This window comes from Lagopus leucura, unplaced genomic scaffold (genome assembly GCF_019238085.1).
Source record: "Lagopus leucura isolate 7727_CA_CO unplaced genomic scaffold, USGS_WTPT01 Super-Scaffold_100021, whole genome shotgun sequence".
Taxonomy (NCBI): domain Eukaryota; kingdom Metazoa; phylum Chordata; class Aves; order Galliformes; family Phasianidae; genus Lagopus; species Lagopus leucura.
The window spans coordinates 2,315,625-2,459,803 of record NW_024962274.1 but is presented as its reverse complement, the minus strand read 5'-3'; the positions used below and the strand labels follow the sequence as shown (position 1 = coordinate 2,459,803).

Genomic DNA, 144,179 nt, shown 5'->3' with positions numbered 1-144,179 from the left:
CCATCTCTTGGGATGAAGCCTTTCTCTTATCTTCTCTTTGCTGGCACTTGGCCTTTCTCTTGTGCCTGCCATTCCTGTCAGTGCCTACTGCAATGGCAGATTTGCTAGATTAAATCTGAGCTATCGAATTTATTGTACCTATGTCACTGAAGGATCGTTATGCAGCAACAGCTTCTCAGTGTGTGCTTCAAACTGCCCCTTCCTTGTTGCTCCCTTCCCCAGAGATAGCAGCATGCACACAGTTTTTACTCTCAAGCAGTACCTCAGTGTGCAGTGGCAGCATTTTGTCTCTTGGAAGTGATTTACATTGACTGAAGCAGATCAGGAAAGTGTCTGCATATGGGTAGGACCTGGGGTGCCCCTGCACCTGACCCTGTCCCCTTCCCCAGTCCCATTTTTTCCATTATGTAAATCCACCCTTACTTTCTTCTGCTGCTGAGAATCCAAAGTATCTCTGGGAGCACCAGTAAGGGCAGATCCCAAATTCTTTTCTCCCTTTTCCTACTTCTTCTACAGCTCACTAATGCTTCTCTGCCCCATGCCTCATTGCTAGTAGTTACCCAAATAGCTCCTTTAAAATGTGGTGGTGCCCTCCCATCAGTGAGCCCAGGGGAACAGCTGTAAGGGCAGGCAGACTACAGCCATCCTTACACCTCACTGTACTCATTTCAGTTCTGTTGCCTTTTGCAGTTGATGCTGATAACAGCTGTAAGACATTGCTTACAGGATGCGAGGTGGTATTTAGTGGAGGGAAAGAGAAACCTTTCTAACCATATGGTTATATCAACACCAGTGCATTGCCAAGATTGGCTCGTGGTTGGATTGGGATCTCATTCTGTCTGCTAGAGGAACAAAAGTTTGAGCTGGGACCATAAAATCATTACCATTTCTTTTCATAGTGTTACTTCTGCGTGCAACATAAAAGGCATTACTAGGTATGATATTTTGGTATTCTGGTTCTACTGTAGAACAAATCAATTCATTCTGTCCGCACTGAGAAATAGAAAGAAAATCTGTGTGGCTGTTATGCTCTGCCAGCTTTCCTAATAACTCTGAATTCCTACTCCTGAGATTGCCATCCCCTCTCAGGCCAAATAACATACTTTTTTTCAAAGGTCACCCATGGTGTATGGATATAAGGGAGTACTCAGGAAGGTTACAAGGGTGGCAATTACCCTTGTACCTTGTACATTTCTGTGGTTACTCTCTGTGCATTTATAGGTTGGTAGATGGATGTGAATAAAAGGTTGTAGTTTTTCACTGAAACCTTGTTGGGTCTATTAATGAGGATGATGCACTGAAAGTGAGTAGTTTTTGTTTCCTAAATGCACCCTAGAATTTTTTGCCCCTACAACAAAAACAACCTTTTGGAGTGATTTATTCATGTGGGTTTGGGATCTGGGATTGAATGCCCTGTGAACAAGCTGAAGCAAGGAGCTGCTATTCTATAGGCACTCTGCACATCATATGGTATGTCACATCTAGCTCAGCGTTCCTGCATGAAGCTCTGTAATTTGGGTTTTCAGTGATATAAAGCCTTTTGCTGCCAATGCTGGGGGATGCTGGATGGTTTGAGACTGTGCTAAGCTGTCTACATGATGCAGCCAATGTGTTTTATCAGCAAATTTTAGATGCAGATCTTTTTCCACCTAACTTCCTCTTTAAAATCTTAATTAACCGAACTTCCTATCATAGTTTTTGCTAGTTGCAAATTTATGTTAAAATCAGCTAGAAAAAGAAGAAACTGAACTTTAATTGCAGAATGTTCTAGGGGTACCAATCAATTCATGGCAAACAGGTTTTAATGCTTTGGGAGAACATTTTTGGTGTGGTCCATCGCAGCCTGTGGCTTCTCTACTGCATTGTGTTCAGAATGCAGTGAGGGCTGCACTGTAAGCATGCTCACAGAGCCACTGCACACTCAGCTTAATCCATAGATAGAACTGTGAATTGGGTGATTTTTTTATGATGTTCTATATCTTCATTAAAAACGCATACATACCTACTAACCCTAAATGGCAAATACGTGAATCAGAAGCTTATAGAGATCCTATTTTGAGGCTACTCTATTTCTTATGCAGCGACTAATCTAAAATACTGTGAGAAAGTTGGTATTATCTGCTTCCTCGCTGAGAATTTGCAAGTAGGGCTTTGAACCAAAATAGAGCTTTAGTGGAGGCAAGTAGCAGTTCTCCAGGTAATCTGACAATCCTTTCCTGTTATGCCACATGCTCTGCAAATTCTATTTTCCCACATGTTTTTCTTAGTGGGGAACGTGAACTTTTTTTCCACTCAGCAAAACAACTCCACTTTTTAAAAACTGGAACAACAACAAAAAAAAAATAGTTGCAATGTCATTCTTTTCTGGAAAGTGTCATTATCACAAAAAAATTTTTGCTTAGGGAGAAACATTCAGCCTGAACTTGTTTGCACATATGGCAGAATGCAGGCTGAACACGCATCCTTCTTCATAGGTGTGCGCAGCACTGTCACACCCTGCAACTCCAGCCCTGAGGTGAGGGCTGTGTTCATTTCTGTGTGGATACCAGCCAGGCCATGTTGGGAATGTGGGAATATTAGTGGTTATGGAAATTCTGTCTGAGAAACTTGTGTCAGGCATTGCAGGGTCCCTGTCAGCATTGTGCATACAGAACAAATGAGAGATGTGTAGGGCTTTAGGGCAAATGCTGAATCCTGAGAAGTTCCTGGTAGCAGTTATTCTACATCATCTCATCTGGCACATCCCTGACTCATTTCAGGGAAGATGTCTGGAGCGGTGGGGCAGAGAAGGGGTGACAAATTTCTGAGGTGCTTAGGGCAGTTGGAAAGGCTCTTAGAGATGCCTGAGGCTGGGCTAGGAACAGATGTACCAATCTGCTGTTCATTCCTGATGCAGGGCTTTTAGCAGAAGCATTTGCTGGCAATTCTGCTCAAGTTGCGTCATCTGACTTAAGGTGAAAACAAGATTGTCTGGAAAGGCTTTTTGGGTGACGTTCATCTTCAGAGCACCAGTACCTAGTGCCATTTCAGCCTCCCCAAGAAGTCTGAGTATCTGCAGCAGTGTGGGCTGACAACATGGAGCTCACTGGAGCTGTGCAAATGAATGCAGGCAGGGTTCCCTGTCTGTCCTGTGGGGAAACACAGCTGGGCAGCTGGATGAAATAAGCAGAAATCCACAAGCTCTGGTTAGATAAGAGCAGGTTTTGGGGGAGTGCAGGGGCCCACATCTACACTGATCATACAAAAACCAGAGGAACCAAACAAGATGGGAACGCATGGCATTATCTAGTCCTTGGAAGCATTCACGAGGTTGCATTAGGTAGTCCCCAAAGCAGTGCATAAACACAAGAGATGAAAAACCCCTTAGGAGAAAAGGGCTCCTGCCCAGCCCCAGCTCCCACCTGATTGCTGCACTGCAGCTCTGATAAGGGGATGAGAGTGAAGCCCAGTTTACCTGGTAACTCTGGGGCCAAATTCCAAGTGAACTCAGTGAAAACTCACTGAAGCCACATCAATTTTTTTCCTTGAAGTATAACTGAGTCTGAACCATTGTTTTGTTGTCTTTGTTGAACTGAGTCTGAAATGATGTATGGGAATCAAAGCTGAACGTAGAACTGGGCTGAGCCTCGTGAGTGAGGATGTTCACAGCTGGTGGTAAGAGTTTTACTTAGTGATTTTTTGTTAGTACAGGGATGCAAAGGGGCAAAGATCATAAGTTGTTGTCCTGTTGCATTTTTGTTGTCATCTCCTTCCCTGGATGATTTCTGTTATAGTGAGATCTCAGTTTTGGAGGAGAGGACTTGCATCTTACAAACTGCTTACAGTGCAAAGCTGCAGCCCTCATGCCTCCATCTCAGGTTTTACTTCTGCATCACTTTTTCCAGGTTAGGGTCTAACAGCTGAATGGGGCAGAAGCAATAGGAAGTTTAGTCGATTGTATGTTTTAATAGCAGTCACTTTTTGTAGACAAAGGCTTCTCCTAAGCCCCTCTTACATTCTCTTTGTTTAAAGTGTTGCAGTCTGAGCTACCTAGGCAGGCTCCACGTGAACATGTGTGATCTAACCACTGTTAGTAAGCTTTTGCTTTTATTAGCCTTAGGTCCAGATTTTGTATAGTTCTCACTTATTCAAATCTGAAAAAGAACGCAATTGTCTTCCCACAGCACTTCTGTGCTTCTTCTACGTAAACTTGGCTGTAACTCTTCTGTTGGTTTGATCATCCTTCTTCACTTTTCTCTGTCTATATTCACCTACTGTTGAATCATCACTTCGGCTGCAGAACTGAAAAAAGGCTCTCAGTGGCCATCCATGGTCATCATGGATTCCATGAGTGAGAAGACAATTAACTGTTTTTATTAGGGTTTCATACATATTCCAAGTAAGGGATATCTCTCAGCACCTCTGGAAAGCCAGTATGTCAAAGCTTAAGCTTAAATTGCCAGTCACTTCGCAACAGCACTTGATCCTCTATAGAAAGGGAGCGTTTGGCCAAGGGAGGGCATCTGCTGGGCAGGAAGAACTTACTAATATCCAAATATCTGCCGAGGTCTGGGCTTTCCACAGTGTTCTGCAGAAGTCAGAAGCAGCAAGGTTGGAGATAGGCTCTGGACCTCCTGATGGGGTTTTTTGTTCCCTGAGCTAATCATCTGTCAGGCTCCTTTCCATCGGTGTTTTGATTTTCTGTTTGTGCAGACATGCCAGTTTGAGGAAGATCGTTACCTAAACTGATGGTCTTTTATGTAACAAGGGAAAGCAATAAAGATCTCAGAAGTTTTAATTATGGCCCAATGTGCCGATATTGTCCTGGCCTTGGACATGTCTGTGGGTGTATTTCTGAAGAAGGTGGCTTTTGTTGCTCCAAGCTGATTCCTCCTCCCAAGAAGTCCTTCTCTCCACCAAGGTGACATTCAGGAATGGCAGTGCAACCCATTGCTGAGAAGAAGTGCTCAGCAGGGACCTGTGACTTTGATGTGCTGTTTTCTCATTGCATCACTGCCATTTCCCAAAGGGGATATTAGTATCCCTCTAGATTTTCACATTACATCATCTCCAATAGTTATCCACTTAGTTAGGAAGTGGCATTCTCCTCAGCCTCTCTGTGACTAACCAGAGAAATGGGTGATATGTGCTTCTTATGTTGCAGATGTGTTTGCCTACCTGTGGTTCTCCAAGTCCAGTAGAACTGAACTACATGGGTACAGACCAGACTGCACACAGGAGGGATGAGGGGCTGAGTATACATGTGCAGCCTAGTGCTTTGCTTAGCTAAGCTCTGTCTTTTTCCCCCTCACAAAACAGAGGTCTATATCACACTTACTGAAGATGCAAAGTAGTAATTGCATTTACCTTATCATAGAATCATAAATGGTTTGGGTTGGAAGAGACCTTTATGATCACCTAGTTCTGCCTCCCACCCCCGCCACAGGCACTATACCTGGTTGCTCAAAGCCTCATCCAGCCTGGCCTTGAGTGCTTCCAAGAAAGGAGTATCCATCTTGAACTCCCCACTCTATAATCTTATAAGTTGAGAGATTCTTCACAAAAGTTAAATAGAGCTGCTGTCTGTATTCACACAGTAACTTAACAGAGTTCTTCATAGGTTTGAAAGTAGAGGATTTAGACACGGGTTTAACCCTGTATAGGCAAGGCTAGTACAGTGGCAAGACAGTAGCCAGATGAGGACTCTGAGGGCTGCCCATTGCACTCTTCACCAGTTTTTCAGACAAGGAAAATTTTTCTTTGTACTTTTTGCAAGTTGGAGAAGGGAGAGAGCTGTCTTGTGAAGGTGTACTTAATTTGGTGTAGCAAAAGTTAAACAGGTTACGACATTCCAGTGCATGGAGCAACCAGTGAGATCGAGAAAGTCGTTGTCATGCAATAGTAATGAAATACAGTCCTATTGTATTTAACAACAACACATGTTTTATGGCTTGCTTTGCCAAATATTTGTTCTGTTTTGGCCATTGGCAACAGCTTTCTTTTATGTTGTAAATCACACAAAAACTACTGGGGCCAAAATGATGAAAAGGAGAGGTTCTGTATTTGAAAGTACGCATAACAGTTTGAGGAGGGATCTGCTTTAGCTCACAGTCTTCTGTACAGGAAAATGAAGGCACTTTTAAATATTGGATACTTTATTTAAAAAGGCATTTAAATAGATCTTGCCCAGAGTGTGCTCTTGTGCTGAATGTACTGCTTCTCCATTACATCTTCTGCATGAGTTAAAAATGTGGAGTGAGCTGCTGGATTGGATCTGGATGATGCGAGATGATGCACTATAAGAAGGTGGTGCTTCAGAGGTCTTTAGCTTGAATAAAGTGCCTACTTAAGGGAGCTTGTGAGTAAATGCCCCAGTTCAACTACTGATGGGGCAAGGCTGACAGTCAAGTTTTCTACAAGGTAGTTTTCTTAGGCTAACACTGGAGCTCTGGGGTAGTCTTTCCTCTGCCTCCACTGCTTCCCGACCTTGTGGCAAAGGACTGATCCTCAGATGTGGCACAGTACCTGGGCAGAGGTAGTCTGATGTTCCAGTTTGGAGTATAGTTTGCATAAAAATATATTTAATGACTTCTACCACCATAAAATACACTGAAAGCAGCTGCACCAAACAGATAGAGCCTGACAATTGATGCGGTGTGTCAGCTGCACTACAGTGTTAACCTACCAGGTGAGATACACCTGTATTTAATAAATAGGATGAACAAGGAAAGTTTAACTTGTCTGTTTTTTTTGTTAGCAATGAAAGTAGAGACTTGATGTATTCTTTGAACTTAGGTCTAAGTGAACGGAAATTTTCAACTCTGCAAATGCAGCTGGATGAATAATTTGTAGTGAATAATATAACTGATGGCTCTCACCACATTTGGGATTGACAGCAAACACATCACAATTTTAATTATTGGGAATGATTTGCTGAAATATTCAGGAGCTATTTTTGGTTCCTGCAGACTTTGCATGGAAAAGTTAGCTATTTAAAAGACAGACTCTTTTTTTTTTTTTTTTTGCTGAGCTCCAGGCTGGTCTCTTTGCTTCATACAAACTTCTCCAAATGGGGTAACAGGGTTGCTTGCATTCTGACTTGAATAATCCTGCTGACAATTTCACACATGGGAGACTTTAATAATATTATTAATAATAATATTTGTTAAAAACAGGCTCGTGCAAGTCTTCCTACACAAATATTCAGAATAAAAGCTATGAGAGCATTCAGGACAGGGTTGGCTTTTTGGCCCCACGGTGTGTTTGTGATGCTTAGGGGGGGTTTTACGTGCGACTAGGATGGGAATCTGCAAGGTGGAAGATGGAGGCTTTTGGAGAGGTGGGGAGAGCTTTATAAAATGGCATGTTTCTTCCTCTCCTATACTTTTCACAAATCTGAGAAAGTCAAAACCTCAAGACATTGTGTGCTGCCCACTGCTGCAGGGGAGAGTTGGCCTGGGAGTGGGTGATGCAGAGAGACATCAAGGGAAACTAGGGAAAGGCAAACATCTTCCTTAAGGGACAAGACAAGAATAACATGAAATATAAGTTTCCCTTCTCTTCCACTAAGCAATCAAGGCAGCATCTTCGAACAAGAAATGGATAGGGGTGAATAAAATTGTGATTTCTCCAAATAACTGAACTGGCAACTAGAAGGTAAGGAGATCTCCAAGTACAGATCTGGCTGCTCGGTCTGGGCTCCTGTTAGATGCTCTCTAAAATGTTTTGCTACCCTCTGGTGGCTTTCTGAGGACTTGTGCGGTAGGGTTTTTTTTTTTTTTTTTTTTTAATCCTTGTACAGTCCCCTGCTAACTTCCTATATGAGATGCATTGAGAAAACCAGATCTGACGATGGAGATTTTTATTTTTGCTGATTCCAAAGCAGCAACACAACAGTACCAGCAAGGCAGCTTTGTTTTGTTTTTTCTTTATCCTTCTGTTTATATCCAGATTCCTTTACCCTGGCATTGGAACTGCAAAGACAGGGCTGGGGGTTAAAATGAATGGATAAGAACTTTGTACCTAGGGTGGCTGTGCCATGGGACTGCTCTGTGTTTGGGAGCAATGCTGGCTTCACAGCCCTGCAGAATGCAAAGCTGTGTCCTCTGCTCAGCTGCAGAGGACACAAACTGAGTACCAGCGAAGTCAATAATAGCAAAACTCCCATGATCTTCAGGAGCCCAGAATAGTTCCTATTCAGCCTCGTGGAGGGTAGTGCTCATACCTTCATCTTCCTGACACTGTGTCTCGATATTCATTATTCAGTAACTCCTGACTTGACTGTTTCGTATTTTTTTTCCCCATTTCTAGCTTCTATACTCTCTGTGTTGTAGCCTCATGGCAGAGGAGTCATAGGTAGGGATCTAAAGGGCTGTAGTTTGACAGATTTTTACAAGAAACTCTTCCCAGGCATTAATTCCTGGGTTACTGGTTCAGAGAAGCTCCTGTGATCTTCTCAGTCTGACCTCATGCAAGAGCAGTTCATAGGACTGCCCTCAATTGACTCCTGCTTGAAGTGCAGAATTGAATGCAGAAAACATCCCTTCTTGGTTTTAAATTTTCCAGTGATGGAAGATTCACCTCGTTAAATTGTTCCAGTGCTTTATTACCTTTGCTGTTTAATAATTCTATGCTTTTGGCTCCTGGTCTTCAGGTTTCTGTTACTGTGTGGGATTGAAAAGATGTGTTGCCAAAATGATGTCCAAAGTGAAGTAGGGACTCATGGGCTTGATTGAGTTGTCAACCAGGTAGAGCTCAGAGAGGCACCTTGGTTGTAAAAAGCAAAGAGCTGTTCAGCTGAAAGGTTTTGGCTGTAAGGCTGGCACAAAAGGCACAAAAAGAGCAGTGTGAAGGCACTGCTGGAAAGCGTGCACTTCTCTCTAATGGGTGCCTGCATTGGGTGTTTCCATATTTCCCATACAAACAGAGACGATTTATAAGGGTTTTCGAATGAGATCCAATTGCAGGAGTATTGCAGAGATTGGGTCTGACAAGGGATGATGTGAAATACAGGGGCATTTGTTGTTTTGAGTGCTGTTTTTCTTTTTCTTTTTCTTTTTTTTTTTTTTTTGTGAGTTGGCAGCACTGAGGTCCTTTGGGATGCAGGTCTTTACATTCAGCAGAATGATTATTGGTAGCTTCTTACGCTGCTGCAAGTCACGGTACATTTTAAATCAGCTCCATCCATCTCATAACCTGGCAGAGGTCTGGACTGGAGAGCAGCCAGCGCCTGTTGTGCTGCTGTCAGGATCAGCCTACAGAACCCCTGAAAAGGGGGGAGGATCACAAGCTCGATGGGGTAGTAAGCACAACTGGAAGGCCACCTTAAAGGAAAAACAGTTTTTTGTGATTCCAGTAGGGGAAAGGGATGCAGGAGCTTTGGTTGCTGCGGTCACCGAATAGGCTGTGACAGCCAATGACCCAATTTTTGGCGGTTTGGCCATCCGTCAGGCCAAACTTACTGTTTTTAAGGCCATAGCAAATCCCACGAGAGATGATGGAAAGGCAGTCAATATGGACAGATGGGATGTGCTTTTGGGTTTCAAAGTGCTTTTTCTTGGAAGGGTATCTGAGCCAAAACATGGAACCAAAAGCCCTGAGTTTCAAGGCCATTTGTAATATGATTCCTTTTATGGGCTTGGGCTGCTTACATGAGCTTCTAGTACTGTCTGTATCAGTCCTACTGTAATACTTCTGCTTGGGAAGTAGAGACAGAAATGCCATCCTTAGCATCTCTGTAATGTGTACCAATAAGATTTGTTAACTGTACTTAGCTCATGTGGGAACGGCTGTGCCGCTGATGTCCAACATCCCCAATCTGTCTTCCGGACTTGCTGCTTTCCTTAAAGCAGAGACATCTTCTGAGCTGGTGCCGTTGGTCATAGGTGTATCTTACACTATTTTTTGCAGGAAGATGCAAATTTATTTGGGCTGTGTTTTGGACTGGCTGGGCTTACTCTGGTTCAGCATTGCAGGCTGTGCAATTGGCTGGGTGTGTGAGCTGATGAAGTCTCCCAGCAGACCTAAACTAAGTGTGATGCTCCATATATGTGGTTACAAAGCTTTGGGACTGGAAACAGTTTAGATACTTCCCACTCAGGAAAACTTTTTTCCTGGATTTTTTTTTTCCTGAGTTTTCCTGCATCTGGGCTGAGGTCAGTGACCACTGAGGTTCTTGGAAGTTGTTGAATTTCCATGCATTTCCAATGGAGACCCTTTTTGTGCAAGGAAACCTCTTCCCCAGCTTCCTGTGTCAGAAATGGAGATCTGAAAAACCAGAGAAAATAGCATTGCATTACCTTTCACTGCCAAAAGGAGAAGGAAAAAGATGAAGAAAAGAAAAAGAGGCCTCTGTCCTCAACAGACTCTTCCATTAGGCTTAGAAACAAAATAGGCAGTGGTTAGGAAAGAACAATCTCATCTAAAAGACTCACCAGTGGGGTTTAGTTCCTGAGGACTGAGGGGAAAAATGCACTCCCGAAGCTACGCTCCTCCCTGTTTTCCAGGGCAGTGCACCCACAGATGACTTTCCCAAAGGCACTTGGGGGATGTAGCCTATATCTCTGGAAGGCGCTAAATGGGGAGCATGTCTCTGCTAATGAAAGCTGTAGCTAGAAATAAGAGTTCTGGAAGTCTAAAACTAGGTTAAAAGCAGCCAGAAACAGAAAGCAGCTGTAGATGGAGTGGGTTAAAGAGCTCTTGAGCATTAGACAGTGGACAGTTTTTTCCACCCTCCAAGCTCCCAAGTAGTGCAGTCCTGGCACACTGACAGGGCTTCTGGGGTGAGTTGTCACAAGGTGCTTCAGCTTGTTGGCTTTTTTCCCTTAGTTTTTCATTTTTAGATTTTCTTTTTCCTCCCACTTATCACACACTACAGTGACCCCTACTGCTGCCAGCAACAAAGGGCCCATCTCAGTGCAATTATTAAGCTATGGGAAAATATTCCCTGTAGTGTTATACACAGTATTGTTCATTCTGGGCAAGTCAGCATGTGCCCAACTCCATCGATTGCACTTGGTGTGTGTGTACCCCAGGGAGAAATGCTCACTGGCCTCAGCAAGGAATCCTGCATTCCTCAGTGAGAGTGGCACTAAAGAAGAGATAATAGGGTACCACAGGCATGAGCCAACAGTTCCCATAAGGCAAGGACCTAAGTGGGGAAGTAAGCAGTGGAGGTGGGAAGGGAGAGGCTTTAAAATGGGAGATTACCCAGGCACATCTGCCTCCATCCGTGGCAGACCAGTGCAGACTTTTCCCTATGACTTGTTCCCCAGGAATTACCCTGTTCTAGTTTTTGCTGCTCAGAGACCATCCCACAGGCTGAAACAGACATCAGCTCAGAGATTACTCTTGATGACTTATTTACTCTGTCTTAATGTAGGCCCATTACCAGGCACATCCATGACAGTGTGAAAGTAAAGCTGGCATCCGCTTTGCCTGTCATCAAAGGTTACTTTTTACCTGGAGACCAGGGGGCTGGCATCCTCTCTGTGCTTGTGGAACTGTATCCCCACTTCTTTGGGCCAAGATAAGAGAGCAGAGTGCAGCTCTGGTGCCCTTCTGCCACGGCCTGGGGATGCTCTGCCAGGCAATGTATAGCTGCTTGGAGGCTTAAGAACCCCTTTCAGGAACTTTTCCAAAAGATATCCTGGGCAATCTGACAAGAGGCTTATTGAGAATGATCCTTCTGCATTTGCTTTCCTCTACAGAACCAGCTGTTTGTGTAAACCATCTTGGACATTCGTGGTCTTCCCTGACAGCTTCTTTTACCTGGAGAGTGATTCAGGGAGCAGGGAGAAGAGCAAAGCTCTCTTCTGCTGTGCTTTGCTCTTGCTTGCTGCAGAAGTGAAACAAGTACAAATGGAAAGCCCAGTCTCTTGCTATTGGTCTCTTCCCTGCAGCTCTGCATGCAGTGCAATCCAGCTCTGCAGAGCTGGACCAGTGCACTCTCATTCACTGCTGAGTGATGGTGGGTTGCTTATGGTTTCATTATGGCCTGATGCTGAGCACAGGAGAATAAAACCAGATGATGTGACAGTGCCACATGCTGTAACTCAGCAGGGGAAAGGAAAGATCCCCCCTGGGAGCTGACCTTTCCATTCCTAATAGCCTCAAGCAAATGCAGTGTGCTGCCTAGCGGTGTGCCTGGCACTGCTCGGGAGTGCCTGGCTCTGACATCCTGGAAAACAAAGAACAAATCCTGTCTTATACAGCAAGCAGTTCCAGCAAAACTTAATCAGGGGTGACCTAGGCCAGAGGGAAAGCAGCAGGAGCTGTGGCTTGGGCAGGCTACAGGCCTGTTTTCCTTGCTAAGCAACCACTGCTTCCCTCTCTCTAGCCCAGCAGCCCCAGTCCAGATCAGAGAGGACCTTCTGAAGATAAGTGTTTGCAATACAGCCAGGGAGGAATTGAGCTGGCATTTCCTAGGCCTGAGTCATCCTGTTGAAGCTATGCACAGCAGCTGGGTGAGGAGACGGGTGATGGGTAGAGATCTTCTATGGGACTCAGGATAGCAGAAAAGGAATCAAAATGGTGGGGAAGTCAAGCCTCTGGATGCTGGGACTTGGATGTGGCCTTCCACATAATCAGGTGGAGCAAAGGGAGGCCTTGTGGCTCTTTACACTGAATGTTTCTTCCAATTTATGCTACAGAATTTGTAGGATGCAGTCTTTTTGGCATGGGGAGCAATGGCTGCAGTGCCCCTTGCTAACAGCAAGAAGTGAGCAGCACTGAGGATTTGGCATTACTGAGGTCTGCACTTGTCATTTTCTATTCTGAATGTGCTTTCTCATCTTAAGATTGCAAATCATTGGACAGACTTCCTAAAATTTATCAGTTGCTATTCTGTGGCACTTGTTTGGATGGTGTCTGTGACTCTCCTAATGCAAACACGCACAAGGCTAATGCAGGGCTGGCTGGAGGTCGAACATGTCTTGCAGTAGGGCCAGTGCAGCTGCTCTGCCAATAACCTTAGCAGGTAATGAGCTGTGCTGACTTTTCTCAAGTGAGAAGAGAAGGTGCACTGGCCACATGCCATTCACAGGCAAAGGTGGGAATTAGGCAAGGTGTGTTTTGGTGACTCACAGGCAGACCAGCGTGCATGGATAGGGCAGCAGCTCAGCTTTATCCTTTCAGATTTGAATCTTGAAAGTGACAAAAATAATTAAGTGCTTGAAACGTAAGGGCTAAATTCAGACCTAACGGAGCAGTATCAGTCTGTGTGAATCTGGCCCCCATCTCAGACGTTATCAGCAAATCCTCTGATATGACCTTTCCCCCTATGGCCCTTGGTCAGTTCTGCACCACAGTTACAGCTTTTGCTTCTGATGAGCTGAGTTTTGTGGCATGCCAGGCCCATCACATGTGCCTTGTGCATGGCCCAAGGTTTGAATTTTACTCTCCAGAGGTGGACAACCAGCACAGGGATTCACCCTCATGGCTCTTGGCACCCCTTATCCATGTTTCCCTCTGTTAATGTAACATCTTGCTGATTTATCTGCTCATATACAGGATTATTTGTTTCCCATATTTTATTTCTCCCTTGAAGTCCCACCCTCTCTCATTCACCTTTTGTAATTTCCTCTTTCTGGCCTCATGCCATAGTGATCTTCACAAGAGTGATGCTTCATCTATCACTTGAATCCATTTTGCTCACTTTTGGTCAGATTACGCACGTTTCCAGATGGAACTTGCTGGAATTTTTCTTCCAGCATAAGTCAGGTATTTCCAGCTGCCATGGAATGAAGGGTTCTTCCCATAAGAGAGCAGGACTTCCCAAAGGCTGATAATCAGTGTAATCCTCTGTCTGGGCTGGCTCTTTCCTATGTGCAGTAGAAGCAGAGCAAGGCCATTACTGAGCATGTCGCAAGTCAGCAGAGATTCCATCCTTGGCAGCTGATGATGTTACCTGTCACTGGTGTGAATATTGCAAACTGGTGTTGCTAACTTTTAGAGGATTTGGGGGCCTTTTTTAAGTCCCCAAGCTGTTGCATAAGAATCACAACCTGACATATTTATTTATTTTCTGGTTCTTACTGCTGCAGAGAGAAACTGACAATATAAACCTTAAAAGACCTGAGTCAAATGTAGGAAAAAACCCCAAACGATCGCACAGGGGCATTGCCTGGACTACAGCTGTCACGTGCAGTGGTGTGGAATCTGTGTCCTAAGAGAATGAGACCCACATTCTTCCCTGCTCTCACCAATGCCAGCCAGCATGTATGGTTACCATGCAATTGTCACATTTAGTATGAGAAATGCTTCATTTTGATAAGGTCAACACCTCTCCTTGAGACTTTATTTTCATCATACTGTCAAACAAAATACTTCAACAGGGTTGAAAGACTTTATTTAGGAAATGTCATTTTAAGGAAAGTGTGCTGATTATTGGATCTATTTGGAGTATCCGTCCATAGCAAAAATAACAATATTTCCTGAGAAAGTCTGAGGATCTTTTCTTTGATGCCAATGAGGACTGTGCTCCAGGAGAGAGACATTTTCAGAAAAGAGCTTTTCCCAAACACAACACCAGACTGCAGGTGGGTGAGATAAGGTCCCTGTTGCTGTGTTGGTGTTGTGTTGGTGGCAGCTGCTTGCTGCAGAGGAGTGACCCTGCCCATGCAGTCTGCTTCCAGAGTGTGCTTTGTGTGCTCTTCAGAGGTCAGTTAATGAGCGAAGGTCTAAATTGTAGTGCCCTGGTAGTGACTTTGCTGTGATCTGAGCTGCTGTGAATTGAAGCAGAAAGCATTGCTTGTGCTGTTGCTCCCAAGGCAGGGAGCTAGGCAGGGAAGTGCTTGCTTGTCTAGATGAGGCTGTGGCAAATGTGTTATGTCACTATGCCCGAACAAAATGCTTCAGATCTGGATGACAGTAACAAGCCTTAAGTGCCCCTGGAAGTGGGGCAGACTGAGGTTGTAGTACCCAATCTCAGCTGCACTATTGAGCATCTCCCACATTTGCCCTCAGAAAATCTCTTTTCTTCAGCCTCTCAGCCTTCCTCTGGGAGATGGATAGATTAGTTGCACTCCTAAATGAGTTGAGGGGCCCACCAGTTGCTCACATTTCCTGCAGTGCATTGGGAGTAACCCAGCCCAAGAGCACATCCTGATTGAGCTTAGAAGATGCACCCATTCTGGCATTGGTTTCGTCTCATCAGCCATCTGCTGAAGGCATGGGAGCCAAGGTGTCCCAAGGCATCCGGCGATGGGCTCACTCTGCTGAGATCACCCTCTGAGCCTCTTGGCACGATGAGGAGCTGTTGCCCTCTAAGCTTGGCTCGCATCTCAGGCAAAGCCATTGCTGCTTGCTGTGGATTAATAACCTCAATTACCGGGGCGCTGTGGGTCAGAACTTCCCATCACTGACCGCATTATGGCCCTTTAATCTGCTTTCCTCTCTCACAACCTCTGAGCCCAAAGAGATCAGCAGGCAGGAGGAGATCTCCTGCCTTCCTGTCAGTTTTTCTTTCTGAGAAGCTGAATACAGAGCAGCAAGCAGAGCTGGCAGAGGAATCACACCTGCAAGGAGGGCACCTTTACAGTGCTTTTTGCCATTCTCAAGTGTGAAGGGCAAAATGGCAATGTCTGGGGATTTGCACTGAAGTTCATTGACCTGTGAAAAATTAGAGCTTATCACTCCATGGAGATCTGGCAGTCATCTCTGATGGTTTGGGGAAGGACAGCAGGGCTTTTATGGTGGATCCTGCCTTCCTGATATGTTGGCGTGCCCTAAGCATCGGGGTAGAGGTGATCCATCTGAAGTCATGGACTTGGATTTCTATAATGTTTCCCTGACTGGGACTTTCCTCAATGTAAATGGGTCAAGCTTCCAGAGTGGGGAAACTACCAGTGGAGACAGAGCTGTGTGGTGCACCATGGTCCTAAATGATCTTGATGAGCAAGAGGAGATACAGTTTGCTGAGCAGAACAAAATCATTTGGAATAAGGGAAGCAGAAGTAGGCAGGAATGAGTTGTAGAAGGATCTCCTGATACTGAGCACCTGGTGAGCTAACAGCAGCGTAAACTGAGCTGTGCAGGAGAATGTACCCATGGATTAAAAAAAAAAAATAATAATTCATGGTCATTAATGATGAGGGGGGCTATTGGGGCCGTTTTGTCTTTGGTAAAAGGCCTCAGAGATGCTGAGGGTATCTCTGAAAGTGCTAGCTCAGCAGAAACAAGCTAAAATTACTGGGAGAGGTACTGAGTGTAAATGGGAGCTAATGTTATACTATGCTAGGAATCCCTGGTGTATTCCTGCCTTGAATGCTGTGTGCAGCCCCAGTTATTCTGTCTCAAAAAATGTCATAGAGCTAGGAAAGATGCAAGAAGCAGCAACAAGGTCAGTGGAGCACGCAGAATGGCTGCCGCTCAGGAAGAGATGAAACAGATCAGACATTTTCAATGCCTTCAGAAATGAAACAATTGAGAAAGGAAATATGATGGAGGCGTATAAAGCCATGACTGTCATGGAGAACATGAAATTACCATTTCACAGTGTAACTCCTAAGGTGAGCATTAAATGGAACTTCCAAGAAGCAGTTTTAAAGTAATAAGAGCTTTTCCCGGTATGTGATTAACCTGTAGAACTTCTTGCCAAAAGACAGGGAGGAAACTTACAGTATTACTGGCTTCCACAGCCTATTATAAAAATTTGCTGTGAAGAAATCAATCAAGGATTTTTAAATGCAGTGTGAGACATCCTGTGGGTGAGGGAATCACAAAGCTGCAGGGCACTGGAGGTGAGTGGACAGAGCGATGCACGGCTACCCTGCTCTTACTGTTTTCCAAAGCATCCATTCCAAGGCACTGGCACTAATACCAAAACATGTCTGTCAAAGTCTTAAAAGTTTCAGCTTCTGAGGAAGCAGTACTGCGATGCAAAACATCCCGAACAACCACTTTCCACTAACTCTGGCTTGAGACATTTGATACTCAAAGTCTTCCTTACAGACAACATTAAATTTCTTTGTCATCTTTGGAGATGAGACTGTTAAGAACTTACTACTGTGAGATTTTTGTATGCCTGATAAACCAATGAAATGATTGAGCCTGTGGACATCTTTTTTTCTGAACCTCCTTTCCAGCCAGGAGGAGGCTGAGATTTCGGCAAGTGTGTTCCTCCACCAAGAGGGGACAAAGTGGTTCCTGTTTCCATGTGTTCCTATGAGAGCACTGCTTTATGAGCACAGATTGGCAACTAAGAAATTGGTCTTTCTCATTGATGTATAAAATGAAGTTGTCTTTTATTCCTGTCTCCTCTTCCACTTGCTGTTAGAAGGTGTGTGCTATACTTTTTCTATGTAGAATTTCAAGCAGAAAAGCTGCTAGCTTGACCTTAAAATGGATGCAATTTTATATTGATGAGGAGGAGGCTAATCCTCATGCTAAATCACCATAATGATACCTGATGGATGATTCCTTAGCCACAAATTTGTCGAATGACCTTCAGCAAACCCCTGAACTTTGTGCCAATTTCCCACTGGTGTGCTCTGCACCTCATGGAGCTGGATGCAGGAGCCATGTGTGGTTAGCATGGTTCTCAGGAAGCAGAGCTTGCCATCCCTCCTTAGTGGAGGGCAGAGCACTGGTAGTGCTCTGCTGCACTATCACTAAGCAGAAATACTCAAAATACTGTGATCACTGCAAGATAAGCACTTGCATTGGAAAGAGATGTAATTTTTTAGCCTGTTCCAGGGCAGGCTTTGCTCAAACAGCTCATACAGTGAAAGATGATGGTGACAAGGAGTGGTTATCTACTACTGCTGATCACAGATGGGTCCATGGAGTGAGTGTCAAGAAGTGAGCCCCATGTACTCCTTGGGAGATGTGCAGAATTAGAGAGGGCCAAAGGCTGCATCGGTGCCAACTTGAACAGTGCTGTCAGGGCTAAGGGGAAATTTCTTACCACATCCACCTGCACTTGGCCAGGAAATATAAAGAAGGCAAAGGCTCACAAAGAAAACAACCTGTGCTGGCTGCTTGTCTGTTTATCAGTCATAATGTTCAAAGGACCACAGGTAGTGAAAACAGAAACACAATGGACTCCTGCACCTTGGAAGATTATCACCTGCCTTTGCATGAATAGAAGGGAATGGCGTTGCCCAACCAGTCTCTTCTGTGAGCTTTTGTAGACTTTTTATTTTTGGTTTTAGTAACTGATAAACTCCTGCATATTATGCTATTTTAATACCTAGCAAAGAGCCTTGTCTGCTAAATCACCTTATTTTCTCCGATCAGAGCACAGTGTATTCCTCTTTTTAGTGCAAGGTATTAATTTAAATTCCGTAATCCCAAACATATTCTCGTTTCTGTTCTGTGCTTCAGAAGGCCAATGGCATTTTAATTTAATAAGAGAGAAACACATGACACTGTGTTCCCTGCAACTGTCTTCTGACCTCAATGAGTCTTTCTCAGCTTTCTTTATGTTCCAGCAAATGCAATTGCTGCACTGTCATTTCTAACACCCATGTTCAACCGATGGGCACAATTTAATTATCTGCAGCATTTTCACAGCAACTTTTTAGATGTCATTTGCATTATTATTTAATAATGTAAGCCCATCAGTGGAGGCATGGCAAGGTTTATGTCCTGTTGTCTGGATGTATCCTGGCCTTTTGCAGAGAAATTTTATTTTGGTTTGTTTTGGTTTTGGATTAAAATGAGTTAACTCATCCACTAACATCTTGATTTATCTCAGACCCCTTTATCTTCCCAAGTTCCATAAGCTTTGTTTACTGCAATAAGATTTACCTAATTGGGTACACGATATTACTGCGAGTTTTGTGGCATGTACACATTTGAGTCATGCATCTCCGTTCCTAAAGAATTATAATTTGCCTTTTTTGTTGTTCTATTCTGCTGTTTAAACTTACTTAAGCCCACTCAGTTTGAAAGAACGTGTGCTCGTTGCAGTCCTCATGCCCCTCTTTCAGAAATGTCAAGTAACACTTGCTCATTCTTCCCACTGGTTGGATTCTGCTCTCTTGTACTGTTGTAAATCAGGAATTGAAGCCTTTCATGCACAGAAGTGCTGATAGGTCAGCACCTATCAAGCCTGGCTCATCATGACTGTAGAAACCCAAAGAGAAATGGGGATTATTTTGTTAGTAGCTGTGTAGGGATTTTTCTGTTTGGTTTTTGTTTGTTTGTTTGTTTTCCCAAGAACTGTCTTTTTAATGAACAGACTTTTAATTTTTTCTTCTTGCAAACCTCTGTATCTTGCCTAATACATGTGTCCTCACGTGTCCAAGTGGTTATACCTACCTGTTCCTATGCTAGCTTAACACAGGTGACATCAGTGCACCTCTCTCCTGGTACCTGGTGCTGCACGTGAGCGTTGGCATCGCTAACTCAGAGCCCCCTCGTCACAGCTACACGCTGACTGCAATGCATGGGGAGCATCTTGTCTTCAGATCGCTGTGCTGTCCCCAACCTGCCAGATCCACAACCATTCTCATCTCCCAGGATGGCTGTAGGCTTTCTGTAACTTGGTGAGTTTTCCAGATCCTGTGCAAAACAGTTTATTAATAACTAATCCTTGGGATCTATGCTACTTTGTATCCTTTTAATGGTCCTGAATTTGGTGCTACCGGCTTTGCTTCTAAGTGCTGTTTTCAGTGTTCTGAGTACAGCTGACTGGAAAATAAGAGCTTCCATTTCATGAAACATTCAGCAATTCCACCTTTTTTTTTTTTTTTTTTTTTAAAAATATATATATATTATGGAGGAAAACTGAAACTGTGAAGTGTTTACTGAGGGCATGAAAGTCTCGTGTGCTCTCATCAATACTGATTTTGCCACAAATCCTCAATAGACTCTCACACTAGAACAACATTTATTTTGCTGTGCTCAGTTTATGTGCCTCAGTACTCTGATCTCCATGTAGTTCAGAGCTTTCATTTTTCCATCCTAGTGAGACTCCTAGTGCTGCAGCCACATGCTGGCTATGCCTCTTTTGTTTTGTTATCAGTTGAGGGACATCCTACAAAGTGTTAACAATAAAGCCTGTTCTGCACTTCCCCATCCATGTGAAATGTTGGCCAAAAGCTGGTTACACTTCTAGTGCAGCCTCTAGAAAAGCTTCAGTCCCAACTGCTTTTTTTCCCGACTGATCTGCTTCTGTCGGGTGATGGGAGAAGCGAATGTAGAGGCTTTGAAAGCCAGTGCATGAATATGAAATTCTATGTAAGCACAAGGTAATCCAGATTGAAATTCACCTGGTGTAAGGTTTGGATTTGTCCCTTTCAGTGGACTATTGCAGTCTGCTCAGGCAAAAGAGTTCATCTTTTTTTTATATCCCCTGAGGAGCATTTCATGGATCTATGCAACCTATGTAGGGTGGCTTTTGCACTGAGAGGTTCCGTAAATCACCCAATAGGAAGAGAGGGAATGGCTTCAAGTTGTGCCAGGGGAGGTTCAGGTTGGATATCAGGAAAAATTTCTTCTCAGAAAGGGCAGTGGTGCAGTGGCACAGGCTGCCCAGGGAGGTGGTGTGGAGTCAAAGTCCTTGGAGGTGTTCAAGAAACATGGAGTTGTGGACCTGAGGGATATGATTAGTGGGCATTGATGGTAGTTAAGTGGACAGTTGGACTAGATGGTCTTAGAGGTCTTAGAAATTCTATGACAGCTCTTGGAGAAGCACCCTTCCCCAGCTGTCCAGTTTGTGAACTGAGTCCAACTTTGTGCAGTGCAGAAATTGAGCGTGGAGTTAAGTCTGCAACGGTGTCACTGCCATGGTTTAAAACTGTGTAAGAGAGAATTAATCTTAATTTTCAGTGGCACGGCCTTACCGCAAAGCTGTCGCTTTAGGATCCCTGAGTGTAAACAAGGATTGTGTGAACTGCGAGCTTGCACACCCTTGCTTCCAGGCACACGCTCTTACTGGTGACTTAAGACGAGAGGTGTGTCCTGTTCCCAGCCACGTTGCAGGTCTCGTGGTTCGTGCCACGCAGGGAGCCCCGGAAAAGCCATATTCAGAGCCTCCCGCACGTGGTGTGCTCCACTCCGCGCTGCGAGTCCCGCTGCCGGCGGGCGGCACTCAGGCAACTCGAGCGCGGCGGAGCCGTGCGGGGCGGCGGCGGGAGGTGCCCGGAGGCGGCGGAGCGCAGCGGCCGAGGCTGCCGGCTGCGGGGGGGTCCCGGCGGGGGCTGTGCCGGCAGGGGGCAGGGCTGGGAACTGGCCGTTTGTGTTTCTAGGGCTTGACGTCCTTCCAGCCGGCCCGACCCCCTTCCCGGCAAAGCCTGTCCTCCCCCGGCGGAGAAGTCCGGAGAAGTGGCGGCGGGTTCCCCCCTCGAGGCGCGGCGGGGCCGGGGCGATGGGCCGGGAAGTTTGGCGGCGAGAAGGGCCGGTGCCCCGCCGCTGAAAGCCGGCCGCTCCGGGGCCGGTCCCTTTTCCGAGGAACGGGAGGGCGCCATAAAGTGAAATCCATGAGGATTCTCGGGCTTCTCCTGGAGAAAGGCTCGCATATGCTGCAGTGTCTCTGTGGAAGGCGCCTGAGATCAAGCAACAGCCCAGGTGGGGGGAGCGCGCGTCCTTGTCCCCGCCGCCCTCGCCTCCCCTCCCCGGGTGCCGCTCGGGCTGGGCTGGCCCCGTTTCCTGGCCTTCCTCCCCCTCCTCCTCTTTCATTCCCTTCTCCTCCCCGTCGGCCCGGCCGGCTCCGCACCCAGGTGGCCGGGCGCTGTCCGCGGTGCTGACCCCAGCCGGCATCCCCGAGACACGGATCCTCATCCCCACACGGGTCCCTCACCCACGGTCCTTATCCTGGACCCCCATTAACCCGAGGTTTCACCCGAAACCCCTATGCCAGCCCCGTATTGTTATCTGGGGTACCACATCATACCTGCTGCAGCCCCCAAACCGCTGCATGGTTCTCCCTTATCCATGTGGAGCCCTCTCTTTGTGCATGGCCCTCATGTGCTTCCCCCACCCCACCAGGGTTCCTCACCCTAACAGTGGTCCCCATGGTTGTTCAGAATAGCGGTGGGCTTCCCTAAGGTGCCACACAGCCACACAACTCTAGGTTTGGAGTTGAGCCTGCTGCGAGATATTCCCATACCCCATTTGTTTGTAATTGCAACATTTTCTTGGAGGGTGTTAAATGTCTTCCTCTGTGAGGATGCCCTGATTTGACTGTTCCTGGTGAGGGAGCTGGGAGTCTCTCAGCCTGTCTCATGCCTCCCATTCTGCTGGGGAGACAGTTCTGCTGGAGGCTTCTCCGTGTTGGGGAGCACAGTGGGGTGAAGGGCTGAAACATGCTTATACTTGAGCTGTACCTAAACAGTACTGGAGAAGAGACTAGGAGTGGGAGTGCAAGTGCTTGATTTGGTATGGTACTGTGCCTGAGTTTTAGGGTGATCTTGATGAGGCCCTTTAAGTGGTATGTCTGCAGTTTCCTTTGTGCTGTACATGTTTTAGGAGTCTGACTTTCCCTTTCCACAACACTGAGTAAATGGTAATGGAAAGAGATCCCGTGTTATTAGTATTATTTAAGATTTGTGGAGGTTGTAGCACTAAAGCTGACACTTTGAGCTTGACTGGCTTTCAGTTCCTGACCATTACAATCTTCAGGCACTGGTTGTTTATAAGGCTGTCTTCATAGTACTTCTTTTTTAAAGCTTATATTGTTTCCTTATGTGAGATCTTATTCTCATAAGAGAGAATTTTCCATGCCTCTTGCGTAAATACTTGCTGTTATCCATTGAAGAGAAAGATTGTGCTTGGGGAAATCTGTTGCTGAGGTAGCCTGGATTCCCTTCAGGCCTACCTAAGGAAATTTCCTCAATGGCAAGAACCACCTGTTTATGTGTCAGTATCCCCTTCCCTTCTACCAGACCCATGTGTGGGCAGGTTCTGGCTGTAACTAGGGAATAGGGGGCATGCTGGAAATCTGTAAGATGGCCAGCGTGGCTCCCTTGAAAGTATTTTCTTCCCTACTTTGAAGAAAAATTTGTTCAAACTAATCAGAACAAAGCTTAGTTTGAAAGTATCACAGGAATTTTTTCTTTAAGTGGAGAAAGACACATGAGGGGTTTTTTAGTGCTACTTGTGAATATTTGTGTTATGTCATTTGTGAACTTGGGACAGTAAAGTGGACAGTAACATACAGGTGAAAAATGGAGTAGTGCCTAAGCTATTAGGACAAGCTAGCTTATAACTATAGCAAACAAAAATCAGTTGTAGTGTCATGATGGTTATCCTGTTGAGTTAGTTTGGCTTTTCTGATTGATCCTTTCCTAAGACCTGCTTGATGGATACATGATCTTTTATCATTTCTCTTGCCTTGAGTGACACTGAGCACTGTGTGGTCTGCGTATTTCATAATGTTGTGCTATAAGGAGGCAGTCCATGAGACTGTCATTATCTCTGTCTGGCCTTATTTTCTAGTTACTAGCCTCATGCCATCACAAGACCACAAGACCACTCCAAGTGTGGTATTTCACTTTGAATCAGGGAGCTAAAATGTTTTCTTTTCCTGGCTGCATTTGTTCCCTTTCTGTAGAGATTGAACTTAATATTCTTAAAAAAATGTGCACAAAAATAAACAAAAGCTGCTCCTGATAAAAGGGGTCACTGTGGGCTGGGCCACAGTGGGTCCACAGGAAATTTTTCCTTTCCCACTTTCCTTGCCACTTCTTTAAAAGGTAATCACACCTCAGGAGATAGGTGCATACTTCTACAACAGATCTAACTGGTGTAGCATTTTGTCTAGCATGGCACCAGGGGGACTATGCCAGTCAGAGATGTAAAACAACAGAAGGATGATACATTGTAGAAGAATGACCATGGGAATGTATACTACAGCAAGGATATAAAGTGCTGTGAGTTAATTCTGTACCCTTGATAATCTAATCTGAGGAGTTGTGCTGATGGTCAGAAGTTCACGCCAAACTATTTGTGCACTCCAGTTACCCATCAGATTGGACAAGTGCTTCAACCTTCTCCGTCTACGTTTCCTTTCATGAGAAAAGTTATAAGGATATAAACACATGCTTAAATTCACATTCATGCTTCTGTGTTGCACTGACTCAGAGCTCTAGACCACTCCCGACTTTGACAGAAACCAATGCATAATACTTTAAAGAAAAACAAAGTAGTTTAATGGATTTATTAAGTGCCACAACAGTGCAAGTAATTCATAGTAGTACAAAATAAGAGATTTATTCTTTAATCCGTTGTGTATTATTTTCCAGTAATTTGGCACAGCAATATTCTATATCATCTTCCATGTACTTCACTTGTTATCTTAGTTTCAGAAGTCGTAAGCTGACTGATTATATTGCATGTGCAGAGATATTTCCCTTCTGTGACCATAATTAATTTTGTTAAGTCTTTATTTCTAAGTTAATTTCCTCTGCTAACAATTTTTCCCCCTTTCCTTGGGATGCATGATCTGCTTTGGGATATGAAGGTTTTTGGTCTTCTAAGTCAACATAATGAAGTAGATTGCTACAGTGCTAACTTCAAGATAAACATCAGGCAGAATTGGAGATATAACTGTGTATGTAATTGTGAAAAATCATTTCAGATTACCTATCTGGCTTGCAGCTACTTGAAGCAAAAGACCATGTACTAACTACATTAGTAGCAGCGTGAAGATTTCCGCTAGCGAGCGTTTCAGTCCTCTGTAAGGAATTCTTATTTGGCTATTCAAGTGGTTCTGTCTCAAACTTATTCTGCTCTTGGCTCCTGTGTAGACTCTCCTGTCTGTTGATAAATCCACAGGTATTTCTCACATCACCTGATCAACTGGAATGAAAACATTCAGCAGTTTTTTTTTTTTTGTTTGTTTGTTTGTTTTGTTTTTGTTTTTTTTTTTTGTTTTGGTTGAGTCCGGAGACTGATCTGCTCTCAAACATTTGGATCAAAGTTTAACTCCCTATCCTGAAAATCAATGCCTTCAATAGAAATTAAGGACATATTGAAAGTAAATTCTGAAACTGTCTTCACTGAGACTCTCGTACTGGTAAAATTTGGAGATGCTCCTGGAAATATGCCCATCAGTACTGGCTTTATGGCAGATTAAAATGATGTCTGGCACAGCAGGTCTTTATGTTTCTCCAAGCATCACAACACTAAGCCTGATATTTGGGGCAGTAGCGATGAGCATTCTGTATAGGTAGGCAGGGGCAGACTGACTCTGTTATTAGCCTGTCTGTTACTGTCCACACACACTGTTGCATTTGTTCTGAGACTATCTGGGACACTGTAATAATGTGCCTGCACTTGCAGATGCAAATGGAATTACATACATAAGATATACAGTTGTGTAGTCAAGATTAACATTTGGCTTATCAGCTGTGCCTTGTTTTGTTTGGGATTCCTTGCTTGGCTTACACAGTGATCTGTGCACCCATATGCACTTCACTTACAGTTCTGGAAGTTTTTCCCACTGTTGTTTATTCAGGTAGACATCAGGATACAGCGTAGAGCATACACTTTGCTGTCAGCTTCAAACAGGTAGAAATAATAGGTCTGTGTATGCATGACCAATAGGAAAACTTAGGCCTGCTTGTTGAGTGGCAGCTGGGAGCATGATGTGCATGTGCATTGCTGGTGGGAGGCAGAAGGTGACTTACTGTCACTGAGCTGGAGGTGAGAGCTGGTCACAAGGCAGAGAGGCGATGATGTTCCACTGGGGGGATCATCAGTATCTTTCCATTCCTAAACCAGCTCCCCTTCTTTCTGACACTATTCAGAATGTGTCAGTTCCCTGCTTACATTTTGCTCAGGCTCCATCTTCCTGTTGCGTGTCCTTAGAAAACTAACATTTGCTGACCAGTGGAAATTAAGTACATGTGCTGTTCCACAATAATTCCTATTGTTGACACTCGTGTGCTGGCTGGAAGAAAACCTTTGTCTGATTTAGTTTAATTCACCTGGGAAATGAATTAAGCAAAACTGAGAATTCTTTTTTATTTTGTAATAGGAGCACTCCTCTTGGGTATTATTCAAGAATAGCTATAGCATTTTAAAACTACACTTTCCTTCATTCTGAAGTAACCTTCTCATGTAGACATACACTAAGTATCTCTCCTGGAAGCCTGTAATGCTTGTGTGTGTCTGGTCTGTCTGAGCTAGAAATGATGGTCTTCACAGAGCTCTTGCTGCAATTGCTTAAGTCCTGTCACACAGAAGTTCAGAGGTACAGATTACAATGATCTTAAAGCTCATATGTAAAACTTTTTTGAAGTGTTCACATGCAGATTTGTGTGGTTATGAGAAGGAAAGTCTTTGATTTCATGTGAGATGTTATGGTTCACTTTGCAATAAATTTTTTCAGAAATCTTTAAAAGCAGACACGTGGCTGGGGACTTCCTGGGCGTTAGGTGGTTTGGTCAGTGCATGGCTGTCAGCTGGCTGTCTGGGCATACAGAGCAGGGGTCTGGAATGGACAGATCTTCACCCAGCCTTCTGAGTCCTGAAACTTCTCTGGGTACTACTGGGGCACCACTGGTATTGAATAGTATTTATGAAATGCTTTTCTTTCAACAAACATGGGCAAAATAAGCTTTATCTTAACAAGGACAAGAAAAAGTTCTCTGAAATAAAGGTTAGCTCAACTATGCCCTTGTTGTGCGGAAGTTTACAGAGTTTTGCAAAGGTATGATGTTCAGTTCCCTCCTCCTCCCGTACCAAACCAAGGAAAGAGACAGAATTTGTCTGAGTTTAAACACCAAATGCAATTTTGACACACTGTAAACTCCATGTTTGGGTGAGAAATGTTAACCAAGAATTTTGTGAAAGACTTTTCCTGCTTTTCTGTTGGTTTTCCTGAACAACTGCATACACAAAATGCTGTCTTCTGTGTTATTGTTTTTCCAGTTTGAAAATGACAGAAGAATCCAGGCTCGTAAACTGATACTTAAAGCTGATGACTCCTAGAGCATGTGCTTTCAGCTTAAGAGCTGTGTGAAGATCATTAGGTCACATCCTCTCAATGACCAAGGAGTTTTTCCGGACGTAGGTCTCAGTTCAGCGAACTGTTGAAGTGCACATCTGCACATGCACCTAATCCCATTTTAAGGCGATCATGTGCTTAACAGAATCATTGTTTTAGACAACTGGCTTTCAGCCTTCTCTAACATTCGGCATCCCTAAAATTCCTCCTGTTTTTCCTATCTTAATTTGAGATCACTGCTGTTAGACTTGTCCATTTGACGTAGGCCCTTCTGGAGGTATTCACAGGCATCAGTTCTCAGCTGAAAAGCCCTGTTCATAAAAGAAACCAAGATCCCACTATGTTATTTGTGAAAATGATCTACTCATTTACTAGATATCATTTCCAAACACTTATCTTCCCACAGCCCTTTCTGCTGGTTCCTAAAAGTAAACTACTCCTTCTGCTGTTCAAACTGATACTAGTTGCAGATGTTGTAAAGCCAGGTGGTACAGATATCATTAACAGTTCAGCAAGCTTTGAAAGCAAGAAGAGATTGGTTATGTGGTGGTAGTACACAAAGCTTTCAGCTGTATGAATAGATGTTTGCTTAAAGGCCTTTAAATAGATTCTTCTCCCTATAGGAAAAGAGATGTGCAACATTTAATAATAAAAATAGCATTTCTTCCCTTAGCCTGAAATGGCATGGAAGGAGGTAATCATGTTTTGTATGGTAAAGCATTTTTCTAAGTGGCATGTTTATGCCTTTCTAGTATTGTAGCTGTGATTGGCTGCTGGGCCCATTTGCATGTACTAAATTGCAGTCCTGGAGATCTGTGAAAACAACCCAGCAAAGTCAGTCTCAGCTGGGAGCATGGAAGCTGCTACTAATTTTGTGATGAGCCACCCACAGGCCCAGTGTGAGTCATTATCATTGTTTTGTTTTCCAGAATTCAGCACAGAATGCTTCCAGGATCCAAACTGAGGATTATCACTGGAATTGTACTTGTTCCCTCATGGCTTTGTTTGTTTCAGATCAGAGGGAAAAATTCCATTCTAAGAAACTTAGCAATTGTTTCCTTATTAGTGTTCTGTTTCTGCTTTAATGTGCATTCACAACCATGTGTTCACTTGAAAACTCACTTGTGCATAGCACAGCCCTCTTGCTGTTCTGTCCTAATTAGGTTGTCATGTGAATTTGAGGGAATGGTGGGCAATGGCAAGAATAGAGTGACTTGACTGAAGCCATGGCTTGGCTCTGTCAGAGCTCTCTGTTCTTGCATGTGTCCCAGTAGTAGTTCCCAGCAAATCTATGTAGTCACAGTTGTACATGGGACCAGCTGGGACATTGCATTTATTGTGGATCTTTCATCTGAGGAGTGCACTGGCCATAGGCCTGATTACTCACTTGCTGATGCTGCTGGTGATCCTGAAGATAGAAGAAAGTGTTGAGGGAAGTAGAAGATCCCCTGCCTAAATCCAGTAATTTTGGTCCCAGTTTTTTTTACTGCTTCCTAGGCGATCTTCTCAGATTTCTTCAGTTGTGCCTGTGACCATGCAGGGAAAAAAGGGCAGGATACAGGGGAACACAGAAAGGTCCCAGAGCAGGAAAATTGAATATGTAGGCATTAAAAGCAGGGGAAGTGTTTTAAATGCAAAACTTTCTGAGTTCCTGTGACTTGTTACTAATCTTCTTCTGTGGTGTTTTTTTTTTTTTTTTGCTGGTAGAGATGTGGGTAGAGAAGACATGGATAGTGTGGGAAGGATACATGAACATGAAGACAGAATAAGGAACTGAAAACACCAAGGCAGAGAGATGGAGAAAGGGGGGCTTCTTATGAAACTGGCTCTAGAAATGTGTGGTGGGTAAAAGTGGTACTCTGTGCTCTGCCTTAGTCTGGTGAATTTTCAGGTTTGGAAAATCTGCTGGAGGAACCTGGGGTGTGATAGAATGGAGGGACAAATCAAAGCAGTCTTCCCTGTGGGGCTTGGGGTGGAGGTGGACATGTTTAAATGAAACATTCAGACTGGGAAAGCACAAGGATCAGATGCGTCTGTGGTACTCCTACAGCAATGGTACTTAAGTGTCTTGATGATGTGCATATAGAAGTGGCCAATGGGAAGGTGTTGTCAAGTTCTGTATACTGCAAATTCCTTCTCCGTTCTGGATTTCCTGTTCTATCAAAATGTGTGGTGAAAATCAGACCAAATGGGGTTATCACAAGTATGCTAGTGGTGGGACTGGGCAGCCAACACACTGTTAGTGTTTGTCTGAATTCCTGTGACTTGCTGCTGCTCATCCTCTTCCACAGTGCTTTTTTTCACTGTTGGAGACAACAGTTTTCCCTTTAGTAGCACTGTAAGTGCATCTGACTGTACAAGGAATCACAGCGGTGAAATTCAGGTGCAGACCCTGACAGTATGGGGACACGTCCCTATGCCCCTGTGCAGTGTGCTCTCCTTGCTCCCAGCTCTACTGCTTGCCACCTTCTTGGGGTTATTACTGCAGTCGGTTTATTGCTGCGACTGGAGGCACACACACATGCTGAAAGGCTGATTTCCCCACGTACTTTTGTTCTCTGTAAGCAGGGTAATTTGTAAATATTTGGTTGGTTGGTCAGACAAATATGTATGTAAATATTCAAGCATGGCTCAACTTCCTGCTGCTATGCTCAGGCATTCCTCTCAGATGACTGGGATTTACCTTTTATGGTTAAGACTGAAACTCAGTTTGCTTTTCTTCTATCTCTGAATGTGATGAGTCTGTTACTGTTGTTAGCCATAACCTAGAGCAGTTCTGGGGATAAAATTAATGTCTGTCATTCACTGGCAGGCTGCTCAGCAAGGGAAACGCTCCTTCCCTGCCTCTACCCAGCCCAGTAAATGCGACACACATCTCATCACATCTTCTGGGAGAACTCTTCCTGCCCTGCAACTCATTCCCAGCACCTCAGCCACAAGGTGAAAGGATTTGGTTTCTTTTTAGAGTTGGTATGTCAGTGAGTTGGTTTTTGTTTTTTCTCTCAACGTTAAGAAAAATGAGTTAGAACAATCAGATTTCTTCAGATGGTTTGTCAAGCATGAAGAAAAAGTACAGTTAAGTGGATGCATGTTCTTTTCCGGTGGAACACTTCTGTGAATGAATTTGGTTCTTGTTGGGCATTCCCAGCAAGCAGTGCGGTCTGTTGAGATCTTCCTGCTGCACACACAGCTGTGTCCTTTGGGTCAATATCCTGTGTTAATACACTGGCTGGCAAGCCCTCAGGGAGGGATCCTCCTGGAGGAGGTCAGGAAACATGGCTTTTAAATGATAGTTCTTGTTTCTCCATATAAGCATGTAGCACCACTAGCTGCCTAGGGAACATCTTCTGTTGTAGCACTTTTATAATCTCTATTTAAGCCTTAAAACCAGGAGCAAGCATGTCTTACTTCCTGTTTCAGCTTTATCCGCAATAATGTTGTGTTATGGAGCCAGATCTTCAATGGATTTAATATAAACTGAAAAGCATTATTTGACATGCACAAACAAACAAAAACAGTATGTAGGCAGCATCAATTAATATGAAAGAAAAACATGAAAGCAGTTAAACCAGGCCAGAATAAAATGTCCATCTCACCCAGCATTCTTTTTTCCAGCTAGAGTAAGCAGATAGAATAAAGTAGGAAAATAGCACTAAGATATGTCCCCCAAATGCTCTCTTAGCTATTTTCAGCTTAGGAAATGTTCTGAGCAAGACATGGTTCAATGTGTTTAGAGATTCTCTGGATTTCTTTTCTTTGTGCTTGACCAGTTTCCCCTTGAGGATCATTGCATCCTGTGGAAAGGATTTCCCTGGATCAGATATAGAAAGGTACACTCCCCTTCCTTTGTTTTGAATCTGATTCCAGACAGCTTGGTTTAATGCCTCCTGGAGACCTCTTTTGAGCTGATGAAAAGCTGTCCTTGTCCTCCTCCCTTGGCACTTGTAATTTCATCGGCCTCAAGCTGTGTCTTGCAGTCTAAAGAGTTTTTGCTGGTTTTCTTTGAACCATTCCCAGTTCCAATGTTTGTTGCAATGAAAGGAACACAGTAGCACACGCAAACCATAGCTTGAACATTGCAGACCTCCTCTTGCGCTCCCCCTTGAATGGTTTTCTGATTCTTGTGTGTGGAGGCGAAATAAATCCTATGTAAATCCAAGTGGTAGCTGGGAGACTCAAACAGCACCTGAATGGGACATTACAGAACTCCAAGGTTCAAAGTAATTTAATATTACTCTGAGTCTGGACACTGGAGCTGGGGAAATGGGCTTGGATTTTACATATTTAACAGAAAATGTACCATGAGGATATTAGAGTATGGATGAGATTACTCATTTGTGCTTTGAGAAGCATTTGAGACTCCCAGCCATTCAGTAAGCTCTCATTAAAAGCCCATTCATTATACATTTCTCACATAAAAGTATTTAAGGTACAGTAGGAGTGCAGCTTACCAGGGAGAGCATGTTGAGTGCCTGCTTGGAGAAAACAGATGCAGGCAATTGCTTTGTATGGGCTAAGCACAACCTGTGAGCCAGTGCCTGCAGGGCTCCAAGGCTGGGTGTGAGGAAATGCTTCTTCTCTGAAATAGTCATGGTTCATTGGCACAGGCTGCCCAGGGATGTGGTGGGATCACTGTCCCTTGGAGGTGTTCAAGAAACATGGAGTTGTGCCAGTGAAGGACATGGTTATTGGGCATGGTGGAGATGGGTTGACAGATGGAATAGATGACCTTAGTGGTATTTTCCAACCTTAATGATTCTGTGATTCTAGCGTGGCCATCTAGAAGTCTGGGAGGGCATTGATGGATGTGTTGGCAATGAGCACCCTGTTTTCCTGCCTCCCCAAAAGAGAGTTTTGTCCAGGGAAGTTTTCTAACGCTGAATCTGAGCCAGCACTCATTTTAAAGTGCACAGAGTTGCATCTTCTGCATGAAGGTAGAGAGGCATTTATGCCACTAAATGTTAATGGAAATGTTTTAAGAGGTAGATTTTATAGAAAACAGGGTTTTGTTTGGAGCTTACTTATCCTCTCTGCATCACCTGCAGCAGTGTGCTAATGCATAGGCAAAGTGGGCTGTGACCTCAATCAGCTAGTTAATTTTAAGCCCATGCTTAAATGATTTGCTAAAACTGTACCTATTCAGAGAAGGAAAGCTGACTGTATTTTCATTGCTCAAACTAGGTGAATTATAACATGTAAGGGATTTTAATGATGAAAGGGTAAATTACGCTTTTAAACAATAATTTAAGTTCCCATAAAGAATATTAGTAGCAGTCAGGATGTCAGATGGTAGATAGTCATGTTTATACTTCAATAATAGCCTCTTCAAAATTACTTGAAACATTCTATTGTGCATTTACATTTTTATCTCTGGGTTTTTAAGATGAGAGGGCCTTATTAAACCAAATTCATTTTATGTCCTGTGTCAATGGAAAATGCTCTTTTAAATGTTTAGAAGGAGTTGGTTACAGAAACATAGGAAAGATAGGGAAGAGATTGTTAGCTGTTCACATTCAATATATTCTTCGTCCTTTTGCTTTTTGATGAATAAACTGTTCTGTATTTGAAATTTCAAACTGTTGATTGGAAACTCTTGCAAGAGCAAGACAAACGGGGCTTGATTTTGAAAAATGCAATCATAATTGTTTGTCTAATTTGTGTGTGCAATTAGCATGATTGCCTCTGAAAGTGGCCATCTGAGAACAGTTTTGGAGATTTCTCTCTTTTTCTGATCTGCTTGCTCTGTCTCCTTAAGGTGCTGGCTTCTATAATGCCTAAATATTACCCATGGAAGTTTGATCTGGTAATTTGTTTATTATCTCCTTTCATCTTACCTCTCAACTTTCAGACATTTGTTAAAAGGCAGGGAAAGATTACTCCCTTCTGCTTCCTTCTGAAGTCCACTTGGCACAGTGTAAGAGAGGTTCTTTCATCTAAGTTCTTGATCTTAATATTTAGAGTCTCAGATCCCTTTGGAGTCTCTATAGATTCTTAAATGGCCATAGTAATATTCAAGGGCTTTCTAGGCATGCATTTCATGAAGGATTATGGCTCTCATCAGTCAAGTTTCTTGCTCTCTCCCAAGGAGATGTGCGCATGCAGGGAATGTTTACTAGTATCAGGGTGGCATTCTTCTGGGTTTTGTTTCAAATATGTGATGAATTAGAAAGGAAAGGTTGATGAATCTCAGAGAGGCTGAGAAACGTGGTTCAAGTTAGAGATTTGCAGGGCACATTCAGTCTTTGAACAGAACTGGAGGAGAATGGCACCAAGGCTGCAATTCCTCAGTGGCTTCACTGCTCTGTAAGAGAGGGGGACAAGCCTGCACTTCCATCCTCTGTGTGCACATACACATTCCCTCTCTGTGCTAATGCTGCTGCTAAATAATAATAAATATTTTATTTAAATTTAATTTCCAATCAGTCAAATAATCATCTCCCTTAGCTGAGTCATCATGTGGCACCACACAGGTGCTGCTGCTGTCAGGAGGGAAGCAGCAGGAAAGGTGCAGTGTGAGACAGGGAGAGGAATGGGTGGCAGTGGTCCCGGTAGCAGTTGGGTCTTGGGCAATGGGGTGTTGTACCCCTCCATGTGACATCTGCTTTGCATTCTTTGCTCCTGAAATTTTCTCCATCCTGAGACAGAACTAAGTCAAACAGAAAGGTTCGATGCCCTGTCTGTTTTCGGATGTGACTCAGAACCATAGTTGCAGAGGTGGGAAAGCTGTGGCTGGCAATGCTGTAGAAGACAAATATCCCCTGAATCATTAATCACAAGATGGAGGGCATGCTGCCTGATTGCTTATTGGCTGTGACTTTCATTAACGGTAAACTCAATTTTCCCGTATCGACAGCTGCCTGATGGAGGGCCTGTGCTATGTGGCAGGCACTGAAGGGCCAGCAGCAAACACACAGATAAAGCCATATGTCAAGAATGATACCAGCAGTGTGTTTCTTTCTTCTCTTCTGTGCTCTCTCTCTCTGCTTGCTCAGAGGAAACAGCTTCTAGGGATGAGATGTTAAATATGCCATTCCTGGCCAGTCTGTTAGATAGGAAACACTGCAATGTTAGCTACTTCAAGTGGGGCAGCTGGTTCTTGCTGGTTCTTGCTCATTCCTGGCTTTAGTTGGGACTGATTTAATTATAGAATTGTATTACCACTGCCAAAGAGTTCCCCAAGCCAAACAAAACCCTTGCTTTCTTCCTGCACACATATTTATTGCACTATGAGGAATAAAAAAAAAATGGAAAGAAACAAGCAAAGCATGTCTTGCCAGGGAGCATCCAGATCTGCTGTCCCCTGCAGTGCTCTTCCCACACTTTGGCCAAACAAGAGGCCTCTCTATCAGCACAGCTTGCTTGAGCATCTTCCCTCCTCATTTTAAGAACTGCTCCAGCCCCTTCCAAACATGTAATTAAGGATAAGAAAAAATAAACTTGATAAAATGATTACTCAGGCATTTTCATTTTGCATTGGAAATGCAAGTCCTTTCACATTCAGAGTGCTCACCAGCATGCATCCTGAATCTTAAAAGGAGCTGTGTCACCCACTGGAAGGGCACAATGGGTACAAATGCAAAAGGCCACATGGAGGCTTTCAGGAGTAACTTCATTTGACTTCCACATGATTGCTCAGACCAAGGTCGTTTGATCTCTGTGCTGACCCCTGCAATGTAGTTATGCTGACTCACACCTAGCAGTGGGCTGTGGAGATGTTGTCTTCATTCATTTATCCATTCCTGATAGTAAGGATGAATATCCTGCCCTCAATGTTGAGACTTTTAGCCCCTTGCTTTACTCATTAGGCAGTACTTGTCCAATGCCATTGCCTGGGCAGGAGGTAGCATGGCCTGAGGCATGAAAGAGCTGATGAGCTTCTGCAGATCCGGGTGATCTGAGCAGAGGGATTCCACTAAGTTCTACCATTACAATGTAATGTTTCAAGGAAAGGTGCTATACGAAGCAGCAGAGCAGGAGGTTTCAGAGAAGGCAATTTCTGGCTTGTGCTCATGGACAGCCTCATCCAGCTTTCCAGAGAATTTGTTTTAGCCAAACTTGCACACAACTCATTGAGCAACCTGTAGGAGTGCCCACACGCAGCTGGGGGCTCTTGGATGCATAGGCAGTGAGGTTAAGCACACAGGAGGGAACGAGAGGAGCCATGCCGACCAGGCAGCCATGAGATATCTGTCTACTGCACATCCAGCCCAATGTTTAGGGCAGTTTGTGGAACAAGGACACCTCACCAGGTTTAGGGTGGCCCTTGTGAACATGGTGATGACATCCTGTTCCTATTATAAAGATATTTCCGTGCTGTGTCAGGAGATCACTGGTGTGCAGGCTGGAAGCAAGGTACTTACTGAAAAGCATAAATCTCTCTAGCCAGCTTCACTTCAGTTATTTTTAAGCTCAGGGCAGGCAGTGCGATGAATCCTATCTCATTAGGGCTGGAGGAATGGCAGCCAGCTGGACTGATTCTTTGGAGCATGAGTCTGCTCTTCCTCCTGTCCACATGTCTTATGCTAAGCAAAGAAAGTCTCCAGGCTGTGACAGCAGTGCAAGGATGGCAGGAACAGCTATCACAGCAGCAATGCTCTGTCTCTGCCAGGCTTCATGAAATTCAGTGGCTAGTCCCTCTTTCTCCAAGCAGTTACATTGGCATCAATTGCTGATGTAGCTGAGCAAACAGGGACCCCACATGGGAACGACTGTAACATCTCTGAACACGAGCCAAACTCTTTAATCATAACAAGGTAATCCACTAAGTAATTTGAGCCCAGCAGTCTGCAGGGCATGGGGGATGCTCTGGCTGTGCTCTCAAAGATTCAAAAAGTTCTGTAGAAGCTGCTGCCCTCGTGAAGGAGGCAGAGGTGAAAGCCCATAGAAAAGGATATTTGGACTTCAGATTTTCTCTGATAGAAAAGAGTGGTCAAATTCTTCTCTGAAAAAAATTCAGAGCTCTGTGGCTACTGTTTCTTCTGGAGTCCTATTCTGGATTTTAATTTCTGCTTATTCTGTAAACCAGCATGAGATACATGTCTAAATCTGCTTGGTAGTTTTTCAAAAGAAAGTACAGCCTTTTATTTTAATGTTAACCTTGAGCAGCCACGTGAACTGATAACTGTCTCCAGAGGCATCTGTACTGTCAGAGAATATTAGCCCATGTTTCTGTGTTTTATTTACTTGCTTTTGTCACGGAGTGAAGCAAAATAACAAACTGAAAAGAGCATTTTTCTGTAAAATGTGATACCTGTTAAAGTGCTTTGCACGCTTACCTGAATGTATCACTTGTGCAAAGTTCTGTGCTCCTTCTGCTCCTTGTGACACTGTGCAAATCTCTGCAAAATGAGCATCATTTTGAGAACCAAGGAAAGTGAAAGGTGGGGAGAAGGGATGCAGATGGGGAATCCCTGGGTGAGGGGCCCGAGCCCCTTGAGCTTTGCAGAGCATTCTATCAGCCCTTCCTCCCTCCATCAGCAGCCAAATCCCCAGTGCAGAGGCAGCCCTGGCAGGGATAAATGGGCCATGCACTACGCAGTGCCTCGGTGGCACAGTGGCAGGGACGGATTAACCCTCTTCTGCAGAACCAGCACAGCAATTGCAGCTGGCAGACAGCTGAGAGCTCCCTCCGTCAGGGACAGCCTGAGAACAGGCAGGGGCCTTGGGGAGCTCCGCAGAGCTCTGCTCTTGCACAGGGCACTCAGTGCATCCAACAACCACAGCTGTTGTCCTCTCCATTCCTCTCTCTGTTCTTGTCATAAGAAATGCCTTTTCCCCAGGGAAAGGAAAGTGGACGCATTTCCATGCCTGGCTTGTGCTGCGTGTGACATTTTCAGTGAAAACCAACATTTTTCCCGCAGCATTTTCAAGCTTCTGGGTCCCAGATGGAGTTAATGAGGGAGGTTTCAACCCAGGGCTTCTCACTAAGTAGCCTGGGAAATGCCTTCAGAAATGCACCTCTGTACCCCAACTCCTGGAGCCATATTACTATGCCCAGCAGGTTCCCACACAGCCTTTTCATTCATTAAGGATGATCAAGGGTGAGGAGGATTAATTATTCACAGGGAGTTCTTTTTGGCCTTTTTGGGCTGTGGATCTGCAAGAAGACAGCAGTGACAGTGGGACATGAGATGCATTGGCACTGGCCCTGTGCTGGGGCACAAACCACATCTCCTGGCCCCCTCAGCAGGCCCCACCATAGAACTGTTTGAGTTGGAAGGGACCCTTGAAGACCGTCTGGTCCAACCCCTTTCAATGAATAGGGACACTTACAGCTCCATCAGGTGCTCAGAGCCCCATCCTCTTGTGTTCCTCCAGGGGCAGAGCACCACCACTTCTCCGGGCAACCTGTGCCAGCACCTCACTAACCTTATTGTAAAAAATTTCTTCCTTATATCTAATCTAAATCTCCACTGTCTTAGTTTGAAATCACTTCCCTTCCTTCTATCACAACAGACCCTGCTAAAGAGTCTGTCCCTTTCTTTCTTACAGCCTCCTTTAGACATTGAGAGGCTGCTCTCATGTCTCCCTGGAGTCTGCTCTTCTCCAGGCTGTACAGCCCCAACTCTCTCAGCCTGTCCTCATTGGAAGGTTTCTCCCACTGTATCAGTGGCTGTGCTTACTCCTGGTCTTGTTGGTGTAACAGGCGTTGGCTGGGCAATCTTGTAACTCCTTAGCACCAGGAAAGATGGAAGAATACTATAAAATGAAAGTACCCCATAGAACCCTTAACTACTTCCTCTGGTGTAAAAACAAATGCAGGTACACAGGAGGCTGTTTGGCTCTTCTGATGCCCTGTTCAAAACAAAATCTGATGGAAAATTTGCTAAGAGGAAAGCGCAGTGTTGGCCCGCTGAGGCTTTGCAGCATCCTGCCTGCACTTGTTATTTGCTGTGATCAATGACGCTGCAAAGGCCATGTCCCAGGCTAGGAAATGCCTAATTGTATAAACAGGCTATAGCGGGAAGGCAAATAGTACCCAAGAGAGAAAGCAGCGATGCATTAGAAATAATGGGCTCTCTGAGTGTGATTTTACCGGGTGAGGTAACCTCAAAGATTTAAATAGGGCAGAGATGCGAGAGACTGCTACGTTGTCACTGTGTGATGTTTTTGCCAGTCAGACAGTAGCTAGCAGTAAAGGCACTGCTTTTTACAGTGTAAGTTCATTTACACTGTGGCTCTGCAGTACTTGTTCCGTGCTAAAGCAATGCCCAACAAATTAATGTGCACAGAAAAGTGGCATTCAGACTGGGATACCTATAGTTGTGGATCTTTTCTGTGCATTTTCTGCAGATCTTGAAGGTCTCCTCAAGAACAAATATTGAGTACTTCCCATTTCCTTGAAAAGTTGCCCCCATGACCTATTCTCAGTTCTTACTGCAGTCGGGTTATGAGACCAGGAGGTGTGTGGAAATTTCCCATGCAGGCAGTGCAGCACAAACTGATTTTATTCCATTAAAATGGAATGTAGCATTTAGTATTAATGCTATGGTGGAAAGCTGTGTGCGGCCTTTTTCCTACGATAATTTCCTGTTTTATAGGACAAATTACAAATGTTGGGCTTGCATGACTAGCAGAGCAAGAACTGCTCAAGGCAACGCAAACAAATAGCTCTGAATAATGAAGTGAGTGGGGACCTCACAACTCACAGCCAAATGAGCAAAGGATGCAGCAAAGGCTGAGCTCGTTAGTGAATGTTTCCCTTTGGATCTGTGCACCAACACTGCCCATGGTCTGCAACATCCAGAGCTGATGTGGCAGTGCACCCAGCTGCAGGGTGTCCCTGTTGTTTATTGGGACGCCCGGAGGAACTCACCATGGTTTGCTGGATGTTCACATAGCTGGTGCTCAGGATCTAAGCCTCATCACTGAGAAAGGATGATGATGGTAACAAGGAGTGCTAAAGGGAGAGAAACCATCTCCCTTGCTCCAAAATCAGCATCTCCCTAGCCAGGCTCACAAAGACAGAGTGCTGCTCTGTGCTGCTAAGGGTGATTTGTTCCACCCTGCTGCTGGTGTGTCGGAAGCAGGGAGTGAAGGTGACTGTAGCAAACAGTCAGTTTTTCGGGTGTGGGGTGTGGAGTTAAGTTAGAGCAACAGAGCCAAAAAGTTTGGAGGGGAAAAAAAATGACACTTTAAACTCTTATTCCAAAACTCCAACAGAAAGTGATGCTTTCATTTTGTCGGAAATAGATGATCTTTAAGTTTCTTCTAACCTAAGCCATTGTATGATTCCGAACTTATTAAAAATCCTTTGAATAAAGCATCCTGGGTGAAAGAACGCTCAAGCGTTAGACTTGTAGAACCAGGCGAGAGCTCGGGGGTGGCGGTCGCTGCACAGCCGGTGGCTGCGTGTGTCCGTACGGGCGGCAGGTGGCACTGCGCTGCTGCTGTCGCGCTGCTGCCGCCGCCCCGACAGAGGGATCACGGCTCGCCGATGAGTGCTGGGGCACGGGAGGAAGCCCTGCCGGGAAGAGGTGCTCCAATCCTTCTATCATCCTCGTGGCCCGCTGCTGAGCTCTCCTTGTGTCCGTGCCTGCTGCACTGGGGAAGCACAGAAGTGGGACACTGGGAGTGTCTCCCCCGGTTCTGAAGCCTCACGACCTGCTGGTAGTGCTTTGTTTAATGCAGCCCAGTTTGTTACTCTCATTTGTGGCAAGAGCACAGTGCTGAGCCATGCTCAGCTCGCCCAAACTCCTTTTCTGTCAAACTGCTTTCTGTCTGAGTGCCCTTCACCATATGCTGATGTATAGCATTGGTCCTTCTCAAGCTGCAGGACTTGATTAAATTTCATTGGTTCAGAAGAGTGTCAGGATGTGGAGCGGTTGGAACAAGTCTAGAGAAGGGCCACAGACATGCTCAGAGGGCTGGCGAACCTCTCCTATGCAGAAAGGCTGAGGGAGCTGTGCTTGTTCAGCCTGGAGAAAAGAAGGCTGCAGGGAGACCTCATTGCAGCCCTCCAGTACTTGAAGGGAGCTTACAAGCAGAATAGGGACCGACTTTTTATACAGTTTGATAGTGACAGGAGAAGGGGGAATGGCTTTAAACTAAAAGAGGGGAGATTTAGGTTGCTTGTTAGGCAGAAATTCTTTATCAGAGGGTGGTGAGGCCCTGATACTGCTGCCCAGAGAGCTGAGGGTGTCCCATCCCTTGTGGTGCCCAAGGCCAGGTTTGATGGGCCCTGGGCAGCCTGAGCTTGTAGGGGGCAGCCAGTCCATGGCACAGGGTGGGGACTGGGTGGCCCTTCAGGTCCCTTCCTACTCAATCCATTATATGATTCCATGAATGTCACGCTCAGATGTGATATATTCATTTGGGGAGAATTTGGGTATGGGGGCTGCTCGTGTGCAAAGCAGAGGGTGGATGGTGAAAAATTGCGCAGATTTGGTTTTGGGTTGACTTTGTTTGTTTGTTTGTTTGTTTGTTTACTAACACGCCTTTTTGCAAGGTTTACTTTTAAGACCGGGGACGGTGGTGCGGATCAACTACCGCTGGGCGGCGCTGGAGCTCCGCGCCCGACCCGCCGGGAAGTTGCGGTTGTGCCCGACCGTCTCCGAGCAGCGCCGGCTGCGGGGGGAACGCGAAGAGCCGTAGGTCACAGGGCAAAGCCAAGCTAAAGAATCGCTGCACCTTTTGAAAGCACTTGCAGGCATCCTTAACAGTCGTAGTAAGGGAAGAGACGTGTAGGGGAGGGGTACTTCAAACAGAACCTAGTTTAACTTATAACTTGCCAGTGATGTAGATATGAGGGAATGTGTATCTTGTTGCTTTAAATCCTTGCTTTCTTAAACCCCTGTGGGTTTGACTGTGGGCTGTACAGTATCTGGCTGGGATGAAGTTAGCTTTCCCCATAGCAGCTAGAGTAGCACAGGTACCACTCCAGCAGCTGTAACTGAGCACAGTTACTGGGCTGGCACAGCATCACCACTTTCTGCAGCCCCCTCTCCCTAGGCTGGGAGTGTGGGTGAGGGGCAGCTCCAGGATAGCTGGCCTCAGCTGGCCGAGGGATGTCCCATGGCACACAGCATCATGCTCAGCAATAACTGCTGGGGAAGGGCTCCCATTAATGAAAGCACTGGTCTTCTCGATCACCCACCTTGCATATTAAGGCCTAAGACATGGTAGAACATTGCTTGCTGATGATGATAATAATAAAAAAAAAAAAAAAAAAAAGATTTTTTTTCCTTTTATTCCCATGAGGCCTTTGCTTTTTTTCTTTTCCTTTAATTAATCTGCTCCTAACTCATGAGCCTTTTCTTATCAAATTTTCTTCACCTGTTCTTTTGAAGAGGGGAAGTGAGAGGAACAAATCAAGTTCCAGGATGTTTTGCAGTCCTCCCCCACCTCAGATACAGCAGGTGTTAAAAGTTTCGAGTTTTCACACAAATCAACCTTTTAAGGGTTAAATAATCTGTAAAAGAAACAAGATTTGGCACATTAAAATAGCTCAGTGAACCCAATATTGTTTTCTATTTTTTTTTTTAATTCATTGGAGGAAAAAAGATGAGTCAGTATGTATTTTTCTTTTTTTCCACTCTACACAATAAAAAAAAAAACACAAAAAAAACCCTGAAATTGCAGGTGCAATTAATCTGACAGTTCCTTGGGTACAGTCACTCTTGCTGTGTAGTTATAGAGTCACAGGGGTTGGAAGGGACCTCTCAAAATCATCTAGTTCAACCCCCTGCTAAGGCAGGTTCCTACAGCAAGTCGCACAGGGAAGCATCCAGATGGGTCTTGAGTATCTCTAGAAAAGGAGCCTCCATAACCTCAGCATACCCGAGGGTGGGGTTTCCTTCGTACCTACAAACAGTGTCTCTCATTATCCAAAATAATTTCCTTGATGCAGCCATGAGACCTCTGGGGTCTGGGTGGGATGAGTGGGTCCCCAGCCGTATTTGGCACCTCAGACCTCCTCCCCTCTTTGTGCTGCCTAGCTTCTGAGTCTTCTTGCTGCTCGGTGAAGGACTATGGTGCTAAGAGCTGAAGTCCTGGCGAAGGAAGGTGGCAACCTTGTCAATTACAGCAGTACCACTGGACTGCAGCTGCCAGCAAGGGGCTGAGGCTGCTCTGCAGCAGCCATGCCTAGTACTCCCTGCACAGCCATGCAGGGGGATATCAAATACAACGGGGTCACAGCTCACGGTGGAGAGGAGCTGAGCAGGGAAGCAGTGATGTGTCAGCAGAAAAGTGTGCTGGGCCCTTCAGAAAAGGAAGACCTTTCTGACAGCTGCATTTCTGTAAGCATCAGGGAGGTGGTGGTTCAGCCCCCTTTTGTCTGCATTGCTTGACAAGTCCCATATCTGTTGGGCACCTATGAGTGCTCTGATCCTCCAGGAAAATTACTTTGCAAGCTTTCGTATTGTGAAGGCTTCCAAGAACATTATTATCACCCTTATTTATGGCTGGGAGGAATTTGAAGTGTGGGCTGGAGGTATCATCTTGGTCACTGTGGGTTGCTGGCAGACCTGGGGGCAGAACCCAGCCTGCTGACTTGGAGCTGTGCTTTGGCACTGAGGGTGGTCTGTAACACTTGTGTTCCAAGTACTCCATAGCTGTGCTTGTGAATCAGGCAGAGAGACTGCTTTAATTTCAGCCTACGCTACCAGAAGTGGGGAGAATGGGGGGAGAGGAGGAGGAAGGAGAAGGAGGAGCAGATAAAAATCAGAAAATTAGAATTTATTACAATGAAAGCCAAAGTGCTAGAAGCCAACTGTCATTGTAATGCGAGCTCTTTCGATAGTGTCCTATTACATTGTATTAGAGGTTGAACATGCATAAGAATATCTTGGTTGTAATTATCTGATTTGTGATATGTAGCTAATGTGTACTTGTTGTTCTGCCGTACATTATGCAGCAGCAATTCATTTCTAAACAACATTAGCTGGCAGTGCAGCAGTTCAGTGCAGAAATTACAGGCATAAGCATTACGCTTTACATATGCTGAGTTGCAGCCAGGAGACAAGATAGCAGTCCTGGTGGGGTTCCTGCTCTGAGCATGCTGGGCATCCCCAAAGTGCCCAACAAGCAGACAGACACAGCCAGCACCCACACACAGCAGTGGCAAGCCTGACATCTCCTCCATTCTGGAGGGAGCTTTTGGCAAGAGGTGTCCCTGCAAGCAATCGATAGCAGAGATCGACAGGAGCAACTTTCAAATTAGATAAGCTTCCGAGCTGATGTCTGAATGATAGTAGCAATATAAACATTTGACTGAGTACCCTCCTGTCATTGCATCCCTAACAGCCTTACATAAGGCCATTTGTATTTGATGGGATCTTATTTTCTTTCGATTTCTTTAACGACACCACTAAATAAAAACACTCAATAATTGCTGGTGCTTATTTTAATCCATCAGTTAAATGAGTGAGGCCATTTGGATAGATACATTTTAAGACAGAACAATTAGCAAAGGTTAAAGGGACATTGCTCATTTAAAAATCCATTGAGCGTACACTAATCCCTCAGTTTTTAGAACCTTAACAAGTAACACTATAAAGACAAAAAGTATTGGTGCCACAGATGAGAGAAAGTGTCTCCAAATGATGCCCAGAGAGCTGTGTTGCCCATCCCTGGAGGTGCTCACTGCCAGGTTGGATGGGTCCTGGGCAGCCTGAGCTGGGGCAGTCAGTTCATGGCAGCTATTGGGGCTGAGCTTTCAGGTCCCTTCCAACCCAAACCATGCTGTGATTCTATGTTCTTGTAGCCTGTGTCTTGTTGTCTTTTCACAAATGTGTGCAAAATCACAGGGAGCAGGATGAGAGCAGAGATGTGCCCACTAATCCTCTTGGAAGCATCTCATTCCTCTGATCGCTAGAAACCATGTCTAAATTCTAGTCTAAATTTATTCTTGGCCAATTCCTGCCCATTTGTTCTTTTGCCAGCATTGTCCTTCAGCTTATCTGTCCTCTGGCTGCTGTAATTTATGCCCTGTTTACACTTCTTTCTGCCTGGGCAATGAAGATCTATGAAACATGTCCATTCTGCTTTAGTTTGTAGCTACTTTCACTTTCTTAATTGCTCCAGTGCCAGGGTTTCAAGCAACATGAGGGAACATCCTTTGTTTTAAAAAGAAAAGCTTTCATTCAAGCTGTGTAATATTATGGACATATTTTCTGTTTGATTGAAGGTTTATGAGTACTCCATTTTTTTTCACAAAATTGAGAAGCTGGGCCAAATTCGAGCTGACAGAGTCCATGCAAAATGGTTTAAATAAATAACAACAAAAAGAAGGCTTTGTACACTGCACTGGAGAAATAAAAGTGAGAGGATTGCTTCAGTTGCTGTAGCCATCCAAGTGCAAATATTAAGGCTGGAAGTAGCATGTAGCTTTTTCTAGATTAAGTACCTGGTGCCTGCATTCTGCTAGTTGTATCTGGAAGGGAGCTCAGCAGCAGTCCCTCTGGTGTGTTGAACTGTGATGAGGGCTGTGGGTGCTGCATAGGGATGTCCTGCATGCCCCATGTCCAGCTGGGAGCATTAGTAGTGCAAGGGGCTGGGATTGCAGCTTGCAGGGAGCATTAGTCAGGTCTGGAAGCCTCCTTCATTCACACCCATTTGTATCCCAGCCCATATTTTTTGGCTCAAGACAGTTTAGACTTGCTAGTGAATAAGCAAGGACCTGAAAGTTGTTGAAGGTAATGAAGTGCCTATGAAATATGCTCCTTCACAAGGACATGTTTGCGTTGCATATGTTCCTTTTACTGCTACTGTCTTCAAGCTTCTTTACCTGCATCTTTAATGAGGAGGCCGACGCAGCCCTGGTGGCTGCAGATCTGCAGTCTTAATTTCCTAAGTGCCTGAGGAAGTTGCCGTGGAGTTAAAGGTGGCTCTGTTTCTCATTCGCTTTGTTGCTGGTTCAGGCTTTTCAGATGAGGGCACCTTCTTGAACCCCATATTTGACAGTGTTTAAGGTGGTCTGGAGAGGGAATTAGAGACACCACTTTCTAGAAGCATCTGCCATAGCAGACTGAAGATGCCAGCAAGATCCATCCCTGCTCCAAGGAGCTGCAGAAAAATAATTTTGTGCACGTTTGATGCAGAGAATCAGAGACTGAAAGTATCAGGATTTCCACTCCTCTGTTGCCCTGGCCCTCTTTCAACTCTAAAAGATGCTCTCTGGGCAGAAAATCCCAGTACATCTGTACAGCTAATGGATAGCTGGTCAGCCCTGTGTGGAGTGCCAATGGTCGGTCTCTGTTGCCATATTGCCACCTGTACCCAGCACAAAGCCTTGTTCTCCTTCATTACTGACAAAAATGTCTCTTCAGAAGCCTTCCAATAATTACTCAAGCACCCACTTAGGAGGCTTTTAATTTAGATTCCCCATCCTCCACACTCATACAATTTCCAATTGCAAGCACAGCCAGTCTTGTGAAAAAGCTTTTGCCAAAAGAAGTGCAAATGAATTGTCCCCCAGTTTGTACTGCCTTGCATGAACTTCTGTGAGCCTATAGCATCCCGAAAGATGGCATTTCCAACAGGCCAGAGCAGAAGCATTCAATCATAATGAAAGGTGAAAGCTCTTGTTGTGAGTTTCTCTGCATCCGACAATGCTTGGCAGTGCTACAGCACCTGCCATTGGAGTGCTGCAGACTGCCCTGCCAGATTGTCTTATTCCCAAAGGCTGCCCTGTACCCCTGCTGACCCACAGTATCCATGGGCTTCTATAAATGCTCTGGGGCCTGTGACAAAAGTGGATCATGGACACTGTGCTGGGTTGCCATAGGGGGCACGTTCCCAGCTTTGCAGCCTTCTCTGGAGTGATAGAAAGGGAAAATCAGAGGCGCTGTCCTCTCATCTTTAACAAGCATTTCAAAGGAAAGTCCCGCTCACCTGTCAGTCTGTGCTTGGCAGAAGGTTGTTGCTCTCCAGATATTTCTGCAGTTTTAAAGGGGCAGTCTCTAGATACCAAATTCAGTCAGTGGCATGTCTGTAGCAGGGCTCCAACAAGTCTTTAACTGAATAATGTGTTTTGTGTTACTCAGTGAATAAGACTAAAGAGACACGAGGTCTTTCCCTGAAGTGGGAAAAGAAATGTGTATGAAGGGCAAGCAAGAATACACAGCTGAGGTGAGAGGAGACAAATCACACAGTATGGGAACTCTTTGTCTAAGATGAGCTGTAGGGACAGTGGGAATGAAGGAAATGAGCACAGGTTTGCCAGTGTCCAAAAGCTATTCTTGGAAAGCCCCAGAAGAGTCCTACAAAGTGGTTGAAGCAGCTATTGCAGCTTCTGCTTTAAGTACTCCTGGAGTTCAGCAGAAAAGGCCAAAGCTGTAATTCATGTGGAGGGATAGACACGATTGACATAGGTTGAGAGGCTGTGACAGATGGCTGTAGAAGGAACCACTAAACAATTGATAATGGTTCTTTTTTCCATTCAAAAGTAACTTTTAATCAGGACTATGGGAGGAGAATGGAAACAGTCATTTTAGAAACACCCATTGCATGGGTATTTAAAGCTTTGGTTTCATACCACCGATCTACCTTGTGCAAAAGCAGAGACTTGAATCTTGGTCTTGAAAGTGGTGCAAGCACCAGCAGTCCTGCAGCAGTGTGCTTTCTTGCTCTTCTGGCATTTCCTAGTGATCTCCAAAAGGTCTCATTTTCATTTCTTATGAGGAACAGACATAACTTTGAGACTTCATGTTTTCTGCAGAGTGGCTTTCTGTTCCTGTCCACTCTGGTGCTGCCTGATGCCATATGAGGCCCTGCAGCCACGGAGAGAGGACTGGCTGTGATTGCACTGCTGGGTCTCCTGCTTTGCTCAGGTCGGGACAGTCCTGTGTGGCAGGAATATCAATAGAGCAAGAAACTTCTAGATGAGTGAGATTTGGATGAGGTGTTAGGAAGGGCTGTTTGCAGCTGAAAATGGTGCTGAGCCATGTTCCCATAGGGACTGTGGGATTTCCACTGCTGCAGGTCCCTAGACAGGGTCTGGACCAACCTTGTGAGGGCTGATGAAGGCACTGTTGGCACAGTGCAGAGGTGACCTCTCCAGGGCTCTTTGTACCCTTTGTGCTATGATATCAGCTCATCTATTTTTGAAAGAGGTTGACTCTCAGGATAAAACAATAGAGAATCCATCACAACTCTTGCCATATCATTCTCTTGATGAATTGCCTTTGCTATTAACAATAAATGCAAGCCTTGCCTTGACTTATAGCCTCCGGATCTCATCCTGACTTTGCTGGATTGAAGAGTTCCTTCTTTTGAAAATGTTCTTACTGAGAGGTGAGAGATTTATCAGTCAGCGCCAAGTCATCTTTGTCATTCTCTCGTGCAGAGCATCTCAAACATTTTTCTTCTGTGTCCAGACTTTCAGCAACAGCAAACTATCAGTGGCCACAATATTAGCAGGCTAAGTACAACTGATCAACAAGACTGAGCAGGCCACCAGCCTTTGCATTATTGAGGGTGCTTGCAACACTGGGTACAACAGTAGCAGCATTTCTCCTTCTGCTCCCTATTGCTCTGCTTCTGCACCCCATGTGGCTCAGGCTCTCCCAGTTGCAGTCCTATTCAGTCATCTCTCTCCCATGGCTCCCAGTTCCCGCAGTCGCCGCTCTCTGAAAAAGCGTGCCCAGTTTTGAAATAATATATCCTGCACTCTTTGTTCCTGGCAGTTTGTTCTGGCTGCATTAAAATGAAACTTGTTTGCATGCACTCCATTCCCCAGTCAGGTCCGTTCCGTCCCTTCACCCAACCTGCTGCGATCATTAATTACTGCTGCATTAGTCTTTGTATCCTTGGCAAACTTAGATTTGCTTTCAGGCCAGTGATATCTTTATTGGTGTCTGGATTGCAATAACTGTTTGTGAGACTCAGGGGAGAAAAGATATGGGATTTCATTTTACTGAGGAGATGGAAGCATTGATTTATTGCTGGGGAGAAAAATAAAAGACAACAAAGATAGCACAAGGTGTGTTTTGAGACGGGGGTATGTGGGGGAAGTGATGAATGCACATCAGTCCTTTTTACACTGCACTTTAGGACAGCAGGGGATGAGAGAGTCTTAAACCTTGTCCTAGCTGTATGATAGCTGTAATCTCTTATTTACATTTAGTGTTGAGTATGCTCTTTCAGTGTGTGGGAGACATAAGCAGGCTTGGTTTAATAAAATGCAATCTGGATGCATGTAACTTCAGAAACATCCTGAGGGCAGGATTAATGTCCCAGCACTCCTGCTCTGCAGAGCTCCATGGCAGTGGGAGGACCAGGTTTTGTCAGAGTCACTGTGTTTCTACAAGCTCTCTGAGCTGCAGAGTCTCAGCTGAGCAACAGCACCCATAGGAGTCTTACTCTTCTGGCCTCACAGAGTTTGAGGTACAACCTGAGGCTGAGTGCTGGGCTGCCATGGATTTGAAGGCTGTATGAAAAGCCAAGCCAAGTTTGGGGTCAGGGAACTTTCCAAGGCTTTAGATCTGGCAGGAGCCATTCTGCGCAGACAGATTTATGGGCCTAGGGGAGCTTGTTATTTCTTCTTGACAGCTTTGTTCCCTGCCTCCCCCTCTTGACCTATGCCAGTGCCAAGTATGTGCATTAACAAGTATGGTGTCACCAAGCCTTGACTTGCTGGGGCGCAGATGCTCCCATAGCCCTGCTGCAGGGATATGATGGGGTTTTGTTCTCCCTCCCTTCTCATCATACTCCATCACATAATCGGGCTGTTTTGCCTCAGCCAGGATCTAATCAGGGAGGATCTGTTTGACTTTCAGCAAAGTCAGTTTGAAACTTTAAATTGAAAGGCTTTTCCTGATGTGCTTGAAAACACCTTTGGTTGGAAACAGTGTTTGGCTGTGTGTTGACAACAGGAGGAGGTTTTGTGTGTGAGCAGCTTTCCTTCCTTGTGGGGAGGGGGAAAAGCACAAGCAGCACTCAGACCTTCTGAGTCCTGGGATGGGTTGGTTTGGGGCTGAAACTGCATTGAAGGGCCACAGCCCCACTCCATCGAGACCACATCACCTTCTGGAATAGGGCACTTCTCACATTGCTGAAAGTGTTGCCTGAAGTGGACTGCAGGATGTCTTTGTGTAGGATTCAGAGAGCCAACTGTCCAACAGAGGGAAGGTTGCAAGATTTTTCTTGTTCCTGGAAGCATCACCACCCTGTGGGTGAGGTGGGGTTGCTCTCTGTTGTCTGCTTCACCTGTTTCTGCAGATGGAGGGAGTTTCTGGATGGTGAGTGGAACTCATTGAGGAAGAGGAGGCAGGGGAGGAAGGACAGAAGGCAGTTGCCTGTTCTGTCTTTCAAATTCAGGAGCTGTGGGACAGACAAGGAGATATGTGTCTCCTTCCCGTGTGCTCAGGTGTGTGCTGCTGTGTTCCTTGCATCGGCCAAGGGGCCTCTTGGTTCTGCCCTGAACAAGGTTATTTGAGTGTGAAGTCCCTCTCCTCCCACTGCTCCCTGCTTGTACACCCTTTGGCGATTCTGTCACAGGGCAGTTGTTTGCCAGCCCTTTCCCTGGGCTCCTGCCACTAAGGAAGCCATGACTGAAGCACAGGACTTCAAGGACAGCAGTTTTTCATGCATTGATCCCTCTGGGAAAGGCAGGGACAGAACACTTGATGGATGGGGCTGTCGGGGTAATAACAGAGGCCTTGGGAGGAGCTGATGCTGAGCAAGACCCTCCAATGTGTGACAACACCAAGCAGTCTGTGGAGATCTTTCTCTTTGTACCCAGGAACATCTTCCATTGCTCCAAAATCTCTTTCAGTCCCTGTTTGGTGGAGCCTACCTTAGCAGCAGGGTGTGTTCAGCAGAAGCACCTCTGGACTATCTCCTTCCCTTTGAGATCCTGCTTTGAGCACATCCTTCCAGAACCCAGCAGACAAAAAGTATTCATCTTCTTGAAGGAAACTGCATCAAGAATGTTTGTTCCTAGACAGCCACAGATGCCTGCGTTGGAGTCAGGCTTTCCTGTGCTCCCTTCCTCCACCTGGTGCAGGCAGCAGGTCACCAAAGAGAGATAAAACCTTTGTCAAGCAGAATTCTTATCTTAGAAAGCAAAAAGCATAAACATTTAAAACCTGAGCAGAATAGTTTCCTTCTCCAGTCTCTGGTTGGGCTTGCTGTTTTTCAGCAGTGGTTTCGCTCTGCACTCTGTATGGCTGTTGTCCTGCTGCTGGCTTTAAGCTACAGGCAGCAAACCCGACCTCTCCTCAGCTAGACTTGTTTCTGAAGGCACTGCACAGCCTAATGATACTCTCATGATGAGTTGCAAATTCTGTTTTAATTGAATCTGCGAAGCCAAAAAGGGGGTGAGGGGCCCATTAAATAAATTATTTTCATATAGCAGTCAGATTATGTTCGCTCTTCTGTGTTTATTAAAAGGCCTCGTCAGCTCAGAGCTCAGCTGCGCGAGAAAAGCCCAGAAAGCCAGCCAGTTTTCCTGCTCTGCTGCTGTTTTAGGGCCAGATCTCTCTCCCAGAACAGCAGATTTTTAAGGGGCCTTGTGAATTCTTATTAGGCATCCAAACGCAGATATAAAACCGTGCATTGTAAACAGAATTACCCTGCATATAAAACAACCAAAATACTGTAAGGTCTTTTCTTTTCCTTATCAGGTTACCCAGGCATATTTTTTAAAAAGTCCACCCACGCAGAGAGACTGGGGAATGCCAAAGCTGCTTGAATTTTAATTATGTCAGACATGCAGCAAGGGGCTACCTTGTAAAGAACAGAGTTAATAAAACATGGATATGGGCTTAATTCCACTTAATAAGCAGACCTGGCAATGCACATATTTTAGATGTAATTTACACAGGGTGGGAATTTGGTACAATTCTTAAAAAGTGGCTGCATGCAGACTTCCAAACTCAACGGTGCCTTCCTATTGGAAGAGATTTGTTGCTATGCTGCTATGAGATGTGAATTAGGCCATTCATAATTATCAGTGAGAGATGGGTGCCCTTCTTTTCCCATTCAGCTGCAGGAGTACACTGATACATTTTACAGTGCTATTAAATTTAAACCTCCCTTAACTTTGCACATGCATTTTTAGTGGCTGTGCACATAAAAGAGCAAATAAAAAAAGCATACATTTCTATCTGTGGTTAGCTGTCTGTGCACAGAATTAGTAGAAGAGAGATATGCCTAATGACAAAATCTACAGAATATAGCCCACGGCTTTTGAAGGCTCTATGAAAAATAAACAGGATATTCTGTAAGCAGCCCTGCGGGAATTATTGCACTTCGCTAAGGAAGGATGCCAATAACCTCCGTTTTGACCTAGATAGATCATTCTGTTTGGGAAGGTAAGGGAATGCAATTCTAGATCTCTTCTCTATTCAAGCCAGCAAAGCTCTGAAATTCATCCAGGCCTTTGTTTTTAAACCTCGGCACTGAGGACAGAAGAATGTATTTATCGAGTGAACAAAGCCTCAGAGGTGACAGCACGTTGAAATGTTTATGTTGGCCTCCTTCCACAGCACGTGCCCAGTGTGTAGGCTCCTTTCTGCCCAGGGTGAGGACTGAGGGACATTTAACAGGTCTTATGATCAGGCAGAGAAGCCTCTGCTTGCTCGTATGAGCAGGATGGGCCTTTCCAACATCTGTAGGAGCAACACCAGGATCTCTCCAATGTGGTCACAGCACAGTTTGCTTGTTTGTTTTGTGAATGAGTGCAGCTCACTCCTTCCCTCTTCACAGTGTGGAGTGTACAGCTCTCTGGGCTGGAGGCGAGGAGGGAGCACCAGGGAGAAGGGGGAAGGAGAAAAACTGCCTTAATCATTATAGGTTATAAGGATGTTAACATTATACTAATACTATTATAGAGAGAGAAAAAAAAAAGGTAGACCGAAAGAGAATCAAGGGAATTTTGTGCCTTAAGGAAAAATGCCTCATTGGGCTGGTTTGGTCAAACAATGGAGCTTGCTTTGGTGGCAGTGAGGAGCGCAGAGCCTGCCTGCAGCAGGAGCACTCCATGCACTGCTGTGTGCTGTGCTGCCCTCAGAGCGACAACTGGGACAGACAGACAGATAGACGGCTTCAGCTCATCTTCTCCTGATGGAAGTTAGAGGGAAGAACTTCTGCTGGCAGAGTGTAGAGCACGTGTAGGCCTTTCTGCTTCACTTGGCAGCCCACCTAAGATGACACATTTCCCCTGCAAGAATGACAGTGCAGGAGCACGATGAGATTGGCCTTCAGTTCCCTGGCTCCAGCTCTGGCTCGCTCGGTGCTGTTAAAAGCACGGGCTGCTCAGAACCGCTGTGAGCTGGGGTGTGATCCAGAGTGGTGCAGAGCAGGTGTGCATGCCAGTAATGTCACCAGGAGTTCATGGCACGGTGCCTGCATTGAGAACCAAACCATGGACTACTTGGCCATCTATAAATAAAGACTTGTGTGCTAGCAAATGCAATATTATATTCAGCTTCAGAAGCTCTGCTTTAATTTAATTCCATTACTGCAGAGGCTGAGAAACCAGAGAGAAGCATTTCTTTTTGGAGTTGCAGCAGCTCTCTTCTTAAATCCGCAAATCACCAACAAGGTCTGTGAGCAGCTTTATCACCCATTAGGATCATTTTTAAGTGCAGAGCTGCTGCTTTGGGTTTGCAGCTACACAAGAAAATAAATGAGTCAGGTGATAACATATGTGAAATTTATTTAAAATAGGAGGTGATAAAACAGAGTTCTTTGACCAGACTACAGTCAGAAAGTAGCTTGATGTAGAGATGGAAAACCTCTTTCTTGGGGAGATATCAGATTTGCTCACATCCTTTGAAGATGGAGCTTTGGATAATTCACTGGCAGTTCAGACAGTGATTCCCTGATTGCAAACAGCTTTCTTTAGGCCATGCCTGTACCTTGTACTGCAACATTCTTTGATGTCAAGTGAAATAATCCAGCAGAGAAAATTAAAATACGAAGCATTTTATTTACAGGAAGGGAAAGAAAAATCTTTATTGATTGGAACAGCGAAATCTGCTAAAAAAAAAAATTGGCAGCAGTTAAAAAAAAATCCACAGCTTGACATTTATATCTCCTGAATGGCTGTGAATATCTTCCTCTCCTGTTCTCTCCTGGAGAACCTGATTCCACCTTGTTGGCATCCACAGGATTACGAGTGAGTATCAGGAAGTAATGCCGGAGTTTAGCTCATCCTTGTGGTCACAATGGGTGGATATTTCAGTTACCTTCTTTCCCTATGCATTACAATAGTTAAGAGCTGAATTCTTGCTGCGAAGTGGTGACACCGATTATTTTGCTGAAGCTGGTGATTCCCAGGGGTTCCCCAGTTGGTTTAAAGAGCTCTCTTCATCCCGGCAACTTTGGGACTGGGTTCAGTCTCACCTCACCACTGTTACTTGTCCCATGATACCTGGAGAAGCTGAGATCTCCTAACCCTATGATCTCCCAGGTACCCTATTGCTCGTCACTTTCTGCGTACAGACATAGTAGCTCTTAACTGAACCTGAAAGCTGGCAAGCCACCATTCTTAATGGCAGCAGCAACAGTCCGTATGACCAGAGGCGTATTTCTACATCTTAAATTTAGTTCACTGAAGTTTGTGTGTGGAAGTAAGTAGGAGTGAACCCAGCTCAGGCTGGTTGCCTTGATCAGAGAGCATGTGCTGATAAGATTGTGTTGTGAGCTGGGACCACAAGTACCGGAGGCAGCCCAGCGATGCCCACCACTGCAGCCGCCCTTCATGCCCCCCAGACGAGACAGCAGCCCCCCAGCAACGCAGCCCTCTCTGTCTAGAGAATAGGGGAAAGCAGCGGGGACGCCCGGCGGGGAGCAGAGCACGGCGGCGTGGAGGTGTCCGAGTCGGCTGTACGCATCTCCGGCGGCTGCTTAGTGGGGGCGGGTCGGGGCCGGACGGGGCTGCGGGCACAGGGATGCCCGTTTCCCGATGGGGGCGGCCCGGGGAGGCTCCCGAGGACTGCCCGGGCAAAGGGGCAGAGCTACCGCGGAGCTGCAGTTGCCTCTCTCTGCCTGCGCGGTTTTTTCTCATCCGAACCTCGATCACGTAGGATTGCGTAGAGAAGGGCGAGCGGGGAGCAGCTGCAATCCTCCCCGAGCCCATAGCTGAGCTCCAGGCCGGCACCGACCGCCGTGAGGCTGCGGAGCTCCCCGCCGCTTTGGCAGCGGCCCCGCGCTGCGTGGGAGTCAGGGGGGGGGGGCGGCTTCCCCGGCCGCACCCTCCCCTCTCCGCCGCCCCGTTACAGCCGGGCTGAGCCGGAAGATGCGGGAGAGCGGCGGGTGCGGCGCGGCTCCTCCACGCCCCGCCGCCGTCGGGCGGCACCGCGAAGAGTCCTGAGCCCCGGACGGAGCAGCGGCAGAGGCAGCCGCACCCCCCACACCACCCTCCTCCTCCTCCTCCTCCTCCTCCTCCCCGCCTCGCATCGCTCCTCCTGCCGTCGTCCCCGCCGCGGCAACCGGGCCCGGGGCCGCCCCGGTGCTGAGCGCCCGCGGCTCCCGCCGGGCCGGGCCGGACGATGCGGGCTGCTGCCGTCGGGGAGAGCTGCGACCGGGGCAGAGGCGGCGAGCAGGGCTGGAGGAGCTGCACCAGCCATGGCGTTGTGAGCCCGGGGCGCCGAGCTGCGGCGATGTGAGCCCGTACCCTCGGCCGGAGCGCTTTTTTTTTTTTTTTTTTTTTTTAATTTAATTTAATTGCGTTGCCTCTTTTTGCTTTGTTCGCCGGCCTGGTGCTTTTTGTCGTGGCCGCTTTGCCTTCCCCTCCCGCCCTTCTCCGCGAGAGGAGTGGGGAGGGGGGGAAAAGAGGAAGAGGAGGAGTGCAAACAGAAATGCAGCGCGGCTCGCCCTGAGCCCGGCCGCGGGAGCGGAGCGGAGCCGCGGGACGCGTCCATGTGCGCGCAGTGCCGCGCCGCGCCTGGGAGCCACCGCGCTGGGGCCGGGGCCGGCCGCGGGCCGGGGGGGCTCTGACTCATCCCACGGCCCCTCGCCCCAGCGGAGCGGAGCCGCGCCGCGGGGATCCGCGGATCTTCCGCACACCCTCCTCTGGACACAGCAGCCGCCAGCGGACCTTTGCGAGCGGGGCGGCCGCCTCCCGGATTTACAAGGCACGGGGCACCGCCGGCCCGGCCGGGATTTGCGCTCTCCGGGAACAGACCCATGGGCGGCGGGGTCCGGCGGCCAGCCATGGTTGTTAGCCGGAGCGCCCCGCTCCGCCTTGCCGGCTGAGCCCTCCCCGCTGCCGGGACTCGGGGCCGCGGCACGCTAAGCGGGGCGTCCCCGTCCCCCCGGGGCGCGGCGGCGGCTCGGCCCCAGCACGCTCCCCTGGACCGGAGCGGCGAGGCGAAGCGCGGGGGGCCCATGAGCGGCGATGGCAGCGGCTATCGCCAGCTCGTTGATCCGGCAGAAGCGGCAGGCGAGGGAGTCCAACAGCGACCGGGTGTCCGCCTCCAAGCGCCGCTCCAGCCCCAGCAAGGACGGGCGCTCCCTCTGCGAGAGGCACGTTCTGGGGGTCTTCAGCAAAGTGCGCTTCTGCAGCGGCAGGAAAAGGCCGGTGAGGAGGAGACCGGGTGAGTACCGCGGGCCGGGGCCGTGGGGACCGGCTCCGCTCCCAGGTGCCTCCAGCCGTCGGGGGAAGGGCTCGCTCCGCGTTCAACTTCTCCCGGGCGTTGCGGTTCCTCCGAGCTGCGGGGTCGCTGGGCTCAGCCCTCCGCCGCAGCCCGAAGGAGGAACCCAGCGGCTTAACTCACGGTCGTATTTTCCCACCTCCCACTAGGTTCGCTTTTCAAATAATGTGCTCTTATTTTCTGCATAGTGACAAGGGGATCGATAAGCCGAGGATCAATTAGAATCGTGGCCATTTGATATCTCGATCCCTCAAGTGCTGCTTCTTGAGCTGAGTTGCATGGGGAATTTCCTTAGCTCTGAAAGCCTTCCAGATGGCAGCTGCATGACTGTTGCACATAATACCGAGCTTGCAAGAGCCTAGAAATGCATTTTGGGACAGCCTTCTGTTCCTCTCTTTCCTTTATTTGTTTGTATGTGGGCTTAGTTTCCATTCCTTGTAGAAAACTTCTGCGCTGATGTACGTGTTGCTCACATTCCCATGAAGTCCCACCACCCACAGATTCAGTTCTGAGCAGTGCACTCAGGTGTCCTTGGTCAGCATGAGAACTCAGCACCAGGCAGGAAAAGGCCCTTCCTGAATTCTCAATGGAATTACTATTCACTTCTTCCTTTCTTTCTTACATTGCTAGAAACCACCACTCAGAAAAAAAAAATAAAGTAAAACACAGCTTGCTTTGAGAAGCTGGTGTGAGCAGGTCCTTTCCTCAGGTGTTGGTTAGTATCATGGTTAAGTGTGATACACATGTACTCATCTCTTAGGGATAGGTCGTCAACCTGAGTAGTTCTCCCATATTTCCCATATATGTGCACCTTGCAGCGAGGTGTTGGCCAGCCGGTGGCTGCTCCTGAGGCTGTAGGCTGAGATATGTGACCAGCACTCAGAGGAGGGACAAAAACGGAAAACCTCTCAGGTAAAGAGGCCATTCATGGTTGGTTGTGATTGAAGGGGGAAGAAGACTGGGTTATTGGGTTGTTGCCAGCATCCCCCATGCGCAGCCCGTGGGGCTGGGTCTGTATTCGGCTAGCAAAATGCTTCAAGACTCACAGTGCATGTGGTTAGGCTGCAAACCAGACTTATTAATGATCTGTTCTAAAGCAACTGCCAAGAGAGGATGCAAAATATTTGAAATACAGGGTGACTTGACATATTCAAAGGAAAAAAAACAATGTTGCTTTTTTCTTAATTTGTTCATCTTACTGTGAGTGGTAGCTTGTGGACCATCCTATATCTTAATTACCTTGTGAATCCAGACCATAAAATGGCTCTTTCCCAAGGAGTGTTCTCATTTTATCTGAGGAATCCCTTTTTGTGGGATCAAGAGTGGAACCTGGGACTCTCGCTGATGGAACCTTTTCTCATTCCTCTTTCCTCCCCATCTGCTATTGAGTGACATCCCTCAAGCCGAGGACTCAAAGAGTGGAAACCATAAAAACACAGAGCCATTAAGGTTGGAAAAGACCACTAAGATCATCGTATCTGATGGTCAGCCCTCAACCCAAATCTGGACCTGTTTTCTGGATTTCAAGATGCTTCATTGCATTAAAGTTTGGGTAACTTTTACTGTGGGATGTGGATGGGCAGTCTTGTTACTGGTCCCATCCCATTGCTCCCAGCTGCAGGTGTAATTCTGCTTCCTTTGGATTCACTAAATGCCCATGAAGAATCACTAAATTCTAAGAATTCCCTTCACTCGCATGGGCTTTCTTGCTAAGGGAGGTGTTCAATAAGTTACACACCAGAGTGATTTAAGGAAGACTTTTTATTGACTAAGAGGAAGGATCAATGCTAGTCAGCGCTGTAAAAATAAAACTGTTCAGTCCTCAGAGCTGACAGTCAATCACTTGTAACCTGCGCCGTATTCCATGTATAAAATTAAGCAAATAGAGAAATTAATTTGCTTTAAAAAAAATACCAACTGCCCAGTTCCCTCTTGTCAGTTTTCAAATGAAGGGTTGTTCTACTGGTGTATCCCACTCCCGGGCTCAGGTGTGCTGCTCAGGGGCTCGCATGCTGCTGGGTTTGCTGCCATTCTCATTGTTGGTGCAGGGGGTGTGCTGTGCCCTCGTTACTTATTCATCGCAGAGTCACTCCTGTGCATAGAAAATGACATGCAAATGAATTGAAACTAGTTTAAAGAAATGTGCATACATTGTGCAGTGACCCACAACCCCAGTGATTATGTGTGCTTAATGATATGCAGTTTAGCACGGTGAGAGGAATGCGAGAAACACCCGTGTTCAAAAGGGGTAGATCCCATTTGGAAGTGGCATGCTGCTGGGGAAACTGTTGTTACCTTCCTAAACATGACCTTGTTTTACAGCTGTAGGGAGAAACTGTTAAAATACTTCACTCTGACAGAGCGATATGCATCTACAGTACCTGGCGAGCTCTACTAAATGGAGAGAGTTCACCCCGTTGTGCAGACGGTGAAACCAAGGCACTGCTCAACACAGAGCCCCAGTTCCTCCTATCCACCCCATGTTCTTTGCACACTCCCCATGTTCTTTGCCTCTGTAAAGGAATGGTGTGAGCTTATGTCAATTAAGTGTTTATAATAAGCAACACAGTGCTGCAACTGAAATATCCAGGAATGGCGCGCATGAGCAGAGCTGCGCTTGGCGCTGGTTGGCACCGCGTGCTCCACTTCTCAGTTCTCCTGTTGTCATAGGGAAGGGAGAGCTCAGAGCTGGGAGAAGTTGGGGCTGGCTCAGCCCTGGGCGTGGGCAGCTTTTTGGAAGCAGGTCCATGCAGGGACATCTTGTATAATCAGAGCTCTGGGTGCCTGGGGAAAACAGGCTGCGGAGACGTCTCGGTGGTCGGTGGCAGTAAGCACCATGCTGTAAAGCCTGCACTCGTTTCATCCACCTCGTGATGGGCAAAGGTGGCTCACCCAGCATGGTCTCCTTTCTTTCCCACGTTCTTTTTTGTTATCTTTTCTACACGCTTGGCTCTAAGGTACGACTTGTCAGTTTGAGGCAGGCCAACTAAGGACGCCGGTGTGATGGACAGAGCTGCAGATTTGGACTCATGGGCTGAATCCCATTCTTGTGAATTCATACAGGCTCTCGGCAGCAGCTGTGCAGGTACCAAGCAAAATGTGCATATGCTGAAGTGCACCTGCACAGTTATATGTATAAAGTATGGCTAGAAAAGGTTAAAATATGTATTTGGTTCTGACCATAGGAACTTGCTGGAGGATTGCAAAGAAATTAACATGAGGCACGGATTTTTGGTGCTGTGTCAGGAGATTTAACCTTTGATTAAGGCTTGATTAAGAACAACAGATCCATGAGTTGAATGCATAATACTGGGCATAGCTGCTCTTCCATGGCTTCCCTGCCAACAAATGGTGGAACCAAGTGTATTCATCCCCTTGTGGCTGAACTGAAGCCTCCAGACATGCTCAGCTGTATAGTAGTGCTAGCACTGGGCTGGTGGGTGCAGGTTGTTGAGCATGCTGTTGCTTCATCACTCATCTTCACAGGCAGAGCTCAGCCCGAAGCTGTGTTCTGCAGCACCAGCCATTGCAGAGCATTATCTCCATCTCTTTGGGCTTCGTTTCTGTAAAAGGGTTTCCAGCTCAGAATGCAGAGTTTAGGGTCACAAACAGTATTTTTTTCTTCCATCAAGAAGAACAAATAAACAACACTGTGTTTTTTTCCTTTTTTTTTTTTCCACTGTCTGATATGTATTCCGTGTTTCTCCAGGGAAAAGATGCTTTTCCTTAAGGAGATCTAAAGGCATCTTCCAAAGTGAAGGAAATAGCTCAAGTGTAGAAAAAAAATAACCCAGTAACTTAAAATGGCTTTTCCCTTTTCAGTATTTCTCATCTTGAATAATAGATGAAGATTTGGAGTTTTATATATATAAATATATGTAGATATCTTTGCAGCAGTATAAGTGAAACACAAGAGCAACTTCAGCTGAAGGACACGGAAGGACCTTGTTCATTCACATTTGAACATTTGAGAAGTCTGTCTATTTTGTAAGCTGTTAAATTCCCCCGAGTCCATTGGATCACAGAATCATAGAATGCCTTGAGTTGGAAGGGATCTGAAGGATCACCAAGTTCCAACTCCCTGGTGCATGCAGGGTTGCCAACTGCTAGATCAAGCACCAGCTCAGGTTGCCCAGCACCCAGCCCAGCCTGGCCTTGAGCAGCTCCAGGAATGGAGCAGCCACAGCTTCCCTGGGCAACCTGTGCCAGCACCTCACCTCCCTCTCTGTGAAAAACCTAGCCAACATCTAATTTAAATTCTCCCTACTTTAGCTTAAAGCCATTCCCACTTGTCCTATCACTATCAACCCCTGTAAAGAGTTGATTTTCCTCCCTTAAATATTGGAGTTGAATCCTTTCTGATTTCATACGGAGTGAAAGTGATGATTGAAGCTCATGGAAGAAGCACTTTTTTAGTTCTCCACTCATTTTTTTATTGTCCTTGCTCACTTTTATGGTCATTGCTCTCAGTGGAGCTGCAGTACTCGACCAACCCAAGGAATCTGGCCACTGTGATGTCCCAGAGTTCAGGGTGCATCTCAGTGTTTCTCCACACAGTTTGTGTGTGTGTCTGTGTACATACAGCTGGGGGACGCCATCACACTGCTATTCAGTAGGGTTTGGTGCTGTCCTCCACCAGCTTGGGCTAGGGATAAGGTGTGCTTGGAGACAATGACATTGCCTTGCTGAAAAGAATCCTACAAGTGTTGGGTGAAGGCACGTGTGCCAAGTGGCTGGTGCTAATGAGTGCACAGTAATCAGGAGTAGGGAAAGGTTCCCTTCTGCTTGAGACAGCTCAGCAAATAGGTTTTGTTTTATCAAATTGAGCCATTGGGGTGATATTGCACACATACATGATTTCCAAATGCGGGGACTCAGAAGCACTGCAGGCTGCTGGGTTGCTCCAGAGCATGGAAAACTCAGCTGCAACCCACTTTGCAGCACAGGCTGCAGGTGAGCACATCAGTCAGCATGCACACTGTGCTGCTGCTGGGCTGGGTGTAGTCCTTGTCAAGAAAACCCATAGAAATCATCCAGGCAACAAAAGGTATGGGTGTCTGTTCTCCCCATGGCCTCAGTGGGAGCTGTGCTTGTGGGAGCAGTGAACACTGCTCACTAGCAGAGGGGATTCATCATTAAAGCAGTGCAAATGAGTGATTCCTCCATGGACAGCCAAATGGAAGCCAGGGAAAAGAGGTCCATGAGGGATTATTCTTCCTCCCCATAGAATAAAAAATCCATATACATCAGTTTATCATTGACTTATCTGTTGGTTGTTTTGGTGTTGTGTTTTTTTTTAAGAAAATAGTTTAATTTCACGTGTTTATTTTTTTAACCTTAAGATGTGCTCCTAAAAATGTTCTGAAATAATAAAAAATAGAAAGCTTGTATTCCAAAAATACCAAAATGAAGTCAAGATTTTTTTTCCTCTCTTTCTTCCTTCCTTCCTTCTTTGTTTCCAGCCGTCCCTCCTTCCCTGCTTTGCTGAATTCAGCATGAAGTTAGAATAATTTCAGCAGAGCAGATACTGCATATTTTATCAAATAAGAGGTCTATTACAAGAAAACTCAACAGGCCAACTTGGGCAGTGAGGAGAGAAGAGCTGCCATGGGGGAAGCATCACTGCTGTGACTGCATTGTTGTACCTCAGCTCCTTACCTGGGCTGCACGCACTGCAGCCTATCAGGAAACTGTATCCTTACAGTCCCTGATGTAGTGCAGGTTTGTCTCCATTCCCTAGCTAACAGAACTCTTCGTGTTAACACAGTATCCTTCCAGAGCATAAGGCAAACTGCTACATCTACTGTTTTCCTTTCACTGCTTGTAGTGGAAGCCTGAAATAATTCAGCATTTCTGGAGGCTGCTTGTGCTTTGCATCTGGGTTGCAAGTTGCAGATGCACTTTGTTCTCCTCACCCAGTGAATGACGCTGGCAGGGATTCCTGGAATATGTTGTTTTTAAAGGAGTATTTGTGCTTTGACAGAAGTTGGGGTCAACATTCCTTTTTTAAGAAGAAAAACTTGAAGTCTTTCAGCGTTTCAGAGTGAAACGAAGGAAGAACAGAGCCAGGTCTTGGGGTTAATAGAACAAGCTCACTTAATTGATATTTATCTAGAACAACATCATTTGCTGCCCTCCGCTTCTGGCTGCGTGCATGGTTTCTTTGCTTAGCAGTTGCCACCCATATGACCAGAACTGCCAAATAAATGCATTCCCTTCATTCCCCAAAGCAAAACAGTTTGCAAAAGGTCAAGTTGTATGGGATTGCTGCAAGTGAAGCCAGGCTGCAAAGAGCCAATCTGCATCTTCCAGAAAATTGAAAAATGAAGAAATGAGCATGAAGGCACAGCAGTGCTGACTTCCAGAGACTCCAGAGCCCACAGGAGATGCAAGCAATGCACCATCCACTTCATCCCAGGCCAGTCCTTTCCCTGGCACAGGTCCTGTAACCAGATCTGGGTCTAATTGCTCTCTGAGTGCACCTCACATCTCAGTTATTGATCTTCAGCCGTTCGTGCATGCATCCCTCAGGGGCTGACATCACGCTCTAGTGGGGATCGTCTGTGACAGCGGCTAAAAGAGCTGGCAGAGCTTGTGATACAGCCACCAGTGCTTTTCCAGTGTGCTCTTTAGGACAGTATCTTCCTGCCAGACAGAGAGCTGGGGCTGTTTGGCCTGGAGAAGAGAAGGCTGTGAGGAGAGGAGACCTGAGAATGGCCTCTCTGAACCCAAAGGGGGCTGTATGAAGGGAGGGGACAGACTCTTTAGCAGGGACTTCTGTGACAGGGCAAAGGGAAATGGTTGCAAACTAAAAGGGAGGATATTTATATTGGATATAAGGAAAAAGGTTTTTACACTAAGGATGGTATGGCACTGGCATAGGTTGCCCAGAGAGGTGGTGGGTGACCCATCCCTGGAGACACCCAAAGTCAGGCTGGAAGGGGCTCTGAGCACCTGATGGAGCTGTGGGTGTCCCTGTTCATTGCAGGTCACCTTGGACCAGATGGCCTTTAAAGGTTCCTTCCAACTCAAATGATTCTACAGCGAATCTCGTTCCCAAGATGACAGCAGATCAGCAGGGGTGAACCTGCTCGTCCCATTGGAGAACTTGTGGTCATCCACCATGGAGAGCTTTAGGTGGTGGGAGGTGTGTCATGGCTTTCTCACACCATGAGCATTTTCTTTGGCTCCAGTGCAAAATTTAAATTGTTCTGCAGGCAGATAAAGTGTATTTTCACAAAGCAGAAGGAAAGAAAGAATTGGAACCGCATGTCAGGCTTTGACTGTTTTTAGCATGATCTAGCCCTTTGAAGTGTAATCTTGTTTCAGACCAGAGCATCACATTTTCTGTATGCACATTTAGATGTTGTGTAATATTTGTTGAAATTCAGTAATGTGCTAATTTTGGGTCCAAAATGCTCAGAAACTGCTATGGGAAGGCTTCCTCACTGCACGAATGCAGTGAGGAAGACAAATCTCTGAACATTGTATGTCTGTTTCTAGCTTTGATTTTTTCCATGTCTCAGACTCATTACCTATTAAGCAAAGAAGTCCAACTCCTCTCATTCCTTTGGAGAAATGCATGGTGGATACAGCAGGGAAGGTTCTGCTTTGTCCCCATCTTTGCAGGGTGTGCATGCTGAGCTCAGTCTTCCCCCAGCCCCTGAGCTCTGCAGGTTGGAAGACACTCATTTGCTAAATACTCGTGCATGAATTTTGCTCCCAATGTTTCTGCTTTGCAGCAGCCTGCTTGGGAGCTGATCCCAGAGGAGAAGCTTAGTGCTTGGTCTCTTTGTGGAGTCACGTTTACACTCAAATGAAATGTGATCCGTGATTGTGGGCTCACACATAATATTTATGCTATGTTCTGTTTCGCTCTGGGTGAATATTGCTGTAATTTTGGCTAATTACACAAAACGTCAGGAAAAATTGCAGAGTGTTCCTCAAAATAAATAATATATCTTGTGTGCTCTGCTGCCCATACTTATGAGCATGCCTTAACCTTCAGTAGCCAAAGCACTGACTGTGCTGGGAAATGACAGCTTAGGAGTTTTAGCTACAACTTCTTTTCCATTAAAATTCTCATATTTTTCTGATATTCTTCACTTGAAAAGACTCAGCTTGCATAAAACAGGTAACAGCCCTATGTGTCTCCTTGATGCTTTCAGTTCCTGTCAGGCTTTGGTTTTCTCATCAGAGCTGGAGTCAGTACAGGTGTATAAGATTGCACTTTAAGGGGAGATGCTGTGAGAACTTGACTGCTGCTGAAACACAGTGATCAGGAGAACAACAACCAAGTCCTTGGGGAGTGGAAAACAATCCTGGCAGTGTAGATGTAAGAAGAATTGTTTTTCACCTCTCCAGTCAAATAAAAGAATCTTGTGGGGAGGAGAGGATTCCAAGCTGGTGCAATATTTCATTCTACTTAAAAGGAAACTTCAGCTTTTATCTCCAACTCTTTTAAAATCCTTTTTTTTTTTTTTTTTTTTTTTTTCTTTTTACATTAAATTTCCAAAAAAAAAAAGTTAAAAGAGAAAAAAAAAAAAAAAAAAAAAAAGTCCACCCATTTCTGATCTCTCATTTTCTCCCAATAATGAGATGGAGTTTGTGGATAACTTCAGCTGCTCTCCCTCTGAATTATTGAGTAATTAAAATATTCAGCTGGCTAATTTTACCTGGAGGTAATCAGCAGCTCTGTGCCAATAGCTGGTGGCAGTTGGGCCATCACCTTTCTTCCTCTTGTCATCCCTCTGCTTTCAGCTATGGTCTCATTGGAGACCACTTCTGGCCCGACAGCGCTGGGAATGGTTGTGCCATCCCTCCCTAAATTGTATCCAGGGGCTGCCTAGAGCAGGCAGCTCATGTGTCCTGTATGCTGGTTTGGTGTTTGCCTTCTGTGAGAAGTGATGCAGGATTTTGGACTTCTTTGAGTCCTGGACCTGTGGTGGCTGTTGTGTGAGGTCAGGACCTCAGGGACTGGGTGGGCCGTAGGGTGACAGCTGCTTGTGGGCCCCCAGGAAGAGGGTGGTCCGGGAGAGGCATGCAGCAGTGGCCTGTGGCTGTGCCCTGCTTTTCCAGTGCTTTATGTGGGTGGCTGCTTTCTCTGCCCCTTACCTCATGCTTGTGTTAATATCTCTCCAAAGCTGATTCCCCAGATATGGGAGCTCCTGCGTGAACAGCAGTGAATGCAAACACATCCTTTCCACCTACTCTACAAATGAGCAGTAGGCTTCCCTGAAGTGTCCCAGCTTTGTACAGCAAAGCAGGCGTTGTGCAGAGGTTTGTATGTATCGGCTGCTTGGTACAGGGGTGTGGGCAGGAGACAATGGTGCTGGAGGGCTGATTGCTGTTCCTCCTTGCAGACATGAGCGCAGGAGAGGAAATCACTTCTCTGGATGCTCTTTTTGCCTACAAGTACCATTCTGCTCTGGTGACTCAGTGGCAGTGACAGGAGGTGATTGCTTTGATGGGTGCTGTCAGCAGCTCGAGCCCATCATCCCTCTGAGTTAGGGAAATGTCATTTTCGGAAGCTTGTCCTTCAAATGCAGAGGCCATCCCTGTCAGCACAGCCTGTTATTTCATGTAATGCACCCTGAAAACATCAGTTGTCTCTCAGTAGTTATTAGTCCTGGGTGGAGATTTGCACTTGAGATGAGTAAATATACAAGTGTATCACACAGCCCTGTTGTCCTGGAGTCATTTTCTTCTCAAAACAAATTCCCCATAATTAGAGGGGACCCTCCAACCTTGTAATCACAACGCTTTGGAGCTGGGCAAGGCCTTTGTTCTGCATCCCTGGGAGAGCAGCCAGGATCAACTGCCTGGTGATGCTGGGGGCATTTTGCCCATCAGAAAAGATTCCTTAATGTCATTCGGTTGCTCTGTTTACGCCTCTGCATCCATCACCCAATCCTCCAGGCCAGCTACTTGTGATGGAGCACTTCCGTCTGGTCACAGTCACTTTGCTGCCATTTTTTTTTGCTATGGGAAAACACTTTATGGGGCTGGGAAATGTCCTCCTTGCTTCCCCGTTTGGGTGGCTTCAGTGAATCATAGTCATGAGCTGAGATGCAGAACTTACGCCGACTGTGATGTGTTCAATTGGAAACAATCACTTACTTCATTTTAATTCCAAACACCCAAGAGAACTTAGCAGCTTCTGGGTGGGAGCAAAATAAAGCACATTTTTCTCCTGCAATTTTCATCTTTTCCTCCCTAAGCTCCATGCTGATGCCTGTCACCATAGTAATCTGCATGGAGCTTGCTGGTGCATTTGTCTGCTGAGTTAGTGCAAACCTTCATTAACGCTGCTTGCAAAGGGAGATTTTGGTGCTCATCTCTGTCAGCGTGTGTTTGCAATAGTTGGCTTATCAGGTGTTCTGGAACCTGTCCTTCTCAGGGGAAAAGAACTGCAGTTTCTGTGGTGGCACTGTACCTGTGGAGCGCAGTAGATTAGTAGTGGTTTATACCCTGACTTGAGTGCAGGGTTTGCTGTGGATATGAGTGCGGTTGGATGAGTCATAAATCAGCCTCACAGTGTGACAGCCATAGCCTGAATGGGAGAAAAATGAGAATAACGGGGTGTGTAAGTTCCAGGCTCAAATGCTTAATTGCAAAAAAACAAGTATTTAAAAAACATTTAGGTGAAATGTGCTCCTGAGCTGTGTTACAGGTGCCCTGTTTGCAGTCACATACTCAACAGAAGTGTTGCATGGGCAGAGAGGCCAGACAGCAGTGCACCCAGCTGGAATCAGCCCAGCACTAGAGGTGCTTTCTCCTTTACCAGCCCAATGTACTTTGCAGTGCAGCAGGTGCTGGCTGGGCTGGTTCAGAGTCCCAAACAAACTTACTATGCTGATTGCAGGTGGAGGCATTGAGTCAGAGTGTGTCCTGCTACAGCAAATAAACAGGCATGTCTCATTCCAAAATTATTCAGTGGTACCTTCCTGCTACGTGGCTGCAGTTGCTGGATGTAAAATGGCTGCTAACTGGCCAAGTGAGAGGAGTCTTCCACTGCTTGACAGTGTGGAGAACATTAACCTCAGAACTTCACTTGAAGCCATAACCAGCACACAGGCCCTCTGACACCCAGTGCAGAGTGAATTTAGAAGCAGTTCTGCACCAGCACCCTCCATTTGAGGCTTGCTTGTCAGCCAGAACGTTGCTATGGATATGGCCCCTGGAGGCAGTGACTGCAGACCCTGAAAGGCCTCTAAGCCCTTTGTCTTTCCAAAAGTTCCTTTGTCTTTCCTGCTGAAACCCAGCCCTGCCGAGATCCTCCCATTTCTCAGTGAGCGGAAGTTAAGGTCTGGTTGAATGGTGTCTGGTTGAGTTCCTTCAGGTCTCCCAGTCTCAGACCTTCAGTTAGACAACCGCAGCGGGGCATGGTGCCCTGTGAATTGGAAGAAGTGAGGCCATGCAAACTGCCCTCCTAAAGGTGGGTCAGCTGCAAATCAGAGTTGTGCCCTATTCTGTGGTTCTCCACAACTCAGGGTCTCAGGGTTACAACTCAGGGTCTAGGTTTGAGCCACCCTGGGGTGCATGATGGAGGTTGTAAGGTTTGATTCCTGGGGTTCACGCTGAGGCACGTGCCCAGCTCACATCTGTATAGCACCTTGCTGATAACAGTAAGCAACAGCGCGTTCTCAGTAGGATTTTGCTGAATTCTGCATTGGGTGAATAACCCCACAGCTTCTTTTCACATTAAGAGCAATCGTCTTGCTTGTGCACTTTCCATTTTGCAGTTAGTTCCGTGTTCAACTTTGCAGTGGAATTGCCAGATCACAGGCCAAGCCAATGGTTGAGCGCCAGGTGAGAAGATGTGGCTAACCCAGAGAGCTCAGGTGCAAGCAATGAACCTGAGTGACCAGAAGGAGTGAAGCCAGGATCCACCCCTCCTCACCCTCATTTAAGGGTTAGCAGCTGAGGGGATAGAATCTCTTTGGACGAATGTTTTGCTTTTCTTAAGCTGTTACTGGTCATTGGAAGAAGTGGGTTTTTTTTTTTTTTTTAGTCATGCTGTTGCTTGTAGGATTTGTAGCCTAATAGAAGGTACTGTTATTGCCTTCTTTGCTGCATGAATTTACAGAGCAGAAATTAAATAAGAGATAATTAAAGAGCCAGTGATATTTCTAATAAAAAGCTTTTTTCCCAGTGATTCTTCCAGAGCTCCTACACTTCCCCATGGGATATGATGAATACCTTCAGTAGTGCTTGTGTTTGTGGGCAGTGTGACACTGTTGGAGGGCTGATTTGTATGTGTACCTTTCATGTCTTTTGGGAAGTCCCAGAAGATGGAACAGGCTGCTCAGAGAGCTGTTGGAGTCCCTGGAGGCATTTGAGATTTGTGGGGATTTGGCACTGAGGGATGTGGTTAGTGGGCATGGTGGGATAGGCAGGGGTTGGACTAGATGATCTTAGAGGTCTTTCCAATCTTAATGATGCAATGATGGTTACCATACAATATAGTGGCAGGAAGCATAGCACCCTGTGGTGGATGGAGGTGACCTGAAGGCTCAGAACTGAACAGCTGAACTGAGTAACATCAGTATCACGCTACTGGTTAGATAGCAACAGGGAGAGCAGCAATCGGATTGTTACTAGTTAGTCTCAGCTGTATTGAGGGGTTAGGAAGCTAAAAACAAGGCTTGCAGAGCTGCTGAACTTCTCCTGTGGAAAGGAGAACAAATGGGGTGTCTGTTGGGGAGGTGTGATGTGCTGGTTATTGGGTGACTGCTTTAAGAAGGGTGAGCAGCTGAAGGCTGCCTTTGCTCTAGAGGGAAAAAAAATTAAAGCAGTTTGATAAATGCTGCAAAGATGGGCAAAGCTGTGGCTTAGCTCTTGCCCTATGGTATTCTTGGGCTGTTCTGCTCTGTGACCATGACTGTTGGGGGTGTTTTGTGGGGGTGATTTTCCCTGTACCTTCGGGGAGCACCACATTTGAAAGATTGGAGCTCACGGCCTTGGTGTGAGGAGTGTCTCTGCTGCATTTCCTCTGGCTTCCCCACCCTGAATAGCTGTGTGAGCAGCCAGAGCAGGATCCCTTATGTGAGCATCCTAAAGCACAATGGCTTATAAAACAAGAACAAAAATATCCCTTGATATATCACATGGGAATCTTAATAGCTTGGGGGCTGCATTGAGAATAAGAGCTGCATAGAAGTCTCTTGTGTTCAGCCTGTACTTTGAGATCAAGGCAGTCATAACTTCTTCCTTAAATCCATTCTGAAACACTTGTCTTTGTCTTTAGGGAGCCACTAAGTTACAATGAAGTCTTGTCCGTGTTAGTTTAGTTCCATTTCTGTGGGAAAAGCTGATCCTGCAGTAAAGCAGGGGAGTGTGCAGAGGAGCCTGAGTGGGAGAAGTAGGTTTATCCTGACTGCATTGTGCAGTATTGCTCCTTTAAAGGTGTGGAGATCCAAGTTGCTCTTAACAATGCAGTGATGAGGTTAAAGAGTAGATGTGAGTGATTTTGTGAGTTATAGAAAGAAAATGGTAGTGGAGGGGATTGTACCTGGCTATGCTGCAGTTTTTCTCCACTCTTTATGGCTTGTTCTGTCTCCTATTGATTATAGTTTGGGGCAGTTTTACTGGAGGAACTCGACAAACCCTCAGGGTTATGGGCTTTCTTTTCCTCTCAGTGTTTATTGCAGCACTGGGAATATTGTCAGCAAGGAAGAATTGCTCTCTTCTGTATCTAACTGCTAAGCTGTGGAAAACTTTCATTCCATTTTGTTGCCTTTCTGCCTTGTGTTATGGCCTGTCAGGATGTTCCTCCGTCCTTAAGTGACCAAGAGAGTTGATGGTTGTGTTAGTTTCTAAAAACAAGTAAACAAAAAATCACTGAGATTTTCAGTGTGATTGCTGCAGCACAAGGGGTGGCAATGCTAGACAACCATGATAAAATCGCTGTTCTCTGGGATTGGAAAAAGGTGATGCTAAGATACATGATATGGCTAGAGTGAAAAGTCAGGCAATAGCCTAGTGTAGAGCTGTGCCTTTAGGTTGGCTGGAAAAATGCTACTCTGTGATTGTATGCCTCCCTTCGAGCAATAACTCTAGGCTGAGCTTTGGGAAGAAGGATGGGTGCATCCTTGGTCCTTGTTAGAAGCAGGCTTCACCTTGAGGGTCTGGAAAAGGCTTTGTTTGCTGATGATGCAGGGCTTCCTAAATGAGTCCGGAGTGTGGGGATGCTGCTGCAAAAAGGGCTCTGAGCAGGGTGGAGGCAGAAATACCACTGCATTAGGGACTGGAGGAACACATTAGTTTTGTGTGGCTTACTGCTCTGTTTCGCTTCCCGTTGAGATACTGTGAGCTTAGGAGTGAGCCTCAAACTTCAGCTGAAGTAGATCTGGTCAGAAAGAAGAGCATGGAAGAGAAGACTTCTCCTTAACCCTTCCTTTGGCAAGCACTGATTTAAGAAAGCCAGGCAGTTGTTGGAGCTTGATTCAGTTGTTGGAGCTTGATTCAGACCTGACTGTGTGTTTGTCATGTCAGCGATGAAGGGATGCTGGGGCTTTGCCCTGTGTTTTCTTATGGTGACAGCCTTCTGGTACAGCCCTGCTTCCATCTATAGCATGGGTGTGGGGAGGTTCTGGTGCTGTTTTGATTAAACTCTCAAGGTGACGGTAAGGCTACTAATGGTGAGAAGCTTTGCTCTGCACTGTACTCAGTAGGCTGCTTAGTATAAGTGAGAGTGGTATGCATATTCTTCCAAAATGATTTGCGTGATCCAAGTATACCTAGGACCACAAAAGACAAAGGCCTTCTGTCCTGTAGCTAAATCATCTTCCCAAGGAAGGGGGTAAAGCTGTTTTTTTATCTTCACTTCTCTTATCCTTCAGGGGATTTCAGGCAAGGTCTTCCCCTTTCCCCAGCACACCAAGAGCTTCAGGCTGCAGAAGCGTCTCTAAGCGTGTCCTGCTGGGAGCTCTTCCATTCTGTGCAAAGTACTTACACGTGAAAATTTAATGAGAGAGTAAAAATGAGCCTGGGACTCATTCAGGAACTGAAACATAGGTCTCCTACTGGAGAATGCCTATTAGTGCCTTTATTATTATTGTGGTATTAGATAAAAAGGAGGAAAAGGGACACATTGGAAGAGGGTGTAGTGTTCAGCTGTGCCTGATAATACAGCTTTGCATTCCCTTCTTTCTTGAATGAAGTTCCTGTGTCCAACAAAACAGATCTTGTGTTTTGGAAAGGAACAAAGCAAAATGTTTACTTTCAAATGAACTTATTTTGCTTTAGTTGACATGTGTTCTTAGTCGAGTGTACTTATTGTCCTAGGGCTGTGAATCTTGCTTTCCTACAGTCTACACCATTTGAGTTACTATGAAATCACTTTTTAAAGCAGCATGGAAACCAAGTGGCACTGATTTATTCATGGCAAGCATGTGCTTCTGTAGATACAAAATTGGACCTGATTCTCTTGAGAGCTGGTGGAGGGGCCCCCAAAGCTCCAACCCTTTACAGCCATCCACTCTGCTCTTCCTGCTGGCCATGGGGTTTGGGTGGAGGAAATCTGGGCTGGGGGGCTCTGCCCTCACCTGGGGAAGTCAGTGCAGGAATGTTAGGGATGGGCAATCCTGATGGGGCCACTTAATGCACAATGTGAGTGTGAGGTATGCAGTGACTGTGGCTTATCAAACAGCCTCAGCAGATGCTTGGAGGATGGAGGCTGATTACATTTTGGTATGCTGCACTGGATTTTTTTCCTCTTAGTAAGAATTCATTGTTGTTTGCTCAAAACTTCTCAAGGGTGGTCAGACAGAACTATGAACTTGCTTTGCGTAAGGGAATCTCTGTAACCCAGCTGGTGGGGCTGCCTGTAGCTGGCTGGTTAGCTTTAAGAAGCTACATCAATAAAACACCTAGGACAATTTTTGACTATATTTCTGTTTGACCAGTGGACCCTGCTAATAACAAAGAGCAGTTCTCATCTGCCAGAGTATGTGGCACACGTTTTTTGGGAGGTAGGAACACACGGGATTTGAAAACAGAGGCGTTTCAGGTGCCCATAAACGCTTCGAAGGTCGTTTTTGGAGGTGTTTCACATCTGTTCTTAGGAATTTTGCTCCTCTAATCCCACACAGTTGGACTGGTGCAGCCTGATTCAGTGCTCAGTTACTTTGGTGTTATGCTGCTGTAATAACATCAACTTAAACAGATTTTTCAGTGGCATAAAACTGGAGTGACACGATAGGGAATGAAACATAGAAACTGAGCAAGTTGCCTTCACAGGCAACACAGCAAGAAACAATAAGTGCATTCTTTGCTAGACTGCTAGCAAATTTGCTTCTAAACTGGAGGCATATTCAGAACATATAAGCTGTTTAAAGACTTTCATTTGGTAGGTAACTTTCACTGAAGCAGTGTTGCATAAATCTGTTACTTTATGCTGTACCAACTATGCCTTGCATTTTACCTGCTCATCTGATCTCCATTTTATTTGCCTGTATGTCTGTGTATATATGAATATTTTACAGCCTCTCTTGAAAGGGATTGCAGAAAGCTGTCTTACTTCCAAACACTTTTCTTTACTCAGGGCTTAATGGGGGCTGTACAAATTAGGTCTCTTGCTACATTGGCATATCTAATAATTTTTTTTAAATTATATATACTTTTTCTTTTGCAGAACCCCAGCTGAAGGGAATTGTGACAAGGTTATTCAGCCAGCAGGAATACTTCCTGCAGATGCACCCAGATGGTACAATTGATGGGACCAAGGACGAAAACAGCGACTACAGTAAGAAAAATTAGCCTGTTTTGCAACCCAATTACAATCAAATGCATCACCTAGTGGGTCTTGATTGTGAAGCTTCATTTCAGAGAAGATTGAATTAGGAAGAAGCCAGATGTTTTCTACACATTTTTTTTTTAATATATACTTCCCCTTTAAATCTTGCCTGTGTAATTTCATATGTTTCCTCTCCAATCTTGTTCCCTCCTGCCCCAATTCTGTAACTGCCATCTGGGTGGGGTGGAGAATAAAACCCATGATTTGAACTGCTGCCAGAAGAGAAAGGAGATTTTATTTATACACATGCCACATGGGTAAAGGATACAGAGAATTCTCTTTCCAAGGAGAAGAGGAGATAATTGCTTTTGCTTTTTTTATCCTGAAAAATTCAGCAAGCATTGGGAATTTCCAAGCTGGAGAAATCCAGCTGTTCATCCAAGTCTCTTGCTTTGAGACTGAGATTATTGGATGTCCTTTCCTTTCCAAATGAGGTCTGCTTCCAAAAAAATGCTCAAAGGGGATTATATTTGCACTATTCACCAAAGGATAGCAAAGTGGAGCCGTGTAGGTTTAAAAGTGATGCTCGTATGCAGGAGCCATAATGGTTTAAACCAGCCAATAACCCATATCCCTTTGCCAGAGCAGTGTGCAAGAGAGGGGCTCTGTGAGGAAAAGAACCACACGTGGACAACCTCGCCATGCTCCTGTATACCTCTTACTCTGTGGGGGCCTGAGCCTTCCTACAAGAAGCCTGGCCTTGGATTTTCTCAGGCAGATGCCAGCACACAATGAGTTCAGTGGGCTTTAGCAAGTGAGTAATGAACCAGTGCTGGGTGGTATTAGCTGCTTTTTTTTTGGAAGGAGAAAGACATAGGATGTTTTCAATCTGCAGAAAATCCCATTGGAGGCCTATTTGTCATCTGGCATGCAAAGAGCTTCTGGAAATGGCAGGGATTCATTACTCTCATATATCAGTGAGGACCAAACAACAAAGTAATGGGCTTAAATGGAAGCAGAACTTGAGTAAACAGCAGAGAAAAAGGAAATGTAAGGACAGTTCTGCAATATTTCAGGCAGATGAAAGAAGGGAAGCTTCTTCTGGCCCCTCCTCAGAGGGCACAAGAGCAATCTCCTGTGTCTCTGTGACTGAGTTAGCCCCTCACTGCCCAAACAGTTCTTATTTATGTCAGAGATCGGATTGGCAGCAAGATGCTAAGTACTTGTAAGCCTCTTCTACTCTGTTGTCTTAATTGGAAATAGATGGGCTGAAGGGCATTTCTGGAGTGTCAATTTTTCTGGTGAGATGACAGCCCTACCTTGGCAGCCTGGTGGCACAGGAGGTCATGGCTGTAATGTGCCAAGCCCATTGCTCAGTCATGGGCTGTGCAGGAGGGTTTGGTGCATAAAGGGGCATTTCAGATGGAGATTACGGGGGTCAAACTATCCCCTATGTCCTGACCTTAGGGCATATCAGAAGAGAAAAATCCAATCTGATAGTATTTGGCTCCTGAAAATGAGAAGAGTATGCTTTTTTCATTCCTATTTAACTTTTGACTGCTCACTTTCCTTTATAAATCTTCAGCTTAAGTCAGTGATTTATATGATACAAAGCTTCCTGCTATAGCTTCAAAACTAAGCAACACTTTCCACTTCAGAAATAACAAAAAAAAAAAAAAAAAGCATACATCCTCCTTTCTATATTCCTTTAGATCTCTTGAATTTTGACCAGAAAAAAAACCAAACACGTAAGTGTATTCAACTAAGTGAACAGCTGCAGACTTGCCTCACTGATATTTTCTGTTTTAAAATATTTATCCAGAACACTTCTGGCCAGCTATTCAGAAGCCTGCACTGTATTTCTGTGCAAAACTCATCAAAAATAGATAAATGATATTTTCCTGTCCCTGGAGTGGTGTTGGTTAACTCACTTCCACTGTCGGAGAAGGATGCTCTTGATGCTCGCAGCAGGTCCTTGCCACCATGTGTGGCCACACGTTCTCTGTTCAGAAGTCATCTTCACACAATTAAATGCCCAGTGAATGCTGTGTTCCATACACTGACTCTGTGTGCTGAATCTACGCACTGATTATTTGAATTATCATTATGAAAGGAAGCCTAATTCTTGGGGAATGCATTAGGTTGGTTTACTCTGGCAAAATAAACATTTCAAATGAGATGCTGACATGTCCCTTAGATACATCTGACGCAATTAAAAGTTCTAATAAAAATCCAACTATTTGTATAAGAGGAACTGCTAATATTTAAGCAATTTTAAAATGAATTGTCTATCTGGTTCTCATTTTATAGGTGTTCTTGAGAGGCTGATGGCATTTATTTTTCCACCTTTTCTTTTAAAGAAAAGAGGGGGAAAAAAAACTAAGCCAAGTTCTAATGGTATTTGAATGGGCATCCAGCCAGCTTCCCACAAAACAGTGCTTGGGACATCTGTTCCTTATACCATACGGTTAGAGGCACACTATCTTAACATAAGCAAGAGGACAGGTTCTCTTCCTACTCTTATTGGGATATATGAAGAATTTTTTTGTATGTAAGGTAGCTCAGACCCATAATCAAGTAAGTGTTCAGTGTTTAAAAAGTGTTGTGTGTCTGACAAACTGCAATGATCAACGTGTTTGTGATCAAAGGATTTAGCAGTGAAGTGTGATAAAAGTGCTATAATCAATAAGTGTTGTCGAATATAAATCTGGTGGTGGGAGAAGACGGTGAAATGTAATGACAGCAAATCAGCAGAAGCATACAGTGTCTTAATTTTTCTATCTTCTGCATGTTAAACTGAGGAGTATGTCCATCCCATGTGGTTGCATATGGCATAGAAAATATAACTTTTGCAGCAGAAGTGTTTAATGATTTTTTTTTTTTTTTTAACTACATCAGACCCCATAGGGTGGAATAATAGGATTGTTAATGTTGGAAAAGACCACTAAGATTGTCTAGTCCAATCACTGACGATGTCCCCTCAGTGCCACATCTCCATGATTCTTGAACACCTCCAGGGATGGTGACTCCCACCTCCCTGGGCAGGCTGTGTCAGTGCACCACCACTCTTTCAGAGAGGAAATTGTACTTGTGGAGAAAAGAGAGTTTTGGATATGGAGGTACTTCTGGGTGGAACTTCTCCCCACTAATTCTGGGCATTATCACCCCACTGCCTAATGAATGCTTTGAATGGTCTGTCACAGGTTTTCTATGGAAGACAAATTGGCTGTACAGAAAGAATGATGGCGCCCATTTTGCTTCATTATTTGCAGTAACGTGCTCCATTTTTCAGTGGGGGAAAAGTTAGGCAAGGGAAATGCTTATAAACAGATTTGTTAATTACAGAGGGTTTTAAACCTTTCCAGTAGTGAGAAATTGATTGAAATATAGGCTTGCCTTGGTTACTGTGCTCCTCAACAGTAGAATTATGTTGTAATGCAGCTCTTTGGTGCCAGTAGCTACACTGGGGCTTGTCTGTTTCCACTTGGAACACTAAGAGTAGTGCACTTCTTGGCTCTTATTGTTCAAAGACCAATACCTATGCTGAACTTTACATTGATATGTTGAAGCCCTCTGCTTGCTTCCTATGAAATTGCTTAAACATAGGCACCGATTTTGGTAAGGCTTAAGCATACATTTTGATATTCCATTGAAGATGGTGGTTATAACTGCAAGAAGTTGTGCAGTTTTTAGGAGTTTGACAAATCTCTTGTGTTCTCCATTGTTTGCAAGCAACAATTTTTATTTTTTTTTACTACTTTTCTCTCCCTATTTGCTATAAATGTTTTCCTCTTTAAAAGGGGATCACAACCACTTTTGTCTCATCCTCTCTGTAGTAATTCACGTGAAGGAGGTTCTTAAAAACCATCTCATGATGGAGTTAAATCCATGTTACCTGGCATGTGTGTGTCTAGCAGGTTTCCTTGGAGAGCGATGCTGGCATTGAGTTATGTTTGAGTTCTTCCATTATACCAGCTTTAACAACAGCCTGACCTGAGGAGCTGCAGCAGTTTGACTGGGACGTTTGAGCAAAAGCTGCTTTTGCCTTCAGTGCTGATGTTAAATCAGGGGTGGCACATCACACGGAGAGGTCTGCTTCTCTTGCAGCCATTATGGGAAGACCTCTTCCAGGTGTAGAAATTTGTAAATGATCTATAAAATGAATCAGTTTGAGGATTATGTCCTTACAGTCAGTTGGAAAATAGGAATACTTCATTGTGCTCTGTCACTCAGTCCTTCTTCTACACTCTGCCTGCTGTTGGGTCTCCTCTGGTCTCATTCAAACATCCTGGTCAGTTCTAGAGTTTTGAGCAGATTTATTAAAAAAAAGAAAAGTATTAAAAAGACAAGAAATGCTTAATGAACGTGAAAGGGGCAGTCTGAATTAGTGACTAGGAAATTGGGGAAAAAACTCCCATTCCAGAGTAGTTGTGTGAGGAGACCTTGAATGGAGCATTCACATGTTTCTGCTTGACCCTGTGCCTGTTTTTCCATGTGCTGAGCTCTGCCCATGGCTGGGTCCAGTTAGCTCTTTGGAAGCTGAAGCATAAGGTCCTGCAGCACCTGGATGCTCTTGTCTTACAGATCTCAGTGGGAACAAAGCCATGTTAATGCCTGAGTGTTCAGAATATCAGTGCTGACAGTCCTCTCCCTTTTGAGTCCCTTTGAAATGCAGCAAAAGCCTGACCATACAATAATGCTTAATGGAAAGGTCTTTCACTGAGATTCAGGGGTTGTTTGGAATCAAGCAATAAGAAATAATTGGCAGGAAGTTGCTGCAGCGCTTTAGTCATTAGGATGGCAGTCAAATTGAGTTCTGAAAGGTCGTATCTTCTGTCCTATCTAGTGCTGCTTCTGAATGAGGAGCAGAGCTCTGGTCAGGTCTGCATCTCTTCTGCTGTCCTTTTTAAAAACTGCTTTCAGCATCAAAGCTGTGGCTGTGGATCCTTCATGTAGCTGGAACGGGACTTGTTTCCAACTCAGGACTGAGGTGGGCTAGCCCCAAGGCAAGAAGCAGCAGTGGCCACACGAGCTGATGTCTCAGTAACTTTTGCTTTTCTTTCCACAGCCCTTTTCAACTTAATTCCTGTGGGTCTTCGTGTGGTGGCAATCCAAGGGGTGAAGGCAGGCCTGTACGTTGCCATGAACGCTGAGGGCTATCTCTACAGCTCAGTAAGTACTTGCATCCTTGGTGGCTGGGTGTTGTAGGTGGGAGGGAGGACTTGGAGGCAGTCACATATTGGGAAGCCTGTAAAAGCAGGAATGATGGGAGCTGCTGCAAAGCCACGCAATATTCACTTCAAAGTGTCTCTGTGGAGCTTCGTGGTAATATTTCCTGACCTGTGAAGATACACTTTGCATTCCTTTGAGTAGTTACTTAATGTAGGTCGTGTTGTAGAGGAGGTTTTGTGGTTTGCTGGTTATATTCTGGTTTCATATTTGTGAAATGGGATGGACCGAATGGAATTGCTTCTGCATTGCACCCAGAAAACTGATCATAGGTGGTGCCCTGATGGTTCATGCTCTGCTTTTGACTGAGGTGTAAATCCACTGTAATACAATGACTTCGTTAAAATGGTTCTGGACTGTTCTGTTGGCAGTACTTCAGTGGAGCAGAATTACTCTGTATTTGTGTGGTCTTTTTAATGCACATTAAAGATAAGTGAGGCATTTTTTACTGACTAATTTCCCTATAACTTTCTTAGATGGCATGAAAGGGCATGAGGTTATTCATAAGATTCTCATTTGAAGTAAGTAATTGATTTTCACATTGAATAATTGATTCAGTGATTTATTAAATATGGCAGCCCTTTGCCAGAAATTTTTATGCTTCAAATAACTTTGCTCTAGTTCTACATAGTAAGTAGTGATAGTTATTAACACGCTTCTCATTTCTGTGCTTATGATATCTTGAAAGCATATAGGCAAGATTCTAATCTCATCTCCATTTGTGTAAATTTACAGCACAGTGATTCTGCTCTTGTCTCAGCGTTTACTTTGCTTTAAATGCGCACGTGAGATTGGAGATGGGACTGTTGAAAGGACAACAGCCTCTGGTGTGAGGCATAAATGTTGATTTCCGCGGCCTGTCCACTGTGTGCCTTCCCATAAACCTGCAGACCATGCAGTGTTGTACCATGTGTGCAGACAAAGGCAATGCTGTGTTCCTGGTCAGCTTTAAATCACTCATGTGGCTGGGATTTCCTCCGTTCCCTTGGGAGCTAATAACGCTCTCTTTCCTAGCAGCTCAGGGTAGAAAATGGCAAGTGGATATGTTAGTATGCCTGGCGAGATAGGTCTCAAAACTGGCTGCTTGTCAAGAAGAGACAGAGATCAATCTGGATCTCTATGGATGCCAGACGCTTCCTGTTCTTTCATAGTCCAGTAAACATAAATGACTGCCTCTAAATAAGTTGCATCAGTTCACTAACAATGAAAATCTTTTTGTAAAGTGATGAGATCCTAAAGGTAGATAATACCAAGATATCTGCTATTCATGTGAAGTGTCTTAAAATGCTTCAAATCATACATTATTCAAATTAGATTGGTTTAATGGGGCCTGCTTGTTTCTAGCAATTGTGTGTATCTTAAATAGGATGGTTAAGCAGGGAAGACTGAGGATATGCTTTGATGGTGGTAAATGAAGTGCACCTCATTACATGCCATGGCTTGACAGCATATAGCTCTGTTTAAACTAATACAAGAGTGAAGCTGTTTTTTGTGAATGTAAGGTTTCTGTTCATGGTAAATGGATGCTACTGTCCCATCTCTGCTTCAGGGAGATGGAACTTCCCAGGGTGGATTTTCTTGTACTGACTGGTATCTCTGTCTTACAACAACACATCAATAAATTCACTGTGCTTTGGAGAAGTCCCCAAGATAAGAAAGAAGATAAGAAAATTTGGGAATAATTAAGCCTGTTAGAAGTGGGGGCATGGGTCAAGCCTCTCATAGTATCAAAGACAAGGGATTAGACTAGGATCCCATGAAAGAACTGGATGTGACTGAGAAGAGCTCAGCCTGTCCAAGCAGCTTCTTGGTTGCTGTAGCATTCCTTGTGGGGCCGGCTCCCACTCCAAGCCAACGTTTGGCACGGCTGTGTCTGACTCAGAGACTGTGCTGGGGAATTGCTTTGGCAGCACTGACAGTCTGCTCCCCACTGGGGTGAGCCAGCCGCGGCCATGCTGCCTGGACCTGACTGCAGCCTACACCAAAGGACATGTTGTCCCTGTTCCCTTGCTCAGCAGACCCTAAACTATGGCTTTGGACTGGCTTCCTTTGTTGTTATGCTTGCACTGCTTTTTCCCTAGCCTTTTCTGAGAGATTTCTGGAAAATGGGTCAATATTTCCCATAGATAATGTTCACTCACACGGATCCATTGATAAATGAACTTATTCTGCTGCTTGGCTGCCTCACCTGCTGTCTGTCTCAGACTAGCCCTGCTCGGACTTCTTGTAATGCTCTCAAACCTGGAATTGTTTTCAGATAAAACACAGCTATCTAGGGATGTGCTGCTTCTTGCGTTTTTTTTCCTCCTCTAGAACCCAGGTTTTCTGCAACTGTAGCTGAACACATTGCCACTGCAGGGTTTGGTTGTTTGGGGTTTTTCTGATAGTATTTAATCTGTGTGTGCCAGCTGGGACCTTGGCTGACATCCTTTGCACTGGATCAAACCAGAGGCTATTATCAGCTTGGTCTTGGAGATGGTTTGTGCCAGCTCCTTCTCAGCGTGGACTCTCGAATGAATGAGTTTAGAATAAGCAGCCCTTGGAAAAAGTCTTCCCACCACCAATCAGAGCTGGTTCTCTGATGCCAGCTTTGGTGAGAAAGCTCTTCGCAGAAACGTGCAGTACTCTCCAAGACTGATGTGCTTGGCCACATCCATACCTCTAGCAGTGAATTTCTTCATCTCTCCCGTGCAGTTAGAGATGAGCAGGGACAGTGTGAGGTTGGTTTACTTGCTGCCTGCAGCCAACCATAGATCCCTAGCTAGCTAGCTTTACAGCTGGCTGAATGTGTTAGATGCCAAAGCTCATTGGCTTGGGAATCAGCTGTTTATGACTTTAATGGATTGTTTATTTACACTTGAGACCTGCTTTTTTTCCCAGACTAGCTTAGTGAGGTCTCTGAGGTCTGCTGTGGAATCAGGTGCTGAGTAGGCAAGAAAATCAGGCCTTGATCTGAGGCACTTGCCTTTGCAGACAGCTGGATGCAAAAGCACCATCCTCACAGCGAGCTTGCAGAGTCATTGGTGAGTTTCCGCAGAGGTTCGTTGTAATATGGAGCAGCTGTCAATTCCCTGGTGATGCCCAAAAATATTTATCAGCACCTGTTTTGGGGAGATGAACAACCCTCCTGGGGATCCTCTGTTGGCATTTGATACTAAAGCAGCAATATACAAAGTGAGTGAAGGACAGCATTTCTACTTGTACTGTCTCAGCTCTTGGGAAGCTGAGGCCAAGGGCTGGCTGTTGCAGAGGACAGGAAAACATAGAATAAAGAGGTACGTCCCGCTCCAGTGAGTTTACAGCTTAATTGTAACGGGAGAAGACACAGAACATGCTCTCCTGTCTGTCGATCTGCAGTTAATGGCTTCACTACCAAATTAATTCCTACTTCCGTATAACCTTGCTAAGTGAAGTTGGAACCGTCCCTTCAGTCTCCACTCCCAGCTTTCTCTCCGTCATTCCTCTTTCATCTCAGAGGAGTATGGGAATGGACCACCCCAAAAATAGTTTGGCTGAGAGGCAAGATCCTGGAGCTTGTCATGGGCAGGGTGTCCCCAGGCCCACCCAGTCATGCCAAGTACACCGACGTTGCAGCTCTCCATGTGATATGTATAATTCAGTGGCACTGCGGCTGGGATTGGTTTTGCCCCAAGTGCATAACGCTTCTAAAATGTATTGCTCTCATATATTCCTTGTTGTTTAACTCTGAGTTCTAATTATTTTTGAAATGGCAAATCATGATACATAATTTATTGGGAAGACTGAGAAAACCCTAGCAGAGATGGGGAATGCAGAGGAGAAAAAAAATAGGTTGCTTACCAGGACTCAGTGTGATTTTACAGTATCAACCTGCTAGTTGAAATGCTGAAATTAGAGCTTGAATCACTTCAAAGATTCCTACTAATAAGGGAATGATTATGCACAATAAAAAAAAATCCAAACAGCGCTGAAAAAAAAAAAGTCATGTTAAGAGCTCAGTGTCTTTTCATTTTTCCCTTTCTCTGCTTTTTTATTCTGCTCTATCATTTTGCATAATAAACATGTCTTGCATAATAATAAACAAGCATCTGGGGAAGTATGTATATTAACTGTATTTTTTAATCTGCTTGCAGTGCTGTAACTATTTCGCAACAACTCCTCCAGGGTTGCTGTACTCTTATTTACATCATTTCAAGGTCAAGGGCTGAAATCAATAATGCTGCATTCTCTCCCCTAATAGGCTTGGGGTGTCAACCTTCTGCCAATAGCATTTCTTTAATGCCTGTTTGACCTCGAGCCCTGCTAGGTGAATCCATCAGAAGTGTCGATCCATTGGGCAGGTATCCTGAACATCTCGTTTTTGCAGACTTTGTAGATGAGCACGCTGCTGGGGGGATTCCCTGGTTTACATGGCTCATTAGGGAGCCAGGTCAGCAGAGACAGAAATGTCTCCAAAGGGAAAGCACAACAGGAGCCCAATTTAATGTGCTTTTAATTTTCCCCCCAGGGCATCCACTCTGCTTCGCTGACAGTTTAAGAGGGTTTGCTGAAAAGAGATGTTAACTGGAAGATGTGAAATGCCTCTTGTCTCCAGGCTTAATCATGAATGTGGAGGGAGTAAAATGGATGCTGGGGGCAAGCAGTTGTGCCAGGAAAGCCAGTCCCTGGGAGCAGATTCCTACCTTGCATCGAATGTTCCTAAAATACAGCTGATGAGTGTTCTGGTAGCATGGAAACCTGTAAACACATCTATCAATAGCCAGGCGGTCACTTTTCTAACCAATGAGGTGCTCCACCCACGTTGCCAGGCTGTCCTCATCTCTCAGAAGCAAAGTGGTGCTTCAGCTTTCTATGTGCCCTGGCACTGAGAGTTCCCCTGTCCTATGTGAGATTGGTGGTAACTGGGCTCGGGATTGTTCAAGATGTGGTGGCATGATTGAGATGTATGAGAAACCAGATTGACCTCACTTGGCAACACCTCCTGGGTTGTCAGACAGGGAGGCTGGCAGGAGATCTGGGTGCTGTAGAACTGTGACTTTTTGGGCAGATTTCCCATCTGGCAGCTCACTGAAGAACCTTGCTCCCAAGACTTCCTTAGCAGAGAACCATAGAGGGGCTCCCATTTGAGGTTGCTGCTCTGCATAGGATCAGGCTTTGCTGTTTTTTGTGCTGAGAACAAAATCAGTGGTAGCAGGACATAACTTGTCCCTGTTCATTGCAGGGGAGTTGGACTAGATGGCCTTTAAGGACCGCTTCCTACTCAAATGATTGTGTGATTCTACAATAATCCTGTTCTCTTAGCTAGCTTATATAATAATAGTGTTATTTATAAAGAATGAAGATGCTTTTAAATAAGGCTTGTCTTAACTTAATCTTGGTTGCATAGGCCATTTAATAGTACGTTATTTTTCATGTAATGCCATCCGAAGAGGCAGAAATGGGACATTTCCCTTGTAAGCAGTGATCTGTCAATACAGGGATGCATTATGGTCTGTTGCTGAAATTTCATTTTGGAAGAAAATCAGGGAAAAATATACCAGTGGTGCTGACTCATCTCATCTTGACACTTCCCCAAAGAAATTCTGCAGATCCCCATTTTGAAAGGACTTTTAAGCATGTTTTATATTGCTTTACCATTTCTAATAAAATCAGAACAAAATATTTAGATTTCGATGGAGCATTATAATCTCTCATGGTTTCCTTCAAGGGAAGGGGGAGGAGGTTAAAGCACCCAGGAGGGCAGGCTTCCTCTAGACTGTAAGAAAGGCAAGATTAGAAATATCAAAGATGAATCACTGTGATAGCTACTATCTTCTGCACAGCCTTCCTTTTGTTGATTTGTGTGAGTCCAAGTGTGTAGCTCCAATTTTGATAAGGAGATAGGCAAAGTCTTTAGGCAGGCACTAAGCAGCAGTAGTGACCAATTAACCGCTGTAGGGGAAATGATGAAGTAGAAGCAGAAGAAAATGATTGATGCAATACAGTGTTCCAATTGGATTTTGGAAGGAAACTCTAGAAAATGTCCAGACTGAGAATGGAGAGGCGTGCAAGGAATCCCGTAGTTAGCAGAGGTGATGTGAGTGGAGCAGCCTGGCAGTGCTTGGAATATAACACTGCTGCAGATGTTCCTTGGTTGCAGGAATGCCTGTATTGTTGTTGCAGGTACCTTGTGACTGAGCACTAGAAGGATGAAGCTGGTAACAGTGATTTTTTGAGTAGTGTTGGGAGAAGGTGGTTTTTTTAATGTCCCTCCTGACCTAAGCCATTCTGTGATTCTATTAAAAATCATACCAAGGTTGGTGTTCCACCTCGCTGTGGGGCTGATGTGGCAGAGCATTGCCAAGGGTTGCTCAGTGCTGTGCTGTATTTGTTTCCTGTGTTGCATTTGTCAGTGTTCACTCTTAAGAGATGCTTCCAGTGCCTATGACACAGCTATTTGTCAAGAAGGAATTAATAAGCTGAGAACTACCAGACTTATTACACCCAGACCAACCAACTCTCTGTCAGGAGCACGGTCCACAGAGACAACAGCTGTCTGCATTACGACGTGTCAAGTTGTATTGACATGAAGCCTGGCAAATGGAGTTGACAGGTCATGGGGAAAATTGCCGTGTTCACCATCTCCCTGTGAGCAGCCCTGGGGCTGTGTGTGCTTGGTTCCTTCCATGCAGGGACCCAGTGGGGCAAGTAACTGCTCTGGTCCACAGCATCTTCAATGGCAAGAGGAGCTCTGGGTTCTGTTGGTGTTGATGCACTTCTTCAGCCCCCCCCATGAGTGATCTGGAGAGATGGTGGCAGCACAGTTCCTTTTGATAGGCTTCTCTTTGCATTCTGATGGATGGGGGATGCAGAAATAGGCAGGAGCTGAGCTCATCTCCCTGGGTCAATAATGTGCTTTGCCCTGAACTCTTCAGCCTGCTTTGGTTTTTTAATGTCATTTATTCCATGTCTGCTTTGTCCATAAATAGGGATGATATCTGTTTTCCATGTGTGAAATCTAGATAAAACTCTAGCTTGCCAAGAATAACAGTGAGATAATTAACATTTTGTTTTGTGCTGGAGAGAGGACAAATATTATCCTTCCTGAGTTCAGACTGTGTTTGATATGAAAGGAACGAGGCAGGTTTTGAGAGAGGACGTGTTTGTCTGAGGTCAGGTGTGTGTTAATGAACTGATTCCGATCTCCTTTCTGATAACACCCAAGTCAAATATAAAATGGATAAAACTAGTGAATGGCATGCCTTTGCCAAACAGTGACTAATGGCTCTGGAGGAGAAGGCTGGAGATACGACAGTCATAGGCAGGCTGAAAAACCTGAGAAGAAACCTTACTGACTGTGAATGTAATTATAACTGGGAGCCAAGTGATAGAAAACTTTTTAAATTGGAAACATTGTTGGATTGTAATGTGATTTTCCAGGAGAAAGGAAGAGAAGTTCAAAATACTTGGGTTATTTCAAGCCAGACTGGCTGAATCTGGAGAATGTAGTGTACTGTAGCAGAAAGGCCTGGGTGAGAGCCTGGACTTGGGTTTGCTGTGAAGATACCATCCTGACTAAGCACTAGCAAAGCAGAAATAATTTTTGTGAAGTTGCTGTACCCTGGGAGCTGAGTTCAGGTCCCATAAGTTTTCATTCCTATGAGTCCCAAGACACGGGGCTGGCTTCGGGTTCCTCTAGCTGTGTGGCACAGCGCTGCACGGCCAGCAGCCTTCTGAAGCTGGCATAAACATGCCCAGCAGTGGTCTGGGACCTGGCCTTGGAGCTGCAGTGGGTTTGACAAGGAGTGGAAGCTTTGTTGCTTAGGGGCCAGGAGAGAAGCAGAGAGCATCAGAGACAGAACCCATCTTCCCCCATCCACTGGGGCCACTGACACACCATCTTATGGAAGGCTGAAAATGTGAGCCCTGAGTGGATGTTACTGACTTTTTTTCAGATGTGTCAGTTGTACATTCCTGGGGTATTTGATTACATTATGCAAGTTGTACATTTTGAATGGATGAATAAACAAGGTAGAATCCGAACTTAAAATAGCATTTTTCAAATGTACATTTCAAACTGCTGTAGAACTTTTTTTTTTTCTTATTAGTTTTTTAAAATCTGGAATGGCACATGAGACTCAAAGATGGTGCATGCAGGATTTGAGGTGTAAAATTATGAAAAAGCAGGAGACTTTGAAAGTTCCAGTGGTAAAAGGCAAATCATAGCCTGTTTTGCCTCATAAATAGGAAGAGAAAACCCTGACTTTGTTAGATGGGATGGTTCAGAGAAGAGTTTGGAGTTCATGGTCTGATTCTTATTTTTCAAGCTTAAATGAAATTGCTCTGCTTTGCCAGCAATCTTCTGTAGATGTCTCACAGGACTGGAACACCAAGTAATTGTGGTCTAAGTCATGGCTATTAGTTCCATTATGATGCATCCTTTCCCATTCTGCCCACAGTTAGGCTACATGTTTAGTCTTTTATTTTTGTGACTAATTTCACTCACTTGAGATTTTGCTGTGCTTTAGTTACATCATCCGAAGGCTTTGCCTGCTCACCTTGTTGCTTTCTTCATTTTTCCTTTGTCTTAGCCACTCCTCATTAATTTTGTATCAGCATGTTTTGGACTATGCACCCAAGAGGAAGGATTCATCTCATTGGGTGGACACTATTGCTTTTGGTTGATTAAAAAGGGCTGCTTTTGCACTTCTGATGCCATCCTTTCTTGAATGGTGGGAATTACTTGCTGCAGAAAATCTTGACAAACCCTAAAACTTTTAAATCACATAGACACATACACATGAATCACAGGTTAAATTGGTATTTTGACATCTCAGCCTCTGGGAAGGCAGTGAAGAGACTCTGTGAGCATCCTGCTACCTCTGAAATGCTGATGGCATTTGTAGTGCAGAGGACCAGGAGCCTGGGGAGCAATGGTAGGCTTTCAGACTTTTTTCTGTAAGTTATCTGAATCCCAGGAAGTATTTTGCTATTCAGAGCAATGCACTCTCCAATCCCCCAAATACATACCTGGGCACCGACCCTATGCTAAAAGCTTTCCAAACTATGAATACCCTCTTGACATAAATAAGATATGGCATGAAGATGGTAAGTCTTCATATCTCCCCACCATTTTCCTCCTGAGAAGACTGAAGGGTTGACTTGTCTTTGTAGGAAGCTTCCTTGGTTGGCTGCTCTGAAGGCTGCACATTAGATGCATTATTGATAGCAGCGTGTGAGACTTGCATGCATACATGCACATGTTACAGACTCCCAGATGCCTCCTGGAGCACTGCAGAGGAATTACTTAAGCTGGGCAGAGATTGTCTGCTTAGCTGTAAAGCCTTGGAGACAGAAATCGTCATGAATCTCTTACACAGCCTTTTCTCTTCCACCATTTAATCATCGTGAACATGCAATTGGAGAGGGAAAAAAATAGAGCCAGTGGGATAATGAACATGGCTGTTAGGTGAGGAATCTCTCCTAAGCAAGATTGGAGAAGGACAATTCTCTGCATCCGTGCTGCAGTGTCTCACCCCTGTGCACTCATGCCAGGCATCATGCATCTTCAGAGTGATTGCTTCCTGTTCCTGGAGGGTCAAGCTGAACACTGGCAGCTGATGGGCAGCCAGGTCAGAGAAGTGCTGCTCTGCTTCAATCTCTGATGGGTACACCACTCATATACTGTCAGTGTAAAGCAAGATTAAGCCTGTGGCTGTCACATGTTAAGTAGAGTCTTGTTAAAATGCAGTTCTTTTGCCTAAAGCTGCATCCTCTGATTGGCCTTGAGGGACGTGCTGGTCTGAGGGCATCTGGGTCATCTGGATCATGGGCAGTGGGAGGAATTAAGTCAGCTGGAGTTGCAGAGGCCGATGGCGTGGGCTCCAAAATGAATCTGTTATCATTTACCTGTGAGTTGCTCTGGGGCTCTCCCACACTCTCAGATAATTCTCCCTCATCCTGGGAAGCTGCAACACATAGCGAAGGAAACTGAGCGCAGAGGAGTGATGTGACATGCTGAAGGTCACGCATGGAGTCTGGATTAGTTCTTCTCTTCTTCTTGATCCTAATTCTTAATCAGGAGCTTTCTTTTGTATTGTTGTGGTTATTCAGGGAACTGGTGCATCAGCAGCAGCACAACTTATGTAGTATCTTCAGCCTGAGCAAATCAGTCTGCTTTGAAGGCTGCATGCAGTGTAGGCAGGGCTTGCTTCTCTCTCTCCATCTTCCCATTTCACATCTTTTTTGGCTCCTCAGCATTTATATCCCTAGCACTCTTCGTTGAGGATAATGGGAACAGGCAAAAGAACCTCGAGAGAGTCTTACTCAGCCAGCCATCTTCTCCTGTACATCTTAATACTGTATGTCAACTGCAGTTGCTCAGGACTCTACAGATATCTCTTTTTCAGCCACCCAAGGAGCTGGAGCAGTTTACAGTTTCATCTTCGCAAGATGGCGAGTAGGGGATTGGAAATGGCTCCTGAGGGGCTCAGGGTTGCAGCAGTGCTTGGGAAAGAAGCACAGGAGTGGAATGACCAGGTCTTTCCAGAAAACCATTTGGAGTAACAAAATCACGAACTCAACAGTAAGTTCTCTTCTGTGGGTTGTTTAATGGTGGAAGTCAATCTTTAAAGCACCACATCAGCAAGGCAATGGTGGAAAGGACACTACAGATTCTGTGGCATTCAGAGGTGTTCCAGATTCTGGTATCTGTGGCACTTGGTGTATCTAGAGTAAATCCAATGGTGTTCAGTTGTCAGAAAACTGAAATGAATACATTTACCCTTGGCATACCTGAGACTGTGGTCTGCTCTGTCCTTTGGGTAAAGTCCAGTGAATGTGTGCATGCTCCTGTGCAGATATAACCTCAAATTAGAACATAAAGAAGAAGCAAATTATTTTTTTTTAAACATCAGAAAGGGAATTTTCAATATTTTTGTTAATAATGCTTTAGAATTTCAGTGGAAAGAAAATGGTAATCTCATAGGAATAATTAGTTTGGGAAATTGAAAATCATGATGGCTTTTTTTGAAGTCAGAACAAAACCTACTTTTCCACCAGAAATCTCAAACTGAATTCCTCAAAAAGACAATTATCCAATGCATTAGAAAAGAAAACAGAGGTGTGGAAAAGGGCAAGATGGCTTCTCTTTATTTTATAACTCATCAGGTGCAAAAGCAGATAAAGTACCCACAGCCCCACGATTTTGCATCATGCACTAATTCCAGTTTTCTTTTAATTCTCCTGCAGCCTTGCAAAAGTGTGGGTCGCTGCATTCCAAGTGCGAGTGGCTCAAACTTTATACTCTGTTTATGTGAAGAGCTCTGAAAGATGATTTCTTAAATTTAATTACTTTTATATATATACATCTCCAAGAGTTCCTTGCAAATAAGTCCTTTGTGAAAGTTTATTATTCAAATTTGGAATAGTGGGAGGAAATCAATTTCCTCTTTCAGAACTACCTTTTTTCCCCTACTTTATTTGCTTATCACTCTCTGCTTTGTCAGGATTATTCTAATCAGATTTCAAATATGAAGAAAAAATAACATAAAAATAATTCTTCTCTTTCAGCTTTTCAGTAGACTGAAGTAAATTAAGACATTTATCAGATTCTGCTCACGGGTACCTGGTGTGGCTGGGGAAGGGATGTATGTGTTTTTCTCAGGAGAAAGGCCAGAAGGGACTGAAACCAGCCTTATCCTGGGGGTAATTTGGCTAACCCTGTGTTCCTGAGTTGCCACCTGCAAGTCATGCATGTGGGCATATCCCAAACCTGCACAGCAAATGGAGAACAGATGCCTGCGTTGCTGCAGGTTGTACCATAGGAAGTTGCTCTGAAAAGCAGCCAGACCTGCCAGCCTGGTGCTTCACCACCAGCTCTTGTACTGAGCTGTTTCAAAGGGGAACCGAATGTCCGAATTGCTCGAGTGGTTTTGCAAATCTGTCCTCAGCCTAATGCACCAAAATAACAGCTTGCAGCAAGGCCAGCTTCTCTGCATACAGCTTTTTTTCTGATTTGGCAGCTGTTTGATAACCTTGTTTGCTATACATGTCAAGATTGATAGCACTCATGAGGGGGCTGTGACCTTGACCATCCTCCTGTTCTCGCTCACTTAGCTCATTACAAGTTTCCTAAATGTTGTCAGGGTTTTGGCATGACTACTATGAAAGTAGTCTTTCTGTTAATGCTGTCACTAGGAGATGGGCTCACCTTCAGAGTGAGGACTGGACATGCTGAAGGAAGGTTGCTCTGATACTGGTTCCAGCTCCTTGTATGGCAATCTGAGTATTTCTATTGAGTTGGACAGAAAATAGATCTGTATCGCATACATGGGGTCTTCTTGAAAGTGGCTGGAAGATGGATATGTGTTCATACACAGAAGCAGGACAGTGCACAGGCTGCTGACAACCACAATTTCTTTTGGAGGTCTGGAGCACATGAATTCTGGCTTTAGTAATAAAGTCAAGATGTGGGGAAAAAAGCAGAAGTATCCCTGCTTTGCATATGGAAGCGGTTCTTGTACTTAGGGTGCTAGTGGATCAGTTTGTAGAGTCCAGCTCCCTGCTCTGCCACAAACCTTGGTCTCAGGCTTAGTCACTTTGGATTCAATTCAGGTGCCTAAACCTGGACATCCATCTGTGATGTGCCAGCATATCCTTCCTGGCCTCCAGAAAACCATGGTTTTCCCATAGGTCCTGTGTACTGCCTGCCAGCTCTGTGCATGTCTTGCCCACCACAAATGATACCAGAGCCTTACATTTAGGTAACTAAATGAAGCCCTTAATTTCTTTGCCTCAGCTGCTCACCTATATGGTAGAGATAAGATTTCTTTCCTACTCCCACAGCGACAGTGTGGAGATAGAAATGCGCTGGAGATTGACAGGCACCCGGATGCTCTGTTGAGGGCACTGTGTAAGAGCCTGAATAGATAAGAGAGTGACTACATGACAGCATGAAGGTTGTTTTGTTTTGTTTTGTTTTTTTGCTTTGTTTTTTACCTCAAAAGATTTTCTCCTTCACATGTCCTTTTTCTATCAAGATGTTAGTGCTGTGAAACAGCAGTGAGCTCACATGAGCTTCTCAAACCTGAAGCCTTTCTGGGTTGATGGTACTCCAGATCTGGCTGTGTTTCCATCTGAGTTCAGCCGTTCTGGCCCCGGTTGACCTGTTTGCCCCAAGTTACTCAGCTGCAGAAGTGTGCATACAGCTCAGCAGCATTTGAAGACAGCTTCCATTTGGGACACCTTTGCAACTTATTAAAAATGAAAAGGTAGAAGGAGGTTTGTGGTTTTCGGGTCTGCCAAGTTACACTGGTGTAGCAAAGTTGGGAAATCACAGTTTGACTTTAAAATGGAATGAATTAACCTGTCACCACCTGAGAGAATAAGCTGGGAACCTAGTTATCTTATTTTTCAGCTCAGTCACTGTTCTGGCACCTAGTTACTTCATTGCCAGTGGTGCTGTAAAGACTTGCTGCTCCCTGTGGTTTCAGCAGGATTTCAAAGTAATCACCAACCCTGCAGTTCTTCCCCCTTTTATTTACAGACTTCAAAGGCTCAGTTTCATGCTCATCATGCAGGGCTCTGCTTCCTAACATCCATTTGGAGACTGTCCGAGAGAAATTTTATGTAGTCAAGGATCTTTTCAAAGTTTCCTCTAAGGGAACTGCATAGTCAAATTCTTTAGGATGTAAAAGGCTTAACTAGCAAAGGCACTTTAGGTAGTCACGACTTTAGGCCCCATCATAATATAGGGCAGGGTGTTAGATCATCTCCTTCCTCAAGTCTCCCCTGAAAAATGAAACCATTATTCTCTTGCAGCAAAGGACTCTAATGTGCAGGGGGAGAGATGAGCACATTTGGGATAGGACAAGGAGAATGGAGATACCTTGCACTCAGTACCACAAGCTTTAGCCACATCTGAGAAGAAACTGAGTAACCATGTACATTTTTGTAAAGATCCAGAGAGAGACTGCAGCATGCTCTCTTTAGCTGGCTATGTCCTTTTACTTATCTTCCTTTTCACAACGTTCCCTTTGTCTCTGACAGTAGTCATCAATCATATGTTCAAATACTTGGGTATGATCTGTCTCAGTAACATCATTTTAACTTGAAAAATTCCTAACAGCTAACAGTTCCTCCATTTCTATGAACAATGCATTGATATTTTCATCAACAAATATTTCCCTTCCTGCAGCACTTGAATCTCTAGTCATTGAAGCTGCCAGAACCTGAGCAAGAGCCAAGAATCTTTCTAAGTGCATTTCTAGGTCACTGACATTGCATGGATTCTCCATTCACTTTATCTATTGGGTTTTTACTGAGAACACTCTTGAGAGAAGGCCATAGAGGCCATTGCTGTAATTCCTCCCATACATTGCTAGCAGTTGGAGTCAGGAGCTCTTCGTATACACTTGACTCTTAATGAGTATTTCTCTGTCTGGTTCAGTGGCCTTATACAATATCTAAGTCATCAAGGACATGAGCACATCCTCAATTCAGTAAGAAAACTCTTCTGCCTCCAGTTAATCCTCTGCTAGTGTACTTGGCCAAACTGAGGAGTTTTCCTCCTGAAGGCCCTAAGGGAATACCTTTTGATGTAGGCCCCAGGGCACCTCTTGTGCCCTGCAAAATTTGGCAGCTTCCATCTGGTAAAAATATCTCTCTCTGCATCTTTTTAACTCATCTCTCTGTAGGAGCCATCTGTCTGTCTAATCTTCACAACCACTAACGGATGGCTCTGCTGGAGATTTGACCATCCAAGTAGAGTCCTCTAAGGATGAAACCAAAGGTGCAATGACAAATAGTCTGTGTTGAGCACTGTGCAGCCTTCTTGTTTGCTTGCTTTCCCCACTCAAACCTGAATTGCAATTTTTAAAATGAATATCCCAGTTGCTCCTAATCTCTTGGTTATAAAGCAAATATTGACCACATTTGCTTTCGAAACATTGTGGAAGAAGGATGGAGAATGGCTCAGTGGAATGCACTGTCAGATATACATATACAAATCCATGTTCACTAGGACAAAGAAGAATTTACATACATAGAATGGGTAATTTCTTAGTGAAGAACACAGTGTGCATGCTAGCTAGGTAAATTATAACACTCTGAGGCTGTTGTAATGATAATATTGAGGGTACAAACCAGATTTACATATTTGAAAAAGGAGGCTTACATATACTGCTTGTTCATTTAGATAAATCAGCTAATGTATTAGCTTAATACGTGTTGGAGACAATAGTCTGACTCCTCAAATATACATATTCAAAGAAAAATAAAGATTGAGAAACAATTCTTTCAGTAAATAGAGGGATTATCCACAAATCCAATAAAAATCTGCAGTTCCTATTACCCTGTTATGGTACTTTCTGGCTTGGAAGTATTTGTGAAATCATACTTCTTCCTGCTGAAATGCCTTTTTAAAATTCCCTTTTTTTTTTTTTTTTTTTTTTTTTTTTTTTTTTTGGAGGCTTTCCTGATTTCTAGATAATACGACCTATTGAGTAGTTCTTTAATCTGTGAATTCAGCAGAAAATAACTGTCCAGAGTGCAAAGGAGAGCTGATTTAACCCGGTCGGTCTTTAGATTATGGTGAATAAATGAGAAGGAGAAATGTGTTGCTGGATGTTTTCACTCCTCATGATTCCCTAGCTGTGCCCTTTTGAACCTCAGCTGACTGAAATGCAAACTCCTGAGTTTTCATGTTTTATTTTTATAAGAAATAAGGTGCTTTATTTTTAAAAGAAGATCTTAATTGCCCACAGAAGTGGTGATTTTGTTAGTCTGCCCCTTTTCTGTGTAAGACATCCATTACTTTTAGGGCTGGAATACCTGTGGATATTTGAGGAAGGAATGCTTTTTAATAATGGCTGGATACTGTAGCATACTCATCCAAAATGTAGATGAAGAAAGAAACATTATTTGCTTCAGCAATTTTGCAAAATGATGTTTTGTTTTCAGTTTGGGCATCTGTGTCCTTGAAGTTGCCATTTTAGTTCAGCTCCCATATTAGCAGTTTTGACAAAAATAAAGGAAGAGTGATGGCCTCTTTTTTCTCAAGTAGGCCAATTTTGGTCTGGCAGCATCGAGAACTGCAGGCAGCAGAGCTCCTCATTCCAGGCTGCTCATCAAAATGCCTGTTTCTCTTTTTCTTCAGTAACCACAGTGAAAAAAATAATCCAACTTAACCGTGAAACACATTGTATTGCTATTTACATATACTACACTTATTTTCTCTTATCAGTTTTCTTCTTTAGATAAGAAAGTGTGATTATAATCTGCTGAAGTTTTCTATACCTGGAAGTTACCAGAGTTCCCTCTCTTTTCTTCTGATGTCTCTGGCTAGATTTTTCACAGTATTTTCCCATCAGTAAATCAGACCATAGAGTCACAGAATAGAATGAAACTGTGGAGTGTATTAAGATGACTTTAAAGTGCAAATGCAAATATGTTGCCAAGATTAGACCCACTGAAACATGCAGCAGCAGCGCAAACTGCTTCAGTAAGTTAATGCATAAATATCCCAGCAGAAAGGCTCAGAGCCATCTGCAAAGGCTACTAAAGCTTCCCAGGGAAGCCAGAAATCAAAGAGAGAGGTAATAATCAGTCTTCAGTGTCTCAGAAACATATGGGTCTTTCTATGCATTATGCTACATGAATGCCTTCTGTATTGCAGAATCAGCCTTTAGGTGATAAAGGCGCAGCAGTGTTAATAGTTCAGATACAGACTGACGCTATTAACTAGCTGACAGTCCTGGTTGTTTTGAAGGAGCAATCTAGTTACCATTAAAAAAGCAACAATACCAAAATCTCCCATCCCCAAAATGCTGCGTGTTTCCAAGAGGTAACAAAAAACAGTGGCAGGAAGGACGCTTTGACAAGGAATGGTAGAAATGACTTGAATGAGGGAAAGTGGGTGGTAGAGATTTGCTGTGTGATGCTACCACCTTTTGTGTCCAGATTCCTCTCTGTCCAACTCAACACCATCCTAACAAATCTCTGTCTCTTAGCATCCAGGTCATATAATTAGTCACTGATGACAATTACCATTTGTACTCAGCACTGGTGAGACTGCATCTTGAGTACTGTGTTCAGTTCTGGGCCCCTCACTACAAGAAAGACACGGAGGCTCTGGAGTGTGTTCAGAGAGGGGCAGCAGAGTTGTGATGGGTCTGGAACACAAGTCTTAAGGGGAGCATAGGACTGAGGGAACTGGGATTGTTCAGTCTGGAGAAGAGGATGCTCAGGGGAAACCTTATTGCATTCTGCAACTCCCTGAAGGGAGGTCGTTGGCAGTTGGGGGTTGGACTCTTGTCCCAGGTAACAGCGATAGAATGGGAGGGAATGGCCTTAAGTTGTACCAGGAGAGGTTCAGGTTGGATATTAGGAAACATTTCTTCTCCAAAAGAGTGATGGTGCACTGGCACAGGGTGCCCAGGGAGGTGGGGGAGTCACCATCCCTGGAAGTGTTCAAGAACTACAGAGATGTAGCACTGAGGGACATGGTTAGTGGGAATTGGTTAGTTGTTGGACTAGATGATATTAGAGGTCTTTTCCAACTTTATGATTCTATGATTAGTTGTTATTACTAGTATAGAAATTCAGTCTGAACAAACTGGCTGGGACTGGAGAGTAATTAGTTTGCATACACTTGTGTAGTGGAAATGCTAAGTCATGGCCTGAACCAGTGATTGAGCACCTGTGGGAAGGCAGGACCAACCCAGGGAGCCCAGGTGCATGCTGTGCACTTGAGTGATTAGGAGGGGTGGAGCCAGGATCCTCACCCTAAGCTCCTCATCCTCGTTGAAGGGTTGGCAGTGGAGTTAAGGGTATCTTGCTGGAAATCCCTGCATACCTGAGACCTTCCAAAGGTAAGCAGCTTTGTTTCCTTTGTTTCTGTGTCCGCGGTTGCTGTGTTAGGGCTCATCCTGACTTACTCCAGTCAAAGACTTTGCCACTGTGTTATTGGTGGCTATGTATTCCATCGCTTTATAACATTATAGATAGACAGGATGTTTGCTGCCAAGGATGTGTGCTCTGGGAATGGTACAGCTGACCACTGCCCACCTGTTCTTGTGTTATCCAGTCTTAATGAACAGTGCATTGATAGATGTGTTGCTTCCATTTCTGTTCCTACTCCCAGACACTCCAGAAGCTCTGAGAGGATCTTGCAATCATCAGTAATAGAAGTGCTGCCACTTAATTTCCACTCTAATTTCAGAACAAGGAGATAACGTTCCCAATGATCTGCCTTTAAAGGGAGCTCATTTGTTGCTATTACTTAGAATCCAGGGAGATTATCTAACTGAGTTTGGAAAATGCAGTGTTAATTAACAGGTCTCCAGAAGCCATCTGTGTGTTTTTATTACAATTTGCAGTTTGTTCCTACTGATTCCTAAAGAGGGGGGAGAGCAAGGGTTACGTGCTGATAGTTTGTAATTGCTTCCAGATTTGTGTATTGATCACTGTGGGCACATGCTCAGCAGAAGTTATTAAGGTCAGTAATACTGTCTCACCGTGTTCTTTCGATGGCATTTTCCCTCAGACACCCAGGTTCTCTCTCTGTAAGGATATCTTCTGCCATTACATATCTGGCATTTCTCTGATTGGGAATTTATGCACCAAAATTCTTCCAGGCATGCTGTCATGGAATGTGCCAAGCCACAATCCGTTGGGACAGAAGGTGCCTGAATTAACTTCAGCAGTGAAATTGTACAACAGAAGGCATTATTGAAAGTGGATCTTTAGTCCCATAAATCCTCCTTTCTGAGTCAGAGATTGGAAGGAATTCAGAGAAGGGCAACAGAGCAGTTATGGGACTGAGGGTTGAGTTAGAGAGGGAGTGCTGAGGGGAAATAGCAGCATTTGATAAGAGAGAAAGTGGAGCAGCTGATCTGCTAAATTGGGATCCTTTCAGAGAATGGGGAATGAACAGAAAATATCACAAGAGTGGGTTAGAAAGTTCCAGCCTAGCTATGTGAGTGCATGAAGTCATTGATTTCAGCTCAACAAAATGGAAGTTTCTGAGATACAGGTAGAAGTATATGACTTAAATCTCTGTCTTTGCAAAGTTAGGAATGTATCCTTTTGGTACCTGGACATTTTTGTTCCAACAGAAGAAAAATCCCTAATTTGCAAAACATAGCAAGTAATTTGGCTGAAAGTAAAAGCTGAAGAAAGCTTTTCTTTTCAAATGAGCGTGTGTTAATTAACTGTCTGTTTCACAAATGAGCTATTAGTAGAAGGTTCTTAAGTAAAATGCCCTGAAGCTGTCACTTTTCTTCTTAACCATCATTTCTGGAGAAGATGTTGGGGTCTGAGGTGAAACCCAGCCACAGATTGGAGAGCCTGCAGCAGTCCTGAGAGAAAGATGCTGGCACCATTTCCTCCCTCGCTTTGTTAGATCTCTTGGCAGCTTTTCATTTCGGTGGAGACAGCTTCCTTTTAATCCACCTTTTGTACTGGTTGGCTCTTCCTGAAAGCGCCTGCTTAGTTATGCATTGGGCTAGATGACCTTAGTGGTCTTTTCCAGCCTGTGCTGCTGCTTTCCATTGAGATGACCCTCATCTCCCCCCCCTTCCCCCGGCAACACTTCATGAGTCAATCTGGATTTATATCAGTGTGATTAAAGTGGACTCATAATAACGTCAGGAGAGAAGAGATGCCCAAACTGTTTGGCTTGCAGCATAGGGTGGTTGTGCTGTGGGGAATGCATCCTGGCCTTCAGGGAGGATTTCCATCAACAGTGGAACTACAGAGGGCAAAGTGACTTGCACAGTGTAATTATTTTAATTGGAATTAACGAGGAAAGTAATTTCCTCTTACAGTAGGGATAAGGTGGATGCAGTGTAAATGTGTTTTTGAATGAGCTCTGCTGAAGGCAGAATAGGTGCAATGGTTTGTAGTCAGTCTGCTTTAACAAGATTTGACTGTAATTTTACGATGAAATTATTTGCAGTTAAAGTAGATCATGAAAAATGTGTTTTGCTGTATTAAGGCATATTTGAGACTCAAAAAGCTCATTCACATTATTTGCGAGATAAAAACTAACAGAAATGATGTCATTTTGAGAGATTTTCATTCACCAAATGGATGTTGGAGGACAAATGCTGCTTGTAATGCTCCTTTCGCATAGACCAGGATGTGAAAATTCATAGATTATTTTTCCAAATAGTTACTGAACTTAGAAAAAACTGATGCAGATTTATAGAACGTTGAGATTATTAGACAAAGGAAGCCTTCAGCTGGGATACCGTGAGCTGTTTCAGCAAAGCTTGAGGGTGATGTATAGAGATGACCATATAGGTGAGCAGAAGAAGTAGTGCTAGATCTGGGAGATGCTGGCAGTGCAGTAGGCAGTTGGAATAGTGAATGGGAAGAACAGGGCAGCTTTATAGAAACATCAATTATGCAAAAAGTTGCCCTATTAAGTGGACATTAGAGAATTTGGCCTAATAAGAACAGTTTCCTCCCTGAGCTACTGACTTTACTGGAAATGACAGCTATTCCATTTTCAGACAACTGTGAACCATTAGTGAGATGCAGCACTGAAAATGCCAAATGGCAGGTCAGGATGTCAGGGACATGGATGACCTGGAGCGAGATAAGGGTGTGCTGAGATGCTGAAGAAGTCACTGAGACCCAGCCTAATTTCTGCATGTGTTTCTCATTAATTGCATTTTAAAAGTTCGAGCCGAGGAAGTTCAGAGAAAGTCTTCTCATATCATCTGTACTCAGCTGATTTGTTTACTCCCCAGCAAAACAGAAGATGAAAATGCGTTATAATTACTGAATAAGTTAACACTGGAGGGTAAATACCAGCAATGTTTATGCTGAAGGCCAAAGCTGGCACAAGAGCAAATGGTCACTGCCTGGCAGTGAGTACAAACCAACAGCTTATTTAGAAGTGGAATTGATGGATTTAGGAGATGATGAGGTGATGCCAGGATGTGGATTTTGTGCACTAGGAGGGTACTTTCCTGCTAGTATTTTTCTCTTTCAAGAAACGCCTTTATTTTTTTAATAGCTGGTGTAATGAAAGTCCAGTTATGCTGAGGTTGTTGTTGTTTTGTTTTTTTTTAACTGAAATAATTTATAAATGATACGAAGGAGGAAATTATAAATGGTGTAAGCCTTGCCTTGGAAAATTGCAAAAATGCTTGTAAATGCACCTTTGCAAGATGCTGCCAGTGAATTTGAATGCACTAAAGGGGGGAGATTCTAAAGCATTCGTTGTGGTGCTACCAAAGGATTTTACTCTTTGCTGAGAGATAGAGGTGTTTGTGATGTTTTCAGCTCACTTGTAGCTCAGTGATTAATATTCTGCAAGTTGCCAAGCTTACAGAGACCTGCGATTTCCTGCTCTACTTAAGGTACTTAAGTCAGTCAGGTTTGTTTTCCTTCCTCTTGCTAATATCCACCTGGTGAATTAATTGTGTAGAAAAACAGCCAGTGGAGATAGAAAATGCAGAAAACATGATATCAGGCTCAGCAAGGAGTATTCTGCCATTCGAACCACTGTTCATTAGAGAAGAGAGCATGCAGGAGTGAGGAACTGGGTGGCCGGTTCAGATTGTTTCCTGATTCGGATCTCTGTTTCTGGTGATATTCTTTCAGTTCCTCCTTCTTCAGCATCTGTTGTCCATTCTCCTGGGGTAAACAAACCAGTTCATTGAAAGTGGTTGGACTGAGAGGCAGTAGTCTTCTAACCTGGCTTATGGGGTCTTTGCAATATGTGGGACCTGGGTTCTGACCCCACTATCACTGAGGGTTTTGCTCCCTATGCAAGGCAGGATGTGAGCAGTGAGAGACCTTTGCTCCACTCCAATTAAATTGTGAGTTTTGTCTTTTTGAATACTTGACCCATAAAGATTGATTGTAATTCCTAGGTTTCTGTATACCGTTTTAATTCTTTGAGTGTTGATCTGAAAAATAAAAAATGTCATTATTTGGGATTATGAACATCACCCCCGAGACCTAAGTACTGTTGTCTCCAGCACGGAGCTCCTCTGCCTGTGTCACTCAGGTTGGCCCTGTACTTTTCCCTTCCAGCCAAGCTCTGCTTTCTTTCCTTTTAGCACTCTCTTTAGTAACTCATCTTACACTCTGAACTTGATAATCCCAGTATATCTCCCATTGTTGCTCCCTGACCACTCGGTCCCAGTTCACCTCTCGCCTTTCTCATTTTCCCACCTTTCCCTACATTTCCCTTTGTCTCTCTCTTTCTGGTTCCTGGTCCAACTTTCATTCGTATTCAAATTGGCCAACTCCTCCATTTTTGTCAGGATCCAGCAGAGAAGATAGATGAAAAGAAATCTCTCTGCTGTCAATTCAGAGCAGCCCTGGCACGGCCTGTAACCATCCAGAGTTGAAATTGCCAGGAATTTGTTCACTGGAATGTATTCAGTTTGGACAGAATCAGTAGGAAATAACAGCTCTTGAACTACAGCACATCTATCCCATACTCATGTGTGAACTGCTCATTTTCACAGATCATCAGCTTAGCTAAAGCCTGGGTGAATATTCTTTACTCTGAATGTTGAGGATGAGGGATGTTTCTGCAGGAGAACTTTGTGCAAATTAATGCATTCCTTTTTTTTTTTTAAACTGGAAATATTCATACAGTCATGGCTGAGAGTTTCCAGTTGAATTCGTCTTGAAATAGCTGAAGTTATCATAACTTCAGTTAAAACTTGACAAAGTTATGAATGTTTGAAAGCAGGGCGTTATCATGGGAGTTGTCAGACAGCCTTAATAACAGCTTTACCTCCAACAGCAAAATTAGGTAATGCAGTGTAATTTTGAGGCATCAGCACTGCATGGGTGAACACCATTAGATAAATGGGACCTGGAAGTACGGAACACCAGCACCCCAGCACTTAAGGTGATGGTTTTGCTTTTAGATCTGTAGAGTTTACGAGCGTAACAACAAAGTGGAATATGGCTTGTTCCTAAAATGCCCACATTGGAAAGCCTAAGCGCGGTGTCACGCCTTGGCATCCTGTCCTCTTCTCAGGTCCCGCATTTCCACATTACAGCTCAGGTTTGAGAGAGATTTGTGGTAGTGCCAAACTGATTGATCGTGATCCCATTTTCTAAAGTGCCCTCTGTGACAGCTCAGACTGCGCCAACAAATCTAGCTGAAAAAGTCCAGGAGAGCAGCTCCGCACTGTTTATCAGCTGAGTTTGAGGCTTGCAAGGTAGAATTCGTGTTTTCCCCAGTATCAGTACCAGCAGTACAAGATATCCATCCCTGGCAGGATTCCTTCTGTGCTCCTCTCTTCTCTGCCCAAATGTAATGAACAGATTAATCCTGGAGCCTGCGTGCCAGCTTCACCTATCTTTGTTCAATAAACTGAAAAGTGTGGGACAAGTGGTGTGTATGCCTCCTGGTCGTTCTCTTGCTCTCTTGCTTGGTTTCATGACAGCTTGTTTTATTGCCCTTGGCCTGTCCTGTTCCAAATGTCATTGACTTAATGCAAGTTCGGTTGAGGGATTCTCTGCTAGAGATCAAGATAAGGCCAAAATAAGGTGCTTGCCTGTCCGTTTCTTGTTAGAACCCTTGAACCTGGGCAGATCCCCCCCCATTTCTGCAGGGAGCCATCTCATCCTGGTCATGGCAACTGAGCAGAGCCTGCACGAGTAGTGCCAGTGCTTTGCTGTGACATTACCTTACAACTTCCTTCTTGCCCCAGGGAATCAGGGTTGCTATTGAGTAGTGCTAGAAGAAAATGCGGGGCTATTCCTGATCTTTTCCACTCTCATTAAATGGGACGAATTGTGCAGTGCCATTCTGGGAGTTCATCTTGGGCTCCCCTTCAGCAAGTCTTCTCTGCATAAACATCGCTGCCTAGACAACCCGCCAGCTCCTGCATATGGCTGAGAGCTGGGCAGGCAGTTGTCATGGTTATGGCTGCTGTGTAAGAACTAAAATAGATGTATAGAAAAGCGACGGGAGCAGTTGGCACCTGTCCTGTGTGTGTACTGAGCTGGCGGGACACAGCACCAAAGAACCACCTGTGTCCTGGCTCCTCCTGCCATCAGACAGGGACTTGTACTTATGTTTGGCCTTGAAAGCTGCAGGCAGTGAGAGGAGCTGAGCTGCCTGACAAAGAAATTGCAGTGAAAAATTTGAGGGGAAAATAGACAGCTGAAGGTGTAAATTGGTTAGGGACAGTGTTATGTTTCTTGCCTTTTAGATTGAATGGATCGAAGAATAGCGGTGTCTGAGACCACGTTACTTCCCAATAGCTGCTTCAGACGAGGTTCACGTTGAATTTTAAGATGTTTTTTTTTTTTTTTCTCTAAAGAGCAGTGATGCACTGGCACAGGCTGCCTAGGGAGGTGGTGGGGTGAATGTCCCTGGGGATATTCAAGAACCATGGAGATGTGGCACTGAGGGACGTGGTTAGTGGGCAATATTGGTAGTAGCTGGACAGTTGGACTACATGATCTTTGTGATCTTTTCTATCCTTGATGATTCCCTGATTCAGCAGCAGCTGAGTACAGGGTAGGAGCAGGGCAACTCCTTGGTCCATAGGTCCATCAAGTCCCTGCAGAAACAAGCCTGTCCTGCACAGCCGCACCACTTTGTGAAGTGTGCATAAAACACCGCAGGCTACAAGTGCCAGTCCCAAACTCTGGAGAAGTGCTGGAGCAGACAGAGTGGTGTGTGTGCAAGCAACTGGGTAGGAAAGCAGCGAGGGCTTGCATGAGTGCATTTTTGCCTCTGGGTTTGCAATTATTCCTGGAGGGTGAGGAAAGAGGGCAGACAAAGCAGAGAAGGTGGTGGAGTGCTTTGAACAAGAATGGTACTGTATTTTGGAGAGAACTTTGGTTGGACTCAACTGTAGCCCCTTGCAAGATCCCAGACAATAGTAATTCTGTTTGAATGCAGGCTGCTGGCATCAGATGCTTTTCCTCTGTCCTCTTTCTGCTGCCATTCTAAAACCACCTGGATGTTTCCTTGTAACAACACAAGATAAATAGTCAGAGCAGAGTGGCTGCTCTGAATGCTTTTTAACCCAGTTCTTTCTTTTGAAAAGCCTCTTATGGTAGGGTTTTAAATTGGTTTAGGGACAGAGCCCGAATGTGAAAGGATGTTAGTTAACACAATGGGATAATCAAGTCACTTTCATTTCTCCCCAGGTAAACTTCTCTGCAGTCTATTAAAATGAAATATAATGCCACTGCCATTTCCCTCAGCTGTAGTCAAGGTGGTATTTGTTTTAATTCAGCACAAGATTGCCCCACAGGCTCTGATTTCTGCTATCTGTATTGATGTTTTTAATTTATTGCCCTGTCACAATACACACTAAAAGGATGTTGTATTTGCCAGGCTGCCTTTTGAGAACTTCATCTCCAGATCAGTCCGTATAGGATACACTGAAATTGTTCTCTGTTAATGTACTGTGTCATACGGCATTAACAGAGACTCCATTCATTTTTCAGGCAGCCTTGGGTTTAGCAAAGGATAAAAATTGCTATATTCTGTGAATATGCTATATTCAATGTTATCCTACGTATGATTAAAACAGAGGGTCCTGCCCCAGCTTGTGTAATTGCTTAACACATTTCTAACTAGCTGACACTTTGCATTCAAATAGCCTGGTTCCTCATACCTTCTACTTCTATCAGTGATGGTGCGTGTTACTCTTCATCCAGCAGGGATACATTTCATTAAAAGGTGTATAATTAGTGACACATGTTGGGACAAAAGATGCTGCAAAAGTGCAAAGACAGTTTTATACTCCCAGTTTTTGCATGCTTGTGAAAACTGGAACCAAGCTAAAGGTTACAGGCACTGATACCACACAAAAATGTGCTTGGTATAATCCAGCAGTCAGAGTAGGTGATAGAGACAGCTTTTTCCAGTCCTTCATCTAATGCATTTTCTAGTAGTCAGAACTGAGTTTCACAAAAGTATTTTTTCGAAAGGAGAATGACACCATTTATAAGATATTGCAGTTTTTCCATTAGATGGATTGAAAAAAAATTAATTTTGGCATGGATATGTCGTAACATTATGATTTGATTGAAAATGTCCTTTCTGCTGTGACTGATTCTGCCTTTCCTGATTTTATTTTATTTTTTTAAATATTCAACACATCAATATCTTGTCCTGCTTTGAACAAGAACATTCCAGACATTTCCAGAAAAATCAGCTTTTCCTACCAAGGTTGGTCATTTGTTTCCAATGTCATATACACGGTTTCTCAGGCTGTGGTGTGTTGCCTTGCAGCCCTGTCCTGTATTCTCTTGGCTATGCACCTCTAAAGGAAACAATTCTGTTGGCTATGCACCTCTAAAGGAAACATCTTAGTGAGAACAGAGCAGTGGCAAAATTTAACTGTACCACATTCTTGGAACCAAGTATTATTGCAACCAAATCTTGTGCAGCACTTGAAATATTTCTGAATGTTAAAGAGTAAAGTGAAAAGTGTAGGTGTGACATGAGGGACCTGGTTAGTGGACGTGGTGTTTGGTGTTGGGTTGATGGTTGGTCTGGGTGATCTTAATGGTCTTTTCCAACGCCTGTGGTTCTATGAAAGAAAAGTAAATTCATAATTTCTAGATGGAAGAAGAGCTTTTAAACAAAATCAGATCAGATTCCTTAGGGATGTGGCTGAGGATTTATAGTTAGGTCTTACTGTGTCACAGCTTGTTTGAGATGTGCTATGAAGAATGGGGGAGATGCATCAAACCCCTTCATCTTTTCTAGGCATCTCCTCTTGTTCTTGCCCATCATGAGAGGCTTCTTTAAAAAAAAAAAAAAAAAAAAAAAAAAGACTAATTTCAAATAATGGGGAATTTTAATTGCTTCATTTACATATAATTAGTCTAAAATCAATATTAGTCTGTCAGAAAGGAGAATTAACTGGATGTTTTTACTAGATTTTCATGTCAGGGAAATGAGAGTTGAGCTTACTTTCCTCCTCCTTCCCTAGCACCTCATCCTTGTTCATTTCAAGACATTTTTTTTCCCTAATATAAGTTCAAATACAGAAGAAACTTCCAGAGTTATTTTCTTTGTTGTTCAAACCACCCATTTTATTAGCTGATCCGTTAGTCAAATGGGGGCAGGAAGGGGTAGTAGCTGTGTGCTGAAAGCCTGAAGGCAATCCTGAGAAAGGCACACTGAGAAACGCATTATCTTTCCTGGGAGAACAGGGCTGTCTTCCCAATGTGACTCCTGCCAGCACCTATAGGGGCAGATAGGCATGTCCTGGAGGCTGAAGACTGGCCCAAGTAAACAATTGTGTGGTGCTGTTAATTTTTCATTGCTGCATGAGCAATGCGCAGCTTCAGTGTCTAAACAAAACTAGTGGGGTGATCCAGTGGTTTATAAAGGTTATGCATTGTTTTAAGTTATCTTTCTGTGTTTATTGCAAAAGCTGTTGTGGATAGGCTTTTCTCCCATCAGCATGGGGCTGACCATGCCTTTCATCTGCAAAACGTGAATGTAGACCCATATGCTCAATCCCCAGTTTCCACATCATTTGGCCTGACTGTGCAGTGCCTGTTTTTGCAGGTCCTTATTGCAGCTGTGGATGAAATTCTGTTAATTTGAGACTGGTGGTATTGATTCAGATTCATCTTGCATTTCAGTAATATTTTCTATTCCTAATGCACTCTGGTTTGATTTTAAATTATCCAAGCTTAAAGACATAAAAGAAAGAAAAATAATGTCTTAAACCTGAAGATAGATATTTAATGTACAGTTTTTCATCCTGACTAAGATTTCTCCTGATACTTGGATAATAAAGCTTGGAGAGGAAAAAAAAAAAAAAAAAGGTATCTTTTTTCATATGTGCTAAGGCTGATTCATTGCTGACACTAACACTGTTCCTCTCCTTGCCAAGGGAGGAGATGGCTCAGCCTTTGATCTTCAGAATGACTGGGAATGAAAAAGCCTTAGAAGTCCATAATCTTTAACTCTGCCTTATCTGCATTGAGGGTAGAGTCCTGCAGACTCTTCTTTAGCAAGCTGCCTATTAAACTTGGTTAAAGGTTCTGATTTCTGTCCCGTTCTGGAGGTCTTAATACTCGGTGATGAATTCATAGGTGTCCAAACATGGGTGTTTGTGTTCCAGTTTTCAGGTTGAAAACTGGCTTATGTAAACTCTTCAGGAATGGAAACAACCAATCAAGGAAGAATCAGCTGAGTTCTGCAGTGAAATCCCAACCTGGCTCTCATGGTTGGTGGTGATTGTGGAGTACCCATGACCCACCATGTGATTCATCCAGAAACAAATGAATTGTACATCTTGAACATCTAGGAACAGGAGTGTAACTTATCTCAAAGCTGTAATACAGATGTAAGGCATTTCAGTATCACCACTGATGAGACATCAGAGTCTCTTAGGATCAAATGACGGGGAAGGGTATATAACCTGGTCCTCATTTCTCATCTTCAGCGATTGCAGATAATTATGCCATTGACTTTTATTAGATAGAAATTCACAGAATATCCACCCTGAGTCCCACAAAATGCTTCTCTATAGAGATCAAACTTAAAGGACATAATAGAAAATGCCAAAGGACACAGAAACAATTTAATTTCACAACTACGGAGGACAGATATCAGACACCGTGTTCAAACTTTACATAAACCACAATTTTATATAAATGTAAACTAAAGCTCATAACATTTTGACAGACTATTATTTAGTGGCTCTTGTTCTCTGCCAGATGGTATGTTCCAAACCCAGAAAGATTATTTATCTAGAAGAATATATCCATCAGAGAATTCACTTGCTCTTCTGTTCACAAAATACATAATTTCTCAGTTGCCATTCATATATTCTATTACATTGATTTCCTTGTCTCTACTGGATGAAAATGGTTCTATTCAAGCTGAATTTGAGAGGAGGAACAAGGATATGCATGCGTGGGGGAGCAAATCTGAGCTCTTGGAATGAGCCTTAAACCAGGTTAATGCCCAGAATTTTCTAGCAATACAGCTGAACTATGCATATGTGGACCAAAATGGTGCTAACAGTTTTGTTAATTAAGCCATCACCAACCTCCTGTTGTTATAATACTACTTAATCCCTAATATGAGTGTCGCTGAATATACCCAGGCTGCAAACAACCTTATGAATCACAAATTAATTAACACTCAACTCACCCTATATAGCTAGCATCAAATATCACTTCATTCTGTATAACCTGTGTTCTAAGTCCTAGTGCTCTGCATGGTGAGTGCACAGGGCAGCAGATATTGCCTGTTGCTGACTGGTTAATGAATACACTATAAAAGCATAAGTAAAACTGGTATGCTGTGCACTGGGAAAACTGCTAGCTGTTATTTCCAGCAGCTGTTTGCTAGATGGAAAAAATAAAGAGGAGGAATAAAAGTTTTCTTATCTGTGTTGAAGAGAAGCTGCAGTGCATGGGGGCAGTCCTTAGGCACTAAAATCAGGCCAAGTGCAGCCTCTCTCCTTGCTACATGTGCTGTGTGAAGTTGAAGAGCTCATCTGGGGAACTCACCTGTGGGTGGAAAGATGGGGAAGAGATGAAGCATAATTCCTGCAAAGCCTCAGAGCAGATCTGGGAATAGGGCTGAGGATGCAGGCAGGAGCTCTGCCAGTACATGTGGGGGCTCCCAGGTGAGGTTTTAGAAGGTTTTCCACGGGTGAGAAGCAGCCACCTGTGCAGGCTGTGATTCTGTTGCATCAGCCCTCAGACTGGCGAGATCACAACCAGTTCATTTGACGTTTGAATCAGATGAAGCTACGTTTAATAAAGCAAATGCAGGCAGCATTGCAGGCCCCCTTCTGCTGCTGTTGCTGCCTGTGGGTTTGTTGTCAAGGTTGTTTAACAACCTTGACAAATGTTCTTAATAAGTGACAGGCTGCCTTGGCAGGGTTTCTGTGCACATCAGACGTGCTGTGGGAGGTTAATCCAGCTGTCCTGCTGCCGCTTGCAGGGATGGGAGAGGCTCAGGTGGGGATGTCCACGTGGAACTGCGGCAGTCACGGTCCCACAGACACAAGTGTCAGGGGATGATGGAGTGATGCTGGCATTTCTTTGCTTATTTTTTGGTGTTTTTTATCCTTGCAGTTGAGATGTGTCCAGGCAGACCTGCCTGTGTCATTTTCCGTCCTTGGTCAGTGTGTGACATTTTTTATGATACCCCTTTATAGGCCACATTATCTTCCCTTCTATTACTTAAAAATCTATTACCTTTTTATGCATCAGTTCAATCTCCTTTTCTGCAATGAACTGCGTTGTGGTATGATGTGGAGGTTCAAAAATGCTGCGGCTGTGGATTTGGCTTCCCCAGGAGCTGAGGAATTGATGTAATGACTTTTCATTTAAGCCAACCTTTGCATTTTGAGGGTATGGAGGGAATTTTCCCTGAGGCAAGTTATGCCATTACTGCCGTGGTGGGAGCACTTGCATGCTCTGCAGAGCAGACGGTGCTGCTTAGAGGGGATGCTTTATTGGGCAGCCCCTCGTCTCCTCTGATGTGACAGTTCCTACGTATAGGAAGAGATCTTGCATTCAAACAGTAAAATCTGTTGCTGGTATGTCAGTCCCACCTGAAGACTGGGACTGCTGGGGACAAGCAGCAGGGTCTGTGGGCTCCTCCCGGTCTGCAGTGCTCTCAGCCTGCAAATCTGTGCTCTTATCTGTGGTGGGACAATCAGTCTTCCAGTTAAATCTGTAAGACTTAGACCAAACAGAGGCATTTTTGCATACATTTGCCTATAAAACTACATGTTGTCGTGTATCTACAGGTTACATTTTAGTGATTGAAGTTGATTTAATGATTTTGTTGGGTGTACAGCTCCCGTGACCAGCAGTTATCTGTCACTCTGAAGTACTGTATATCCATATGTGTTTCCCTGGCTTGTGCAGAGCCTGTCCGCTCTCTCAGCAGTGGTGGTTTATATTTTGATCTCAAGCAAGGATTTAGCAGCCGTGGCAGAGTAGCAATGAGGATTCCTCTTACTGAGAATTAAATTACTTTTCACAATAAGCTACAGTGGAACAGTCCCCAGCACCCTGTGAAGCAGTGGCATGCATAATTAAAAACCAAACTACTCGTGTCAAGTAAATGAACAGAGCATGCCTTGTCAGCTCCTTCTTTTGCCTTTCTGTTTTTTGTTATTGTATGTCAACCCTGACTTTGGAGTTAGCAAAACTCAGTCATTTGTGGATTCTTGTGCATCATTACTATGGCAGACACAGCAAAAGCTGGCTTTCTTTCTGATAACCCTAAAACAAAGCACAGAGACTGCCAGACTAGGTCAGTCCTGTAGTCCCATCTAAGCCTGTACATTGCCTATTCAGAGGAAGGGAAAAAAAATCCGTCTGGCAGATAGGATTGAGATAATCTGCCAGCTCTATGCCATCCTTCCTGCTGGGTTGGATAATGGTTTTTAAGATAGAAAGTCTGATTAAAGCCCTAAAATCATAAAATGTGGTTTGACATTACTGATATAATCTCTTGATATCTCTGTAATGACTTGCTGTCTTCCAGAAGCTCAACCTCTCATCTACATTTCACCTTGCTTTTGCAACAGGAGTAAAGAACTTCTATCTTCTGCATGCTTTTCCAGTATTAGTTCCAGATCTGGACATCACATGGTTTGGTTTCTTGCAGTCCTTGTGTAGTGCTCCAAGACTAGACCTAGCAGGTCTTACATCCTCTAATATTCCCATAATGTTACATAGCAAACAGAGTTACATTCCATGCTCAGATAACATCATAACTGGGCTTCACCACAACTGTCATTATTTCAAGGGTTTTGAACTGGAGAAACACCCAGCAAGTGCAGAGCCCCAAGAACATCAGTACAGCCCAGAGCTGTACACTTCTCTTTTGTATCCAGTCCTTGTCCTCTGCGTATCTTCAGCTCTGGGAGAAGCTGAAACTTGAGAAAAATGCAAATAGAGGAATCTTCATTGCTGAATGGAGAGAATCCAAACTTATTAGTGGTCCAGCATCTCTGCTAAAATTACTTAGAATCTAACAGAAATTTCTCTTATCCTAAAAATCAATATAAGCCAATTAACTAGAGGTTAGAAGGGGTCCTTGCTGATAAGCCAGATAGACACTTGCCTTCTTCCATTCACCTGTCAGGCTCATTAACAAAACTTGAACCTGTTCCAGGCACCTGCTTGTTTCTTCCCCTCAGGGCTTGCCCTTCCTCCCAGCCACCCTAGCCCACCTCTGTCAACAGAGCACATTAGCAAATCACTTAGGTAGGCATCTTTCAAATAGCCTGGAGAGCTAGGTTGGAAAGATATAACTAAAAATGGGTTAAAAAAATTAAAAAGACAGAAAGCAAGGACACAGAGGGGCTGTTCCAAGGGGCAATAATTATTAAGGTGGGGAATACAGCGAAGCTCTGTATAAAGAGTTAGATGCATTGAAGTCCATCCACTTTTAATAGACTTATCTTGTTTTTTTCACACTCCAGCACCATTAAGTGCCTGAACCCACATTTTTAGAAAGATTTATGTAGTTAAAAAGCATCAAAGTTTGAAAAATCCAGGCTTTATTCTACGTTCAGTCCCATTATATCTACTCATTGACTTCATTCAAGATTCAGGGTGATGAGCTTTGCTTGTGTCTTCCAGGATTCAGATCTTGTGTTAGTATAAAGCACACGAAATGCTGCAGCAGATCATTTCAGACCAATGCAACTGCCCTTCTGGTAGAGCAGCCAACAGGCCTGAAGTAAAAGTGCACTGCAGTTGAATGTGGAATGTGCTGTACGGAATCTGTCCTGAGCCTGGTTCAAGCCATCTTTTTTTTATTAACAGTGCAAGTGATAGGAGGCTGTACTTGTAGAAAAATGTGTGAATTGTACCAAATTGGGATTCATTTTGGAAGATAAGGTTAGAATTCAAGTATTACCTTGATACATTGGAGAAGTACTGAAAATCAATAGAGTTGAATCCAGTAAAGATGAGTTTCTCATGAGTTAACGCTCCGCAAAGAAAACTTAAGTGCACAGATAGAGAATAAAAAATAACAAAGGCAGCAACACTGCAGGGAAGGAACAAGAGCTTACAGCAGACCACAAATTGAACATGAGTCAAGAATGAACGGGAAGCTTATGAAAAAGGCACCCTTTGTTCTGGCTCTGAATGGATGCCATACGGAAGGCATTGTTAGTGTGCTCCTTTGGTGAAGGACTGGAGCCACTTCTGGGCACTGTGTTTTAGGAGAACCATAGGAAAACCACAGAAAAAGAGGTCCAGAGGAAAATTGGAAGGATGGAGAGTGTTTCCTTGTTGGATTTTTTCTCCTTAGAAAAGGGAAGATTACATATGGTGCAGAACAGGGGCATGAAGAATGGCAGATGGAGCAAGATTAACAGACAGAAATTGCAGGATGGCTTCAGTCAGTTATTCTGTATGTGCATTGTGGGAAGGGCAAAAAGCAACAGCAAAGGAAGGAAGAACTTCTCCAGCTAGGAAAGCTCTGGACCAAGTAGTTAGATGTATTGTGGTCATTTAAGACTATGCTAATATCTGTAAGGACTGGTTTTGGTTTATTTCTTCCTGCCTTGAAGCAGATATTTCAAGGTTTCTAGCGATGCTTCCTGTCCCTAAAGGCCATGATTTGTATGACACCATCATTTTCACATTAAAATGAGACTTGGCTGCTCGAAAATGTCTTTGGAGGAAAGACTTAGATTCCTCTTCTGTCCTCATCTGTACACTGGCAGATACTGAATTAATTTTTGCATATGCTTAGCAAGCTGTAGGTGTAGGCACATCACTGACCTGGCATGGAGTGCTGAGGGTAGTCTTTATATTTTAACTCAATTCCTCTTCTTCCATTTTTTGAGACCTGTTTGATTACCAATGACATTACAAGCCATTGAGCACTGTTAATAACTCCAGTTAATCACAGAAGTGCGTTTCCCCTTGAATGAGTTCAGACAGTGAGAGCGAGCCCAGCCAGGTTTAATGCTCTGCTGCAGAGCTGCTGTGCTGCTGGGCAGTCAGAATCAGGCAAAAAGGAGCTGCAGGTGTGAGATGGCTGTTCTGTGGTCTGCTGAGATCAAGCTGAAGACTTTGGTATAGTTTTGGACAAGAGTAGTAATCCTGATTACTTCTGCACTCAAGATCTTGCTTGCTATATAATTTTTGTAAAATACACCTTGTCCCATACGCTGTTGTTATTAATATTAATAATAAATATATATTTAATACACCTTAGTCACTTCTAAGTCTTTAACAATACTAATAGCTAGATTACTTACGGTTTGTAACCATTTTTTATTTCATCTGTTTTTCAACACAGATTTCCAGTAGTGTTTAGATGTGGAAAGATGCTTACAGAAGCGGTGTGGGATTTACAGATATGCTTAAAATTACTTAGGTGCCTAATTCCCTTTGACACTCCATGGGAGCTAAGCTGCCAAAACTGTTTCATAGCCTTAGTGAGTTCACAAACTACATGTCAAAACTGCTAAATATCTGTCTTGGGAGATGGACCTCCAAGGCTGTACTGTACTCAGGGACAGTCTGTCTGTGATTTTAATTAAAGTGGGAAAGACTGATGCTTTTAGGTCTAAAGATCCAGGGTCAGATTTCCTCTTGTGACCATCCACTGTGTTATTATATATGCAGATCTGAAACCATTAAAGCTGGGGCTTATTACTGAGCTGATGACAAAATTCACAGAACCATTCAAAATCAATTAATTTTAATGCCAAGGGGCTCTCACCTCCAAACGTGAAGCCACACCTGACAGACAAAATGGCATGAATTGGTTCCAGGCTAAGCTCACAAAACTATGAGTTGCTCTGCAAAGTAGCTGCGGAGCAGAGGAAGGAAAATATTATGTAAAAAATGAGATTATTAATATTCATGCAGGTGTTAAGAAGTGACATTTTGATTCCCTAACACCAGTATTAGCATTTTGCTTTTTGTCTGAAAACCTGAATTGATTTTTGGCTCAGTTTTACCCTCTGAGGTAAATCCATGGTAATAAAGTTGTACTTCCACAGCTTACTGAGTGTGAATGCATGCATTAGAAAAAGGTGGCCCTTTCAGTGTAAAGTGAGAGTTTATATAAAGAGTAATGTAGTGAGAAACCTTTTAATAGTAACTGTTTCTGTTAGCCACTGCTTTGTATTTTCATGGTGCCTGGAGAGCCTGGAAGATGCAGGATGGAGGAAGGTCCATCCACACAAATTCATATGGAAACTCCAGTATGTGTGGCACTGAGAGACATGGGTTACTGGGCATGATAGTGATGGGTTTATAGTTGGAGTAGATGATCTTAGAGGTCTTTTCCAACCTTAGTGTGAATCTGTGTGCAGGAAAGACCAGCACAGAGGTCCCCAGATTACATGGGAGTCACAGCTGTGGGAGGCTCTTTGCCCTACTGCTGAAGTTATTTGTCTCGGTTTAAGGAGCTGCATAGTGAAAATATCATTATTGGCAGAAGATCTCAGAAGAATGAGTATCTCGCAGTGCAGTTGAGCTTTCGCTGCCTGCTGATCAGTTTCAGGACCTTTACGCTCTGATTAGAAGCTGAGCGTTACACTTTTTGTTTTCAGAAACTCCCAATATAAATTAATCAAGCACAGAAGCACACTATGGCTTGGCAGCACACTCAGGAAATCAGCTGGGAGCCGGGGTGATATCTCCAGCTCTCATCTTGTTTCACTCTTATTGCCATTGCTTGGTGACTCTTGATATGAAAAATATTGGCTTAGCAGAAATGTGCTTGTCACCTGTCCAAATAGCCAATCTCCGATATTCTGAATGTCTGAAGGATTTTCACTAGGCGTGACTGAAGGGTTCATCAATAATATAGAAACAGCATTTAAAATACAGAGGAAAGTTTTGTCAAGGGATTTTCAAGGTCAGGAGAGATCAGTAAAGTTTTACCTATTTGTGCATAGTCTTCTTTGTAGGTACAGAAACTTGCAATTAATTCCTATGCTTGTACTGATAGAACAGTGGGGAAATCATGCTGTCAGCCACAACCTACCCTGTCCCTGGCAGAAATGGAGACCTTCCAAGAACAACCTCTGGTGTCTTCACTTAACAGCAAGATGGTTGCAGCTCCATTTAACCACCATCAGGTTGTGGTGACTGCTCAGAATTTGATGAGGTCTTTAATATATCCTTCCAACATAGTGACAATCAGGGTGCCCTTGGTTAGTTTAATGCCCATCAGTGTCTTTTTCAATCTCTACATTGCGTCTCCAGACACAGAAATCCATTGCTCTAAATATTTGCTCCCTTACAGGAGGGACCACTCTTGAGTTGTTCACTCCCTGGAGAATCTGGTCCCTGATTTCTGTGCCTCCAAGGGATGAGGAAACAAACATTGCTGTGAAATCCTCGTGGATGGACTGAATGGCAGCAATGCTTTTGTTCTCTTCAGGGGTATATGAATTTGGATAAAATCAAACCTAAAAAGTGCAAACCATATGACCTGCTGACACCAAACATGCTGTCAGTGCAAAGAACCTCTGTTTAAAATGTGCCTCTGTCCTGTATTTGTCCCAGCAAATACACACAGGGTCTGAATTTCTGATTGTGGTTGCTCCTGTCTGTCAATCACTGCATATTGCCTCTAGCTCTTTTCTTCCTTGCAAACAGCTTTTTCATGGAAATTAACCTGTTTGGCTGAGGATTCTCACTGTTGCCATTTGGATCCTTTTCAACGGAGTGAGTTGACAGCAACAGCAATAAACTGTGTTTGGGCAGGAGCCACATATCTTCACCACTTACCAGCTGTTGTGAGGGTGTAGAGGAGGTGGAGGGTAGACCAGGAGGTTCCTGGCTGCAGAAGTGGGACAGGACACTCCTTTTCCACACCAAAAGTTGCCCTAAGGTAAAAGCAGAGAGGTTGGGCCATTGCTGAGGATGCATCCAGAACTGCACATGTGCAGATGTCATCTTGTATGTTAGATTATAATGTACATAAAATGCAGCATGTGTTGCATTCAGCAGTGTGCTTCCTGTACAGTACTGATGCACTAAGACACCACATCTACAAGGACTGCTCTGAAAATAACACCTCCTATTTTATTATGTTGGCTTGCAACATCAGAGGCAGATGTTGGTGGTATGACAGCTGAGGTTGAACCTTTCCACCAGAGCTCCCTTAAGTTTTGTTGCTGTGTGAGCGATGACAGCAGAGGGGCATCTAACAAAATGACATCTGACATGGAAGTGTATATGATGCAAATGTGTATCGTTGGATTCCTCCACGTGGAAAAAATTGTACCCACTGGCTTTCACTGATGCTTGTGATTATTTATTGAGACCAAACAATAGATGTGAGCACAGCAAAGGGTGGATGATAAGTTTCAGCAATGGCAACAGCAGTGCGAAAGGCAAGCTGTGTTCTGGATGGCCATGTACAGTTGTCAAACTGTAAAATGAAGAACTGTTGTTTATTGCTGGTGGAAATGCATAGCTAGTGGCAGAGACTAAGCTGAATAACAGTGTTTTGTGGCAGAGAATTTGCTCTATCAAATAGTGTTATAGTGCTCTTCCTAACTGTTGCATTTCCATGGAAATAAATAGGAGGCATTACTTTCAGAGCAACCTATGTGTATATCTGCTGCTGAGGCTCTCTGTGTTGGAAAAAGATGTTGCCAATGACCTTGGTTCTGTTACTTTCCTGCTCCATCACCCCCACAAAATTTACCCTGGAAGAACAGTGCACCTCTTTCTCATTAGGCTGAAAAGCCCTTTTCCTGTCTCACATTTCTCTGTGTTGTCACTCGTGATGTAACTGGCCAAAGAAAAGGTGTTTCTTACAGTCTGATGAATTTGAGGCAGAGTATGTTAGAAAGTCAGCCTTGTAAGTAGCTCATGAACATAAAGTCTGTACTTAATCCAGTAGAATTGTCAGGATTAGTGATGTTTTCTGTGATTCTGTTATTGTATCTGAATGTTTTTAGGGCATGGCGTAGTGTGACCTGTTTCTGAAGGACCCAGCACAGAAGCTGAGTATCTGAGAATTCTCATTTGTGTAAAATGTGGATCGGGAAGAAATAAAAGTTTGCGGTGCTGAAATAAAGTGCATAAAGGGAGCAGTGAAGGAGAAATGGAAATAGATTATGTAAGTTATGAGTGGAAGGAAGAAGGAGTTGCTATGATGTGGCATTCTCCATATTGTGAGACTCCAAAGAGATAAGTGGTTTAGGGGCAGATTTTAGAGCAAAGTGGTGTCTTCAAAAGCACGGAGGGGGCACACTCCTTTTTCTATTCCAACCAGCCCTAAGCAGCAACACCCTGCAAGGTCATCCCTGAAAGGGATATTGTCAGATATGATGAAAATGAAGTCACCGTGCTTCCCTGCTGTCCCTAGCATATTTCTCCCGAAAGTGCAGTCAGTGCAGTTGTTATGCATGAGCTGTGAATGCAGACACATCTCCCCAGCGCCCTGTCCTGAGTGCACACCTCTATAGCTTTCAAATGGCTCCTGGAGTTGAGGGATCTCAGCCACACCTCAGGTGTTCCCAGCTGCTCTGTGGTGGTCATATTTTCAAAAATTGTCTGGTTTCAGCAATTCCCCTGGATATCTGAGAACAAATATTCCTAACTCTATAATGTGCTGGTTGCTGTCTGCCTGGACTCATGCTTTGCCTCAGCATTGCAAAGGGGTGTGGAACAGCTAGTACAGGGGGAATTTGCTTTTTGAGTTATTCAGGCTGGGATGTATCCTAAAAGACCTTCATCCTATTTGAACAGTGTGAAACAGTCCAATTAGAACTGGGACGAGAGAGGGCCCTTGAAGTACTGCAGCCATCCTATGTTGCCCGTCATCTCTTTCTCTCATTTGTGTTCTTCACACTGAGTCAAGGGATGGGGCGGTGCCTTTTTAGGAGTGACAGCTCAGAGTGGTGGTACTGGTGAAGCTGTGAGCTGCATCCAGCTCTGTTTTGACTACTGATGGCTGGAAGATGCATGTGTGGAAGTATAGCAGCAAGCATGACAGCTCACTTTGCTCTCTTGCCTGCAGGGACAACAGCCCACTGCTTGAAGCACATGGTGTTCAGGAGCTTGCCACATTGATTAAGGAAAGGCATATCAGGTTTTGACAAGTTACACTGGAGGCTGAACATTGTCAGCTGTAGAGTACATGCTAAAACATATACTGCATACATAAAAAGCTATTTATCTTTGCAAAGAGAGAAGCTGCTGACGATGATAGAGAATTCATTTCCATGGACCTTTCAGGGCTTTTTGATGTGTCTGTGTTCAGCATTGCTGCTTGACAACTTCATGATTCCTTTTCATTGATGATGCTTTCTGCTGGAGTCAGACAGAAGGGACAGGCCATGGCAATGTGGTGACTCAGTGCTGATATGACAGTGCCTTCCCAGACTACCCTGAACACTTCTTCATGCTGAAAGCAGTGGGCTGTGATTCAGAAAATCCATGTATTGACTATGACAGATCCAAGGATCGTATGCAACCGACCTCTTTTCTCCATGTCCCTTACATGCACACTGAAGTGGGGCTTCCTCTGTTCCTAGAAGTGCTCAGGTACTCTACTAAAAGGCATGAGGTAGCAAAACCACACTTACTTGTGGTATTAAGGAGTTATCATGCTCCTGACCCACCAAACTGCCCATGTGAGTCTAGCAAGACCCAGCCAATGATCACAGATGGACTGGGGCTGCCAGAGGTTGTTGTCCCTGCATTGTGCCCAGTAATTGGTACACGGCACTGGTTTGGCCTTTTGTAATAATCACCCTTTTTATCACACTCTTCAAAGGTGGCTTTGCATAGAAGACCAAGAGCAAAACCATAGTTCATTACGTGATTGCATAATTACATTCTGCTACAGTGTAATTTAGTTATGGAGGTAATTAAATGGCTGAAGGTCAACAGCAGGGCTCAGGATGCAAGTAGGAGAAAAAAGAGTGGAGTCTTTTTAGGGTGAAATACCACTTTGTTGGCATCTTTTGCAGCTCAGGTTGTAGTTTTCTTCATGGCCCTGCAGGTTGTTCCTCACAGGGAAGGTGTGAGGGCTGCTTTGTGCTTTTATAGAGTATCACAGAATTATTCAGGTTGGAAAAGACCATTGAGATCATTTAGTCTAACACCCAGAGACAGCATGTGGCAGTGGGCTTCTGGAAAATCCTTGCACCACGAAAGCAAGAAATCAGGGGGTTATAAAATATTAACTGAAAGTAAGGCTTATAACAAAGTTTTTTAGAGTTGAGCCTTTCAGAACAACCTAGTCTTCTTACAGGCTTCTAGAGTCTGATAGGAATAAATAGCTTAATGGCTATTAATGTGAATGCTGTTGATTATGAATCTCAGTTCCCATCATATTAAACCCTGCAGCCAGCTCTGCTCTTAAAGAACAGTCTTTTTGCAATGGCTTTGTATCTATATGAATGTTATCTGCACCCTCTGAAGAGGCTAAAGCTAAAAAATGGCTTTTGAAAATGTGTAGCACCAGCATTATCACGCCTCGTTTTTTTTTATCAAGTTTACACTAACGAAGAAAAAAGAAAAAAAGAACAAAAGCCGAGACTTTTCAATATCAAAGTTAAATTTAGAAAGCAGACTTCTGAAAGCATCCTTGTCAGTTGAAAGCTTGTTTTTTATGACTGACTTAAAAAGTAAAATTTCACAGCTCTCATTATTTTTCTTTTGTGCCTCCCGTGCCTTATATATTTTTTTACTGCCCTCTTCTAAGTAAAATGATCCCAATGGTGCTGTTACTTTCTGTGTATTCCAAGTGCACAGTGTTCTTGCATGTATTTCTGAGCATACTAGCAATGAGCTGATATGCTTCAGTTGGGTCAGTAGAGCTGTGGTAGTGTAAAACTAGTGATTCTTTAAGTCCAATGATTCCACTTTTTGATTGAATTTCTGCACTGCAGGTTTTCATGTTCCAAATGGTTTTGTGTTGTTTCACATTCAAGAAATATGCTGACAGTGGCTTGTGGACACACTGTTCATTGCCCGGGGTGACAGTTTTGAATGGTGTGGGACACTGCGTGCCTGTTGCTGAGCCCAGCGCTATTGACTATGTTGTGTGCCTGTTGCTACCCCAGCGCTATGTAAAGGCATAGGTGACTGTTCAGGTCCATTAGTATGAGTACATCGTTAGATAATAGAGTTTTGCTTAATCATTTTGCTTGCATGAGGTCCCAGCTATTGGTTAAGTCAGACACCTTGGGATTTCAGGTTATCTTTGTGTCTCTTGCTCCAGGCAGCAGTCATTACGTTCCCACAGGACTTCTAATCTTCTCCTTCATTTCCCTTGCTATGAAATATCCATTTTAATTGAAACATTCATGAATCAGTGTTTATTCCTTGAACAGAATGTGTAGTCCAGCTTTAGCGCTTCATAGAAGATCCATTTCTACTCTTGTTGCTGCATTAATGATTCAGGACTTAGCATCAGTGAAAACATATGAAAACTATGAAATATTGTGGATATCAAGGAAGGATTTATGTTGATGAACAAATGGTTTCTCTTCTGTCTTTTTTTTTTTTTCCCTGCTCTGGACTAGCACAGAAGAAAGCAGATGGTGACTTGTTCCTTCTCCAGTGATTCAGTCAGGAAAGCCCTGAGCTTTCCTTTCCTTCCTAATGTGTTCTAACGAACACATCAACCATTAGATTTCCTTAAAACTTATCACATTAAAAGAAGCATTTTCAGATCTGTGAAGGATCCAAGTGTGACGTGTGCTCAACTCCTGGCTTTCTGCAAGCAATATACTGATACTCAAATGGACAGGCTCAACAAATGACCTCTTTTCTTGCTACTGCTAACATGGTTCCTTCTTGTAATGGATGTTGGTAGGAAGTGCTTTTTGGAAGGCTTAATGTTTTGGATAGATCAGGAGTGCACTTGTAGAGCAAATCTTCCAATTACACTCACATGCCGCTCTTTGGTTCACATCACAGAGTGCAGTCTGGATTCCTTTTGGATGATGCCAAACTGAAGGGTACCCTCAGGAGTGCCTCTTATGTGCCAGATGTTTGGTCTTTGTGGGCTGGTGGCAGACAGGCAGCCGAACCCATTCTGAAATGTGAACAGTGCAAATGCCAAACAGTCCTCACCACCAGCTTTACCCACTTGGTCCTGCACTGTAGACAAAGAGTATGTCAACTAAAATCAAATGCACACAGTGTTGAAGAGAAATTCTGGACTCATTGAGACTGTAGGCTGCACAGCTATGAAAGAGATACACCAATTTTTAATTCTGGGTTGCTTTGTTGATGTGTTTTGGGTCATGTAATTTGAAGACAGTTTCAGGGTCTTCTATACATTAGTAACAGGATAAAATTATCTCCTGTTTTACTGTGCATCATGCCAAATAGAGTTGCTGTATTATATTACTCTCTCTAGAGTGACTATATTATCTTAGATTGGAAGTTGCAGTCATTAGTTGGCTTCTGAACAGAATCAGATGCCAAAGCCAATCTGAGTTCTCTAGCAAAGTGTTCAACAGAGTGAAAAATTTCACTATAGCCACTACTGCAAAATTCCTAATGATATACTTCCATCTGTCTGATTCCTGGGAAGCAAAGAGTCAGCTGCAATGGGTCACTTGGCTGCATGAAGTGGAACGGTTTGATCTAAGCTGTGGCATAGTTTGGGTCCATTCAAAATGTGTGTGCATTGTCCACGGGTTATTTCACATCAAAATTAAAGTAACAGCAAAAAAAAAAAAAAAAAAAGAAAAAGTAAGCCAGGATGTCAGTACATACATATCGTGGAAATCTATTCACAGCATAAGTAAGCCTGGCCTTCTCTGTAAAGCACGTATAGGCTGTGAGATTTGTCAGCTCTTTCAGGCTAAGCAGAGATAGTGCGGTCAATATATGGATGGCATTTCTAACACAGCAGAGTTGGCTGATTTTCTGAATTCCCAGGAAATAAATGAACAAAGGGCTGTCTGCCTTTTGTGCCAAAGACTTATTTCTCCTCTCTCACCCAAAAATGTTCTTGAGAGCTGAGTCTCATTCATTCCTCAGGCTGAATATCCCTTCTGTTGCATGCAGCCAAAAACAGGCTCTTCATACACAATGAGCAGTTTAAAGAATTTTAGATGAGACAGTAGTCCAAAGTCTCTGGCTCAAGGACACAGAGTCTGGAGGACTCAGGACCAGCAGAAGAACCTGCTGTCAGAACTTGAAGTCAGTGCCTCACTGACAGGGTAGGTGTTTGCCAACAGATTGTTTCCACTTGCAGTAAACGATACTGAGACCCAACAGAAACATGCCTGAAACCCCTCTGCCTTTGTAGACGTATCCCAGATGGGCGGTGCTGGATGATGAGCAGAGGGATTTGAAGCGTTGGACGCGTGCTTTGCTTGGCTGCAGATAGAGCAGCCCCCAGCAGGAGTAGGGCAGAGAGGGTAGACCTGGCAGTTATTAGGGAAGCAGCTTGGCCTTTTATTTGGCTGGTTTGGTCATCAGAAACCATGCTGAGACACAGGCTTGGAGGCCTTGGTGGATTCCCTTCAGTCCTCCTGGTGGGCAGCAAAACTGGCCCCAACCCAAGAATATACCACAAGCCTTTCCTTTTCTCTGCGTAGGCACTGCAGCAGCTGTAACGAGGGGGAGGCAAACGCCACATGAATATTCACACTTCATAACATTTCTTTTTGGTTGTGAGATGCAGCCTGTCCAACACCAGCTCACCCCAGCCTCAGCTGATGCCTTTGGACCACAGGGCTTGTGGTTAATTGGCCAGTTGTAGCCAACCTGTCAGCACACTGTCAAAATATTAATCATCTAGCACTACTCCTTTTCAGGATGGAAGTTTTAGCAGCAAAGAAATTGAATTTCCAGCTCTGGTCATGACAGCTCTGAAATTGGTTTAATGCAGGGGAGATCTCCTCAGCATGAGAGAAGATAGGGAGTGTGTCAGTGATGGTGTGCTTCCACCGTGTCCTGGGGTTTGAATTTAAGAGTCCAAGCAGAGAGGCTATCTCAATACATCACCAGCTTATGGTTGTAATAGGCCTGGCGAGCTCTTTGGCAAGTCCTCTTATCTCCTGCCCACATGACGTGTCACCTCCAAAAATGAAGTAGACAGAAAATTGTGCTAAAGTCTTCTCTTTTCTTCAGATCTGTGCTCAGTGTCTGGCCGTGCTGCTGGGGTGAGGGCAAGCACAGCTTGTCTGTGTCTGCAGAGTCTGCCTGACAAGGGCTGGGGCTCGCTGTGGTCCCCTTCTCCCTCATGTTGTTGTAGATGTATTACTTCATTTATGTCAGAAAGAGAGGGTCTTTACCCAAGAAAATGAACTGGAACCCTAGGGAAATAAGTTTCTCAGCTAGCTCTGACGCGTCATATTTTACAGAAGGCTAGGTAAGCCACTTGGTCTTCCAGTGTTCTAGACCTCTGCACAAAAAATGTAGAAAACAAAAGGTCTTCCTTCTGCCTAGGTGAGGGTGTTTGTATTGGATGCCTGTAGCACTATTAATGTGGTTTGTGCCTTCCAATATAGTTTTAATATGAATAATAAAATGATAAATCTAATACTTACTGCTAGGTTTCCACTGAAGGCTTCTTCCTATCAGGATAAAATAGTGTCGTGTTGGAAAATGCATGATCATTATTTTAGTTTAATACATCATTGTTATTATTATCAACAGTAGTAAAAATAGCAATGTTGCAAAAGTGACCAGAGGCCCCAAGTCAACTTCTCGTGTCCTCTGCCCAGGCTGAAAGTGATGCCAGGAAACTCTCTGTCCCCATAGAGAGATGACAGATTCAAAGCATCCCATCTGGCCGTGTTTCTAGGGTTCTTACATTATTATTTTTCTTCATGGTTATTTTGGGCAGTAGCAGATGAGGCAGTGAGATGCTAATTTAGGAAGTCTGTTTTTCTTGTATGCAACTAACATATCTTCATCTCATCCCATCTTGTCTCATGACCATTACCTTTGAATGCATAAATGTATTTCTGGATACTGCTTTGGAGTAAAGCAGGGCTAATGGCAATGTTACCAATTCCAAACACTTTGTCTTCTCTGCATTCTGTTGTTCTGACAATAGGTGATATGGAATTCCTAGGTAATACACGATACTGGAGTTTCACCAGATCTCCAGGCTGCCAGGAATGTGGCACCAATGCTGTCCAAAACCCTCACTTATAGGCATCAGTTGCTTTTCTAGAAGAGTGATGCTGAACTAGATGGGCCACATGCCATGTGAATGAGCTATGCTGTGATCACTGCTTAACAGCTCCACACTTTTAAGGCTTTACAGTCCTAACTTGAAATAAGGTCCAAGATCAGAGAACAAACCAATCCATTAAAATCCAAATCTAGCTAATAATTTGAAAAGAATTGATGTAAAGTTATTTCATCCAACAATGAATTTGAATTTGGGGTTCATCAATAACAAAGAGCATAGCATCAGGCAGAAACGTGTCATTTTTCATGTGTGTCCCATCTGTGCATTGCTCACCGTGCAGCCTTTCTGAGATGACATTGTACACAGAGCTGCCCAGTTTTCTGTACTCCAGTCTTTCTCTTGGAGCCTCTTCTCTCACTCAGGCTCTCCTGGGAGGCATGGAAGGGAGCAACCCAGCTTGAAGAATCATCCTGAGTTATGTTCTTGTCAGCACTCATTAAATTGAAAGCCGTGTTCCTATCAGGATTGCATGAGCAGCCGCCAAAGGCCAGTGCAGGGAATCTGTGCATATTTAACTTTATAAAGCATTTAGTAAAAATGTATCTGTGCAGTGAGCTGGCCAAGAACTGAAAGCAGGAGAGCACAATGCAGAGATATAGTGGGATGCGGGAGTCTGAATTTGGCTCTCAAAAACTCATAGTTTCCAGGTGTGAGACCATGGCTCACGTGGATCTGTACAACCCCTTTTTGATCTGGGTAACCATCCAGCTGGAGCAGGATGGAGCTTGGCATGTCATGCAGAATCTGTTGTGGGTCTGGGGGATTTCAAGTGAAGCCAACACAACACATATGTACCCTGGACACAGAGTTTTCCTGCGAAAGTAAGAGTAAATGGCCTTCTAGTTATGGTTTTCAGGGGCAGTAAGTTGGATTGCTATTTAATGTTGCTTCCCAGCTGTCAGAGCTGGGAATCAGACTGGCATAGATGGGGATTTATGTGAAAATGTGCTCCCTTCGACCACAGATGATTCAGAAAGAGCCAGAATACTTGTAGATAACCATATTGTTTCCTCAAGTATATCTACTCTGAAGTGGGGCTGTGTGCTCCCATGTAGCAGCTTGTTATTTTAAAACTTATCTGTTCTCTCCTACTTCTAAAAGGCCACCAGGAAGGCTTGTCACCAATCTCATACGGAGCTAGAAGGGGGAGGAAAAGTGGAGTGTGAACAGTGAATATCACCTGCCATCTGGACAAAGATGGGATGAGATGTAAAGTTTGGATGCAGTTTTGCGTTTCTTGATCACATGCCAAGAGAGAGCTCAGCTACAGTTATTTTAAAGCATTTCCAGGCAGAGGCAACCCTGGGCTATGGTGTAAGCTACATGGAGCAGTACACTGCTGTAGTCTCAGTGGGGCTTATCCTGTGGACAGGGCCTACATGTCCTGGGAATAAGAGTATGCCAGGACAAGTGCTATGGTATGAGATTTGTGGTCACAAACTCCCAGGTATTTAAAGAATTGTCACAACTTTAAGTGGGAGTTGGATATTGACATTTCATCTGGGATCTCACACGTCTGTGGGAATCCAGCGCCTTTGTTCATCCACTCAGGTTGATGCACACTGATACCCGTGATGAGCTTCTCGTTGCTCGTGGCATCAAAGAGGTGTTGATTAAATCTTGCTCTGGCTGAGGACAGTGAAGTGGGTTTTTAAGGAAGCCCAGGTGCTTTGCTGCAGTGCTATCCTCTCCCTTGGGACAGAGCAATGCTTGTGCAGACTGAGTGATCCAAGTGTTCCATGGGCTGCCTCCACAACCACAACGCAATGTTGAGAGCAGTGCTTTGATTCCCTAAACATAGAGCCATAGAATCGTAGAATCATTAAGGTTGGAAAAGATTGCCAAGATCATCTAGTCCAACTGTCCATCTACCACCAATATTACCCATTAAACCAAGTCCCTAAGTACACATCCCCATATTTCTTGAACACCCCCAAGGACAGTGATTCCACCACGTCTCTGGGCAGCCTGTGCCAGTGCATCGCCACTCTTTTGGAGAATTTTTTCCTAGTATCCAACCTGAACTTACCCTGGCACAACATAAGGCCATCAGCTCCTCTTGGAGAATAGGCCAGCCCACACTTCCCTATAACCTCCTTTCATGGAGGTGTACAGAGCAAAATATATTTTAATTGACTGTGATGGACTTTGAACTCTCAAATCTAAACACTAACATCAGTAAACATCCTGAGTCATATTCTCTAGGAGGAAATCTTTGCCATATGTAGGTTTTGGTGCAGTTAAGGGCTTTTATCCCATCTGAAGATCTGGCTCAGTAATTGTGCAGAACATAAAAAAGAAACCCGTGAGTGCTGTAAAAAAGGGAAACTGTTACTCTGGGAGTGTGTTGGTTAGGTATTTCTGCACTCATAATTAACATTCTCTTCCTAAACTGTAGCACAAACTACTTGCAGAATGGGCTTTTTCTTTTATTGCTGCTTGTTTCGCTAACTAAATTTATTAAGTCATTGGGTTTGCATGTGAATGTGTATATTTTCTATTATATTCTGGGTTATAATAAAAGGAGATATTCAGGGGGAAAAAAAAAGAGAAAAAAAAAAAAAGAGTTGCTGCTTCATTGGAGCAGTACCAGGACTGTGACACCATTGGGATGGCATATTTTGAAGGAGCTGAAATATCCAAGCAGAGCTGTGCATTCCCAGAATACTCTCTGCTTCCTGCAGGGTTTGTGCCTGGAAGTCCACATTTTCATCTGCAGATGGCAGGAGACACTGGTGGGGTCAAAGATAAATTAAACATCGTATTTTTCTAAAACAGGAATAGCTGTTGGGGCAAATCATGGTACCTTACAACCTCTCTGAGCATGTCTGTTGCACTAAGAACAAAAATCAAAATGCCAGTTACATCCATTCAGCTACTTTCTGTGTTTCAAAGTGTCATTGAACGTGGTCTCCCTAATTTTGTATGTGATAGATGCCATTTTACTTTTTTCCTAAACTGTGAAATTTCCAATCAAGCTACTGTTAGCACAAATGAGGTCTGTGTTTGTTTTTCAAAGCAAGTCTAATTACTCTGTCTTAGTGGAATTGCCTCTTGTACAAGTGTTTGAGATACAGAAAGCAAGTTGCAGGGAAATGCTATTCATTTTGCATGTAAATTGTTAACATTTCTTGTGCAAATATTTCATGCAAGTTTTTAGCTTAACAATTAAAAAAAAAAAAAAAAATCTGCTTTTGCAAATCACTTCCAGCAGTATCTGTTGATATTTAACAAAATGTCTCAGACCCATAATCTCCAAACAGTGAAAAAATAAATGTATTTATTTACTTTCTACCCTAAAAGTAATTTAGTCAAGAATACTATACCTATACTATTGTATATACTATACTCTACTACTATACCTATACTTGACTAATGGTATAGTCAAGAATACTATACCATTATTTCTGGAGGAGGTTGTAGGGGGACAGTCTGAGGGTCCCTTTGCTGCTTTTACCCTTTGCTAGATGGGACTCCCCATCTAGCACATTTAATTAACACTGAAATAATTTTAAAAACCAAAACAAACATAAAGATCTGGACAATAGTTCAGTGGTTTTCCCAAATGACCTTTAGTTATCTCTGATTTCAACCCATGCAGTGGCTCTTGCTCAGAACTGTTAGTGTGAAGTCTGTCCTATTCACCTACACTCTGCTTTCTTCCAAGCTCTTCTCAGCTCAAGATAACTGAACCAGCAGTTCCCACCTGATTTGACATAATTGCCACAATTAATTTTGACAGTAAAGCTTGTAGATAGGTTCTGTCATTAATATCCTGAGATGCTTTCATTATGGGGAGGCACAAAGTAAGAGATATGGGCAGGAACCAAGTGACATGACATAGCCATGCCTTGTAAACTTTGGAGGCTAGACATTGGCCACCAAGGAGGTATCAGTGAAGAAAAACATAAGGATGCATGTGCTATCACCTTGGCAGAGTGCCCTGAACACTGCTTGTCTGCCCCATCACTTTTCTGTGAAGACCATAGGGGTTGTCAGTAAGTACAAGGAATTGCCCCATAGTGTGTGTTTGTCTCTGTGTGGCACAGTGTTGATAATGGGGTGTTGTATATAATAAGAAAAATAATAATAGTGAATACAACTAGAACTCTGCTGGGTTTTCTTAAACCTACCTAATGGAGAGAACTGTGTTTTGATGGTGTTGCCATATTTCAGCTAATTTATAGGGGGTGAAGAAGCAACCAGCCAAATCACAGAAACAATCAAAAAGGTTTATTTGCTTGAGTAATTTCAGGGGAGATTAAACATATGATGAAAATCACTATTTCTGCTTTAGTTTTTATGTCTTCATTAAAAATGTCCACTTCACAGATAACATAACTTTGCTTCTTTAATGGTACATTAATGGCTATAGGTCAAGAAGGAATGGCTTCAAGTTGTGCCAGGGGAGGTTCAGGTTGGATATTAAGAAAAATTTCTTCTCTGTAAGAGTGATGGTGCACTGGCACAGGCTGCCCAGGGAGGTGGTGGGGTCACCATCCCTAGAGGTGTTCAAAAACCGTGGAGATGCAGCACTGAGGGACGTGGGCATTGGGCAGTATTGGTGGTAGTGGATGGCTGAACTGGATGATCTCAGAGGTCTTTTCCAACCTTCATGATTCTGTGATTCTCTGATTCTAAGTGGATATGTGGTATGAAGTGATTTCATGAGCTGTATGACAGAAAATAATATTATATAATGATAATTTTAAAAGAGATGTTTACATGAACACTTGATCTTAAATCACTTTTAAATAAAAATCTAGATATCTTTTTCTTTCTATAACCACAATTTCAATATGCAGTAGTTTTTATATTTCTGCTTCATTGAGAATAAAAAACTGTCTTTGTTCCACGTTGAAATAAAAACAAGCATTGAAAATCCAAACATGCCATAGAATCATAGGTCATTTGAGTTGGAAGGAACTCTTTAAAAGTTGCCTAGTGCAACTCCCATGCTTGGCAAATTCCATATTCTGGGGAAGTCAGTGGTTACCTTTTCCCAAGTAAAAACTTTCCAGTTCAGATAAGGAGAATTTTGTTAAAACATTTATACTGGTGGGGCAGCAAGGATGTGGTAAAGGGGCTGAGTGCCCAACCTGATTGCAGGGATGCTCACATGCATTGTGGGGTTTGCTGCCTGGCTGACCCAGCTGAAAGCCATATGGGCTGGGCGTTGGCTCTGGGTTAGCGCACATCTTCTGCAGCCAGGCACAGCCTGCAGATAAAGAGCAGATTTGAGGGGTGCTTAAACGATGATCTTCTGGAAAACTACTTTAAGCACTGTGTTATAGTGCTCTAAGTCATCCAGATCTCTCTCAACTTGTTTCACTCCCTCTTCCTAAAATATTTCTCCAGCAAGGAAGACTCCCTTAGATGAGGCAAAACAACTCAATGGGCTGAAAGTGTTTTTATGCACATGGTGCTGATTGATGCAAGCTTCACAAATGCAGCACAGCTCTGTGCTTTCTACTCTATCTTTGGTGGTTTCAAGCCTGCCCGGCTCTGCAGGTCTGCTGAACACGGGATTTATTGTCAGGCCAACAACACTTTATATAACCCCTGGAGCACTGGGGAATACATGCCTGAATGTTGCTGAATGTTCAAAATGTTCACTCTTAAAATGAGGTCTGCAGTAAATGTGTGGCATTACTCCAGATGCTTTGCTTGAATGTTGGTCATGGGTTTTCCATTGGGGAAGATAGAGAAGCTCCCTAAGAACTCTGAGTGGCAGTGGCCTGGGAGGGAGCATTGTTGTCCTGGAGCAGCACTGCCTTCATCATGGGCCTCCAAGATGCTTTCCCTGGGTTGTGCAAGATGATATGTATTAGCTTTAGAAAAGTTTGAGGGGTGTTTGTGTAATTTTGTCTTTCTTTATTTGTTTATTTGGTTGGTTGTGTGTGTTTGTTTTTTTTTTTTTCTTGCAAAGAATATAATCATTTTAAGAAACCCAATGGGAGCATTTACTTCACTAGGATGAATTTTCATTTAAGTCTGGGAAAAAGAACGCACCTCAGACCAGTAACCGATGTCTGTCTTAGTGAAGAGTTGGAAGCTGCTGGCAGAGTCCCGTGGGCAGCCAGCTCTTTTTGAAGAGGCTTAATGTTATTTCCCTGTTGTAAAAACCTTGAGAAGTTTGCAGGACACAGCAAGGTACCAGACCAGTTCTCTGTGTCTGAATTTACATCTTTATCAAAAGATTTTCAAGCTTTGTGCCAGCATTTCCTCCTGTCTTTTTTGAAAACAAGTAAGTTTGTTACTTGATTTTTGTACTCCCATTTCTCCACATCCACTTACCTGATCCTGACAAGTTGCCTTTTGCCTGGAAGTATTTATAGAATCTCAGTGTTTTAGGCACTGCACATTGCACGTTTCTTGCCCATCATGCAGAAGGCAAGAGCAAAACCAGAGGGATGCCCTGGAAGTAGCAGTGAGCAGCAAAGCTGTTTCTTTGCTTCCCAGCTCTGTGGGCTTTTTTTTGCGTAGTACTTCAGTCCCAAGTCCTTATAGATGAGACCTGGTAGAGCATACACACTTCACAGTAAGACACACAAACAAGGGCATTGCTCTGGCTGGGTTTGAGAGCTTGCTGGGACACAAATTCTTGACTTCTGCACATTTTTCAAGCCTGTTCACTGTGGGTGGTTTTGTAAACCACACCTCTGCCCTGTCAGGGAAACAAAGCCTTCTTTTTCAGTGGGGACTTTTCTGGATGAGTACTGTTGCTGATGCCTGTTGTTTTCTATTGTTAAACTGACTGCAATGCGTGACTGTCATGTATCACTCAGTGATGCCTAATCCAGGAAATCAGTGATTAATCTTTTCACCGCTTTTTCTTCTCTCTCTGTCTCTTTCTCTCTTTCACTGCAGGATGTTTTCACACCAGAGTGCAAATTTAAGGAATCTGTCTTTGAAAACTACTACGTTATTTATTCTTCCACGCTGTATCGGCAGCAAGAATCCGGACGAGCGTGGTTCCTGGGACTCAATAAAGAAGGTCAAATTATGAAGGGAAACCGGGTGAAAAAAACCAAACCCTCATCACATTTTGTACCCAAACCCATTGAAGGTATGGAATCTCTCCTTCCATCCGTGTGGTGTGCAGGGTGGGTGAGCTGGCAGGTGCAGATTTGGGGCTGCATGGATTTGGGTGCTGGGGAGCACTTTTGGAGTGCTGGGCTGCACTGCTGGCATTTCATTCATTTTCCATCTCACGTAAAAAACTCTGCATGTTATCACAGCCTGAGGCTTCAGTGGAAGTTGAATTTTTGCCCGTTTACTGACAGTACAGTGCTGAAGTGTGCCATGGGCTCATGCCATGGCATTTTTTATGGGCTGGCATCTGGTAGATGAAGAGATGTACTGTAACAAGCTTAGTCTTTATCAGGTACTAACTTGATTTTGGAAACAAGCAATTGTCCCTTTTCTGTTACTAGTAAATTCAAGAGAAATTCAGCTCTGCATTCACAAGTATTTGCAGCCTTTGCACAGAAGATGGAGGTGGTAGAAAAACAGAGAATGCCACAGGTGTGCTTCTCCTGTGCTTGTTCTCAGTGACTTTTCTGCAGCTGGAAGCCAATTGGAGGCAGCAGCAGGGCAGCCTTCCTCAGCTTTGGTTTCTGCAGAAGACCAGGGCCTGCTTCAGCAGGAGCTTGGGTTCTGTTCCTGTCCTGCCTTGGCTAGGAAGAGGTTTTACAGGTGCTAGCTGTCCCAGCTGGGTTTCCAGCTCCTTCTGATAACTCTTTGCTATCTGGTTGTCTGTTGGCACTGAGCAGAGCCTTGGAATCCAGATTTCTTCCCCAGTGCAGCATGTGTGGTGTCTGTTGAATGGCTCAGTAGTTGTCTCCTGCATGTGTTAAAGTAGGCCATTCCTGCGGCTATCCTCACAGCAGGATTCACAGTAACAGAGGTGCCTGGCCACAGCGGAGTTCTCATTGCAGCAAGTGCTGCTCCAGCTTTCATTTTGAAAAACCAAACCCAGCCCGAGAGCTTCCCTTTCCTGCAGTTGCCTCCTCCCACGCTCGCTTCAATCACAGCTGTCACATAACCTCCTGAGCGAGTGAACGCTTTGGAAGTTGGCAGCCAAATGAAGGGCTCCTCCACCCCTTCCCTCCTCCACACGCTTTGCAGGCGGCCTCTGCTGCATCAAAGAGCTGGCAGCTGCCCAAGCCCGGGCATGTGTCAGCTTCCCAAAGCGTTCAGCTGTCTGGGACTATGGCTCCAGACGGAGGGCTCTGTTCCCAAGCCCAAGATTCACTGTCAGTAGCAGAGGGCTGGAGTAAAACGTGCTCAGCTCCACGTGACTTGTCTGTGCTGCATCCATCAAAGTCTCCGCGAGCAGAGCTTGCAAGTGGAGATGTGAGAGAAAAGGGGCAACTTCTGCCCTGGTTTAACAGCATCTTTCTCTTTGACATGACTAGAAAGAACGATTGAAAACACTCTTCTGCTGTACTTGCATGTCCCTTCTACTGAGCACCGCAGCATGTCCCAGTGTGTGTGCTTGGCTGCTTTTTCAGGCTGGTGCTGTGCTGCTTCCATCTGCAGTATGTACACAGGTTTGCTTTTGCTCAGGTCCCACCGCCAGCATTAACACTGTGACACAGTGCTGACATGATGATGTGTGCACAGAGGATTCGGGTCCTGTGGAAAGGAGTAGTGTCGCATGCAGTGCTAGGAATCACTTCACCCACCACTTCAATGGCAATTATCTCTGAGCTGAAACTTCCCAGCTGATTGCTGTGCACAGAAGAATTATGCAGCAGCTCAGTGAAGGGAACATTTGCAGGAAAAGGAATCACAGAAAAGCCCAGATTGCTCTTGTAGCATTGACTCCTGTTGCTTCATACTGCTTTCTGAATTTAGAAGCTCTTTTCTCAGAATTGCAAATGGCCAGTAAGCTAATGAATAAGTATGAAATGTCCTCCCAAGGAACTTTTATATATATGTATATATATATATATATACATACACAGTTCTATCTGGGTGTGCTGTGCTAATCCTGCAGAGTGCTTTGTCTCCTGTAGGTTGTCAAATGCTGGGGCTGTTCTGTGCAAAGCCACTGGAAGGGTTTCTACGTTTGGTTTGCACAAGGAGTTAGGTTTGGTCTAGTGGAGGTAGGATGTGCTTGTTTGTTTTTGAAAATCACACCAAGCTTAATCAATATAAAAGCACAAAAAAAACGTAGTGAGTAATAATGGGAAACGTTCAGTTCCTCTCCCATCTGTGTGCTGGCAAAGCCAAGGCAAACAGCCTGCCTGTCAGCAGTTAATGTATGGTGTGAGGCCACTCTTGGTTAAAAACACACATGCGCAACCCACTTCTTTTGATATTTCTGATCGCTGATCATTTGGGCTAAATGAGCCTTTAAAGTGCAGACATATAGATTGAACCAGACTGCGCAAGAAACTAGCTTGGGTATAATTGTCACTTGGACACCAAGCTGTCTTTTACAGCAATTTCAATCTCCTTAAGTGTCTGCATTGATTAGTACTGGACAAACACATCTATTGTGCCTCTTGTTTTTTCCATCTTAACTAATGGGAGACTCTTCCTGTCCCTTAAGTAAAATTTCTATCAGATGCTTTTTGTGAATGAGCTCTGCTGTTTTTAGTTCCCTCTCCTTGAAGATACCATTTCCAGACTATTCTACCAAAAGAGCTCTCACTGGTCCTAACTTCAGTGTATATGGTGTGGCACATCTGGCCCTTCTTCCTCCCTCTGAGTCAGCTAGGGCTGCCCCTGACTCTGCACTCCTGGTGCCTCAGCCCTTAGGCCTTGGACACGTGTCAGTTGTTAAGAACAAGACATGTTGATGACTGGCCTACCACTCTACCAGTCTGTGTTAAACACAGCTCCTCTTTTGTACCTGTCTTTCAGATAGACAGGCTTTGGTATGTTCTCTGCCCTATACTAACTCATTTGTTCATCTATCAAACTGCTAATCATTTTATTAGACGGCAAACGCGCTGTATTTTAACCATGCTTTTGCTTGGCCATTTGTCATCCTGCACTGGCTCCCACCTGAACACGCTGACTCCATCTGGCAGCATCCTGCACATCCAGCCGCCTGGCAGCCGCCAGCTCAGACAGCTCTGAAATGCATCAGCTGGGCCTGGGGTAGGAACACAGTAATTAGAGGCAGAAAACAAGAGCGCATAATCACTCACTGCCTCCTGCCCCTAGCTGTTGCTCAGATAATTAATTCTCTCCACCAGAGCATTAGCTAATGTGGCCGCTGCTGCAGTGGCATTCGGAGCTGTGCCCAGCCCTGCCTCCTGCTTAGAAAAATCTCAGCTCCTCCAAACTCCTGAGACCTAGGGCAGGGAAAGCCATCTACATGGATGTACCCAAGCCTCTTTAATAATCTTTTCCTTGTATTCTAGAGAAAGGCGGTGAGGAGCGCATAGGCACCTCCAAACCTCTTCCTGTTGCAGCGATGCCAAGTGAAGCATGCAGGGTTTGGGACACATTATGTGCTTCCTGAGCACTGCTAGTCCCTGTGCCCAGGGAGACAGCACAGGGTGCATTTAGCTTCCCTGCAAGGGCGGTGTGCTGATGCTGTGCTCGGAAAGCAGCAGTGAGCCATCAATCTTGTATCAGCACACAGGAGAGAGGATCACCTGTCCCTGGGTGAAAGCAGCCCCATCTTGCTTTCAGTCTTTGGAGAGGATGCTCCCCCCCTTGTTTGCCCCCCCTAGACCTCTCCCTGCCTACCTGCTTGCAGAATTCTTTATACATGCAGAGCAGCCTGCATCAAGAGGTGCAGGTACCAGGCAGGGCACAGCCCTGCTCCCACTCTCCCCATTCCACGCAGTGGATCAGGCTCACAGCATTTCCCAATTAAAGCATGAATATGGATGCGTTGATTAGAATCTGGAACACAGGAGCTGATTATCTGATTGAAGCTCCAAAGCATTCGCTGGGTTTGCAGACATGGAGGGCTGTATTTGGTTTGGTGTGTGGGTGGGGGTGGGTGGGAGAAGCAGGAGGAGAGCCTGTTCTCACCAAATTGCTCATCCTTCCCAAGCTGCCTGGTGCTCTGTGCACACAGCCTCACTCTGTCCTTACAACCCCATGCACACACATCCGTGTACAAATACCCAGGCAATATTTAGTGCCGTACAAATTCTGCATACCACACTGATATGGGTGTATCTAAATACTGAAAATACACAGGTCTCATGCTGCTGTAGGTTTTCTGGCATGGTTTGTTGGCACAGCCTGTCTCGTACTTAGGCTTTGACAGCACTGAGTGAAAAGCATACTGAGCAGCCTCCAGCCCTACCCCCTGTCAGTGCTCACAGCATCTGCTGGAGTGGAGGATTAACCTCTAATTCCTGCCTTATTTGCTTGCTAGGTACAGGGTTTCCTTAATTTTCAGTTGCATGGTGTTTACTTCTGCAGCCTGATTTGTATTCGTGACTCTGTGGCCAGTGATGATGCAAAAACCTAGACTGTGCCTTGAATTTCTCTGCGTTTCTTTGTCCTTGTGGGCATTGAATTCATCTCCCATTGCCCAGCTGCAATACTGAGGCTGGAAGCTGAGGGTTGACTGTAATGCACACAGCTGCTTGGGAAGGACCCATGCAAATGCCTATGGCTCAAGCCTGGACCTGTGGCTGAAGAAGTTAGGACTGGGGCAGAACTTGGCACAGTACAGGTGCATCAGCAGCACAAACCCACATTTCTGATGGGAGAGCATCACATCAGAAAATGAGACCCACCTCAGGAGTGATGTGCATCCTGAGGGTCATCAAAAGACCATGCAGCTCGGGCTAAGAGATCACGCAGGAGCATGAGCACAGGTTTTCCTCCATTACTAACCTTCATCATGTTGTCCTTTAAGCTTTCTCTGTCCAGTGTTTTTCTCTCTTTTTTTTCTCATGTTCATCAAATAACAGTGCAGCATTGACAGTTTGCAGTGCAGGCCCTGCCTTCCAGATGCATTGTGAGGCCCAGTGTGTGTTTGTGGGTATGTCTGAACTGCTCTGAAAGCTTTGTGTGAAAGATACTCTATGACTCTATGAGAAAAGTCATATTTTTTCAATGTTCATATATTCAATGAGATATCCCTCCCATTAATACACAGTTGACTGCACTTTATCTCTGTCCTATATTGTTGCACACTGCTATCACTGTTTGTCAAGCGAGGAGTACAATGCTGAGCAATAATGTCATTTGTAGCCTGCCTCTAATTGCCAGAATTTATTTGCAAATCAGGGAGGTTACAAACATTATTAATATTAAAATATAAATTTTCCTATATGTGGGGTATTTGTTTCATCTATTCAGATAATTTTTGAAATTTTCCTATTGTTGAGCACTCAGAAGTGAAAGCTGATGGCTCTGTCCATCCTATGGTTCTACAATAGGAAGCAGTGCATAATCAGTTCTTTCCATCCTAATTTTTGCAAAAATGCAGGTAGGAGAGTTGAAGGCCGGACCCATCTCAGGCTCTCAACTTCAGAGTATGTGCCCTTGGAGTACCTCTGTATTTCCATCCCTTCCACAGCTCACCACATTTATGAAGAGCTCCACAGAGCTGTTCCTTTTGGTGTTACCCACTGGGCTGTCCCCAAGCCATCAAGGTGTGCTGGCTCAGGGCAAGCACTGGCACACCTCAGTGGCACAAGGACAGCCACTTGGACACGGGCCCCCTACATGTGCCTTGGCTATTGACTGATAGGGAAGAACTAGTGCTGAGAACAGACCTCAGGCTTTGGCTGAAGGCACCAAATGGGCTTCAGTCACCACTTCAGGGCCCAGAGCTTCACACCCAGAATGTTTGGGTGGCTCAGAGGCAAGCATGGCTTTGATTCAAGACTCTCAGAATCTTCACGTCAGAGATTAAGGACTGGGGAACAGGTAATCCTCAAACCTGATATTGGATGATAAAAGCATCTCGAGACAATGCCTGGTGCTGTGAACTGGAATGCTTATTTTATGTATATAACATATTAAAAAATAGTAAAGCATAGAAAGCCTCGACTGACTTACCCATGGAGAAGCAGAAATCCCTTGTTTCTGTCTGTGCCTCTGGAAGGATCTGGCTAGCAGCAAAGGCAGACAGCAGATCTTGCTTGGTAAGAGGATCCTCCAGTGGGTCACTGAGGCTTTTGTGTGTCTGCATTTGTGTTGTATTGGGGTGAGGACTTCAGTCTCGCATACAGATAGCTCATGGTGGTCAGTGATGCTGTGACTTCAGGGCTGCTAACGGGTTGTCTTTTCTGTTTGCAGTGTGCATGTACAGAGAGCCATCGCTGCATGAAATTGGAGAAAAACAAGGACGCTCTAGAAAAAGTTCAGGGACACCAACCATGAACGGAGGCAAAGTCGTTAACCAAGACTCGACATAGCTGACAAACACCCTCCCTCCCTCCAGCTCCTCCCTTCCCACCCACCTTCCCACCCCACCCGGCGAACCCACACTGAGAGGACGACAGCTGAGCAAGGCAGGACCTACGGTAGTGGCTAGGAGCCCGAACTCCAGGAGCTTTCTTTGTGTAGGATGAGGAAACTGAACCCCAGATCTTGCCTGTTGCAACGTTTTAAAAAAACAAAATAAAACACACACACACACGCAAAAAAAAAAAAAAAAAAAAAAAAAAAGTGAAGAAAAAAAATGTTTTAAATCAGGACTTCCATTAACATTTTCAAAGCAAACTGTTTGCTCTGTGATCAAAGGGGGAAAAAAGAAAAAAGGTCTCATCTCTGCATAATAATAATAATAACAACAACTAATAAATACAGTAATAATAAATAAAGATGTTACCTTTAAAAAAATAAAACAGAGCTTTTGGAAAATCGAACTTAGCAATAATGATGTGTGAAAAACACAGGCTGGGACTGCGCTTTCTGCCTTATGCTTCCACCTCACGTTCACCACTGGGTTTGCCATCCTCGCTTCCCTGGGGATGGATGGGATTTTTCACACAGCAGGAAAGGTAGGGACGGATTATGACTGTGTTTGCTCTGCTATCAATAAAATACGGCCTGTCCGAATTAGGAGTCTGACAGTTATGGGCAACAAACAAGTTGCTCTGTATTCAGCTTTTCCCATCTATATTCAGACACTGCGTAGTTATTTGTTGCCAGTGTCACTGTGTGGATGTGTTTGACCCAAGTCTGGCATTTTATGCCTTTTTATCATAATTATTTATATTTATAGGCTTGTTTTACTGTATTAGTTGCCAGAGGAGTTTCAGAAATGGGTTTTCAGGTCTTGCAGAATGAAATTATGATATTTATTAGGGAAGAGCGAGAAGATGAAGGGAAGGAAGGATGTCTGCTTGCTTTAGAAACTAAAATGGAGGCAGCAACACTGCTAAGTCCCTGCTGTCAGCAGTGACAAGGCACTGCTGGGGGGGTGGCAGTAGTGGTTCCTTGTGAGCCTGGCTCAGGTGCCAAGAATAAATGCCCTTGGCTTTCCTAGATGGGACAACACTGCCCTGGCTGGGTGCTGGGAGGGTTTTGGTGCTGAGGCCAAAACAAAGGCTTTGGTTAAATCTGTTGGAGGGAAAATCAAATTCAATAAGCAAATACCCAAGGGCTTGAAGAGGGGTATTGTGTTGGAATGGCCCATTACACAAGTGAAAACAGCCCAAAGCATTGCTATTATAAGTCAGGCAGGCTTGTTTCACCTCATAAAATTATGGGTACACATAAAAAAAATGCAGAAAATAGCACTATAATTCTTGGGTCTGCTTTGTTGCCACAGCCATTGCATACTACAAAGCTGCTGTGGGAGATGATGAACAATCCAGCTGTTGGCTGGGCAAGCAGCTGTACAGGCACCAAGAGGGCAAATGCTAAGGGTATGGAAGACTCCCAGGATCAGCATGAAGGAATGCATTTCAAGCATGTTTTCAAAAAGCTTGAAATAAAGAACCTTATGCTATGGCACTGCTGCCCAGCACTGCGCTCACATACTTGCAGCCTGCCTGTGGGCCAACAGCAAAGCATCAGCAACACCAGCCCAATGTTAACTTTAAAATCACACACTGGAGCCCAGCAGTGAGGTCTTCTGGGATGAGCTGGGGAGCTCCCAGAGCTAGGGCAAAGTCACAAACAGATGTGTAGTGAGCCAAAGCCCAGCCTTATCTGATACAACTCATGGCCTACATTTCAGCTTCATCCCACACTACAGGGATCTCCCAAAATTAGGCAGTGGTGGGTTGGGGTTGGCTGTTTACTCACACGTGATGGACATCCAAAGACATGGAGCCTAAAGACCATCATGCAGAGCTAGCAGTTCCACGACCTAACCAAGCCACCAATGCCCAGGTCACAATTTGGACCCTCCTGCCCCAGCCCTGGAGGTCACACTTCATGGAGCACAGCAGGATCTGTGGGCTGTGAGTAACAGCAGATCCAGTGGGACTAAGTGCTGATTTTTCTACTGTGTGTCTCACCCTGGGCCTTTACCCAGTACTAATTTTCATTTGCCAAATTTTCATTTCATTGTCACTGCTCGAGTGAGCCCCTGGAAATGCCATGCTCAGACCAATACGTCAAAGGAATCTGCTTCAATCCATTGTGTTTGAGCTAATCACCTCATGTGACACTCACTGTGCTGGCCCATAACAAGAACTAATTAGTGCAGCTCATAACCAGGGTTTACATTACCTCGGAGTGAACAGAGAGCAACTCTTCTGCCATGTGCTCTAAGTGCTGGCTTTCCTTGCTGCCTACTTGGCCTTAGCAAACCATCAGTCACTTATGGTGGCATGAGGCACAACAAAAGCCTCTCACACACCTTAGGAAACACTGTACACCTCCTAACCTGTGTGGCAGATGGAAAAAATCAGCTCACAGTGGGACATTAGGACAGCCCCAAAAACACTGGGGTTACACAGCCAGCTCCACGTGCCCCAAAATTCATCACACACATGAGAAAGCCCAGGAGGACCTTCAGCTCGTTGGTACAAAGGTCTCCATGTGTGTTTGATTTAAACTCCCTGCCCCTCTCTCAGTGAAGTGCTGTGGGTTAAGTTGGCTACCCATCAGGAAAGACTTTATAGAGACTTTCCTGCTTTGAGGCTCTTACACTCTCTTCTCTGTTTCCCACTGTTATTTGACAGTGTCGAAGTCCTGATGAGTGACATTTCTTTTTTTCTTTCTCTATCCACACACACCACAACCATTTACAGAGCTCTGAGACTCAGTTTAACATGCTAGCAGCTACAATCCTTGCCTATGTGTGGTACTAGGAGGACAGTTTCCCTTCCCAGCTCTGGTAGCATGCCACTGGGAGAACATCTAGTTCACAAAATGGCCAACAAATGTAAATTAAGTAAGCTACTGTTCATCTCACCTGGCCTCCAGCAACTGTTAACTCTGCTATGTCTTCGCTCTCAGAGTAACACGTTCTGCCACAATTTCTGAATGAATGGAAGAACTTGGATATTCTGTCCAGCAGCAGAAAGCACTCCATAGCACAGAAATATCATTACATTTAAAGGGTTCATATGCTCCATCCTTGACAGTGCTGGCTGCACTGCTCTGCCAGTATATGCTATGCAACAAGGCTCCTCTCACCTATACAAGAGCAAAGCCTGATGACAGGGATTTAGTGGGAAAGATATGCAGAAAAAGACACCAGCACAAAAGACATGGCACACTGTGCCAGCAAGGCATGCCACAAGTGTCAGCACTGGCATGTGACAATGTGCTGTGAAATGAAGCTGACACTCGACAAAGCAACTTATGAAAGTTGTCTATCAACACTATTTTTTTGTGTGTGCTCAGATTGGGTCTGGCTGCTGGAGCCCACACAATCCTTCAAGCTGTCACAGGCCTCAATTTGCACCTTTACACCCTTAAACTGCACTGATCGTGCACCATAAGCATGGACTCCCCTAAAAGACAAAACATCCACATCTCAGCAAAGCTGAAGTGAGCAGCAGTGTGAGCTCCCTGCACTGATTGGAGGTAACAGGAAACAAAATGTGCCGTCTTTCCTGGTTTCATGCCAGCAAAACTGAGACATGGATGCGTGGCAGACATTTAAAAACTGTCTTTTTGAGGACTTCAGCACCTAAAAACAAAGGCGCAGGGCTATCATCAGTTGTAGCAAACAAAATCAAACTTTCCTATGAGCGTGCACTAAAAGATATTACCTTTAATATGTGGACATCAACGATAGAAGGACTTGGTACCAAAACAGAGCCAACCTTGGGCCTCCAACCACTGTAACATAGGTAGTAGGGCTCAGTCTGTATGTCACCTTGAATCAAGAAAATAAAGACAAGTTGGAATGTCAAAGGTGAACGTCTGCATGGCCAGATTCCTCTCAACATAGAACAAGATGTTTAGTTGCTGCTGTGGGATGACCCACTGCAAGTACCTACAAGCAAAATCAAATAAAACACCACAATAGTTCCTCAGTGAAGCAGAGTGGTTTCCATGGCATTCACATCTTCATCTCCCACAGCCTGTGTTTCTACCTTCAAGGTGATGGAAGGCCATTTCAAAAATGGCAAAGCAGCAAAGTTTACATCCTCCTCACCAGCATGGAGTAATGCTAAAGAATTATCATGGCATCAACAAGTTTTGCCATGCTCTTCTTATACGCCTTGATTAAGGACAGTAAAATCACACAGGCCAGATCATAACATTTTTAACGTCTTGTTTAAGCACCTCAAACCTGCTCAAATCTTCATGGCCACAAAATAAAAGCAAAGTAATCACCATTTCAGGACAGAGCTTTCCAATACTAAGTAACTAGTTGCATGCACTGAAAGCTGGATGCCTTCCCAGCCTGCTGCCCTCATGGACCCTGGGCACCTTGTCTTTCACAAAAGATGTGTAGGTCACCATGTCTCCATGGCTCAGTTCAGCAGTGCTAATCATTGTGATGGTACAAGAAGCTCACACAAGAACCAGGTCATCCCTACTGGAGGCAGTTGGAGGATTTGGTCTCCCACAGTGGTCTGGAAAGGGCAGAAGCTCTGGTCAAACAGCTGCTTTAAAAGGGAGAAGATAGGATGCTTCATTTACACCATGCTCTGGTATAGGCAGGGAGATAATTCATCTTTGGGAAATGCCATTAATGTTTATGGAGCAATACAAATGGACGTGGGCTCTCCAGAGGGGAAGAAAGAAAAAAAAAAAAAAAAAAGAAGTATTACCAATTAAAAAAATAAGAAGAGTCTGGGTATGGAATCTGAGCAGAAGCAAAGGATAACCCTCCCAAGAGTCTATTAAGAATGGGTTATATATTGTTCCATTTTCCATGCTCATTACAGTCACTGCCCCAGTAATAGCTACATGCTATGCCTTTTTCTATTCTAGTACAATATTCCCCATGGGAACTAAGTATCTCAGTTTAAATACTGAACAGAACTGATAGAAGAAAGCATGTTTTTGTTGTGCTAACCTTGTGTGTTAATCTACATTTTTGGGAGCTGATTATTACACCTCTTTCTCATTACTTGACCCAGAGGACCTCCCTCATCTCCATGCCTCCTGCATGCAGGGAAAGACAAGAAAATGCTGTCCTGGGCCATTCTGCTTCTGAGCAGAACTGTTTGTGCAGATCCCATTGTACTCCAAAATCTGCAACACAGGATCTGATCACAGGATGGCTAAGGTTGGAGGGGACCTTAAAGATCATTTAATTCAAACCTCTGCCATGGGCTGGTTGCCCCCCACCAATGCAGGCTGCCCAAGCCCCCACCCAACCTGGCCTTGGGCACCTCAAGGGATGAGGCACTCACTCTGCTCCTGGTGCTTGAGGTCTCCATGTCCTGCTGCAGGGATGTCATAAGGATCACAATATTCCAGCACAGGAAATGGTCTGATACTGCGATAACAAGACCCTAGAAAGGCAAAGAGCTTCCAATTAGATGGGCCCTCAAAGGGATAATTCCTAGCTGACTCTGACAACATTTCCTATTAATTCAGTTTCCCAAACTACTGCAGAAACTGGCAGGTGATACAACTCCACACAATTCACTGTTAAACAAAGATGCAAAGCAGTGCAAGGAACACAAGTTCAGAAATGTACTTTGCTTGACATTAACTCAATTTGAAGATCAAAAAGAGGTGTGTTTAACTTTGTATTATCTTTACATTTAACTTCTCCTATTTTCTGTTCTTTCTACACATCAGAGAAAATAGAAAGAACAATTAATAGGGAGCAACACACTGGGAAAACATTGATTTCTGGAGTAGAAACAGGAAACGCTCACTACTCACAGATTAATTGATACTTCAGTAATCCCCACATCAGTCATAAATCTACAGAAGTTCTCTGAGCTTCAGATGGGTGGTTTTCCCCATGGGAGCACAGTGAGCTTTTACAAGGCTCTGCAAGGCTTGCCAGTCCCCAGCAATCTAAGCACTTCTCCTAGCAGGAGATTCAGTACCCTGAATCTGAGTCATCTGAATTCTGATGGTGTGGAATCAAAGTTCCCTATGTGGAAAAGAGACCTAAAATTGCCATAGGGAGAAGGTCTAGTTAAAAATCTTTGGATTTCCCTTTCATACTTCTCCCCCCAAATGCAACTTTCAAATATCACAATCACGTCTCTACTCTCAAATCACTAAATATGTTTGCTGCATTATTCCAGAGTTTTATTGCCTCTGTAGGATTGCATAGGCTTCTTATAAAGTGATAACATTTCAGACATCGCAAAGGTTGAGATATATCTGATTGTCAGGGGTCATGATAACCCAACTTTAGACATGCACCAAACTGGAGTCTGTATCCACATAGAAATCAAGCTTCAACTGTTGCAGCTTGAGGCCATATATTATTAATTCAGTAAAACCACTTTTTTGTTCAGAAATGCATTCCTCAGGAGAAGCTCCTGCAAACACATCAGCAGGCGGTGAGTGCAGAGAGGCAAAGAATGGATGCACTCCTGAGAATCAAAGCTGGAAATACTTTGAATTGAAAGACAAGCTCATCAATGAAGTGAAATCTTTCCCAATGCAGCATGAGCTTGTTCAAGGTAAAGACTTCACCTTTTCTTTGTCAAACAGTTGTCTGCTCCTATAGATCAGAAGGAATAAGGTTTAAGCCGTGGTAGTTTGTACTGAAACAATCGAAGAGGAAAAAAAGAAATGCACAAGAAAAGCCCCATCACTTCCTGACTGCCACCCACCTGGATTTGGCTTTGTTTTGGAAACTTGAAGGAATTCAGAATTAAACTCACCTTTAGGGCATCTCCAGTGAAATCAGTGTGTAACCCTGGGAATTAATCTGGCCCAAGCCTCATTTTCTCTTTAACTGCAGGAGCCAAGGTCATTTTCCCATCTGGATTTTGCAGATGCTTCTGCACATACTGATGATTTATACCTTTTGTCAAACCTTTACCATCATTTTCAGGGCTAGAAAACGATTGCAGTGTTAGAAGATCACAGGAAATAACAAAGACTCTTGGTGTTAAAATCCAGACCTTCTATTTGCTATGTTCCACTTTCTCTGTCACTCAAATCCATATACGATTTCATTCTGCAGGGCAGTGCAGGACTTTTTTTTGCCTTTGTTTCCAAAAATCTCTCTCTTTAATGCCAGATGACATCCCTCATCCTTCATCTTAGCTTTGGAAAAGCTGCTGTTTTCCATAGCTGCAAGATTTTATCCAACAGTCTTTATCTAACACTATCTGGGACAAGCAGACCAGAAGCATAACTTTATGGAGGGAGACCGTGTCAATCCACCTATGACTATAGCCTTGTTCACATCTTTATCTCCCCCCATAATACTCCTTAGGGCAATAATTGCTAGGTCCCAAAGAGCAGATTGGCACAGAAATGAGGCAAGGATTAATGCAGATTCCTCTCCTTCACAAAGTGGTCTGTGCCAGACATGCTGGCCAGACATGAGCTGATATCAGGTTGGACACTGGAAAAAATTTCTTCTCCAAAAGACCAGTTGGGTGGTGGACTCAGCATCCTCAGAGGTGTTCAAGAATTGTCAAGATTTGGCAGTGAGGTATTGGTCATTGGGCATGGTGTGATGGACTGAAGGCTTGGTGATCCTTATGGGTCCCATCCAACCTGAATGATTCTGTGACATGACTCAGCCCCACTATCACAAAGAGGAGATGCCAATCAAACACAGCAAACATTATAAGTCAATGTACTGGAAAGAAAGGTTCTGTCAAAAAAAACCATACCCAAATACATAGACTATCCCAAGTTGGAAGGGGCCTATAGGGATCATCAAGACCTACTCCTGGCTCCACACAGGACCACCTATAATCCTTGCCTGGAAGCAGGCTGCATGAGGCTGTGTAGTGCATCCCCTTTCACCCCAGGCTTAGAATGAGCACAGCCTCAGCCAACAGACTAGGGTATTGAGCAGCCCCCCAGTGCTAAAACAGACAGCAGCCAGCTACAAGGTAATAACACTGGGGAATTTGTGGTTTGTGATATTTAATATCCTGAGCAGAGGATTATTTGCTGTTTAGTGTGCTTTAAAATGTTCTCATTCTGGACGATTGATAGCTTTGCTACTCCTGGACAGAATAACAAAGAGCTGTGCTGTTAAAATAAGAGAGTTCTTTGGGATCATCCCCAGGCAGTATCATGGCAGTCTTGTAGCCACAGTGGGGCATGGAAAGGATGAGTGGCTGTAGGGCAGGTCTGCCAGCTGCTGCAGGCACTTGCAGCTGTTCAGAGTTGTTGCAAAAGAAGATCTCATCACTGATTATTAAGGGCAGAAAGTACAGCAGTAAATCATCATCTTACCACTTGTGTAACAGA

General features: G+C 44.4%; 1 protein-coding gene across 1 annotated transcript; it reads left to right on the top strand.

Moving 5' to 3' along the window:
* Positions 1-55,121: 55,121 nt before the first annotated feature.
* On the top strand, positions 55,122-136,075 carry FGF12 (fibroblast growth factor 12). Its single transcript, XM_042878519.1, has 5 exons — positions 55,122-55,362; positions 72,056-72,166; positions 77,226-77,329; positions 129,336-129,534; positions 135,702-136,075. Exons 1-5 carry the CDS (start codon positions 55,164-55,166, stop codon positions 135,818-135,820), a joined length of 732 nt encoding a protein of 243 aa, XP_042734453.1. The 5' UTR covers positions 55,122-55,163; the 3' UTR covers positions 135,821-136,075.
* Positions 136,076-144,179: the final 8,104 nt, after the last annotated feature.

Excerpts from the sequence above, each read along its gene's own strand:
- FGF12 (XM_042878519.1), top strand. The coding sequence starts at position 55,164 with ATGGCAGCGGCTATCGCCAGCTCGTTGATCCGGCAGAAGCGGCAGGCG. Across the intron at positions 55,363-72,055 it reads GCCGGTGAGGAGGAGACCGG|AACCCCAGCTGAAGGGAATT; the intron begins GTGAGTACCGCG and ends TTTCTTTTGCAG. Across the intron at positions 129,535-135,701 it reads TGTACCCAAACCCATTGAAG|TGTGCATGTACAGAGAGCCA; the intron begins GTATGGAATCTC and ends TTCTGTTTGCAG.